Source organism: Mobula hypostoma, chromosome 28, assembly GCF_963921235.1.
Source record: "Mobula hypostoma chromosome 28, sMobHyp1.1, whole genome shotgun sequence".
NCBI lineage: Eukaryota > Metazoa > Chordata > Chondrichthyes > Myliobatiformes > Myliobatidae > Mobula > Mobula hypostoma.
Window position 1 is genome coordinate 12,733,738 of NC_086124.1, and position 144,179 is coordinate 12,877,916.

The following is a 144,179-nucleotide window of genomic DNA, read 5'->3' on the forward strand; positions in this document are numbered from 1 at the left end:
TGTAGTTTTATCATAAATTTACTTTGAGCTTCAGGTTCAAGGATAGCTTGAACCAGTTCCAGTTTTGAGTTTAAGTCCCATCTTATGCTTTTTACGCTGAACTGTTCCCATGACTTATGGACTCACTTTCAAGGACTCTTCTCAATATTTATTGCTAATTGATCTATTATACCTTACTTTCTTTTTGTATTTGAACATTGTTGCTATTTGCACACTGGTTGTCCACTCCGTTGGTATGGTCTTTCATTGATTCTGTTATGAGTGTGCCTGTAAGAAAATGAATCTCTGGGTTGTATATGGTGACGTATATGTACTTTGAACGTTAATTTACTTTGGACTTTGTAGAGCCCTCAAGTTCAAGGATGACTTGCTTATACTCCAGTTCCAATGTGACTGATAGAGCCAACATTTGAAACCACAGACTTTTCCACAGGAGGTTAGGGGGTATCCAGTAGGATACATGAGTGTGCAATCGGTGACATGGTGTGTTCTTTCTGCCATTTACACTGGGTTTCTGCGTGCTCCCAGGTAATTTATGTGAGGTTTTCAGCGCTAACCTACTCCTTCACTCTGACATCTGACACTTTCTCTCAAGCTCATAGAAAAGTAAATATTGCTTACCTTTTCAGCCATTATTTTAAACTACAAATTTGTTAAATTTATTTTATTCACCTTTAGACTAAACACTTAAATTGTTCTGCTAGTGCAAATGGGGAGGGAGGCTTTGAGGGTCAGATGTTTCTGTCATTCATTCTTTGGGATTTTTTTTGTTTCATGGATGTCTACAACAAGAATTTCAGGTTGTATACTGTATACATTCTCTGATATTAAATTAAGCCATTGAACTAACACAGTTTTAGAGCTTTTTAATGTAAAGTTTTTTTTGCTGGCAAATTACTTTAGTGGGCAGTTGATTCAAAAGTTAATGATTGGAACAATTTGCCTATTGTGCAAATTACCTCTCATTCTAACTGAAACTCAAACCATAGCTGGTAAACAAATAGAAATAACTAAATAACTCACTCTCAAGAATATAAAAACTTTGCTGTAAACAAGCCTGCTAAGTAAAGGGTACAGGTCCTGTCTAGATTATGAATACTTTGAATAGCTTCCATGGTTTTCTTTGCTTTGTGACTGTCTGGAGAAGATGAATCTCAGTAGTATACTGCATACATACTTTGATGTACCTTGAACCTTGAACTTGTGAAAAGCCTGCATGAGCATTTGGGAGACCTGGCAGGATGAATTTGCTGGCTGCAGCTTTTGGACTGCAAGTATCTTCTGCTGCCTGAGGACCATTTGTGTTTTTGACTGTCCTGGTTACGAACTGTTCACAAAAATAGACCCTGCCACAACCCGTGGAGATCTTGTGTCCTTTCAAATAATATGTTAAGACCTGGTTAAGATTTCTATTGCTATGCTGTAGGTATTTCATTTTAGCAGTTTTCTGGAAAAGCTGTGTCCTGCTGGTAGAATATTTTGGTTTTGGCTAAAGAAACCCTGCTGTTCAGCTTAGGAATGTTGTGACAGTTAATAAAGATGGTGGGAGCTGAAGAACATTCTAGAAAGAAAGATTTGTGACAGACAGCAGTCTGATCTGGGTTTTTTTTTGGTGGGAGTTGAAGAGTGGGTCAGAAGGGTAGATGCCATGGAAAGGAGAGTCCTGTTGCACGAAGTGCTTTGTGCAGATGAATAGCTCCAAGGAGGGTGGCCAAAACTCCTGGGAGAGAGAGCCAGGTTGTTTGAGATGGACTTCAAGGGAAGTTCAGACTGTGGCAGGTGCTTTCAGGTAGATGTGAGTTCAGTGCCTTGAGTAACAGTTATAGTCAGATTTGGAAGAGACGAGCTCCAACAGTCATGTGCACATTTAGACTGGTTCAACTGTAATGGGCCCCTTTTTATTTTTTTCTTTTAATAACTTTGATAAAGCTAAAATTGGTAAATATACTTTATTTCAAAAATTTTATGTGGTGTACAATGTTATCTCTTGCTAGCTTATAATTGCTTATGGGCAGTGTTTACACAGTATTTGCTCAAATTGAGGGTTCTTTAATCGGACTATCATGACATTCGTGTTTGGTTAAACCTCAAATTATATCATATATATACACACACACACACAAAGAGGTGGCCTCTTCACTGCTGAGCTAGCTAACGAGCTGAGAAAGAAACAATCCATCAGCTATCACTAATAATGATTATCAAAGTAGTTTTAAAAAGTATTTGCATCCAGTGTTAAAGATTGTGTAAATGATTTGCAAAAATTGATAATATAACATGTCCTTTCACAGTTTTGTCAAAAGTACACACTATTCAGTCACAAGAGGAAGGAATCAGGTAATAGATTATGCATTTAGTACGTTATTCATCTGGTTTTATTCTGTATCAATACCTCTGTATTCCTTGGAGAACATAAAATCCTCCAATTTTCTTCCCACTCCAAGGAAGGATCATTGGCCTGAAATGGTAACTGGTTTCTTTTTCCACAAATGTTCGACTGGCTAAGTTCTTCTACAAGCTATTCCTAGATTTAATATTTAATGTGCTATGTATTTTCTTGATACTAGTAATGCAGACTTCCAACATTTGGGTAAAGTCACAAAGCTGTTTCTTCTCAAAACGCTACACCTACTGAATTCAGAGACACAGGGTGGGAGTGGGGGAGGGAGCTGGCATATTTCACTTTAGTCCGGTGGCCTAACTTTATGGTTCAACTTCAGATTGGAAAAAAAGAACAGCTAAAGTTGAACCATAAAGTATCTCAGTAGCAGAAGTTAGGCTATTAGAAGTATTTAAAGTGGAGGTAGATACATTGAGGGAACAGGCGACTTAAGATCTGGGATAGATCAGATTGAATGGCAGGACTGGCTTAAGAAGCCAAGTGGTCTACTCCTACATCCTTGGGTTCTTGATTTGTCCCAGTGAGGAAGATAAAGAATGGTAGGGTGAAGGAACCATGGGTGACAAGTGAGGTGGAAAATCTAGTCAGGTGGAAGAAGGCAGCATACATGAGGTTTAGGAAGTAAGGATCAGATGGGTCCATTGAGGAATATAGGGAAGCAAGAAAGGAGCTTAAGAAGGGGCTGAGAAGAGCAAGAAGGAGGCATGAGAAGGCCTTGGCGAGCAGGGTAAAGGAAAACCCCAAGGCATTCTTCAATTACGTGAAGAAAAAAGGATGACAGGAGTGAAGGTAGGACCGATTAGAGATAAAGGTGGGAAGATGTGCCTGGAGGCTGTGGAAGTGAGCGAAGTCCTCAATGAATACTTCTCTTCGATATTCACCAAAGAGAGGGAACTTGATGATGGTGAGGACAATATGAGTGAGGTTGACATTCCGGAGCATGTTGATATTAAGGGAGAGGAGGTGTTGGAGTTGTTAAAGTACATTAGGACGGATATGTCCCCGGGGCCTGACGGAATATTCCCCAGGCTGCTCCGTGAGGTGAGGAAAGAGATTGCAGAGCCTCTGGCTAGGATCTTTATGTCCTCGTTGTCCACGGGCATGGTACCAGAGTATTGGAGGGAGGCGAATGTTGTCCCCTTGTTCAAAAAAGGTAGTAGGGATAGTCCGGGTAATTACAGACCAGTGAGCCTTACGTCTGTGGTGGGAAGGCTGTTGGAAAAGATTCTTAGAGATGGGATCTATGGGCATTTAGAGAATCATGGTCTGATCAGGGACAGTCAGCATGGCTTTGTGAAGGGCAGATCGTGTAACAAGCTAACAAGCCTGATAGAGTTCTTTGAGGAGGTGACCAGATGAGGGTAGTGCAGTGGATGTGATCGATATAGATTTTAGTAAGGCATTTGACAAGGTTCCACACGGTAGGCTTATTCAGAAAGTCAGAAGGCATGGGATCCAGGGAAGTTTGGCCAGGTGGATTCAGAATTGGCTTGCCTGCAGAAGGCAGAGGGTCGTGGTGGAGGGAGTACATTCAGATTGGAGGATTGACCAGTGGTGTCCCACAAGAATCTGTTCTGGGACCTCTAGTTTTTGTGATTTTTATTAACGACCTGGATGTGGGGGTAGAGGGGTGGGTTGGCAAGTTTGCAGACGACACAAAGGTTGGTGGTGTTGTAGATAGTGTGGAGGATTGTCGAAGATTGCAGAGAGACATTGATAGGATGCAGAAGTGGGCTGAGAAGTGGCAGATGGAGTTCAACTGAGAGAAGTGTGAGGTGGTACACTTTGGAAGGACAAACTCCAAGGCAGAGTACAAAGTAAATGGCAGGATACTTGGTAGTGTGGTGCAGTCTGGGGGTACATGTCCACAGATCCCTGAAAGTTGCCTCACAGGTGGATAGGGTAGTTAAAAAAGCTTATGGGGTGTTAGCTTTCATAAGTCGAGGGATGGAGTTTAAGAGTCGCGATGTAATGATGCAGCTCTATAAAACTCTGGTTAGGCCACACTTGGAGTACTGTGTCCAGTTCTGGTCGCCTCACTATAGGAAGAATGTGGAAGCATTGGAAAGGGTACAGAGGAGAATTACCAGGATGCTGCCTGGTTTAGGGAGTATGCATTATGATCAGAGATTAAGGGAGCTAGGGCTTTACTCTTTGGAGAGGAGGATGAGAGGAGACATGATAGAGGTGTACAAGATAATAAGAGGAATAGATAGAGTGGATAGCCAGCGCCTCTTCCCCAGGGCACCTCTGCTCAATACAAGAGGACATAGCTTTAAGGTAAGGGGTGGGAAGTTCAAGGGGGATATTAGAGGAAGGTTTTTTACTCAGAGAGTGGTTGGTGCGTGGAATGCACTGCCTGAGTCAGTGGTGGAGGCAGATACACTAGTGAAGTTTAAGAGACTACTAGACAGGTATATGGAGGAATTTAAGGTGGGGGGGGGTATATGGGAGGCAGGGTTTGAGGGTCGGCACAACATTGTGGGCTGAAGGGCCTGTAATGTGCTGTACTATTCTATGTTCTACGTATATTGCAGATCTCAACAAATGCACATTGTTCAGAGAAAAACCAAAGTTCAACAATGTTTTTTTCTCTTCAGTTCTTTCATCCTCAACTAGCAATGTCTTATCCCCCAACTGTGCTTGACTGAATTGCAGACCACTACAATACCAGTGCACTAGCAATTTCCATACATTAAGTCTATACACTAGTAACAGCTGAAGGATCTGTTCTTTGCTGTGTTACTAAATAAATAGTTCCTGGGCATCAATATCTCTGAGGATCTAATTGGAACCCAACTTATCATTATAGCTACAAAGAAGGCACGACATTAGGAATTGAGGAATGTCACCTAAAACTCGTAAATTTCTACAGATTTATAAGTGGAAAGCATTCTAACTGGCTGCATCACTGTCTGGTACGGGGCGGGGGGGGCGCACACTGCACAGGATCAAAATAAACTGCAGATTTGTAAACTTAGTCAGCTACAGCATGGGCACTAGCTTCTGTAGTATCCAGGACATCTTCAAGAAGCAGTGCCTCAAAAAGGCAGTGTCCATCATTAGGGAGGCACAGAAGGATTCAGGAACAGCTTCTTCCTTTCTGCCATCTGATTTCTGAATGGACATTGAGCCCATTAACACGACCTACTTTTTTATTTCTATTTTTTTGCACTTAATGTAATTCAGTTTATTATGCATTGCAAAGCACTGTTGCCGCAAAGACAACAAATATCACAACAGGTGCCAGTGACATTAAACCTGATTCTGCAAGAAACAACACTGTGCATTAATATCAAATCAAAATGCATATTCAGAACCTTTCCAATTGGCCTACAGTGCAGGATTTTAGAGATTCATATCATTACCATCCTATATTTTAGTTCTTCAACAGGTTACTGATTATATTTCCCCCCTATTTCTCATAATGCAGGATCCATCTTTCATTAAAAGTATAGTTGAAAATAAATTACAAATGATTACTCCCACTCTGAAAACCAAATGCTGGGCAAGGACTTCTTATCCCATTATGTGCCTCAAGCATGTTTCTTTATTCAAGAAATGGTATATACTTCAGCGTTTCCTCACTGAAGAAGAGCCTCTCGTCACAGCTCGTAAAATTCCACAGCTGAAAGATACAAAGTATAAAATACTCTAAATTAATGTTTTAATTAGGAATGAACAGCCCAATGACTCATGAGCTCTGAAGTGAATGTCAACAAGACTGAGCAAGTCACAGTTAAATTTAAAAAATGAATTGATTGGCAATACACAAAATCAAACAGCAATTCAAAAATCCATCATTTACATTGACACACTACTAATATTGACACACCTAGTTCATAATTCCATCTTTTTAGTTGTCCATTTACAGCAGCTGCAGTCTCAACCTACAATTATTAATTTCCAAAGATATCAGAGTTCAAGATAATGAAAAATCAAACTAATTCTAAACATCTGTCTTAGCAATCCTGGTTTGTTTTAAATACAAAACAATCTTCAAGAAGTGACTGATCATTTAACTCAACTGGCTGACTTGATAGTTTTGCAGTTCTATTTCAGTAAGTTTATTAAAACAAATCCCCCGATCCTCCAGGTTCGGGAGTTCAGCTCAGGGCTAACAACCCTGACTGGTAAAACCAAATTGTTGTTACGGAAACAGCAATGACGAATCCTTCCACATCTGGGTGCAACAGTATTCCTGACTTGGGCGACTGACAGTAGAGAAAACCGAGAGCAAGTTACAGACACAATGAGCACCACCAGACATGGAAGATCTACATTGCTGTCCTAAACATCAGCTGTGTAACAGGCAAGAGATTTCAGTGCATTTATTAAAACCAAGTTTGTAAAGAAACTTGCATTTATGTAGCATGGTTAACCAACTCAACCAATGGTACAAATCTGAAGGAAAGTCACTGTTGTGAAGTAATGCAGAAGCCAATTTGCAGATAGTCAGCATCACAATGCAATGAATTAAGTGAACAGACCATGTTTAAGGGATAAATTCTGCCAGGATGATAGAAATTGCAATCCCTTCGTTGAATAATGCCTTACATTTACCTGCAGTGCCACATCTTGGCTTAATCTCTCATTGGAAAGATTCGATCTCTAGAAGTGTATCATTGACCACAGGAGTGATGGCCTAGATTGAATTCTTGGCATCATACACTAATTTTAAACCACTATCTATATTTAAAAGTTAATTTAAAAAATGGAAAAACATAAGCTAACTTCTCAGCTACACAAATCACCAGAGAAATGCACACAAAAAGCTGGAGGAACTCAGCTTCTATGGAAAAGAGTAACATTCCACATTTCAGGCCGAGACCCTTCATCAGGACTGGAAAGGAAGAGAGGTCAGAGTAAGAAGGTGGGGGGAGGGGAGGAAGAAGTACAAGGTGGTAGGTGATAGGTGAAACCAGGAGAAGGGGAAGGTGTGAAGTAAAGAGCTTGGAAGTTGTTTGGTGAAAGAGATACAGGGCTGGAGAAGGGGGAATCTGATAGGAGAGCACAGAAGACCATGGAAGAAAGAGAAGGGGGAGGAGCACCAGAATGCGATGGGCAGGTAAATACTCCAAAATTAACCCAATATTTCTCAACTCAAAAGGCACACTGGTGACAGCTTAGATATTTAAAATACAAACAGCTGTGGGTAATATTACATATTCAGCACACACCAATGTAGGTAATTTTTTTACAGAGGAATGTGTTTCCCAAAAAAAATCGAGTAGTTTTAATTTCATGACTGATCACTTTAGAATAAACACAAGTACAATGGCCCCACTTTACAAAAACAGACTACAAAGCCCATAAAACATTACCTGTCTTTAGAACGAAATTTTCTTTAAAATAATTTGAAAAATAGCGTTCCAGCAATTAAATGTCAATAGCATTCTGCAACTAGTACACATCACTTTCAAATATAATCACACATGATTAAAATGGGCAAGGCTGGAATAGTGTAAAATAGTTATGATGTATCAAGTGACCAGAGAAAATCATAAAAAGGGAAAATAATGTGATGTGGTACAACATCTCACAAACTTGAAAAAGTACCTAGTGCTTTCCCGGTGTATACGCCAAATAAACTCTTCTCGGCTTCCAGGTGAATAGGTGACGATGGCAGAGTTTGTCATTGAAACACTAGCTAAAATTGATAGTTGTACCCGGCTGGAAGCCTGAGAAGAGTTTATTCATCTTGCAAACTTACATCTACAGTGTAAATTTGCTATCCAAGTGTTGCAATTTTTCCCCGGAGCAGTCACATTAGCTATAAAAATTGTAGTCTGAATGTTAATCGATGACCCAATTCTGCAGTGTACAGGTAACATTACTTATTTACTTCTCTTTATTTTTAACTAAACTTAAAACAAATTATAAAATAGTGAAACGCCTCAACTATTACCCTAATCTAGACATGAAAACAAAGCACACATGGCAGAAAAATAGTTTATGTGACTTTAGTCTAACAAAGTGGCAATGCCAAATGTATTTTACACTGAAATACAGGTTAGAAGTAAAAAGCAATAACAGTATATGTTGGAAAGGCCAAACCTATTACACAAATGTACAAACATCTGTACAAAGCTTGTAAAAATTTTTGGGCATATTAACAAAATTAAAAGAAAGCCCCTCTTGGTCCTTAAATCCTAGGTGACTTTATTTCATTTTTATATATAAAAAAAGAAACCGATTATCAAATAAGCAATGACGGAGTAGGCTTCTTGCCAGGCCAGGCTTCCTTGGCATATTTCTTTTTCTTCGGTTCATTAACAGATTCTGCATTGAAAACGCCTGGGTTTGAAACGGGGTTTATAGTCACAGATGCTGGTACCACAGCCGGTGCCAAGTCCACTTCGGGAGCAGGATTTGGGAATGGCATAGGCAGTCCTCCTATCATAGCTGTGCCCATTGTATTGCCGTGTAGCTGAGATGCAGAGTCGCCACTAGTTGGAGGGAGGCCACCATATAAACCAGCATTGAATGGGAAATTCTGTATACGCCTAGCAACTCCATCTTCCAAACCCAGTGAACTGGGGCTTTCTGTCTTCTTCTTCTGTAATTTTCAAAAGAAAACACAATTAGCCTTTGATAAACCTCAAAACAATATTTTCACAGTACTGAAGAAATCATGATATAGGAAGGCTAACTGCTGTGGTTAAGCAATTAGTTAGGTGACAATGATGTGAATAAGGAAAAGCATTAACTTACTGATGTTTAAAAAGTAGTTTAATAACAGTACCATTTAGTACCTCAAGAAATGATGTAATACTTAAGAGCATAGTTCCCTCTAAGCTGTGCGTGTGTGCATGCACACACGTTTTTCAACCAGTGCACAAAGGAAATTAATGTGCGCACAAAAGGTTAGTTACCTAAAATAATGTAGTAGTTAATAATTATACTTATTAAAAATAATCTTTTAGCTAACTGTTTCTGTTAACTAGTTAGTCGGTTTTTCAAATACCACAATGCACATCACTAATTTACGTCACCTCACCTATCCTGTTCCGGTTTGTACAGCTGCATCACGGCAGACAGTGTTCCTATCGTAAAGTTCACAAAGATCTGTTTCAAATCCTGTAGATTGCTTACTAAGTTTTTACTGGAAAAAATATTGATTCACTATGTCGAATTGTGAAGTGCAAAAGAACTGCAACCTTGTTTAAAGTTGAATGGCTTAACAAAATAGTAGAAACTGTTACACCGAAAGCTCATGAGGTCACGAACGTTCAGCTACGAGAAATATTTATGTATGATTCGGAAACTGGAGTTATCTGTTTATATTGTCGTGATGCGAAAGTTGCTGCAGAATTTGCTAGTGGAAAGAAGTGGGATGATATTTGGAAACTTGACTTTTTGAAGCATCATTTGGCAAGTAAATCACATTTGGACGGTGTATAAAAGCTCAGGCAACAGAACCTGTCATTACCTGTTACAGGAGTGCTACACATGTTACGGTTGAGTGCAGATGAGCGAGAGCGAAAACGATCAAACCCAGAGGAGATCAAAGTTGAGGTACAAGAATGGTCAGCTTTTGATTTCTCCGCAATTGCAGATTGTGACCTCACATTTGGCAATGAACAAGTTAATGCCTTATGTCTAAAATACCATAATTTTCTAGCTGAAAATATTGTAATAGTTAGACAGTTTAATGATTTCAAATTTTCCGTGCAAGAAAAAATTAAATCCAAACCGATTTCAAACTTTGCTCAAATGGTGGCATTTGTACTTCAAAATGAACAGTTTTGCGACCTTGCACAGTTGATAATCATTGGGGGAAACATTTCTTGCGTCTAGTGCAGACTGTGAACGAGGTTTTAGCCTAATGAATCAACTCAAAAACAAGCTAAGAAACTGTTTAGGTGAATGTCATTTGGATATGTTAATGAGAATCAAAAGCTATCAACTGGATAGAAGTTCTATTAGTCAAGATAGAGTTTACAAAGAATGGGTAAATGCCAAAGACAGGAGAGAGAAAAAATAACTGAGTATCTGATATGATAAAAATTAAATACCTCCAACCTGATGGCATGAACATTGACTTTTCTAACTTCCGTTAATGCCCCTCCTCCCCTTCGTACCCCATCCCTTATTTATTTATGATTTTTTTTTCTTTCTTTCCCCTTTTTTTCTCTCTATCCCTCTCACTATAACTCCTTGCCCATCCTCTGGGCCTCCCCCCCCTTTCTTTCTCCCTAGGCCTCCCGTCCTATGATCCTCTCCCTTCTCCAGCCTCGTATCCCTTTTGCAAATCAACTTTCCAGCTCTTGGCTCCATCCCTCCCCCTCCTGTCTTCTCCTATCATTTCGGATCTCCTCCTCCCCCTCCCCCTCCCACTTTCAAATCTTTCAGTTAGTCCTGACGAAGGGTCTTGGCCCGAAACGTCGACTGTACCTCTTCCTATAGATGCTGCCTGGCCTGCTGTGTTCACCAGCATTTTTTGTGTGTGTGTTATTTTGTTGTTATTCTGTGCAGTTTTTTGTCAAATATTTTGTAAACTTACATAAACTGTCCCATGTGTGCATTCAGTGCGCACATACTTTTGTCACAGGAAATAAATTTGCACAACGTAAGATTTTTGCGCACACTGACTACTAAAAATTAAAGGGAATATTGCTTAAGAGTATCTTATTTATGGGTGTTCCAAAAATACATTAGTATTTTACAATTCTAATTAATTATACAATCTAAATATAGTAACTTTTCTCAGCGGTTCAGGTGAGAGGACGGTGTTTTGGTGTCAGAGCCCTACAGATGTCAGGAGAGAGGAAAGAAGGAGCAGATTTGGGGAAGGCCAGTTGCTTTGGACTGCACAGGCACGAAAAGTGTTGGCATCAGAGGCCTAACCTCAGTTGTAAATAAAAGGAGGGTAGGCTCATGCAGAGCAGCCATGGTCAGAGATAAGCTTTGGCTTAGCAGGCTTTGGTATGAGCAGGCGAAGGCACAGTTAAGAGGCAACCCTTTTTCTTCTTTGGTATAGAGTAGTCAGGATGGAATGCTCCTCCTGTCAAATGTGGGAATTCCAGATACCTGACCGTTTCCCTGATGACTATATCTGCGGAAGTGCACCCAACTGACTGGGTCAAGGAGTTGTAACTGGAGTTGGATGTACTCAGGATCATTTGGGAGGCTGAAGATATTATAGACGAGACTTTCGAAGAGGGGGTGACATACAAAGTACAGGCTTCGGACAGTAGAAGAGTGACCATCCAGAGAGGTAAGGGGGTTAAGAAGTCAGTGCAGGGTTCCCATGTGGCCATTCCCTTCAGCAACAAGTATACCTCTTTGGATGCCGCTGGGGGGGTGGGAGGGGATGGCGGCAGCAGCTGCCAGGCTGGCTCTGATCTGAGGATCAACAGGAAAGAGTAAAGTCAGGCAGTGTGGTAGTTATAGGGGACTCAATAGTTAGGGGGACAAAAAGAATTCTGTGGCTGCAGAAGAAACTCTGAGCAGCTACAGGATATTCTCAAGGGGGAGGGGGAGCAGCCAGAGGTTGTAGTGCATGTTGGCACCCATGACACAGGCAGAAAAGAGGAAGAGGACCTATACAGTGAGCATATAGAGTTAAGAAAGAGACTGAAGAGAAGGACCTCCAAGGTTGTAATCTCTGGATTACTCCCTATGCCATGGGTTAGTGCAGGTAGAAATGAGGTGATAGCACAAATAAATAAGTAGCTGCGGAGATGGTACAGGGGATGGGGATCCAAGTTCTTAGATCATTGGTAGCTTTTCTAGGGAAGGAGTGACCTGCACAAGAGGGACGGGTTGCACCTGAACTGGAGGGGAACCAATATTCTGGCTGGGAGGTTGGCTGATGCTACTCGGAAGATTTTAAACCAGCTTTGAAGGGGCTGGGAACTGGAGCCTCAGGTCAGTAAGGACGGGACCAGAAGGTAGGTGTCAAGGATGAAAGGCAAAATCAAAGTAACAGGTACGATGGTTCGGAGAGTTTAAAGTGTGTTTATTTTAACGCAAGGTGTATTATGGGTAATGGGGAACTTAGCGCATGGATCAGTACATGGAACTACAATGTTGTACCTATTACTGAAGCTTGGTTGAGAGAGGGCTAGGAATGGTAATTAATGTACCAGGTTTTCGAAATTTTAGAAAAGATACAAGAGGGGGTGGAGTTGCACTACCAGTCAGGGGCAGTATCATAGCTGCACTCAGGGGAGACATAATGGAGGGGTCAGATACTGAGTCCATTTGGGTGGAACTCAGGAATAGGAAGGGTGCAATCACATTGATGGGATTGTACTACAGACCCCCAATAGCCTCCAGTACATTGAGAAACAGATTAAGGAAATGCGTAAAAATAACAGGGTTGTTGTGTTGTTGTCATGCGGGGGGAGGGGGGTCAAAATTCCAACTTCCTTAATGTACACTGGGACCTTCTTAGTGCAAGGGTTTAGATGGGGCTGAATTTGTTAAGTGTATCCAGCAGGGCGGTCCAACGAGAGGAGAGGCCGTACTGGACCGGGTGTTGGGTAATAAGTCTGGCCAGTGTGCTCAACAGCGAGGGAACAGTGACCACAGCAACTTATGTTTCAGAATAGCTATATATACGGATAGGTATGGTCCTTGTGGGAGAGTTTTAAATTGGAGCAGGGCAAATTACAATGGGAATTAGGCAGGAACTAAGAATTATTAATTGGGAACACCTTTTCTCTGGCATGTCCACATCAGACATGTTTAAAGATCAACTGCAGAGGACAGGAAAGGTATGTTCCTGTTAGAAGGACAGGGATAGAAAGATAAGAGAACCTTGAATGTCCAGAGAGGTGATGAATTTAGTCTAGAAGTAAAAGGGAAAGTATGTAAAGTTTCGGAAGTCAGAATCAAATGAGGTACGAGGAGTATAAAGAATTTAGAAAATTAAAGAAGGGAATTAGGAAAGCCGGGAAAGACCATGATCCCTAATCCTACCCCTGGCAAAGTAGGATTCAGGTAAATTCTAAGGCATTCTACACATACATCAAGGGTAAAAGAATAACTAGGGGAAGGGTGGGACTGTTCAAGGATAAAGGGGGTAACATTTGCTTGGATGCAGAGAATGTGAGTGAGGTACTTAATGAGAACTTTGCTTCAGTATTGATATGGAGGACCAAGAGGAGGAAGTGTTGGGCCTCCTTAGGAGTACTCCTAAGGAATCCCCAGGGCCTGATGGAATTTACCCCAGATTATTGAAGGAGGCAAGAGACGAGATTGCTGGGTCCTTGACCAGTAACTTTTTGTTCTCTCTAGCCGCAGGCGAAATCTTGGAGGACTGGCGAATGGTTAATGTTGTACCTCTATTTAAGAGGCGAACAGAGAAAATCCTGGGAACAATAGACTGGTGAGTCTCACGTCAGTTGTAGGGAAACTGCTGGAGAAAATTCTCAGGGTCAGGATATGTGAGCATTTGGGAACCCATGATCTAATTAAGGACAGCCAGCATGGCTTTGTGCATGGCAGGTCGTGCCTTCCAACTGGATTGAGTTTTTGACAAGGTGAGAGAGAGATTGATGAGGGTAGGGCAGTGGATGTTGTCTATATGGACTTTTTTAGTACGGCGTTTGACAAAATCCTTCAAGGGAGGCTAATCCAGAAGATTAAGGTGCATAGGATCTGCAGCGAATTGGCTGTTTGGATTCAGAACTGGCTTGCACATAGAAGACAGAGTGTAGTGGCTGAAGGGACTTATTCGAGCTGGAGGTCTGTAATTAGTGGTGTTCTGCGGGGATCTGTCCTGGGACCTCTACTGTTTGTGATGTATATAAATGACCTGGATGAAAATGTAGATGCAACACACATCAAAGTTGCTGGTGAACGCAGCAGGCCAGGCAGCATCTCTAGGAAGAGGTACGGTCGACGTTTCGGGCCGAGACCCTTCGTCAGGACTAACTGAAAGAAGAGCTAGTAAGAGATTTGAAAGTTGGAGGGGGAGGGGGAGATCCGAAATGATAGGAGAAGACAGGAGGGGGAGGGATGGAGCCAAGAGCTGGACAGGTGATTGGCAAAAGGGATATGAGAGGATCATGGGACAGGACGCCCAGGGAGAAGGAAAGGGGGGAGGGGAAAAAAACCCAGAGGATGGGCAAGGGGTATAGTCAGAGGGACAGCGGGAGAAAATGGAGAGAGAGAGAAAGAATGTGTGTATAAAAATAAAAAAATGGATGGGGTACGAGGGGGAGGTGGGGTATTAGCGGAAGTTAGAGAAGTCAATGTTCATGCCATCAGGTTGGAGGCTACCCAGACGGAATATAAGGTGTTGTTCCTCCAACCTGAGTGTGGCTTCATCTTTACAGTACAGGAGGCCGTGGATAGACATATCAGAATGGGAATGGGATGTGGAATTAAAATGTGTGGCCACTGGGAGATCCTGCTTTCTCTGGCGGACAGAGCGTAGGTGTTCAGCAAAACAATCTCCCAGTCTGCGTCGGGTCTTGCAATGTAGATGGGTGGGTTAGTAAGTTGGCGGATGATACCAAGATTGGTGGAGTTGTGGGTAGTGTAGAAGACTGGCAAAGAATCCAGCACGATATAGATCTGTTGCAGATACGGGCTGAGAAATGGTAGATGGGGGTTAACCCAGATAAATGTGAAGTGTTGCACTTTGGTAGGGCAAATGCAAGGAGACAGTACATTGTTAAGGGCAAGGTCCTTAACAGTGTTGTTGAGCAGAGAGATTTTGGGATTCAAGTTCATGGATTCTTGAAAGTGTCTACACAGGTTAAGAAGGCCTATAGAATGCTTGCTTTTATTAGTCGAGGCATCGAATTCAAAAATCAGGAGGTTATGTTGCAACCTCATAAATCTCTGGTTAGGCCACATCTGGAGTATTTCATACAGTTCTGGTTACCGCACTATAGGAAGGATGTTGAAGCTTTGGAGAGGGTGCAGAAGAGTTTCACCAGGATGCTGCCTTGTTTACAGGGCATGTGCTATCATGAGAGGCTGGATAAACTTGGGTTGTTTTCTGTGGAGCAGCAGAGGCTGAGGGAAGATTTGGTGGAGGTTTATAAGATTATGAAAGGCACAGATAGAGTAGACAGGGAGTATCTGAAATGTCTAACACCAGAGGGCATGCATTGAAGATGAAAGGGGTTAGGTTCAAGGGGGATATGAGAGGTAAGTTTTTTTACTCAGAGCGGTGGATGCCTGGAATGGTGGTAGGGGCAAATACAGAGGCTTTTAATAGACATTTGGATAGACACATGGATGTAAGGATATGGACAATGTGTAGATAGGAGGGATTAATGTTTGGGTGCTTTTGATTTCCTTTTTAGCTGATTCAGCACAACATTGTGGGCCAAAAGGCCTGTTCCTGTGCTGTGCTCTTCTTTGTTCCATGCTATAATAAAATTAACACAACTGTAGCTATGAGGCCTCTGAAAGTCCAACCCTTCATCCCAGTCATGAGAGGTGGAAATGCGCAAGGCCGGCTAACAGCTCTAGTGATGCTGAAAAGGCCAATCCCCTGTGCAACGGATACAATAGATTACCAAAACATCAATGAACCGACCTCAGAAGATGATGGAGATGAGAGGTCATTGTTGGCTGATTCTCCATTGGCAGCTAAAGACCAAGCAAGCAAGCACTGCTATGAGAACTTAGGTGTATAAAAATTTTAAGTAAAGTTGATGGATATTGATCAGTGAGGTCAACTTTATCATAACTAATCAGAAACAGTGAGTTAATTTATAAACTCGTTGTTGTCTGACAAACTTACAACAAACCATGCATTGGCTGATTTACCTTGAGTGGAACTACAGCTGTTTGAACCATGTTTCTGAAGCGACCAACTGAGGGATCAACATCCTCTGCAAAAGGGATGAGGATAGGAAAGAAATTTATTAGTTCAAGACATGAGAAGAAAAAAAAACTTAACCAATTTAGGATCACTCTAAAGGGGCTTCACAATTTCCTCTTGTAGTCACTTTAGTCACAAAAATGCCAATTTGTCCAGAAGGCATTGAGGATGACTACTAATCATTGACATGAATACAACCTTATTGAAAATATGCTTCAAGAATTAATAGCTTATAATGTTACATTTTCCTCTACATCAGATCGGTATTAAAATGTTAAAGCTGATTAATTTACTGTATTGACAAATGTGCATTTCACAAAATGCCATTTCTAGACAATAACCCTGGCAAATGTGTGTGTGTAAGGGATATTAGCTATATGCACTGCAAGAGTCATGCCATAGCAACAAATTATTTAGATCTAGGAATCAAAAATACTAATGAAACTATTGCAAGTGACACCTATAACCAATAATGAAGATGTGAAACAAAATATAAAAACATTCAATGAAGTTGAATGACAATGGTACAGTACTTTAGTCGGAAAAAATAAGACGACCACATGCAAATTGTGGTTAATATGACCACATCACAAAAACATGCAAGCACAATTTTCTCTGGAGATGTAGAGATGAATTGCAGAAAAATACTTAATCACATTTTACACCACAATGCATTGTGTACAATTTGTGGTTATCATATCTAAAAAAGATATCAAGTTAAAGGAGAGAGTTAAAAAGAAATTTGACATGGGATGATGAAAGAACAGAGAGAAGTGCAGGAAGCAAACTGCTCTTTTCTCTAGGCAAGTGAAGCTCAAGAGAGTCCAGATCTAGTAGCCACAATCGAAAAACCATTGGTAGATCAACTAAGGAATTCTGAACTTTTGGCCAGAATGTTTAGAATGTGAAGCAAACTACCAAAAGCAGAAATTAAGGTGAAAGGAGGAAAGATTAAGTGATTTAGAAGGGAATGTACTGATTGCATTAGGTGAAGTAGCAAAATGAACTTGACATTAACAATGTAAACAGTGATACTTCTGCATGTACTATGCACTAGCTCACAAATTTGTACAAAAACATCAAATTGCTTCATGTCTTGCTGAAGATATCCAAGATAATATATTTTGCTAGTCAAGGGCATCTTCACAACAATATCAAGCTGGAGTAGTCCACAAGCCCACAGTTTGCACTATAGTCTAAGCTGTGTACTTTGTATGTCAAATACCCAACGTGCATGTTATTTCAAGTGACAGAAATGGAGAAAGTAAAAGATGGGAATACCTGGGTTTATTATTTCTTCGTCGTCACTGAACGACACCCTGAAGCTTTTCCTTTTACGTTTTGGTCTCTGTATTTCCAAGTTCCCCTCTTCAATTGTCAGCGTTGATATTCTTTTATTATGAGCTGTATTGAATTCTGTCAGATTCTAAGTTAAGAAAAAAGTTCAAGTTTGAAGTACATTTATTATTAAAGCATTATAATATGAGCCTTGAGATTCATCTCCTTACAGGCAGCCACAAAACAAGAACCCATAAAAAAACCAGGAGAAAACCCAATGTGCAGAGAGACAGAGAGAGAAAATTAATAGTGCAAACAATAAGTAAGCAAATAGCAGTTAGAATGAAGGTGAGCCTGCTGACATGAAGCCCAGAGAGCAGCTGGAGAAGGCCCACGGCCTCGGCCTCAATTCAGCACATAGCAGAGTAAACGTAACGGAGCCTGTAGACATGAAGCCCAGAGCAGACTCGCAGCCTCAGCTCAGCACATAGTGGAGTAAACGTTCATTCTAATTTAGAAAACATTTCTTTAAATTTCAATAGCCAATAAATTAAAACTGACAGAAACATCAATTGAAACTCATATGAATTACTAAATATATACCAATACGACTGTCAGAAAATAACCCTTTCAGTGCAGAAATCCAACTGATGAACCAGCATGAACTTTTTTCTAATATTCCAACAGAGGGAGGTAGACTAAACTTTGGCAACTGCATGCCATTTTGCTATAATTTGAAATTATTGCTCAAGAAATTGTAGTTCTTCATTATGTCTCCATTACATAGCACATTATATCACCTTATTAAGTCATGGTCACCAGGCATACATACCATTAAATAACTTTGTACCCAATTCAATAAGAATCTGTTGATGTCATTGAATAACATAACTATATGGATTTAAAAACTGATTTATTTCCTTTAATTAGTAATAATCAATACCACTCAGCAGAAGAAACACTGAATCAGGACTCACATCAAGTTCCGTTTCCTCTTCAGGCAAACCCAATAAGCCCTTTAGTTCATCATCTTCCACAGCATTTTCATCACCCTTTACCGCGGAGGGCATTGTCTGTGGTTTCTCGCGTAGTGTGTACGCTCGTGTTGAGGCTCCAAATGACAACGTGGAATCTATGGGAACTTGCTGTGGTTTGTGGGGCTCTAAACGAATGCGCCCCAGATATGTACCATGAGCTGCAACATAAGTGCATATGAAAACCTATTTAGTTCTTGATGCAGAAATAAATTTGATTGGTCAAATGCAAAATCACTTTGAAGCAAATTATTCTGCAGCCTATTTTTGACATTAGGTAGAAAAGAAGGGTTGGAAAGGGGAAGAGAAAAAGATGATACAACTCATTCCATTCTAGTTAATTGGGTCATCAGTAAATCAGGGCAGCCACTTATTTGGTACAACTCCTAAGAACAAAAACTAATCAAGAAAATAGCCAGGATTCCCTTCGCTTACTTGGGACAGGAGACTTGCCACACAGCTTCTAACTAGCATCAGTTGAGTGGACTTGTGCGGCTGTTAAGACACAACACTGTGCTTCAAGTGAAGTTTTTAAATAGCGTCAGTTACATGTGTTTGTCTTCAAAAATCAGTGATTTTATTACCATGTTGATGAGAAATAGCAGTAAGACAATTCAGAATGGTTTTGCTCACTGCAATTTCAAGCATTCAGACTTGGGAGATGCCATAAATAGCCAGTAGTGAAATTGAAACGACTTCACTATTTCAACAAGTTAGTAACTATGAAGAACGTGAAGATATCGACAACCATCTTGAATGCAACAATGAAAATGAAGATTTGGAGGGTGCAATCATCAACAGCATTGTATAAATGTAGTCCATTATCAACACTTGGTGTCTGTGCTGATTTTGTTCATTACAGTCAAAAGAACGCGACACAGTTGAATTCTTCAGTCGATAAGCATTAGGTACTAATACACATTTTTATAGTACTGTAGTAGTATTGGTAGTGTTTTAATTAGTTCTTTCATTTAAATGCATAATTTGTTAATCAGTTTGTATTTTTTATATATCTTTTTAACTATTTCCATGAAACTTTGGCAGCCGCTTAATTGGGACCAGAATCCTCTGTAGTTCAGTTTTTAATAAAAGTAAAAACCTTTTGAATAAATGAATAAATGCGATAATTTGTTTTCACTATTTATCCAGCAGAATTTACCACTGTGCCTCCCTAGTTATGAGTCAGGTATCTGTTCTCTATCTGCATTGTATTCTGTGTTGTGTGTTTATTATAGTAACTAGACACTTGTGGGGGTGTGGTTAAAGCGAAGGGAATAAGTTATGTCTTCATGCTTTGTTCTTTGCAGTCTGTAGTAGCTGGGGACTGCTGGATGTCAAATCTTTTACTGACTGCTCAGTGATGCTCAATTCCACTTAATTTACATTTGGGTACACTTAAGTTTCATCGCTTAGATGCGACCATAAGACATAGGAGCAGAATTAGATCATTCAGCCCATTGAGTATCAGATCACACTCAACCCCATACACCCTGCCTTCTTGCCATATCCTTTGATGCCCTGACCAATCAGGAAGCGATCAACTTCCACCTTAAATAAACCCACAGGCTTGGCCTCCACCGCAGTCTGTGGCAGAGCATTCCACAGATACACTACTCTCTGCCTGAAAAAGTTCCTCCTTACCTATTCTAAAAGGTTGCCCCTCAATTTTGAGGCTGTGTCCTCTAGTTCTGGATACTCCCATCACAGGAAACATCCTCTCCACATCCACCCTATCTAGTCCTTTCAACATTCAGCAGGTTTCAATGAGACCCCCCTGCATTCTTCTAAATTCCAGTGAGTACAGGCCCAGAGCTGCCAAATGCTGCTAATATGTTAACCCCTTCATTCCCAAAATCATCCTTGTGAACCCCCTCTGGACTCTCTCCAATGACAACACACCCTTTCTGAGATATGGAGCCCAAAATCATTGACAATACTCTAAGTGCAGCCTGACTAATGCCTTATAAAGCCTCAGCATTATCTCCTTGCTTTTATATTCTATTCCCTTTGAAATAAATGCCAACATTGCATTTGCCTTCTTTACCACAGATTCAATCTGTAAGTTAATCTTCTGGGAATCTTGCAGGAGGACTCCTAAGTCCCCTTGCACCCCTGATGTTTGAATTTTTGCCCCATTTAGATAATAGTCCGCACTATTATTCCTTTTACCAAAACGCATTATCAGACATTTCCCAACACTGTATTCCATCTGCCACTTTTTTGCCCATTCTTCCAATTTGTCTAAGTCCTGCTGCAATACCTACCTCTCCACCTATCTTTGTATAATCCGCAAACTTTGCCACAAGGCCATCAATTCCATTATCTAAATCACTGACAATCAATGTGAACAGTAGTGGCCCCAATACAGACCCCTAAGATTGTATATTTGCTAATTGTTAATAAAGGATTGAATGCTTATCCTCGACTTTTGGAGCAATCATTATAGGAAAGAGGCCAGGTCACGCAAGTATAACAAAACCGTGGGGTCTCCAGCAGCAGCAATTGTTTTGGATTTGATTTGCTTTGGCCGCCACAAGCTTAACAGTATGGCACAGGAGCAGACACTTTGGCCCACCATAATGCCACAATCACCAGGCACCTACCAGCTGCTGCTTAAAAAAACCTGCTCCGCATACCCGCCTTAACCTTTCCCTCCTAACTTTAAAGCTACAACCTTGAATATTTGAGATTTTTACTCCAGGAAAAAGATTGATCACCTAAACCTATACCCACAATTTTATATACCCGCCTCCAATGCTGCAGAGAAAATAATTTGATTTTTTTCCGACCTTTCCTTATAGCTAAAATTCTCAAATACATGAAACATTTTAATGAATTTCTCCTACACTTCTTCCTCTAATGTGGTGACCAGAACTGTACACATACTCTAAATATGGTCTAACCTAAGATTTCTACGAGGGGTGATTGATAAGTTCGTGGCCTAGGGTAGAGGGAGATGAGTTATACAGCTCTCGTTACATGCACATGCAGTTCAACTCTTCAAGTGATTATGCAGAAAGTTTGAGGTTAATAACTCATCAGGAGTGATTGATAAGTTTGTGGCCTAAAGTGGAAGGAGCTGAGTTATTAATTTCAAATGAGAGCTGTATAACTCATCTCCTTCTACCTTAGGCCACGACCTTATCAATCACCCCTGCTGTGGACACTTTCTGGAGGTCCAAGATCCATTAGCTCCACGACCGCTGGACTAAGTGTGTAAATGTAGGAGGGGACTATGTTGAAAAATAAATGTGCTAATGATAAAGTTTAAGGGAATGGGGGATTCTCAGATTCCTGCAAACAATGGATTCAGTACTATGTCTGTGACTGCAGCGTGTTTGAATAATGTCTCACAGCTGCCTTCTTTGGAGCAAGATAAGGGTTAAAGTTCGCCCAGATCCACACAAGATGTCTCTGGGCTTTTCACACCTTGGACAGGACTGATGGAAATTAGACAGAACATTCCTTCCTTAATTAAAGCACAAATTTGACGGATGTTCTTATCTTTGTCATTAAGTTGTGGCTCTAGCAAACCAGGTAGGACATTCCTTTTTTTAATTAAGGTGGCTGGAGTGTCTAACAAATTGATTGTACTTTTGTATCAATAGTCCATTGACTTGACCGGAATGGTTATCAAACTGATTGTTCTTTTGTATCGGTGGCCTTATAACTTCTGACAATTCTGACATCGGGCAGTGAACTTGTAGAACCGCCGGGGATATGAGAAAGGGTCTCTCCCTGATGTCGGGTCCAAGTTCACTCGCTGGCTGAGCTCGAAGAAATAAACGGGTGAAAAGATAAGTAATAATCTTTTTGTGTTGTCGTTATTTGATCCAGCAAAGTTACGTTTACACTAGGTTTTCTAAAATGGACTCCTTCTACCTTAGGCCATGAACTTATCAATCACCCCTCGGACATCTTGTGCAAATGCAATTACCAGATACACATACATCAGCTAGGGGATAAAAGACGTAGTGGTCAAGGCTGTATTACAAGAAAAATGTAGTTAAAGCAACGACAGGACAACATATTCCACAAATTTTACAATTTGAGGGCAGCTGCAGCTGACTGGATTATGAAATGGAATTTTTGAACCAGTACATGGAAGGAAATGTTGCACAATATAAAAGCAAAATGTGTTTTTCGAGAAGAATTTTGAAAATATCGTGGCAGGACAGAGTAACAAATGAGAAAGTGTTGCGAAAAGCTGGAATAAGAAGAGAACTGACATCAATCAGGTAATGTCAGCTGGAATTTCCAGGACATGTACTGAGGAGAGGGAAGCTCAAGCATCCGGCAGTAACAGGAAAAATTGATGGAAGGAAAGGTTGCAGTTGACAGTGCATGACATTCACGAGTTACATCAAGGGACGGACAGGCAAAAGTTTTGAAGCGCTTATTAGAAATTCTCAGATTAAAAACAGATGGAAGACCGTGAATGCCTACGTCCTATGACATGACACATAGTGATGATGATGTGGGGAAGGATGGTCACTGCCAGATACTCAGGGACAGCAAGGAGTAAAATGATTGTACAGTGACAAGTTTTTTTTAATATATAGCAGGTAAAACAGCATGACCAGGCAACACATTCACTAGAGTATTTCTATCACCTTTGATGCAAATTCTTTAGTAAAAATCATAATTAACACTGTATTTTATATATGTGTGTATATGTATATACATATACACACGCACACACCCCTCTAGTTTCAAGACATCTGTTCAAAATGATATGAACACGCTAAATTTTCATTTTCAAATTAACATACTGAAACACTAAAATTGACCTTTGAATGTACTTGAGCTGTTTGCCTGTTGGAATGAACATGTGTTTTAAATGTTTGAATGTGTAGGGCTGAGCAAAAGAAACAGTTGTGTCTGCAGACACTGGAAAATGCACCTGTGGTTCATTGATTTCTTGTTTCAAAAGATGTATTATTTCAGAAAGTGCTACGTTCTGCATAAAATATTTAAAAGCAGCACTCGAAAAGATTATAAGGTGGAAACTAATGGTTAGAGAAACAATCATTATGTATCAGCGAGAATTAGGGTGGTGTGGTGGAGATACATCAAAGGAGGTGTAAGGCACTTCTTCTCTCTGCTAGTCTGCAGATCACCTTTGGGCAAGGTATAGAACCGGCTTAGCCCCCCCCCGATCAGGGTCACATGAAACCATGGGAACAGGTGGTGGATGGTCGTATGAACAGCTGGTGCATACCACAAGTCCTGGTTATGCGACCGCCGACACAAGGCAGACAATCTCCAAACTCGTCTTGTAAAGACACTGCCCAGAAGGTGGCAATGGCAAACTACTTTTCTGGAAAAACTGACCAAAAACAATCATGGTCATAGATAGACTGTGATCGCCTGTCATACGATGGAGGTGGCAAGATTGTGCAAAATTTCTTCATATCTTTTAAGTTTAAGGGGAGGCACTTACAGGACATTTTAAAGGAAAACCATGTAGCAGGCAAAAAAAACATATAATCTAGATATGTGGTCTCCAAAGTAGTAAAAACACAAATCTGAATCTGCAAAACATTTCCTTCGCCCTAGCAGTCATGCTTAACCGTTTGTGGGCAGCACTTAAAAATATTTCTTGTAAGTTATTCCACAAACATAAAATCTTATCTTGTTCTTAACAAATAAAGGTTCAAAACTATTAACAGCAAATCCACAATGTCTTGATAAAGGGTCATCTTCCCAGAGATAGGTGTCAAGATTTGAAGAAATCTAGTGGCATTTCAGAAGCTTTAATTATAGCTTCGGACAGCACTGGAGGTGGCTATGTGGCTGAGGATTTTTATAAAGATTTCCACTGGCCTATTTTATTAATACCACATCTTTATTCCTTCCTCATGGCACTGTAAATTTTGTCCCTGTGAATAATGATGTCTTAGGATTTTTGTAGTTCAATTAATTACTTATCATTTGCTAGTGTGTTAAGGTCATACATATTCTCATTCTACTTGGGTGCTCTAGCACTGAGAGAGGCTCCAACTTAAGATACTACTCACACTGTCGTATGGTTCGAAAGAAGTGTGTAGTTTGGATGGTTGATGGTTGGGTTGAGTTGTTCTCTGATTTTAGCAATCCACTTGCAAACATTTCATTACCATACGAGGAGATATCAACAGTGTGCTGTTCATTTGCGGAATACTATCCACAAGGTCTAAGTACATCAACCGGCTGTGAGGCGGTATGATCGACTCTCCCTAGTCTCTACCCATGAAGATAGAGAGGGGTACAAATGTGACTGGGCACCAGTGAAAAGTCATAGCGCAAGTGAACACATGGCATGCAAGAGAATTCCTAGAAGCATGATTTTCCGCAGTTCTGTAAACAAACAATTAGACCTTGATCCTATTTACAAGCCAATGTGGGCACAAAATTCCAGAACGTAACGCATGAGGTGTACCACACAACTATCAGCGACGAGACCCCCTCCCTACATTACAATTGAGTTTCCATAATGATGGCCAATCAGCAGATTGATAAGTATGTAAAGGCCAAGCATTCGGAGGACATGCCACAAATGAACAGGTGTCTCCTCGTATGGTGATGCAAATGGATAGCCAAGATTGGAGAACAACTCAACTGAACTGTTGTATGATTACTGGAAGGGGGGCGGGGAGAGAGAACAATCATTGTTCTGATGTTTCAAATGTAGACAAAAGCTAGCGTAATAGGATGCTGGATTACCATATCTTTTAAAACTTAATGTGTGTGATTTTAGAATGTATATTACTCAAATTTATCTTTATGCTGTAATATAGCCTTTAAATTGTAAATTCTAGAATTCTTTAAAGGTAAACACTGCAAACATTTTCCATATCATAATTTCATATAAAATAACACTTACTACTATTCAGATCTATGATAAAAACTCTCTTCAAATGTTTGTGATAGACTAATGCAGCGTGGATTCTTGAACAGGACTGGTGGTCAATGGTAAAATCACATATGTCAGGATTCCTTCCAAAGAGGTAATATTTTTTTTCATCAATGATGAGTTTCTGCAGGAAAAGTCAGAATGCATGTTAAAATTTGCGATATTTAAACTTTTTTTTGTGTTTAGCCCTCCCAGATCTGCTCACAAAGATTATAGTACATGGTAAAATTAGTTCATTATTTGTTCAGGCTGTAAATTAGACTATTATATACAATTTAAAAAAAGATTAACAGGCAAGGATTTTGAGGCTTCAATGTTTCTATCGTTCTATGTTTTTTTTTGTTTCGTGGATATCTGTGAAGAGGACGAATTTCAGGTTGGACACTGTATACATACTCTGATATTAAATGCACTTTGAAATTTTGAAACTTGACCCACATCTTATCTTCATGTCTCCTGGGATCCTGACAGTTGCAGGTACCTTCAGCAGATGCTCAGCTGTTAACATTTGTCTGTTCAGCAAGACACAGCAGGCCACAAGCAGCAAGTAGGCTGCAGAGGGAGAAAACCGGATCCTGTCTGCTGACCTCTGAGGGCCTGACAACCTGTAGTGTCAGAAGGCCTTTATGTTTTACTAAAATGACTAAGTGCATTTAAAATTACATTCACGTTAAGTTAGAAATACCAAAATTAATGAAAACAAAATACAAAACCCAGCTACTCACCTTTTAGCTGAAGGTCAACAATCCAATTCAGATGAATGATGCATAAGTTGTGACTTTCCAAAGCTAAGAGGCCAGATGGAAAGCGCATCTGATCCCTCAGTTCAGTACATTATTGAATCGCCACTGAATTTGCAGTCTAGACTAGAGCAAGATTTCATATCTGTCATTGTCTGACCTCCCTGGGTTCTAAACTTCCATGCTGCATTGTACGAACATGCACGTTCAAAACATGCTGACAATTGCACTGCAGTTGTATAGCACTGCAATAGCTAGTAATTCTTTAATGAGAGCCAGCTAGTCCTCTGAATTTTATTACTTTAACCCTTGAAATGTCTTTCTAATTTCAAATTTCTGATATTAGTAGAGCATTCATCGGGAGAATAATAATTTTACACAAGCTTTTGAAAACCAGCGGGTTTAAAAAAAAGTTCATCAATCGGCAATAAGGAAGGGATACACTGAAAGCCAAGAATTCTGAACTCAGTGGATTGCAAATCTTCCAAGAGGACCACAAACTTGTTGCTGAGTTTAAAGGCTTGTGTTCCTCAATGACCCGGACAGCTATGTTGGCTGGAGTTAGGGCTTTCTGCTTTGGCTATTGGTAGGGTCACCCATGCCGAACAGGTCAAAGGGTAGAGGCCAAAGAGTGGACCACCAGTCCTCCAGGTTCAGAGGTTTAGCTTAGGGTTTAAAAACCCCGATTGGTAAAACAAGATTGTTATGGAAACAGCAAAGAAGAATCCTTCTACATCTGAATGTGATGGTATACCTGAGTCTCCACTGAGGACTTGCATGGCTGACAGTAGTGAAAACTGAGAGGAAGCTACTGATATGGTGAAGGAAGCCCCAAACACCACTAGAGATGAAGGACCTTCATTGCTGCCCTAAATGCCAGCAGCGTAGCGGGCAGTAAATAAGGATTGAAAATCTCACGAATCCCTCATTGATTAAGAAACTGCAAGTTATGCATTACTGCATTAAAAATCAGTGTCCTGCATTCGAAGTTTTACATTCTAATACTTCTTCCCCTCTTCACTAAATTTTATCTCCCCTCCCAATCCTTTTTGGAGTTCAAATACTTTTCTCTGTACTGAACGAGTCAAATACTTTTTTATAATTTGCTTATTTTTTTACATTTTTGCTAATATTTAAGAAACTAAACCACTGGTTCCTATATATATATCAAGGTCACTGCTGACAATTACCAATTTTATTTTCAGCATGTTGTTGGATGAAAATTTTGAGCTCTTCCAAAATAAAAACACAGAACATTCATAGATGTTCCACTCCAGTAATTCTGTACAAATAACAAACTACAGTTCTTTTAATAAATGTGCCTCTGAGTTATATCTCATGGTCTTTCTCCATACGCTGAGTTAATATTCTCCAGGCTTACTTTGATTTAGCACCACTTGGACCCAACCACCATGGATTGTCTCAAGCATCGATCAGAGCTGTGACATTGATAGCCAGGTTAGTATCTGGTGCATTATCATCTTTAAACACAAAAATTTTCTTTCAGATCCAGGCAAGCAGAAAAATATTTCCAGAAACAGGTAAAAAAAAAGAATAAATGATCTTCATAACAAAAGGGTTCATGCAGTGACCCTTTTTCAAAGGATAACTCTAAAATCTTTCACAGAATAGTCATAAAAAAGATGTAAAGGTAGAGACTGAGATATTCACAAGGTTAACCCAAGATAAAGATGGGGTTTAAGGTAGAACGTAAAGGACACCTTGGAAGTAGAGATACCTACAGTATACTTAAGGCAGGGGTTCCCAACCCCCCTTTTTAATGCCATGGACTAATAGCATTAAGGGGTCTGTGGACCCCAGATTGGAAACCTCTGACTTAAGAGGTGAACTTAAGAGTGTGGAGTCTAGATGAGCAAAGGATGGGATTAGAGAAGGAAAATATTATAAGTATAATAACAAGTGTGGTTGTACTTTAATAATATCCTACATATGCTTTTATTTTATATGTGCAAAGACTAGGCCTCAAGCCTTGGTGTCGCCCGTTATAGCCGCCAGGAGAGTGGTGTCACAGCCAGTGCGTTCCATAGGGGTCTGTGTGGCGTGGCGTCCAGTCTGGAGTTGGTGTTGCCCCTCAGTGTTCACTCAGCAGAGGAGAAACTCTAATGTGGTCGAATGCCGATTTCTGTGGCTTGAGTCTGGCTTTATCTTACTGATACCTTTATCTGGTTGCTATCTTGTACGTGCTATGTGTGCTTTGTGCTGTGTATGACTGTTGGTATTGTGTTTTGTATCTTGGCCCCAGAGTAAAGCTATCTCATTTGGCTGTATTCATGTATGGTTGAATGACAATTAAACTTGAATTGGATTGATAAAAGCATTGGGGAGTATCTAGAGGGCTGTGAGATCATGAATCAAAGAGAAATTTAAATTTCCAGAGCACTGCTCATATTAATTTACAATGAAAGTAGGAACAGTGAATGTTAGACAGTGATTTAAAATGGCATTTTAACCTGTTCAAACATTCATCTAGATTCCTCAAATATTTCTAAACAGTTAAACAGAGATTCACAAATTACAGTTCAAATCAGAAATGGATTCAGCATTTTAGGCATAGCAATCACCAGACAATCTCAGCCATCATAACTAATATAATTGCTGTGGTATGTGTGTTAAGGAATTATACACAGAACAAAATCTACAAGAAATTACAAATGTTCACCTCGACAAGCTTGTCCCCTTTCACAACATCCAAATGAAGTCCCGGTGGAGGCTTCCCTCCCCTGGAATTTAAAACAAGATGTCAAGTTACAATGTTTTGTCCAAAATCTATAAAATTTTCAAATTCAAAATCAATTTTTTACGACTGCAGGCAAAACCTTACAAGAAGGAAATATAGGTATCTAGTTCAATTTAGAGGGTCACTACCGTATGAAATCTCTGCGAGCAAAGGTATTGAACACATCATGTAGCAAAACTAGCCAACAAGTTTGAAGCTAAATCCTAACTATCAACTTAAGCTATTTCCTTGATACAAATTAGAGCTTTCAAACCTTGAAGTTGTTACAGTTCTTGTATCCTCTGTAGCATTAATCAAAATTCATTCCACTCAAAAGTCCCCATCTATAGACTAGCCTTCCTGAACAGATGAAAAACCAAATTCTTTCTAGCCAATGCACTGTAATTACGTGGCAAAGTGTGGAAGATAGGCACACACTGTCTATTAGTTTTAGTTCAATAAGATCACTGGAGGTAAAGTTTGTATTGTATTGAGGGGAATGAGATGAGAATTGGTGCAGTCACAGCTTTGCTTATTTCAATGAGGATTAAGATTGGCTATCTGGGAATCCACTGAGGGACATCAGCTTGTATCTTACTGTGAAGTAAATGGAGGATGGTGACGTATTAAATTTGAGGAATCTTCGATAATTCAGGAAATTTTAGTTCTGACAAAGGGTCTCTGACCTGAATATTAACTGTCTTTCTAAAGGTGCTGCCTGACCTCCTGCGTGTTTCCCTCATCTGTTTTTGTTTTCAGTTGAAGGGTTTTAGGATACCAAAGGGCAGCCATTTGTGGTTGATCCTGCTACACGCACTCTTCTTGGAATTACCACATTGGCACGTTTTGATGGATGGAATACACATTGCAACTCTGGAGGAGATAACCAAGAGTTCCTCTGGAATTCCTTTGAGAATAAAAGCAAGGAGACCAATCACACATTACAACTGAACACATCTCCTTCCTTGATCACAATTATATCTGACATACCCTGGGATGCTCTCTTCTTCCCAGAGGAGAAAGAAAAGATCTCATATTGACACAAGTATTTCTTTACTTTTGTATTTTAGAAGGGATTGTGTGGTCTTCCCAATTCCTCATTTTATAGCCAATTGCTGGGATATTGCAACATCTTGTTGGGTTGCGGCAGGGCCAAAGCTGTGATATATAGCATAGCAAACTGTGAAATAAAGTCCCAAACAACTTCAAAGATCAGATTTCGGTCAAGGAGGTCTTTGAGGTACCTTTTCAAGTGGAATTGGAAATGATTCCCGTTCTTGGAAAAGGTCATGCGTTTCTTGGCTGCTATTGGCCTTCAAATCTATTTTCTCTTAGGTAGTGTGTTTCTTGGCTAATCTATTTTCTAGTCCTCAGAGGGATCAGGAATGGAAAGAATGAGCAATTTCAAGTTCCTGGATATCAATATATTTGAGGATCTATCCTGGGCCCGTCATATCGATGCAGCTAAAAGAAGACACGACAGTGACTATATTTCATTAGGAGTTTGAGGAGATTTGCTATGTCACAAAAAACACTTGCAAATTTCTATAGATGTACCGTGAAGAGAATTCTAACTAGCTATATCACCATCTGGTATTGGGGGGCGGGGGGCATTGCACAGGATCAAAATAAGCTGCAGAAAGTTGTAAACTTAGTCAGTTCCATCATAGGCACTAGCTTCCACAGTATCCAGGATATCTCCAATCAGCAATGCCTCAAAAAGGCAGTATCCATCATTAAGGACCCCCATTATCCAGATCATACCTTGTTCTCATTGCTACCATCAGGAAGGAGGTACAGGAGCCTGAAGGCACAAACTCAACGATTCAGGAACAGCTTCTTCCCCTCTGCCATTGAATTTTTGAATGGACATTGAACCCATGAACACTGCCTCACTACTTTTTTATTTCTTTTTTAAAAACTTTTAAAAATTTCTTTGTTTTTATTCTATTTTCTGTACACACACACACTGTAATTCAGTTTTGTTTTCTATTAATATATATTGCTCTATACTGCTGCCGCAAAGTTAACCAATTTCACAACATACGCCAGTGATATTAAACCTGATTCTGATTCCTCTCCCCTGTCCAGTAACACCCTGCATATTGATTTATCTCCTGGTTATTCCCATCAATCTAGTCTTGCTGTTTTCTGCTATGAAAACAATCTGCTCTCCGATGCCAATTGTAATGGACCTCAAGGCAGATCAGTCATAATGGAAACTACTCTCACAGTAGGTTGAACTGCCTATGGTGATGAGGAACCGACTTGGTGTAGCTGAAGACTTGCACACGCTGACAGTGTGTATACTGATGCAGCTAGTTAAAACATTCTGCAGCTACCTGCGGTGAATGGCTTCTGTTACATCCGTGACAGCAGTTAATGATGGGTTTCAATCACTTTATTAAAGCTAAGCCATGATTTTGTTCTTCAATATTTATTTTCTTCTGGCAGTTTGTCTTGCCACTTTTTACTGTCAATGGTAATGATAAAAAGGTTAAGTAATCAGTGTTTCCTATAGTAAAGCCATAGTCATACAATACAAAAATGGGCTCTTCTGCAAGCATCATGACAACCTTTATTCTCATCAACACTCCATTTGCCTGCATTTGGTCAGTATGCTCCTATGTCCTGTTTACTCAATTACCTGTTTAAATCATTTTAAACAATGATTGTATCTGATTCCACCATCTCCTCCAGCACTGAGTAAACCCCCTCCCCCACAGATCCCCTTTAAAACTGCTTTCTCATCTTAAATCTATGCCCTTATTTTTGTACGTACACACACACACACACACACACACACTGCAAGAGGAACTCAGCAGGTCAAACGAATAAACAGTTGACGTCTCAGGCCAAGGCCCTTCTTCAGGACTGAAATGGAAGGGGATGAATAAAAAGGTGGAAGTGGGGAAGGAGAATAGCTGGAAGGGGAAGCCAGGTGGGTAGGAAAGGTGAAGGGCTGAAGAGGAAGGAATCTGGTAGGAGAGGAGAGTAGACAATAGGAGAAATGGAAGGAGGACGGGACTCAGGGTGAGAAGAGGTGAAAGGTTAAATGGGGAAAAGAAGGGAGGGGGGCGGGAAGGGGAAAAAAATTACCGGAAGGAGAAATTGATACTCATGCCATCAAGTCAGAGGCTACCTAGACAGAATATAAGGTGTTCCTACTCCACCACCTCATCGTGGCATGAGGCCATGGACCAACATGTCTGAACAGGAATGCGAATTAAAACGTAGTTCTGCTTTTGGCAGATGGAGCAGAGGTGCTTCATGAAGTGGTCCCACAATTCACGACGGTTCTCACCAACGTAGAGGGGCTGCATCAGGAACACCAGGGCCACTAGATGACCCCAGTAGATTTGCAGGTGAAGTGTTGCGTCACCTGGAAGGACAGTTTTGGGGCACTGAATAGAGGTGAGGGAGGAAGTGAATGGACCACTTGGAAGGATAATTTTTAATATCACTAACCACAACGTTAAAAGATTCTATCGATCCTATTTATGCTCTGTCAGCCTCTATCAATCCACGGATAACAAGCCAGTCCACGCATTTTCTTCACACAGCCGATTCAGACAACAACTCTTTCGCACTCTCTTCAGGGTAATCACATCCCTGAATATCCAAATGTGACAGGCCTGGGGTTGAATCCTTTCTCAGACCATGACACAATCTTACAGATACCAATACCAGCATCAAAACGTTACCATAATACTGTAAACTTGTCTCTCTCTGTTCAGGAAAAAAAAACTGCTTCAACCTGTCACAGGAATGACTCAAATTCTTTAAGCACAAATCCAAGTCCATGCCTCAGTAAATCCATAGCACCAACTGTGACTATATCGGTGCTACTCCCATTGTTCCACATTCAAACTTTTATGCCTTGGAGATTCACGTACTTCTCTAGAAGTTTCTTAAGCATCCTAGATATCTGCCTCTAACAATTCTTCTGCATTCCTGACTCCTTCTACAAGTCACACACTTACCCTCAGATATCCTCATTAATTCTCCAACATTCTCCAATGTTCTCTTGCCTTATTCCCCATATCCCATGGTGGACATGTTAAATACTACAGGGCATTGGGTGAGAGGGTGAAAGTTTAAAGGAGATTTAAGAAGCATTATTTATTACATGAGATACATTCCTGGGTGCAATAACCAGCAGGACGCCACCAAGCCTGAGGCCGACACTGGGAAGCATTTGGGCTCTGCCCCATTGTGGCACAGGGGTGCCAGTGTTGGCAGTCCGGTAGGGGCCTTGGGCTGGATCCCATGCGCTCGCACTACAGACACACGGCTTGTCTGCCTGGTACCTCAGGGTGGGATGTATCAACAAGTACTGTGCAAAAGTTTTAAGTCACATGTAAAAAAAACTTCTGTAAGGTGGAGATGTTTTAAAAAAATACTGCAATGAAAAGTTTAAGTATCAAAAAATTCACTATAAAAAGCAGTAAACAAACTAAAATCAATATTTGCTATGATGCAGTCTTTAAAACTGCATCAATTCTCTTAGGTACACTGTTGTGTAGATTTATAAGGAACCAGCAAGTAGGTTGTTGCAAGCATTTTGGAAACCTTGTAAGTATAATGTATATACCCTCAGTAGCCACTTTATTAGAGACTCGTAAATGCAAATAACCAAACAACTATTCATGTGGCAGCAACTCAATGCTTAAAAGCATGCAGACATGGTCAAGAAGTTCAGTTGTTGTTCAGGCCAAACATCAGAATGGGGAAGAAATGTGATCTCAGTGATTTTGACTGTGGAGTGATTGTTGGTGTCAGACAGGGTGGTTTGAGTATTTCAGAAACTGCTGATCTCCTGGGATTTTCACACACATTAGTCTCCAGAGTGCACAGAGAATGGTGCAAAAAAACAAAAAAACACCCAGAGTGCGACAGTTCCGTGGGTGAAAATGCCTTATTAATGAGAGGTCAGAGGAGAATGGCCAGACTGTTTCAAGCTGACAGGAAGACGACACTAACTCAAATAACCATATGTTACTTTTTTAAAAATTTTATTTTTATTTGGATAAGGTATTCACAAGTAATACACAAACTTTTTTTTACATATATAACCTTTTCCATTTTTTATGTGAGTAAATCTGTATTAATTTGTACATTCACAAGTACACATTGAGATAATATAGAAAATAATTAGGCACTCAAATAGATGTTCATGTGCAATTGTAATTCCACTCTATTAAACTAAATAATGATAATACTTGTTATAAAAATATTAATAATACTGGTTGAATACTAATTTCCATGTATCTCTTCTGGTCCATTTCTTTCTGGTCCAAAATTTCCCCAGATCTTTTCTTTACTTGTGTTAATTCCACATTTTCCAAAAAAAAGAACAGTAAACATTCGAGCCAAGGGTGCTTACGTTAACACTATTACTATGTTGGTGAGACAAACAATATAAACCATTAGGAGAGTCATCTAAAGTCTGCTCGCTCTGGGGTTATAAATTCAATCCATTTATTCCAAATTTGATAATTTTTTTCCTTTTGAATTCTCAGAGAGATAACTATATATTACAACAGAGCACCTCTGAATGTACAACACATCGAACCTTAACATAGCTACAGCAGCAGAAGACTACAAACATACACTGAGTAGCCACTTAATTAGGTACAGGAGGGGGTGTGTGTGTGTGTGTGTGTGTGTCCAGATTACATTGGCAGTGGTGGAAGCTGATACAATAGCAATGTTTAAGAGACATTTAGTTAAGGACATGAACTGGCAGAGAATGAAGGGATATAGATAGGTTAGTTCAGATGGCATGATAGTTGGCACCAAAATGGTGGGCCTGTTCCTATGCAGTACTGCTCCATGTTCTGTGTTCTCAATCTATTGGGCCACCCCTCAGCCTCCTCCATGATAGGGAAAACCCATCCTACCTGCAAGAAGTGCATCCAGCTGCAGCTTCTAACACTCGGTTGATAGACAAGACAAACAGGGAGGTGGTTACACCCAAAGTGCAGGACACGGGTAACTGGGTGACCATCAAGAGGGGGAAAAGGGGTAAGCAGCCAATGCAGATCACCCCCATGGCCGTTTCCCTCAACAACAGGTATGCTACTTTGTATACTGATTGGGGGGGGGAGGGGGGTGACCTAGCAAAGGAAAGCCACAGTGGTCAGGTCTCTGGCACTGAGTCTGGCTCTGCGGCTCAGAAGTGATGGGGTGGGAAAAGAGAAGAAACAAGCTGTAATGTTAAAGGACTTACTGTTCATTGTAACAGAAAGGCGGTTCTGTGGACGAGAACAAGATACCCAGGTGGTATGTTGCCTCTTGGGTGCCAATGTCAGGGATAACTCGGACCAAGTTCTCCGCGTTCATAAGTGGGAGGGTGAGCAGCCAGAGGTGGTGGTCCACATCAGTACTAATGACATAGGTAGGAAAGGTGACAAGGTCCTGCAAAATGAGTTCAGGGAGTTAGGTGCTAAACTAAAGGGCAGGACCTCCAGGGTTGTTATCCATGTCACATGCCAGTGATGCCAGAAACAGGAAAATCATACAGTTTAACACATGGCTGAGAAGTTGGTGTTGGAGGGAGGGCATAAGATTTTTGGATCTTTGGGCTCTCCTCCAGGGAAGGTGGGACCTGTACAGAAAAGAAGGTTTGAACCTGAACTGGTGGGAGACTAATATCCTAGTGGAAAGGTTTGCTATTGTTGCCTGGAGGGGTTTAAACTAGATTTGCAGGGGGATGTGAACCAGAGCACCAGAACAGATAGTGGAGTGATTGTGGAAATATGTTAAGCCTGCAGACAAAGGAAAGGTTAAGTATGGTGGGACTAAAGTTCTGAGATGCGCATACTTCAATACAAGAGTATTGTAGCTTAAAATAGAGTATAGAACCCCCAGGAACATGGAGCGTGGATCAGCATGTGGAATTATGACACTGTGAGACTCAGTTGCAGGACTGGCAGTTGAATTTTCCAGGGTTTTGTTGTTTTAGATGCGACAGTGCGGGAGAGATTAAAGGGGTAGGAGTGGTGTTTACTGGTCAGAAAAAATGTCACAGCAGTGCTCAGATAGGACAAAACTGGAGACAGACTGGAGAACCTTAAAGAGCTCATCTAGTGAGGCTTTATGGGTAGAACTGGGGAATAAGAAAGGGGATGACAATGTTAATAAGATTATATATAATCACCCAACAATCTGCGGGATTTAGAAGAGCAAATTTGTACAGAGATTGCAGACTGTTCCAAGAAACATAAGGCTGTGATAGCAGGTGATTTTAACTTTCCACATATTGACTGGGACTCCCATACTGTAAAAGGGCTGGATGGGTAAAAGTTTGTGAAATGTGTTCAAGAAAGTTTCCTTAATCAGTACATAGAAATCCCAACTAGAGAGAGTGTGATACTAGATCACCTAGTAAGGATCTGGCAAGCGTGGATTGGGACAGGTTGTTTTCCGGCAAAGGTGTACTTGGTAGTTGGGAGGCCTTCAAGTGAAATTTTGAGAGTACCGTGTCTGTATGCTCCAATCAGAATTAAAGGCAAGGATAACAAGTTTAGGAAACCTTGGTTTTCGAGAGATATTGAGGCCCTGGTTTTTTTAAAAAAGGTGTATCCAAAAAAGGTGTATTAAAAAAATGGTGGGAACAAATGAGGTACTCGAGGAGTACAAGGAATGTAAGAGAACACTTAAGAAGGAGATCAGGAGAGCTCAAAGGAAGTATGAGTTTGCTCTAGCAGACAAGACGATTTAAGGGATTCCACAGATATGTTAAGAGCAAAATTGGACGGGACAAAATTGGCCCTCTGGAATCCCAGTGGTAATTTATGTGTGGAGCCAAAAGAAATGGGAGCGATCTTAAATGGGTTTTAGCCTCTGTATTTACTCAGGAGACAAGACAGAGTCTATAGAAGTAAGGTAAAATGGCATCAACTTCATGGACCCTGTGCAGATTACAGAGGAGTAGGTATTTGTTGCCTAGAGGCAAGTTAGGTGGCTATATCCCCAAAGCCTGTCAAAGTGTTCCCTCACACCATGCAAGAAGCAAATGCAGAATTTGCAGGGGCTCTAGCAGATATTTAAAATATCCTTAGCCACAGGTGAGGTACCGGAGGATTGGAGGATAGCTAATGTTGTTCTGTTGTTTAAGAAAGACTCTAAGAGTAAGCCAGAAAATTATAAACTGGTGAGCCTGACATCAACAGTGGGAAAGTTGCTGGAAGGTATTCTAAAGGACCGGATATATGAGTATTTACATAGACAAGGACTGATAAGGGAGAGTCAACATGGCTTTTTGCATGGTAAGTTATGTCTAACCAATCTTATAGAGTTTTTCGAGAAAGTTACCAGGAATGTTGATGAAGGTAAGGCTGTAGATGTCGTCTAAATGGACTTCAGCAAGGCATTTGACAAGGTCCCTTTGTTGCTTGGTATTCGAGATGAGGTAGTAAATTGGATTAGACATTGGCTTTGCAGGCAAAGCTAAAGAGTGGTTTTTTTTTAGTGTGTCACACCAGACAGTCAGCCATTCTTGTCTGCCACGTGGTGTCAGGATTGGTCTCCTTTTGGATTAACCGGGTCATGATATGAACATTCCTGACTCGACCCTTTTTTTTTAAAAACGAGGCTGAGTGCTAGCTCAATGATCAACCGGGCACGGATGGAAAGCGTGCTCGGGGGGTGGCCCGAATTGGATCTGAACTCGGGAGCCTTCGCTCCGGAGTCCGGTGCTGATGTCATTGTGCCACCAGTGGTAATCGAGGGTTGCCTCTCTGACTGGAGGCCTGTGACTAGTGATGTGCTGCAGGGATTGGTGCTGGGTCTGCTGTTTGTCATCTACATCGAGGATCCTGATGATAGTGTGATAAATTGGATCAGAAAATCTGAGGATAACACCAAGATAGGGGTGCAGTGGACAGTGAGGAAGACTATCAAAGGCTGCATCAGGATCGAGACCAGCTGGAAATATGGGGTGAAAAATGGTAAATGGAATTTAATGCAGACAAGCCTGAGATGTAGCATTTCAGAAGGGCCAACCAGGGCAGGTCTTACACAGTAAGTGGTAGGGCACTAAGGAGTGTAGCAGAATAGCGGGATCCGGGAATACCGATCCATAATTCCTTGAAAGTGGCGACAAAGGTAGATAGGTTCATAAAGAAAGCTTTTGGCATTAGCCTTTGTAAATCAATGTACTGAATATAGGAAATGGGATGCTATGTTGAAGTTGTACGAAACATTGGTGAGGCCTAATTTGGAGTATTAAGTGCAGTTCCGGTCACGTACCTACAGGACAGATACAAGTAAGATTGAAAGAGTGCAGAGAAAATTTACAAGGATGCTGTCAGGACTTGAGGACCTCAATAGTGGGAAAGTTACTGGAAGGTATTCTAAAGGACCGGATATATGAGTATTTGGATAGACAAGGCCTGATTAGGGAGAGTCAACCTGGCTTTTTGCATGGTAGGTCACATCTAACCAATCTTACAGAGTTTTTTTGAGGAAGTTACCAGGAAAGATTGAAAAGGTTAGTACTTTATTCCCTAGATCATAGAAGATTGTGGGGAGAATTGATAGAGGTATGCAAAATTATGAGCCTTTTTTTTCCCCCACTGAGGTCGGGTGAGAAACAATTAGAGCTCATGAGTAAAGGGAATAAAGGTGAAATGTTCAAGGGGAACATGAGGAGGAACATTTTCATTCAGAGGGTAGTGAGAGTTTGGAACGAACTGCCAGCAAAGGTGGTGGATCCAGTTCGATTTCAACATTTAGGAGAAATTTAGATAGGCACATGGATGAGAGGGATATGGAAGGCTATGGTCCATGTCGATGGGACTAGGCAGGTTAATGGTTCAGCATCTTGACTTCATCGGCTCTGTCATGGGATGTGAGCTGGGATGTTATGTTCCAACACTGGTGAGTCCTCACAAGGAGTACTGTGCATAGCTCTGACTGCCATGCTACAGATTGGATAGGCTGGGTTTAGAGTCATACTAGAAGGGCCTTTTTCCTGTGCTGTAGTGTTGTATGACTCTAAACCTAGCCTATCCAATCTCTCCTAATAACCAAATATTCCAATGTAGGCAACATTCCAGAGAGTTGCTTCTACACTATCACCAGTTCAATCACATCCAATCAGTAGCATGGCAGTCAGAGCTATGCACAGTACTCGAGAGGACTCACCAATGTTGGAACATAACATCCCAGCTCACATCCCATGACAGAGCCGATGAAGTCAAGAGCCCCATCCATCTTCTTCAGCACCTTACCTGCCTATACTGCCACTTATAGTGACACATGGTCTTGTACCCCAAGATCCTTTTGTTCACTAACTTTCCCAGGGACCTACCTTTTACAATGCTGTCCTTGCATGCCCTCCCACCTGCAGGGATTAAATTCCCTTTGCTACTGTTCGAACCAACATTCCAATTGGTCTCTATCAGGGACAACCTTCTGAACCGTGACACTACTAACTTCCGTGTCATCTGCCAACATACCATATTCACAACCTAGTCATTAATTTGTGTACATGTTCCTTTGGAGTTAATTTTCCTTACTCCTTCCTCATTAATGACACCTCCCCAAGTGTTTCTACATTTCAGACTCCAATAATTGCGTGTGAAGAAATACCATCAGATCGCCTCTTAATCTCATAGTTTTCATCTAAAACCTCTACCAACTTCAAAAGCACATAACTTGATGGAATCCTGATGAGAGATTGCTCAAAATTTAGAGCAGGATTCCCCTTTGGCCCTGTCCATTACTCACAGAGCTAGGGCACATGCAACAATTCAGTAATAGAGGCTGAAGTAACAAAAGGCATTTATTCAACACAAAGGGGGTGACTCCAACTGCCATGATTATTTGGCCATAGTGGCAAAACCATATTCCAGAAGTTGCCGAACTCAACATTGAAGCATCCTAGTTCAGTAGGATGAAGTTCAGATCTGTTTTCTTGGTTCCAAATCTCACTGAGGGTTGTAAGATGGTTTCTGCATGTCATTTCTTTTAATATGAGATAGGCTCTACTTCCTGAGGAGACTGAGGTCCTTTGGAGTATGCGGGCCTCTCCTTCACATGTTCTACAGTCTTTTGTCGCCAGTACAATCTATTATGCGTTGGTGTGCTGGGGCAATGACATCAACACGGGTGATGCCAACAGGCTCAATAAACCGATTAAAAAGGCTGGCTCTGTTATAGGAGTCAAACTGGACACACTGGAAGCTGTGGTAGAACAAAGGACCCTACAGAAAATCCTGGCAATTCTGGACAATGTTTCTCACCTTCTGCATGGCTGAACAGAGGAGCACTTTTAGGAATAGACTAAGACAACGGCACTATTCCAAAGAGCGCTATACAAGGTCATTGTTACTCTCTGCCATTAGGCTCTTTAATGAGTCAACCAATAGCCAGGAAAGTGATGAACCCCTCCTGCAAGACTATTTGTATTAACTTATTTTTTATTATTTCTACTTATCTAGTAATATTTATATCTGTGCACTTGTAATGCTACTGTGACACTGTAATTTCCTTTGGGTTCAATAAAGTATCTATCTATTGCACACAACCACCTCAAGGGTCTTGCTGGAGTAAGATATTGATCAAGAGGAAAGGAAGTCCAAGACGCTGCGAGAACAGACTCTACCACAGAGGCAGCATCTAGGGAAATGAGTAGACAGTCAACGTTTCCGGCACAGACCCTTCATCAGGACTGGAAAGGAAGGGGAAGATGCCAGAATAAGGAAGTGGAGTGGAGGGAAGGAAGATAAGCTAGAAGGTGATAGGTGAAGCCACGCAGGTGGGGAAGGGGATGAGGTAAGAAGCTGGGAGGTGATAAGTGGAAAAGGCAAAGGGCTGGGGAAGAAGGAATGCCCAATTTACACATTTTTTGCCTTCCCGCTTCCCTCTTCTTCATTTCCTCACTGTAGCCTCTTACCTCTTCTCATCATGTCCCCCTGGTGCCCCTCCTCCTTCCCTTCCTCCCATAATTGACTCCCTCTCCAATTAGATTCCTTTTTTTGGGATTGACCTTTTAACTTCATCTCTGGAAACAATGGATCAATATTTCAGATCAATAACCTTTTATTTGTTCCAATGGAGTTATTGACTTGAAAACTGAACTGTTTCTCTTTCCACAGGTTTTGCCCAACATACTGGGTACCTTCTGTTTTCATTTCAGATCAGCATCTTTTTGTTTTCTATTAAACCACATTATCTGGTTGCACCGACTTGGCTAAAGGTTGTCGAGATGATTATGGAGAAAAACTCAAGCTTCATATGGATGATGGGCATATCCTACAACTCAAGGACTGAAACCTTTCGCAATGGTTAAAGCAAGAAAGCTTTCCAAAGGTGCGCAGCAGTGAAAGTGAAATTACGACCACAACAGAATGCAGGAAAATCAAAAGCTAAATTGCTCAGAATGTCCAGGGGTTTTTGGTTTGTGGGGGAAGGTTATCAGTACTCTTACAGAACTAACGGGGGTTCAATTACCAATGGACCCCGCTGTATATCTTCTAAATGATGACTCCCACCTTTCCCTTACGGAAAAAACACGCAAAGTCTGGCTGGCAGGCCTGACAGCAGCTAAGAAGATTGTAGTCCAGTGTTGAAAACCTCCCCATGATATTTCAAATACTCACTGGTTTTGGAGCTTTTTGCACATTTCTTACCTGTAACTTTCATCAGCAAGAGAAGATGATGCACGACCAAACACAGTCTTAATGCGGACAAATTTGATATCTAACTTAAAATATCTTCTGTTAAAATAGGAATACTTTGTCTGTGTATGTACTACTATTCAGTTGGTTGGTGGAGGGGAAAGGGATGGGGGGGAGAGAGGGCTGGAGGGGGAGAGAGGGATGAAGGTTGAGGGGTGGCTGGGATAAACAGTCAAAATGTAATTGGCAACTGGTTGTACTGAATGTAATTTGTTGGTGTTGCAATAAAAAATTAGTAATAAAAACTAAATTGCTCAGAAGGCAACAATAAAATGAAAACAAAAAGAGGAAGGCAAGATTAACACAAATATTTCTTAAGATGCATAATCAGAATCAGATTTAATATCACTTGCATATGTCATGAAATTTGTTGTATTTGCGGCAGCAGTACAATGCAAAAGATGATAAATATAGAAAAAAAAAACAATTACAGCAAGCACATATATTTATATTAAATAGTTAAGTAGTCTTGCGAAAAGGAGAGCTGAGTGTGTGAGTCTCTCCCTGCCAGTATGTAGCCTCTCCAATGCCAAGCCTCATGTAGTGCCTCCTCACTGGCAACACACAGAAACTGAACTCCTTTCAGATTCAGGCTGAACTACAGAGGAGGTGGTCTGGCCCCCGCACGCAGGCCCACCAGCGTCTGGGCACACCTTGGTGCTCGTGGACCAGATACCTAGCTATGGGTAAACAGCCCCACTGCCTCGGGAGAGACGAAGGCTACGGGAGTAAACCCTGACAGCAAATCCGGAGTGGAGCCTTTAAGATGGCTGGACATCAGTGAACATCATTCCAGTGGCTCCTGCAGCCAAGCTGGTGCCAAACGTATTGCTTCATAATAAGCTTTCCTTTGGACTACACTGGTGAGGCCGAGAGGGGGATCTTGACGACTGGCCATCTCAGGATCTCCATACCTCCCGCCCAGGCTTGTGATGATGATCATCACCACCACCCATTGTCCTTCCAGACAGACGGATGCCAACCATCACAAATAAGCAGTGCAAAAATAAAGGAAGTATGAGGTAGTGTTCATGGGTTCAATGCCCATTCAGAAATCACGTGGCAGAGGGGAAGAAGCTGTTCCTGAATCGCTCTCAGGCTTCTATACCTCCTTCCTGATGGTAGCACTGAGCTAAAGCAATTCAGCATCGAAAACCTTGGGTCAAGCTGGCAAAGATCAGCGGGGTGATTTCTTTGGGAGACCAAAAAGAAGATGGAAGAGATTTGGAAACTTAAGAGCATAGATGACAAAGATCACAAGCACTGCTCATAAATTAAAGAGAACGGGTGATGCTTAGGAGTTGAGAGTAGGAGGAATGTAAGTCCTATGAGACCTGGAGATAGAGAAAGTCAAAACCATTTAGACTAAAACACTTGAATCTATAGATATGATACTGCCCAATATCATCCCCCTACACACAAAATCAGCACATGCAAAGGGAAAGAATACTGCAGCACAAAAACAAATTGAAGTTCCTGTAGGAAAATCTAGATGCCAGCAAAACAGTATTCACTAGATGGCCCAATACAGAGGAGACAGCAGGTAATGTAGGAAAAAACAGTAGAGTACCAGAAAAATATGCACTTACATAGCAGCTTCCACTAATTAGGATATTGTAGAGAATCTAACAATTGCTCAAAGGCTCATTTTATTATCAAAGTATGTATACAGAATACAACTCTGAGACTTGTCTTCTCCAGATAGCCACGAAATACAGAAAAACCACGTAAGTCATTGAAAGAAGACATCAACACCCCCGCACAACAAAGAAACAAAAATTTCCAACCCCTCCCTCGCACAAAAACTAACTGATCGGCCACCACAAAATAGAAGTACATCTTAAACACACATTGAAGTCTCTGAAGTAGGACTCTCAAAGCAGAACTTGATTGGAAAGTTGTTAACCCTCTACATTTATTTTCAGGTAGGTGAGGGTTGAGTTGTGGGTGGAGAAGTCGGGCTATTTTTAATGGAAAGGATATGGTTTTGAAAGCATAGCATTGCTGGGTTCTGATGGGTTTGTTTCAGAACAATGGAGAAAACATAAAATCACTGAAAGAGTACAGAGTTTAGAGCAGGGGCATAGAAACCCAGCTCAATCTATTCATTATTTGACTGGCAAAATTTTGCAGTCCGTCCAAGATTAGCAACGTACATCAAAGCAGCATTTGTCTTTGGAGAAGTATTGCTGCTCTGTATCTTCACCCTGTGCTTTCACATTTATTTGAGAGACACAGCACAATAACAAGACCTTCCCCGCCCGATGAATTACATTTGTTTTAAGATCAAGTTGCTTTGAGAAATATAAATAAAGTATAATCTCCCAATCATTTAAAAATGCAGTTTTGGAATCAAATCCAGAAATAATCCTGAGTACAGAATTTGTTAACAAAACAAAGCAATGTTGACCTCTCTTTCTTCGTTGGAGCCTATAAAATTTTCCCACCATCTTGTCACACATTTCCACCATTAACTTCATACTGACTGCTGCAAACAGTACCAGGGGTTCTCAACCTGAGGTCCAGAGACCCCTTCCATAATGGTATTGGTCCATGGCATAAAAAAAAAGGTTGGGCACCCCTGCACAAAGGAAACTTTCTCCCTTGGCAATTATATACACCAGTCCAAACATATTGATTGATGCAATATGGATTCCAAACCACACAATTACATCTGTCCACTATTCCTACAAATCGCAGGTGCCACCTGCACTCAGCACACCAATATATTATTCCTATCCTAAAAATAAATTACGGGGCTGCAGAGAAGAATGTGATAATCTTCAACCTGAGAATCCATGTTTGCAATCTGTCAAACAATAAATCGTCTGCTTTCCATAGTAGACTCAAGGCAAAGGTTGGGGGGGGGGGTGGTGAAGACACATGACAGAGAACAGTGGTGTTGGGGGCGGGATGAGGATAGGGATTAAAGGCTGCAACGATAGGTGGTAGGTGTGCGAACTTGCTAAGATAAATGTATTGGAGAGTGTAGGGAGATAAAGGGGCTTGCAGATAAGATGGAGAAATGCAAGGTGCGAGGGAGGGAGCAGAAGGCTTTGCCTCGCCCATCGCCACTGGGGAGCCACACTGCGGCCTAGCACAACAGGCCCCACGGTCAACTTCGACCACATTCACCGCTGGGGCCTCCGCGTCCAGCGCACCAAACACCGCGCCACACCCCCGAGCTCAAGCCGCAACGCCGCGGACTCACCATGTCGGACACTCAAACACGGGTTTTATCTGAATCGCCTGCATCTGAATCACATCGAGAGGGTGAGAGCTGCGGCGCGCTCCGGATTCTGGGTCATTAGCGGAAAGGGCGGGCGACGCAAGCCATTCATGCGCACGCGCCCAGGTCATCGCCGCATTGCCCGCTGGGAAATGTAGTCATGTGTCATTCACTTAACCAACCGCGGGGAGCAGCGCGCGCAAAGTGCTGGGGGAGCTCAGCAGACCAGGCGGCGTCCACGGAAAAGATAAACAGCCGACGTTTCGGGCCGAGACCCTTCATCGGGAATGGAGAGAGAGAGAAAAGAGATGAGGAGTCAGAGTTAGAAGGTGGATGGGAGAGGGGGTTGGACTTACAAACCCCTGACTTCTCCTGCGATGTTGCTCGGCACGCTGAGAATTTCAACTAGTTTGGCAGATAGTCAGGCAGTGTCTACATCTTTTGGAAACCCTTCAGTAGTTGCACAGACACATAAAGAGCAGACTATCTGTTGGTGGAAGTGACCAACAACTCTGATAGAGGCAGACGCTAAGTTTTTAAGCTCACCAGTGGGAGGTGGTGCTTTAGCACTGCTGGCCCACCACCTCGAGGGAGTCTTGATCATAAGCGGGCCGAAACTCCTGAAGACAGGCGGCAGATCAACTGATGATCCCGCTGGTGATAGCACAGGACAGTTAACATCTTAGTCCACGTGTATTTTTTAACTTAAAAAAACATATATGAAATATTAAATGCACAACACTCTTTAGATATATTCAATGACTTGGCCTCCACAGCCATCCATAGCAATGAATTGCACAGATTTGCCACCCTTTGGCTAAAGAGATTCCTCATCTGTTCTAAACTGACGACTCTATTCTGAGGCTGTGTCCTCTGATCGAGGTCCTACTGCTGTAGCCCATCCACTTCAGGGTTTGACATGTTGTGCATTTCAGAGATGCTCTTCTGCTGTTGTGACGTGTGGTTATTTAAGATATTCCTGTAGAGCTTGAACCAGTCTGGCCATTCTCCTCTGAACTCTCATTAATGAGGCATCTTCGCCCACAGAACTGCCACTCACCAGATTTGTGTGTGTTTCTTTTTTTGCATCATTCTCTGTAAACACCAGAGACTGTACATGAAAATCCCCAGAGAACAGCAGTCACTGAGATACTCAAACCACCCTGTGTGGCACCAACAATCACTCCATAGTCAAAGTCACTTAGATCACATTTCTTCCCATTCTGATGGGGAATCCCCAGCCTGAACAAATGAACCTCGTGACCATGTCTGCATGCTTTTATGCATGGAGTTGCTTCCACATGATTGGCTGATTAGATATTTGCACTAATGTGCAGGTGTGCTGAATAAAGTGGCCAGAGTGTAACTCTCTCAGCTTTTGGTTAGGGGTCAAAGTTCATGTACTTTCTCATTCACATACAGTTGACATCTGAGGTGTTCTAGTTAGTGAAAATATCATGGTGTGTTGTCAGTTTTAAATATTATTCTCATTCTCCTGAAGCCTCCAATTTTAAATTGACTGTGAAAGCTAGATGGTTTATAGGCGAGTTATCTAACTTTTTTTCCCCAAAATGACACACCTAATCAGATGTCAGGGCTTTATAAGATACTAGTCAGGCCAACTTGGAGTATTGTTAACAGATCTGGGCTCCTTATCTCAGAGAGGATGTGTCGTCATCGGACAGAGTCCAGAGGAGGTTCACGAGGATGATTCTGGGGATGAAGGGGTTAATATATGAGGAGTGTTTGGCACCTTTGGGCCTGTACTCACTGGAATTTAGAAGACTTCAGGGGGGATCTCATTGAAGCCTGCCGAATGTTGAAAGGACTAGATAAGGTGGATGTGGAGAGGATGTTTCCTCTGGTGGGGGTATCCGGAACTAGAGGGCAAAGAAAAGAACCATCAGGACCATCACAGAGGCTGCTGAGCAAGCCTCCGGATGGCTACAGATCAAGAGGAATGACCCATCAACCAACTCTGCTGGAACACAAGCCTGATCAACCCTGGCTGGGTCACTTGGGCAAGAGCGCCTGAAGTTGAAAGACCCAAAACTCCCGATGACCCCAGGTTGCATCACTGCCGATGTGTCCCAATGCATCCTAGGACGTTTGTCAGCATAAGGGATGAGAGATGGAAACATGGAAAAGGGGCACTAGAACAGGCCATCTAATATATAGATTATCATATCATATCATCTGATTATCATATCAGATTCCCAACATTCTCCAAAAATCTTTAACGTGACTTTTGTCAAGAATTTATTTCTTAAATATATTCAAGCTGGTTTCCATTCCCTCCCATGGCAGAGAAATTCACAGGCTCACTGTCCACTGTTCAATACTAAATGCTTTAATCCATAAATTGAGACTATGAAGCTGTATTCGAGAAGTCCTAACTAGTCCTCCCTGCGTTCAGTCTCTCCCACTGTCGGAATTTTCTACGTTTCAGAGGTCTCTCTCGTTCTTCTAAACTATAATGAATATTGACCCAGTCCATACAATCACCTTCCACGTAACAGTCCTGCCTCTCCAGGAACCTGTCTGGTGAACCTGTGCTGTGCTCCCTCTATGTGAGGAGATCAAAATTGCAAACTGAATCAGAAAATTGGGCTGGAAAATGGGAGACGGAATTTAATGCAGACAAGTGCAAGGTGTAGGACCAGTCAAGGCAGGTCTTAACACAGTGAACAGGGGGGCACTGAGGAGTGTGGTAGAACAAAGGGACCTGAGAATACAGGTCCATAATTCGTTCAAAGTGGCGTCACAGGTAGACAGTGTCGTAAAGAAAGCTTTTGGCACATTGGCCTTCATAAATCAAAATACTGAGTACAGGAGATGGGATGTAACGTTGAAGTTGTACAACACATTGGTGAGGCTCTAATTTGGAGTACTGTGTGCAGTTTCGGTCACCTACCTATAGTAGAGATGTAAATAAACTTGAAAGAGTACAGAGAAAATTTACAAGGATGTTGCCAGGTCTGGCAGACCTGAATTATAAGGAAAGTAAAAGATGAGAGGATATTTGATAGAGGTGTACAAAATTATGAGAGGTATAGATAGGGTAAATGCAAGCAGGCTTTTTCCACTGAGGCTGGGTGGGACGGCAATCAAAGGTCATGGGTTAAGGGTGAAAGGTGAAAAGTTTGAGGGAAAATTTCTCCACCCACAGGGTGGTGAGAGTGTGGAACGAGCTGCCAGCACAAGTGGTGTATGCGAGCTCGAAATCAACATTTAAGAGAAGTTTGGGTAGGTATATGGACGGCAGGGGTGTGGAGGACTATGGTCCTGGTGCAGGTTGAAGGGAGTCGGCAGTTTAAATGGCTTGACATGGACTAGATTGTTTGCCTGATGGCGGACCCCTAGGCCTGAGTCGACGTAGTAGTAGATGGGCTGAAGGGCCTTTTTCTGTGCTGTACTTTGCTATGACTCCCTGACAGTTCTCCAGACGGTAATTTCAAAGTCCTGTGTAACTCTGCAAGACATCAGTAGTTGCATAGACACCTGAAGAGCAGACTATCTGTTGGATGGAAGCAACCAACAACTCTGATAGAGGCAGATGCCAAGTTTTTAAGCTCACCAGTGGGAGGTGGTGCTTTAGCACTGCTGGCCCACCACCTCGAGGGAGTCTTGATCATAAGCGGGCCGAAACTCCTGAAGACAGGTAGCAGATCAACTGATGATCCCACTGGTGATAGCACAGGACAGTTAACATCTTAGTCCACGTGTATTTTCAATTCTTGCTGTAAATCCGTGCAATGGTTAAAGGATTTGAAATAGCCGCCTTTCAGGCTTTGGAGACTGAATATTACAACTCAGAATCATAATCAAATTTAATATCACCAGCATATGGTGTGAAATTTGAGGAATTTGCAGCGGCAGTACAATGCAATACATAATAATAGAGAAAATTACAGTAAGTATGATATATATAAGTAAATTAAATATGTAGTGCAAAAGCTAAACATAAAAAAAATAGTGAGGTATTGTTTGTTGATTTCATGGCCATTCAGCAATCAGATGGCAGAGGGAAAGAGGCTATTGCTGAATGGTTGAGTGTGTGTCTTTAGGATTCTGTACCCCCTTCCTGATGGTAGCAATGAGAATAAGGCATGTCCTGGGTGTTGGGGGTCCAGCTGTCTTTTTGAGGCAAATAGCTCAGGTTGACTGCACTGTCAGTGTGGTTCTGATGGGGTCATAGTTGCCTCCAGTAAAGTAATGAGAAGATGGTAACAGGGGCTGTCAAGGGCAAACAAAAACTTTATGATGATTACTGGCAATCACTTCAGTCAGCAGCCTTTTACACATTCATCCACTGGTAATACCTATACATTGAATTAGTCCAATGCCTCACATTCTTCAAAATTGCCTGCTTGTATGTTAACAGTGTCAAGTAAGAAAAAAATGAGCAGTTGATAAAACAATAGATTTTTAAAAAGAGGAGAGAAATAAGAACATAAGATATAGGAGCAGAATTAGGCTATTTGGCCCCATTGAGTCTGTTCCATCATTCATGGCTAATCCAATTTTCCTCTCAGCCCCAATTCCTACCTTCTTCCTGTAACCCTTCATGCCCTGATCAATCAAGAATCTTATCAACCTCTGCCTTAAATATACATAATGACTTGGCTTCCATAGATTCACCACTTTCTGGCTAAAGAAATTCCTCCTCATCTCCACTCTGAAAGGACGCCCCTGGTCCCTGAGGCTGTGTCCTTTGGTCTTAGACTCCTCCCACCAAAGGAAACATCCTCTCCATATCCACTCTATCAAAACCTTTCCGTTTGATAGGCTTCAATGAGGTCACCCATCATTCTTCTGAATCCTAGTGAATATCGGCCCAGAGCCATCAAACACTCTTCATATGACAAGCCATTCAATCCTGAAATCATTTCCTCCTTTGAACCCTCTCCAGTTTCAGCATATCCTTTCTAAGATAAGGGGCCCAAAACTGCTCGCAATACTCCAAGTGAGGCCTCACCAGTGCTTTATAAAGTCTGAACATTACATCCTTGCTCTTATATACTAGTCCTCCGGAAATAAATGCTAACATTATATGTGCCTTCCTCACCACAGACCTGCAAATTAACCTTTAGTCCCAAGTCCCTTTGCACCTCATTTTTTTGTATTTTCCCTCCATTTAGAAAATAGTCAAACCTTTCTTTTCATCTGCCAAAGTGCATGATCATTCTCTTGCTAACACTATTCCATCTGCCATTTCTTTGCCCATTTTCTTAATCAGTCTGAGCCCTTCTGTATCCTCTACTTCCCCAAAACTACCTACCCCTCCACATGTCTTCATATTGTCTGCAAACTTTGCAACAAAGCTATCATCCAATTCATTGATATATAAAGTAAAAAGAATCAATCCCAACACGGATTCGTGTGGAACACCTCTAATCACCAGCAGCCAACTTGAAAAGGCTCCCTTTATTCCCACTCTTTGCCTCCTGCCGAGCAACCACTGCTTTATCCATGCTAGAATCTTTGCTGTAATTCCATGGGCTCATAGCTTGTTAAGCATCCAAGTAGACAACATTAACCAATTCTCCTTTGGCTAACCTGCTTGTTATTTCTTCAAAGAATTCCAACACATTTGTCAGGCAAGATTTTCCCTTGAGGAAACCATGCTGACTTTGGCTTGTTTTATCATGTGGCCCCAAGTACCCTGAAACCACATCCTTAACCAACTCCAAGATCTTCCCAACCACTGAGATCAGACTAACTGGCCTATAATTTCCTTTCTGCTGCCTCTCTCCCTTCTTGAAGAGTGGAGTTAAATTTGGGATTTTCCAGTCTTCTTGAACCATTCCAGAATCTAATGATTCTTGAAAGATCATTACTAATGCCTCCATGTTCTCTTCAGCCACCTCTTTCAGAACTCTGGGGTGTAGACCATCTGGTCCTGGAGATTTATTTACCTTCAGACCTTTCAATTTCCCAAGAACTTTCTCTCTAGGTATGGTAACATCACACACTTCATGACCCCTGCCACTTGGAACTTCCACTGTATTGACGGTGTCTTCCACAGACTGATTCAAAATACTTATTCAGTTCATCTGCCATTGTCCCCCATTACTACCTCTCCAGCATTGTTTTCCAGCGGTCTGATATCCATTCTCACCTCTCTTTTACACTTTATGTATCTGAAGAAACTTCTGGTATCCGCTTCAATATTATTGGCTCACTTACTTTCGTATTCCATCTTTACCTTCATAATGACCTTTTTGAGTTGCCTTCCATTGGTTTTTAAAAACTTCCCAATCTCTAACTTCCCACTAATTTTTGCTCTATTATATACCCCTCTCTTTGGCTTTTATGTTGGCTTTGACTTCCTTTGTTAGCTAAGGTTCTGTCATCTTTCCTTTAGAATACTTCTTCCTCTTTGGGATGTATATATCCTATTCCTTCCAAGTTGCTTCCAGAAATTCCAGCCATTGCTGCTCTGCAATCATTCCTGCCAGTGTCCTTGTCCAATCAATTCTGGCCAACACATCTCTCATGCCTCTGTAATTCCCTTTACCCCAATGTAACACTGATACATCTGACTTTGGCTTCTCCTTCTCAAATGTCAGGGTGAATTCGATCGTATTATGATCACTTTCCCCTAAGGGTTCTTTTACCTTAAGCTCTCTAATCAATTCCGGTTCATTGCACAACACCCGATCCAGAATAACTGATCCTGTAGTGGGCTCAACCATGAGCTGTTTCTAGAGTCTAGCACCAACCTGGTTTTCCCAATTTTCCTGCATATTGAAATCCCCCATAACTATTGTAACATTACCCTTTTGGCGTACATTTTCTGTCTCCCATTGTAAGCTGTAGGCCACATCCTTACTACTGTTTGGGGGTCTGTATACAATCCCATCAGGGTCTTTTTACCCTTGTGGTCCACAATGATTCGACCCTATGTCTCCTCTTTCCAAAGATTGATTTAATTTTTTTACCAACACAACAAGGCCACCCCCTCTACCTTCCTGCCTATCCTTTCGATGCAATGTGTATCCTTGGACAGTAAGCTATAATCTTCTTTCAACCATGATTCAGTGATGCCTACAATATCATAGCTGCCAGTCTGCAACTGTGCTGCAGGTTCATCTACCTTGTTCTGTATACTGCGTGCGTTCAGATACCATACCTTCAGTCCTATATTCACCCTTTTTGATTTTGTCTGCCTTTTACATTGCAATTCATCTTGTTAACTACAATTTTGCCTCTCCTCACTATGCAGTGCCTCTGTTTGTAAGCCAGCTACCTCATCTTCAGCACTAGTATCTGCCTTTGCTATGATATTTCTTGCATATGTAGCTCAGGTCACTAGTCACACCATGCTCAACCATTTGATTCCTAACTTTGTCTGAGGTCTTCCCAACATCTGCCTCCACAACCTCTCCACTAACTGTTCTGGCATTCTGGTTCCCATCCCCCTGCAACTCTAGTTTAAACCCCACCATGCAGCCTTAACAAGCTTTCCCACGAGGATGTTGGTTCCCTTCCAGTTCAGGTGCAAGCTGTCCCTTCTGTACGGGTCCCTCCTTCCCCGGAAGAGAGCCGAATGATCCAAAAATCTTCTGCCCTCCCTCCTACACCAACTCCTTAGTCACCTATTAAACTGCATAATCTTCCTAGTTCTGGTCTCAGTAGCCTGCGGTGCAGGTAGCAATCCTGAGATCACAGCCCTGGAGGTCCTGCCCTTTAACTTAGCACCTAACTCCCTGAACTCCCTTTGCAGAACCTCATCACTCATCCTACCCGTGTCATTGGTACCTAAATGGGCCACAATCTCTGGCTGTTCACTCTCCCACTTAAGAATGCTGAGGACTCGATCCGAGATATCCTAGACCCTGGCATCCCGGAGGCAACATACCATCTGGGAATCTCGTTCTCGTCCACAGAACCTGCTATGCATTCCCCTAACTAATAAATCCCCGATCACCACAGCATACCTCTTCTCCCCCCTTCCCTTCTGAGTCACAGAGGCAGACTCAGTGCCAGGCACTTGCCCACTACGACTTTCCCCTGTTAGGTCATACCCCCCCCCAAAAAAAATGGATGGCATCCGTTAGTCTCGCGAGACCATGGATCTGCACCTGGAAAGTCTTGCTTCAGTCTCTCCAGGGCGCAGGCCAGCAGTTGCCCATGCAGCAAATCTCTCCTCTCCACGACACCGAAGTTGTCCAAGGGAAGGGCAAGGGCTGATACAGCTTGGCACCAGTGACATCGCAGGAGTTGCCAGAACGAGGTTGAAGGCAACGTCGGACTGCCTTAGGGACTCCAGCTCCAGATTTGTCCTCAGGGTTTACTCCTGAAGCCTTTCCCATGAGTGGGTATGGCCGCAAGGCAGTGGAGGTTTGAATTCAGAGTTCTCCCTCTCTTAGATGGACTGCCTTCCCAGGCTGATGAGCTCCATCTACCCCAACAATATCCAAAGTGCTATACCTGTTGTTGAGGGGGATGGCCACAGGGGTACTCTGCACTGGTCCTTAACCACTTTCCCCTTCCTGTCATCCAGTTTCCCGTGTCCTGCACCTTGGGTGTAACTATCTCTCTATAAGTCCCATCTATCACCACCTCAGCCTCCCGAATGACCCGGAGTTCATCCAGTTCCAGCTCCAAATCCTTAACATGGATTGTTAGAAGCTGCAGCTGGATGTACTCGCAGGGACACTGGAGGTCTCCCTGCCTTCACACATCCCACAAGAGGAGCATTCCGCTATCCTGCCCGGCATCTCTACTGTTCTAGCTTGGCAGATATAAAGAAGAGAGCAAAAAAACTTGAGCTTTTCTCTTCTTTCCTTTCCTTTTCTTCCCTGCAGCCTCGAAGAGTAAAGCCTCAAGATCCACCACTCTGACTACAGCGTTGCCATGACGATGGCCACTGCACTTGCCCCTGTCTTCCTTTAATTTGCTCTTGATAATCAATCCCAAACGCTGACTGGTCACTGGTGAAAGCTCTTTATCGCTGTACTGACTGGCTGCTACCTTTTATCTTTGGCAGTGGACCTGATTGAAGTCTCCTCCTCTCAAAACTTCCGAAGTCCTTTTTCGTCAGGATGCTACCTGTCAGCACTCACTCTCTATGGTGCTTTGAGAGGTTGGTTATGACTGGAGTCAACTCCTGCCTCAGCAAGGACCTGGACCCACTGCAATTTGCCTATCGCCACAATAGGTCTACAGCAGATGTGATTTCATTGGCTCTTCACCAGGCCTTGGATCAACTGGAAAATACTAATACTTATACTAGGCTGCTGTTTATGGACTACAGCTCAGTGTTTAACACAATCATTCCTATAGTTCTGATCAAAAAGCTCCAGAACCTGCGCGTCTGTACCTCCCTCTGCAACTGGATCCTAGGCTTCCTCACTGGAGGACTACAGTCTGTCCAGATTAGAAATACCATCTCCACCTTGATGATAATTATTGTTTATTTTTATTTATTTATTGAGATACAGCATGGATTAGGCCCTTCGAGCCACACCGCCCAGCGATCCCCTGATTTAATCCTAGTCTAACCATGGAACATTTTACAGTGACCAATTAGCCTACCAACCAGTATGTCTTTGGACTGTGGGAGGAAACCGGAGCACCCGGAGGAAACCCACGCGGTCACGGGGAGAACGTACAAACTCCTTACAGGCAGCGGTGGGAATTGAACCCGGGTCGCCTGTACTGTAGAGCGTTGTGCTAACCACTTACTACCAACACTGGTGCACCTCAAGGATGTGTGCTCAGCCCACTACTCTACTCTCTCTACACCTATGATTAAGTGGCTAGGAACAGCTCAAATACCATCTATAAATTTGCTGAAGACACGGCTATCGTTGGCAGAATTTCAGATGGTGACGAGATGGTGTACAGGAGCGATTATAGATGAGCTAGTTGAATGGTGTTGCAGCAACGACGTCAGTAAGACCAAAGAACTGACTGTAGACTTCAGGGAGGATAAGATGAGGGAGCACACAACACTCCTCATCGAGGGATCAGAGGATCTAAGCTGGACCCAACATATCGATGCAGCTACAAAGAAGGCACGACAGAGGCAATATTTCATTAGGAGTTCGAGGAGATTTGGTGTGTCAGCAAAGACACTCGTCATTTTTTACAGATGTACCGCAGAGAGCATTCTAACTGGCTGCATCACTGTCTGGTACTGAAATAAGCTGCAGAGAGTTGTAAACTCAGTGGGCTCCATCATGGGCACCGGCCTCCCCAGCGTCCAGGGCACCTTCAAGGAGCGATGCTTCAATCTCTCTACTTAAAAGTGCATTGCTTTTTTTTATGTGTGAGTGGCTTCTTATTTTTATCTTCTATCTGCTAAGTTATTACCCATTCGTTTAATCTGTTTACGTCTCCCTGATGGTCTCTTTGCATCTTCCCGAGAGTCAATGCTGCTTTGCATTGTCAGAAGGCTTGAACATATTACTCATCATTCCCCTCATTCAAATTATTGGCGTAGCATCTGAGCAGCTGGACCCCAGCCAAAAAAAAACCAAACAAACTGTTGGAGGCAGACAGCACCTGTAAAAGGGAAATGGGGAGTCGACATTTCGGGTCAAGACTTTACATCTGGACTGAAGGAGTACAGGGGAGAGGGAGTTGGGATGATGGGGAGGAGTGGGGCAAGAGATGGCAAGGGGGAATTTGATCTGGGTGAGGAGGGCTGTTTGGCGGGTGGAATCAGACAGGAGAGGGAAAGCTGAAATCGTGACTGGGACGTGATAATTTGCTTTATTATTGTCACATGTGAAAGCTTTTGCATGCCATTTCTATAGATTATTTCATCACATCTAAACAGAAAGAAAATTCAGACATCTGAAGTGCAAAAGGACTTGGGAGTCGTCGTGCCGGATTCCCTAAAGGTTAATTTGCAGGTTGAGTCAGTGGTGAGGAAGGCAAATGGAATGTTAGCATTTATTTCAAAAAGACTAGAATATAAAAGCAAGGATGCAATGTTGAGCTTTTATAAGGCACCGGTGAGGCCCCTGAGATGGTGTTATTTAAAGGTCTGACAATCGAACTGCATTTCACTGGTGGTTGTGCGGTGATAGCCTCCCCTTACTGCACATAAAATAAATGTACTTATGATTGATCCTCTCTGAGTTATTTGTTGTTTGTTATGGGATGTAGCAAAAAAGATGCTTGACAAAAGACAAAGCTTGCACACTATGCTCTCCAGTCTTGGCACCCAGCATTTTCTAACTCCCAGTCTCAGACCCTTCCCATGATTGTTGGTTCAAGGTTCTCAAGCTCTTCCAGGTTTTGTTAAGGAAATTAGTCTTGTTTCCTGGACCCATCTCCCTTCTATTCCTTTTGTTCTCCGGTTCTAAAGAAGGGTCTTTGACCTGAAGTGGTAATTCTGCATCTCTATCCAGAACTGTTGGCTAGCCTGCTAAGTTTTTCCAACACTTTCAGTTTTTTGTTCCTTGTAGAAAAAGTTAAGATCCCAGCTGGCAGCAGCAAGAATCTGCATTAGATCAATATTGTGCTCCAGTTTGAAAATTTGACAGTACTGTTCTGGGAATCATTGAAATGAAAATGAACTTACTTTTGTGTATTTAATAGTGAAGTAAAGTTTGAGTAATCTTATATATAGATAATGGTTGATTAAGCATTCTTATCTGTTTAAGTAATTCATTACGGAATATATGTATAAATATGTGAATGACACACGTCCTCATGCTACCACGTGATATGTACGCGGCTCGCTTGAAGTAACCTCAAAGTTAGACTTGCATTTCGGACTCTCCTGTCTTCCTTTGAATTAGTTAAGTGTTTTGAACTTACAAAACATAACGATTGCTGGCTTCTTTCTATCAGTCTTAAATTCAAGCTCTCAGTGTGAAAGATGGAACATTTTAATCCTGGGACCCTAGCGTCCAACAATATCATGAAAGAACAGAAAATGAATGAAGGGCAACATTTGAACTTTTTAGGCCACTTTTATTTTCCTGTGATTTCCTGACACAATACAATTTTACCAAAGTGACAAAACAGAACATCTTAACAAAACTGAAGATTCCATGATACCTTTTCTTCTTAAATATATAAATATCTGAATTTTTTTAAAAGGCACACATAAGACATTTTGAGTTCGAAACAGATCTCTGGTCACGAGCATGAAGAAGATGGTATATTATTGTTCACTTGTTACGCTCCCCTTCGACAGCCAATCAGGAGAGGAGTGCAATAGGCAGGTGAAACACTCGTGTTCTGCTTTTTTGGCCGCACACAAATTTTAAAAACTTTCATCCCTTGGGTTTGTCCAAAAAATTATAAATATGGCACGTCTTAACTGCTCGCCTCACATTAGAACGGAACACAGTGGAAGTTTGTTCCTGTGTATCAGACTATTTTCAGAACATATGCTCTTTTTAATGAGACTTTTAATTTAGCCAGTGGACAAAATACATGAGCTTGGGGTAAAAATGGTTGAGTGATCTGCCAATTTTAGTATCAAACAAGTAAATTACCATATAAATACAAATCAAATTTTGACTTAGTTTTATATTTAGCATATTTCTCCATTAATATACAAAATATTTCACCAGAAGCGTCAGTGTTTCCAGCTTATTTCATAGTGCATTGTCCAAATGAAAGTGACTGCACTTCTTGTTATTGGGCAGGGGTTCCCAACCCTTCTTATGCCATGGACCAATACCATTAAGCCAGCAGTCCGTGGACCCCAGGTTGGGAAACATTGTTAGAGGGTTTCTTAATATGGAGAAGGTAACTAGTCTAGACATTTTAAAATAAAAGCATTTTTGTTTAGTAATTCAGATGCCCCTGTATATTAAATAAGCATGTTTTCAGTATACTTGATGGTGTCAACAGTTGTCAGGAAAAGTGCAGCAGTGTCTATTTGAGAAGAAGTCTGTTCTCAAGAGCTGCCAGTTTTTTCCCGAAGGCACCTAGTGCAAAAATTTGTTAAGGACCATACTGCCTGGCAGTCAAAATATTGAAGTATAGTGGTTTAGGCAAAAGTGGTGTAAAACTTTAAATGAATGAATACCTAAACTATATATCAGTACTATCTACCACGACCACTACCATCTAGAAGGACGAGAACAGCAGACACCTGGGAACACCACCACTTGGAAATCCCCCTCCAAGTCACTCACCATTCTGACTTGGAAACATGTCACCGTTCCTTCATTGTCGCTGGGTCAAGACCAAGGAATTCCCTCGCTAACAGCACCGTGAGTGAACCCACACCTCAGGGACTGCAGCGGTTCAAGAAGGCAGCTCATCACCACCTTCTCGAGGGCAACTAGGGACGGGCAATAAATGCTGGCTTAGCTGGTGACACCCACGTCCCGTAAATGAATGAATTTAAAAAATATATCAGTAAGCCTTCTGAAAAGTGAGACACATGTTGTAATCTTACATGAGTGCTGGCAGTGCTCCTCTTTTTCATCCCCCCCCACTGCCTCACCCTTCCCCACCTCTTTCCCCTGCTTAGTTCCCCCCCCAACCCGAAACAGGGTCACATGACCATGGGAGCAGGTGGTGGATGGTCGTACGAGCAGCTGGTGCACATCACAAGTCCTGGTTATGCGACCACTGATGCCAGGCAGACAATCTCTGAAGGGTATTGATAGTGACTGGGGTCTGCCCTGAAGAAGGCAATGACAAACGACTTCTGTAGAAAAATTTGCCAAGAACAAGCATGACCCCACGTCATACAACACGGTACATAATGGTGATGATGATGAAACTGATTGCTGGCCAGCAGAGGGAAGGAGCCCCTTACACCTCCTTTGGCAGAGACGTATCTCCACCCTGTCAACCTGGTCTTAGGAAATATATTATTGAAACCAAACTAAAAATCCTATTTACGAGGGAGAACAACATGGTAGCTTTACAGGCTGAAGTGTCTCAGCTTGAAATGTCAACTGTTTATTCATTTCCATAGATGCTGCCTGACTTGCTGAGTTCCTCCAGCATTTTGTGTGTGTTGCTTTCCATGTGTGCAGGGGGAGCTGGAGCACCTCCTCCAATCGCCCAACAAGCTTCCCATTAAACTCCTCTACCTCTTCTCGATCCTCCCCAAGAGCATTTTCAAGGCGCCACTCCCGTCTCGACTCCCTGGCTGCCGTTCTGTCTCGGTCGCCGTTCTCCATGGTGTGGCACTTTCCGCTGCGATTAGAGAAGGTTCTTCCTCCTCTTCCCTTTGCACCATCTGGGGACCCGGTCTTTCGAGGTGAAGCAGAGGTTCACTTGTGCTTTTTCCAATCTACTGTACTATTGTGTTGGTTTTCACACTGTGGCCCACTCTATTTTGAGGAAACTGGGTGATCCCATGCATCCAACCCATTAAGCACCTCCATCTCTTCTTGATTCTCCCCATAAACCTTAAATACCTCTGAACACCATCTGACCTCCACCATTAAAAACGTATCTAGTTCCCACCCCCAACACAGGACCCCAATTATGATATGCTTCTGAAATTTGGAGACCTTGCCCATTGAAGTGATGCAGCAGCATGACCACCCTCTCACACAATGACCTACAAGAACACCATGACATTTGGGGCTTCTTCTCCTGGAAATCTGGAAGTTTCCCTCTGGATTTATGTGTTACTTCTCTACTCTCGAAGGCTTCAGTCTTCACGGCAGATTCCCATCCAAGGATTCTTCACACTCAAGAGGTGCCTTGGGGCCAGAAGCTCTGTTTGAAGCAGCCTTGCAGTTTATCTGTGAAGATGTACCCCCCCCCCCCCAAAAAAAGCAACTGTTCTTGCTGGTTTCCTCACCTTACCTCAACATCCCGGCAAAGAACTCACATCCGGCCCCATAATCTCAGAAAATGTTTGAGAGTCCCTCGACGCGCCTTGTGTCACAATGGGGGGCCTCCTGCCATTTCTTTAGCACTGTCTGTTTCTTTAGGAGGCCAAGTTGATAGCTCGACCCTCAACCCAGCACGGATGGAAAGTGTGCAAGGATTTGAACCTGGGACCTTTCGCCTCGAAGTCCGGTGTGGATGCCTCTAAGCTGCCGGCTGGCAACTTGAGAGGACAGCTAATGAATATATCCACAATTGATCACCCATTGTTATCAAGAATGCAGGGTAATTGCAAACAATATTAGCCAATCTGCAATAAAAGTTCAAAACGGAACTCTGCATATTCTTTTTCTCTGAAACTCAATGTTAGGTATAAGCAGTTCAGTGGTGTAGTGGTGTCAGCACCAGACTTCGAGGCAGATGGTCCAAAGTTGGAATCCAGCTGGCTTCTTCAACACTTTCCATCCTGCCATCCATGCTGGGTATGGCGTCAAGTTAGCAAATTGGCCTCATAAAATGGTACGAAAATGGCAAAAATTCTGCCCAATGTGCCACAAGGCTTGTAAAGGAACAACAAGCACACAAAATGCTGGAGGAACTCAGGCAGGCCAGGCAGCATCATGGAAATGAGTACAGCTGATGTTTCGGGCTGAGACCCTTCGTCAGGACTTCAGAAGGCACATCAAGATCCTGCTGCCCCCCCCCCCCACTGGACCCCCTGCAGTTTGCGTACCATCCCAACCATTCAAAAGATGATGCCATTGCCATCACCCTCCACCTGGCCCTAATCCACCTGGACAAAAAAGACATGTACGTTCGAATGCTGTTCATAGACTTCAGTTCAGCATTCAACCCAATCATTCCTCAGAAACTGATTGGAAAGCTGAGCCTACCGGGCCCGAACACCTCCCTCTGCAACTGGATCCTAGACTTCCTGACTGGGAGACCTCAGTCAGTCCGGATCAGAAGCAGCATCTCCAACACCATCACAATGAGCACGGGGTCCCCCAGGGCTGTGTGCTCAGTCCACTGCTGTTCACTCTGCTGACCCACGACTGTGCTGCAACACACAGCTTGAACTACATCATCAAGTTCGCCGATGACACGACCGTGGTGGGTCTCATCAGCAAGAACGATGAGTGAGCATACACAGAGGAAGTGCAGCGGCTAACGGACTGGTACAGAGCCAACAACCTGTCTCTGAGTGTGAACAAAACAAAAGAGATGGTTGTTGACTTCAGGAAGACACGGAACAACCACTCTCCGCTGAACATCGACGACTCCTTCTGTAGAGGTCGTTAAGAGCACCAAATTTTTGGTGTTCAGCTGGCGGAGAATCTCACCTGGTCCCTCAACACCAGCTCCATAGCAAAGAAAGCCAGCAGCGTCTCTACTTTCTGCAAAGGCTGAGAAAAGTCCATCTCCCACCCCCCCATCCTCACCACATTCTACAGAGGTTGTGTTGAGAGCATCCTGAGCAGCTGCATCACTGTCTGGTTCGGAAATTGTGCAATCTCAGATCGCAAGACCCTGTAGCAGATAGTGAGGTCAGCTGAGAAGATCATCGGGGTCTCTCTTCCCGCCATCACAGACATTTACACCACACGCTGCATCCGTAAAGCAAACAGCATTATGAAGGACCCCACGCACCCCTCATACAAACTCTTCTCCCTCCTGCCATCTGGCAAAAGGCACCGAAGCATTCGGGCTCTCACGACCAGACTATGTAACAGTTTCTTCCCCCAAGCCATCAGACTCCTCAATACCCAGCGCCTGGACTGACACCAACCTACTGCCCTCTACTGTGACTATTGTCTTGTTTATTATTTATTGTAATGCCTGCACTGTTTTGTGCACTTTATGCAGTCCTGGGTAGGTCTGTAGTCTAGTGTAGTTTTTGTGTTGTTTTACGTAGTTCAGTATAGTTTTTGTATTGTTCATGTAGCACCATGGTCCTGAAAAACATTGTCTCATTTTTACTGTGTAGTGTACCAGCAGTTATGGTCGAAATGACAATATAAAGTGACTTGACTTGAAAAAAAAAGCTGAGGAGTAGATTTAAGAGGTGGGGGGGAGGGGAGAGAGAAACGCAAGGTGAAACCTGAAGGGGGAGAGGATGAAGTAAAGACTGAGAAGTTGATTGGCGAAAGCGGTACAGGGCTGGAGAAGGGGTGAAGAGGACAGAAAGCCGTGGAAGGGGAAAAAGGGGGGGGAGGAGCACTAGAGGGAGGTGAAGGCAGGCAAGGAGATAGGTGAGAGAGGGAAAAGGGGATGGGAATGGTGAAAGAGTTGGGGGGGGCATTACCGGAAGTTTGAGAAATTGATGTTCATGCCATTAGGTTGGAGGCTACCCAAACGGAATATAAGATGTTGTTCCTCCAACCTGAGTGTGGCCTCATCACGACAGTGGAGGAGACCATGGATAGACATATCAGAATGGGAATGGGAAATGGAATTAAAATGGGTGGCTACTCGGAGATCGCGCTTGTTCTGGTAGGTGGAGCTCAGGAACAAGAAATGTTAGGTTATTATGAATTAGTATCTATATATAATATATTAATGTACAGATAAACTGCACGAGAGATTAAAAGGATATGTTTGGACGTCAGTGTTTTAATTATTTTCTCCACCTTTGTCTGGAACTCCACGAGTGACTCGCAGGCACATGGGTCTTTAGGTTCAACTGAAAGCAAAAAGAAGATACGTGAGGGAAAAATATCAATGCTCTTCGACTTCTCTATGAATCACGTTTGCAGATCCCAGTAGAGATATTTATCGGTAAGTAAAACTTCGCAGATGCTGGAAAATTGTGCTATTTCCCCACCGATTGTAATGAAGTTGCAGCAAAGCGAACATTACTTAAATCTGTAAGTATTCTGCGGCTCAGGCAACTTCTGTGGGGAGAGAAAGAAAGAAAAATTTCCTCGTATATTTATTTTCAAAGTATGCATGCAGCATACGACCCTGAAATTTGTCTTCCTCGTAGAGAGCCACGAAACAAACCATGGAATGAACCCATTCAGAGAAAAACATCAAACCCCACTCCTACCCCTACGTGCAAAAAATATTGCGCAAACTGCAGCAAAAAAATGAGTGAAAACACGGATTATAAAACACAAAATAAAAAGGCATGTTTCAGTTAAAGTCATGTTTTAGTTCCTTATAAGAACTGTACTGTTACGAAGTCATTAACCTCAGATGTTAACTTTTTTTTCCTTCACAGATGTTGACTGTTCTGATGAGTTTGTCCAATATATTCCACCCTTATCTCAGATTTTGTATCTGAAGATTTTTTTGCTCTCTAGACACTTGAAGCAAAATTTATCTCATGCGGTTTTCATTCAGTCCGTCCACTACGACACTTCCCATCTGTGATATGTCAGTGCATTCACATTGTGGCAGAATTTGTAGTCAGTCGCGAGGTGACAGCTTTGCTGAACACTAACATAGATCCAGCACTGGGTAGCATCTGGCATCCAACAACACTCATGCAATTGATTTGGATAAATTTAATTGAACATTTACCATAAAAGCATTTATAAATATTTCCACAGTGTTTGAAATGAGATTGATACTGTCAATGATTCAGGAACAGCTTCTTCCCCTCTGCCATTCATTTTCTGAATGGACACTGAACCCATGAACACTACCTCACTACTTTTTATTTCTGTTTTTTGTGCTGCTTATTTAATTTATATTACAGTATATTATTTAATAATTAGTAATATACTGTAATTCAGTCTTTTTTCTCTAATATTATGTGCTGCGTTGTAGTGCTGCCAGAAAGACGTGTCAGTGATATTAAATCTGATCCTGATTACTCCAACTTGAAAAGATTTTAATCAATTCCTCAGATACACACTACGTGATTCTACACTTGTTTCAAATGCACGATAAAAAAGATTAAGCAACACACACACAAAGTGCTGGAGGAACTCAGCAGGCCAGGAAGCATCTATGGAAAAAAAGTACAGTCGGCATTTCGGTCCGAGACCCTTCTTCAGAAAAGCCTGCTGAGTTCCTCCAGCACTTTGTGTGTGTGGCTTGGATTTCCAGCATCTGCAGATATTCTCTTGTTTGTGAAAAAAAAAGATTAAATTGTTGGCGATATTTCAATTCCAATTATTTCCCACTATCAAATGCTCAGAAATCCAAGATTCTGCCCAGGGATGAGGGCAGAGCAGTATTTGCCGAGTTTCCTAGTCTGAAAAATCCAGACTTAGAGAAATTAAAATACAATACTGACCTATTTTCAAAAAAAAAAGAAAAAAAACTTACCACATATTTTAACCTGTAATTTGTCTGCGATTTGATTCATTGCTTTGAAATCTGCAGTATAATAGTAATGATCTTTGACTGGATCTGAAGCAATCATCCTTAATTCTTCTTCCAGGGCATTCCCCACTCCAATCGCAAACATTTTAACCCCTGAAAACATATAAGAATGAATCACTGATTACATTTTGAAGATCTTCTCCGCTGTTTGTTACTTAAGAGCCCAAAAGGGGAAAGTATTACCATTTTTGTATTGCCTGTATTGTTACATGAACTTGGTATTGTCCCGCCACTAACTATTGTCAAGAACAAAAACTTTAAATTCTAAGGCAGGTGTTTCCAACCCGGGGTCCATGGACTCCTTGGTTATGATGGGAGTCCAAGGCATAAAATGGTTGAAAACCTCCAAGGATCAAGGAACATAGAGAAAGATGGATGCTCCTATGCTATTCAATAATGAAATATATAATTATGCTCAACACACTAGAGCCACAGATTCACAGGTCCAATCCCTACTGGGTGCAGTTCACCATTTTTTTTCATCTGGAGCAGGAGTAGCTTTGTGTCTTTGGAACAAGGAAATCAAGGGAATTGCTTTCTCATCCCCATTCATTGGCTCTTGTTGGAAGTGTTGTCCGGATTTGATCCCTGGAAGGGGCAGTGCAGCTTCATTATGTGGATTTCTGAAACATGAGAGATGCTGGAAATCCAGAGCAATGCACACAATGTGCTGGGGGAGCTCAGCAGGCCAGGCAGCATCTATGGAGAAGAGTAAAGAGTCGGCGTTGTGGGCCAAGACCCTTCTTCAGGACCGGAGAGGAAGGGGAGGAGCCAGAGTAAGAAGGTGGTGGGGAAGAAGTACAAAGTGGCAGGTGATAGGTGAATCCCAGGAGAGGGGGAGGGCAAAATAAAGAGCTGGGAAGTTGATTGGTGAAAGAGAAACAGCTGGAGAAGGGGGAATCTGATAGGAGAGGACAGAAGACCATGGAAGAAAGGGAAGGGGGAGGAGCACCAGATGGAGGTGATGGGCAGGTAGGGAGATGAGTTGAGAGGGGGAAACAGGAATGGGGAATGGTGAAGGGGGGAGGCAATTACCAGAAGTTCGAGAAATTGACGTTCATGCCATCAGATTGGAGGCTACTCAGACAGAATATAAGGTGCTGCCATTCCAACCTGATTTCTCAGGCTGATTCATCGGTTATTATTTTCTGTGTCAGGCTTGTCAAAGGACCTTGAGGATTGGAGGACTTGGGAGGATGCAGATATTGTGAAAGGGGCACATTGATAGAATACAATGATTGCACAGGAATGGAAATAAAGGACTGTGGTAGATAAAACCCGATGCTACAAAATCTGAATGATAGTGACAGACATTTAGGATGTTTGTCATTCTACACAGAGAACTGACATGTGGGAATGTTTTCTTTAGAGAGCAAAAGTGTTTGTTATGACAACATGTGCCATTCATAAAAGGTTTCAAAGCCTCGGTTTTATCAATTTATCTGCTCTCGGGAGCCATGGCTTGGGTGGAAATATCAAATTCAAAGTCTATATCAATTCTCTCAGTTGAATCAAATCTAATGCTGAAGGTCAGCCAGCTGGTGGTGTAGTGGCATCCGTGCTGAACTTCAAGACAAGTGTTTCACATCTGGCTGGCTTCTTGCATGCTTTCCATCAGTGCTGGGTTGAGCATCGAGCTAGCACCTCAGCCTCTTAAAAACAGACAAGTGCTAAGGAAACCACAAGAGGCTGCCACCCGATGCACCCCAAGGCGTGGAGAGGAACAACATACAGATTATTAAATGAATTTACTTATTTTAAATGTACAGGAATGATAACGTGATAGATTTTCTCATCAATGGTTTCTTCTAAACATGTTATTCAACACAGGAATTCTTGACAAATTTTGAAGAAAGCAAGATCTGTGTGTGTTAATTTAGAAAATGAGTCTGGTTTACCCTTCACCTGAGTAAGAACGTGCTGCTTCTGGACGCCTGATATCGCACTTGTAATACAAGTGTAACACCCTGGCTAAGAATTTACTGCTAATGTTGTGGGGTATTTTATTTAATGGGTTTCTGTAGAAGCAGTGTGTTCTGCTAGTACTGTTTGGGTTACCATTAAAGAGGTTGTGATGCCCTTGCTTAGGAGTGTCGTGTCATCCAATCAGGATGGTGGAATTGGGAGAAGGTTCCAGAAAACGCTGGGTGGAGAGGTTTTATGATGGACACTGAGGTGGGTCGACATCTTTTTCAGCGGGAGATAAAGAGAGAAGAAGCCCGAGAGAACTGGCCGTAGGATTCAATCCAACAAGAATGCGCAACTCGATGGAGTCCAAGAAGGAAAATCCTACCGGTGATCAGTGAAGAGGAGTTGGTGCCATTGGTACACCGGACAATAAGCTCTTGAAAGATCTGAGCTCCGACCTGCGCACATTTGACTGTTCTAGTTATGATGGGTCCTTCTGCTTTTTTTCTTTTTTTCTCTTTTTCTCTTTCTTCTTTAATACAAGTTTGGTTAAGTTACCATTTATAAGTATACTTTCTTTCTAATTGTATGCCATGTACGGTCTGTTATTTCTTGCCAATGGGCAATTGCATGGGGCGGTAATTATACAGTGTTCACGCAGACTGGGGCTCGGGTTGGTAAGACATCCCAACCTCCCAGGTGTGGTAACCCAAGTCATATCTACCCTAGACATACAGAGCCTGAGAAGGGGGGTTTTCTCACTGCTGAGTCCGACAGCTGTTAGCAAGGGGCTAACGAGCCTCATCTAAAGAGAAGCCTGGTAAAAAATGGGTTTCACAAGTATAGTGTAAGAAAGCCTTTCACTTACCATTCAAACAAACTCATCCAATGAACCTGTGTTAGATCTTGTCAAATTGCCCCAAAATGAATCCTGTTCCAGTTTAGGACACTAACCTGTCTTGTCCTTTTCCATCACTATCTTAAAACTAATAGAACTACGGTCACTAAAGCCAAAGTGCTCCATGACTGCCATGATAACGTGACAACCCAGACAGTCTCCTGCACACGTGGAAACCAGGAAGCAAGCCAACAAACTTATATATTTGTAACCACAGGGCCACAGCCATAGCAGCAGAATTAGGCCATCCGGCCCATCGAGTCTGCTCCGCCATTCAATCCTGGCTGATCCTTTTTATTCTCTTCTTCAACCCCATTTCCCAGCCTTCTCCCCGTAACCTTTGATGCCATGTCCAATCAAGAACCTATCGATCTCTGCCTTAAATACACCCAACGACCTGGCCTCCACAGCTGCACGTGGCAACAAATTCCACAAATTCATCACCCTCTGGCTACAGAAACGTCTCTGCATCTCTGTTCTGAGTGGACACCCCTCTATCCTGAAGCTGTACCCTCTTGTCCTAGACTCTCCCACCATGGGAAACATCCTTTCCACATCTATTCCGTCTAGGCCTTTCACCATTCTAAAAGTTTCAATGAGATCCCCCCCCTTATCTTTCTAAATTCCAGCGAGTACAGACCCACAGCCATCAAACATTCTTCATATGATAACCCTTTCATTCCTGGAATTATCCTTGTGAACCTTCTCTGAACCCTCTCCAACGCCAGCACATCTCTTCTAAGATGAGGAGCCCAAAACTGTTCACAATACTCAAGGTAACAGAGTGCACTGCAGTGGAGGTCAATGGAAAAGGATGCCTATACATTATTATTTGCTCATGTCAACATTTTTCACTCCATTACTGTCCATAAATAATTCATTTAAAATCAAAGGGCACAGCAGGACAATTCTATAGTAATGTAACTACAATGCTTCCTTTGAATTACATATAGCTTTCACACATCTCCTTCTTCACACCCACACTCCAGACACCCAAAATGGATGTTAATTCCAACTGACTTTGGGCCGCATTCATGTATATGCAGGCTTTTGTGGTCAAATAGAGTGTTTCTTTGTCTACAATCAGCCCCCAAAATGCATCTCCAGGAAAACAAATTTCAACCCTTTTATTGACTCTCAATCTATTACTTGCAGACTTATTTTAAGTTAATTTTTGCACCAAATTGTTCGAGTTCAGCTTGTCACTTTTGCACAGTGGGAACAGGTAGGCTGCAGGAGGATTTAGACATGTTAGGAGAATGGGCAAGAAAGTGGCAAATGAAATCCAATGTTGGAAAATGCATGGCCGTGTACTTTGGTAGTAGAAATTAAATGTGCGGACTATTTTCTAAATGGGGAGAAAATCCAAAAAATATGATCTACAAAGAATCTTGGGAGTCCTTGTGCAGAACACCCTTAAGGTTAACTTACGGGTAGACTTGGTGGTGAGGAATGCAAATGTAATATTAGTATTCATTTCAAGAGGTCTAGAATACAAGTGCAAGGATGTGATGCTGTGGCTTTATAAGGCACTTGCGAAGCCTCACCTTGAGTATTGTTTTTAAATGCAAACAACAGGAATTCTGCAGATGCTGGAAATTCAAGCAACATACATCAAAGTTGCTGGTGAACGCAGCAGGCCAAGCAGCCTCTTCCTATAGATGCTGCTTGGCCTGCTGCGTTCACCAGCAACTTTGATGTATGTTCCTTGAGTATTGTGTATAGTTCTGGGCTCCTCATTTAAGAAAAGATGGAGAGGATTCAGAGGAGGTTTGCAAGAATGTTTCTGGGAATGAAAGGGTTATCTTATGAGGAATGCTTGATGGCTCTGGGCCTGTACTTACTGGAATTCAGAAGGATAAGGGGGCATCTCGTTGAAACATTTTGTACGTTGAATGATGGGGAAGTCTCAGACAAGAAGGCATAGCCTCAGAATAGCAGGGCATCCACTCAAAACAGAGATGCAGAGAAATTTCTTTAGCCAGAAGGTGGTGAATTTGTGGAATTTATTACCAGAGGCAGCTGAGGAGGCCAGGTTTTAGGGTGTACTTAAGGCATAGCTTGATAGGTTCTTCATTGGATGTGGCATCAAAGATTATGGGGAGAAGGCCAGGAACTGGGGTTGAGGAGGGAAAAAAAAGGATCAGCCATGATTGAATAATGGAGCAGACTTGATGGCCCAAATGGCCTAATTCTACTCCTACGTCTTAAGGTCTTAAGGTCTTATGGGTTATTTTAAGGAACTGTTTCCCTAAGTGGCTTTTAGCTTCATCTGACTGCAGGGGAGAGAGAATGTTGAGTTAGATATCACATTTTGAGCTCAAATGACAAAATTCACAGCAGGTAGGGAGTAGATTAGCAGTCAATATCTTAATTGTGGATAAATACTAGTTAAGGGACTTAAATAAAGGGACCAGTATAGTTTGATTGCAGAACATAGTAGAGGACTGCGCTTGTGTCTGAACTTTGGTAGGTCTATCCAACTAGTTACATGTCTGGTGGCACTGTAGCGTAGTGGTTAGCACAATGGTTTACAGCACAGGTGATCCGGGTTCAAGTCCCGCTGCTGCCTGTAAGGAGTTTGTATGTTTTCCCTGTGATCGGGTGAATTTCCTCTGGGTGCTCTGGTCCAAAGACCAGCCGGTTGGTAGGTTAATTAGTCATTGTAAACTGTCCTGTGATTAGGCTAGGATTAAATCGGGGGATTGATGGGCAGTGTGGCTTGAAGGACTGAAAGTGCCGATAGATAGGTAGATAGGAAGAAAAGAAGGAAGGAAAGGAAGAAAGAAAGGAAGAGAAGAAGAAAAGAAAGAAAAAAAGAATGTCAACTCTTTCCCCATGGTCTTGCAAGTTCCTCCCATAGGATATCTTAACGGGTTTTTTTTTAGTGTTACCTTTATCTTTGATCTTTTGGGCATAATCATTAATATAATCCTGTGAGCGCCCATCAGTAAAGACAATGCCGACTTTTGGGATGCTCTCTCGTGCTCCTTGTGACGGGACGAAGATCTTTTCAGACAGATGTTGCAGAGCCAGGCCTGTCATTGTTCCTCTCTCCATGTACTCCATGTTCTTGACCGCCGACTTGATGCTTTGCTTCGTTTTGAACTTGTTGAGGGGGAATTCTGTCCTGACCGAGCTCGAGTACTGAACAAGAGCAACCCGGGCCTGCTGATCGCCAATGTCGAGGGAATCGATGATCTGATTGATGAATTTTTTGACCAGCTCAAAGTTTTCGGGCCTCACACTCTTTGATCCGTCGATAACGAAGCCCAAATCGACAGCTCCTGAACTGCAAGCTGGGAGGAAAATTAAAAGCAGGGATTAATAAATAAAGAATTTAACTTTTTATTGTGCCATTCCCGTTCTCAGGACCAAGGGCAGCCGATGTAACAATTGTAATTTCCAATTTAGAAGAATAATGCAGTTCTTGAAATAGCTTTTCTTTGAAAAGTCATGAATAAGTAATAACTTAAAGTTAAAAAGAGATCAGTGTTCTGTGTGGGTGGCACAATTTACATTGCCAGTTTACAAAAGGAAAATCTAGTGCATGATTATGTTCATCTATTGAATTTTAAAAAAAGGCATCCGCAGTCTTGCGAGACCATGGATCTGCGCCTGGAAAGTCTTCACTCTCCAGGGAGCAGGCCTGGGCAAGGTTGTATGGAAGACCAGCACTTGCCCATGCTGCAAGTCTCTCCTCTCCACGACACCAATGTTGTCCAAGGGAAGGGCACTAGGACCCATACAGCTTGGGACTGGTGTCATCGCAGAGCAATGTGTGATTAAGTGCCTTGCTCAAGGCCACAACACGTTGCCTCAGCTGGGGCTCGAACTCACGATCTTCAGTTCGCTAGTCCAATGCCTTAACCACTTGGCCATGTGCCCACACTGTATTGAATAGTGCTGCTATTTACACTTTATAAATATCGTTATTGGGCGGTGGGGTGGAGATACGTCTCTACCAAAGGAGGTGTAAGGCGCTCCTTCCCTCCGCTAGCCTGCAGGTCACCCTTGGGCAAGGTGTAGCACCTGCTTAGCCCCACCCAGATCAGGATCATGTAAAGCCATGGGAGCAGGTGGGGGATGGTCGTATGAGTATCGGGTGCATATCACAAGTCCTGGTTATGTGACCACAGACAGTCTCTGAACAGAATTGATAATGGCCGGAGTCAACCGTCTTGTAAAGACGCTGCCCCGGAGAAGGCAACGGCAAACCACTTCTGTAGAAAAAATTGCCAAGAACAATCACAGTCATGGAAAGACCGTGATTGCCCATGTCATAAGACATGGTACGTAACGAATGAACAAAGTATTATTACTCTTAGGATTTAAGGTGTAAATAATTAATTATCTGTTGCATTTGAACATAGAATATGGAACAGTGCAACCCCTTTGGCTTACCATGTTGTGCTGACCTATATTAATCCATCCCAGCATCAATCTAACCCTTCCCTCCCATACAGCCCATAACACTCCATTTTTCTTATGTCCATGTGCCTGTCTAAGATAGTGTAGCAGAGTATAGCATGGAGAACAAACCTTACCTTAAAATAATGTAGCCATAAAACAAATGCTTGCATACAGACCTATTCTACCATTAAGTGGTGTTGCAACAGTGAACATCGACATTGGAGAGACAATGACGCTGGTAGATATAGAAGTTTTTATTCAGCCTTCAAGATACTCTTGGAAGAAGAGGCCTGCCTGACCCAATATTACATGGCATTTTTATATGCTAAAGATCAAAGGTAACAGCAGGACAATTCCAATATTTACCATTAATCTACAATTCTTTCTTTGAATTACATACAATTTTCAAACATGTAGATCTTCACACCAACACATCCTAGATGAGTGTTAATTCCTACTGTCTCCAAGTTGCATTCATGCATATGCAGACATCTCTGGGTTGTTTTCTGGTTTGCGATCAACCCCAGTCTGCAGCTCCAGGAAGACCGTTGTCCAGAGCTACATTTTAAATTCAATCTACAATTCACATTCAGATCTGAAGACTGGCTGCTGTTGAAATTATTATTTGCCATATACCGTAACTTCAGATTCCACCCTAACAACTGAAAACTTGTGGGACCAGCACCTCTACTTCCTTAGGAGTCTGCAGAGATTTGGCTTGACATCAGAAACTTTGACAAACTTCTATAGATGTGAAGTGGAAAGTGTATTGACTGGTTGCATTACAGCCTGGTATGGGAACACCAATGCCTTTGAGTGGGAAATCCTTCAAAAGGTAGTGGATTTGGTCCAGTACATCACGGGTAAAGCTCTGCCAACCATTGAGCACACCTACATGAAACACTGTCGTAGGAAAGCAGCATCCATCTATCATGGATCCATTTACCATCTCTACCATCCAGCCTCTTTTCTCACTGTTGCCATCAGGGAGAAGGTACAAGAGCCTCAGGACTTGCACCACCAGGTTCAAGAACAGTTACTACCCCTCAACATTGGGCTCTTGAACAAACGAGGATAACCACACTCACCTGTTGAGATGTTCCCACAACCCAACGATCTCACTTTAAGGACTCTTTATCTCATGATCTCATTATTTATTGCTATTTATTTATATTTGCACTTGCATAGTGTGTTGTCTTATGCACTCTGGTTGATCTTTCATTGATCCTGTTGCAGTTACTATTCTATAGATTTGCTGAGTATGCCTGCAGGAGAAAGAATCTCAGGGTTTTATGTGCTGATGTATATGTACATTGGTAATAAAATTTACTTTGAACTTTAACTATATAGTTGCACAGACAAATGCATAGCACATGTATCTATATAACTGAGGCAAGAAGGAGTTGCGGTTAGCTAATTTCCAGTTTTTAAGCCAAAGACTTACTTCCACATGTTCTTTCATCTGGGTTTAACGTTAACCCTTCTTTGCAGGCACACTTGTAAGAGCCAGGAGTACTGATGCAGATCTGTTCACAGTCATGATCCCCACTTGCACACAGATCCGCAACTGAAAGACAGCATACCAATTATCATACAGGGCATGCAAGCTATTTCTGAATGCCAACATAGCCATAAAAACTTTAAGAAAAAATTTCGATACAGGCAATATTTTTTCAGTAATCCTGAAAATTCCCACAACTAAATACATGGCAGACTGCTCAAACCCCTCAGTGGCATTAGTGCCTCAGTCCCTGATTCCGTTTACGTTGTCAGGTATTTGTATTGTCTTCCCTTCATATCTATCCCACAAAAATAGCTTCTCAAACCAACCACATGCATCCAAGCTCCATCTGATTTTTCCTCTTCCAGCAGCCGCATTTCTCTCGGAGTGGAATAGAATAGGATAGAACTTTATTGTCATTGCAAAAGCCAGCAAGATTGCAGTGTTACTCCAGTCTGTGCAAAACAGATATTTACAATGCAAGCTGTACGACTTGATTAAAAGAAATCCCATATTTACATGTAACAAATGTCTTTGGCAGTCCGTGACACTCAAAGACCATTGGCAAGCCGGGATGTAGCTTTATTCAGCCGCACACCAGCCTTTGGGAAGAAGCTGTTTTTCAGTCTTAACGTCTTTGCTAAGATGTTTCTGTATCTCCTACCAGATGGCAGGAGATTGAACAGATGGTGTCTGGGATGGGATGGGTCTTTAAATGATGTTGTGAGTCTGTCGTAGGCATCGAGAGTTTTAGGTTGTCTCCAGGTCCAGTAGTTGAGTCCCAAGGATGTGCTGAACCATCTTAGTAACCCATTGGAGTGCTTTGTTATCTGTCTTGCTGCAGGTAGAGTACCACACTGTCATTCCAAATGTCAGTATGCTCTCTCCTGGACATCGCTAAAAGTTGGCCAGCAACTTTTAATATTGATTCAGCAAATAGCTGGATTAATGTTAACACTTAGCTCCATGAATGCGTCAGAATATCTTGGATCTCATCCTTTTAATGATATTTCTTTCTCATGTTTAACAAGGCTGGTCAACACCTACCAATTCTTAACTCTGTTGGATCACCTATTATAGTCAGTTCAAATGGAATTCCTTTATTTCTCCTACAGATAATACCACCTCAACCAAAAAAAAATTTCATTCTAACGTACTTAACCTTCCCCAAATACCCAGGGCAGTTTCATGTTGGTTTAGCAGTGATCTTGCTGTCCAAATCCTTTAGAAAAATAAGAGTGATTTACCCAAAAGCCACAACATCAGCAGAATTGTGACAGAACATCAGGAAAGTTACTTCCCTTATCGGTGTACCTGAAACTCTAAGCAGAGATACTCTAAACAAGCACATTTGAAGGATAACCAACTATAGGGAGAGATACTTTTAGACCATAGATATGGGAGCAGAATTAGGCCATTTGGCCCATTGAGTCTGCTCCACCATTTAATTATGGCTGATCCACTTCCCTCTCAATCCTATTGTCCTGCCTTCTCCCGGTAACCTTTCACACCCCGACTTATCAAGAATCTATCAACCTCTGCCTTAAATACACCCAATGACCTGGCCTCCACAGCCACTTGTGGAACCAAATTCCACAGTTTCACCACCCTTTGGCTGAAGAAATTCCTTCTTGTGTCTATTCTAGATGGATATCCCTCTAGTTTGAGGTTGTTCACTCTGGTTCTACACTCCCCCACTATAGGACCTCTCCATACCCACCCTACCTAGGCCTTTTAACATTTGATAGGTTTCAATGAGACCCCCCCTCATTCTTCTAAATTCAGGCAACTACAGGTCCAGAGCCATCAAATGCTCCTCACTTGACAAGCCTTTCCTTCCCAGAATCATTTTCGCGAATCTCTGTTGAATCCTCTCCAATATCAGCACATCCTTTCTTAGATAAGGAAGCTGCAAGTTTTAATGGATAAATTTAAGAGCTAATGTAGGAATTTATTGTGTAATATTCTATTAAATCCAAATTCCAATTTTTTTTTTAAAGTCACGTAGTTGGTTTCTGGTCTCCTGTTATGTATCTCAAAATGTAACAGTGAAGGAGACTCCAAGCTGTAAAATTTGAATGCATAAAAGATTTTGAATCCTAAATCCAAGTTTTGTTGCACTATGTTACAAAGTACCTAAGGGGTATTATGTATGCCCTGTTTATGATATAAATTCCATTAAGTTCCTTTCAATAAAGCAAACATACAGTATTTTATGAACAATGTACATAAAAATTGGGTGGCGGGGTGGAGATATGTCTTTACCAAAGGAGATGTAAGGCTCTCCTTCCCTCCATTAGCCTGTAGGTCACCCTTGGGCAAGGTGTAGCACCTGCTTAGCCCCCAGATCAGGGTCACATGAAGCCATGGGAGCAGGTAGTGGATGGTTGTGTGAGCAGCCGGTGCAGATCACAAGTCCTGGTTACGCAACTAAAGACGCCAGGCAGACGATCTCTGAACAGTATTGATAATGGGTGGGGTTACGCATCTGGTAAAGACGCTGCCAAGAAGAAGGCAATGGCAAACCATTTCTTCCCCTCTGCCATCCGATTCATAAATGGACATTGAACCCGTGAACACTACCTCACTTTTTAAATATATATTGTTTCAGTTTTTCTACGATTTTTAGTCTATTCAACATACATATACTGCAGTTTATTTATTTATTAATTATTTTTTTTCCCCTCTTCTTCTATATTATGTATGCAATGAACTGCTGCTAAGTTAACAAATTTCTATAACAATATTCTGGTGATAATAAACCTGATTCTGATTCTGATAGAATTTGCCAAGAACAACCATGGTTGTGAGAAGACCATGATCGCCCACGTCATACGACACAGCACATAACGTTGATGACGATAATACATAAAAATACTGTTTTTAAGAATTGCACTAGGACGAGCCTGGTGTAAGCACTAACTGACAATTGTGACCCTGAGTTATAACCTCACAAGTATGAAGGTGAAGCAGTCTGTCCTACTGAGCTGAGATCTCACATATTCTTTGCTGTTTTACTCACCACAAAGAGCTTCCTGAAACTTTTTGGAAAGTTTTTCTATGGCACTGTAGCTTTCCACGTAGTCCAAATGGTCTTCCAGGGGTTCACTGGCAATCTCACGCAGGGAGTTCATCTCTGCCTTGCCCACACCAATCGCAAAGATCTCAATGCCTTTCTGCTTGGCGTGGTTGGCAGCGTCTTGCACTCGGTCCTGGGGGCGACCGTCGGTCACGATGATGGCAACCTTAGGGCAGAATGGGCATAAAGCTGGTCACGTTCCTTGCATTGATTGCAAATGAATGGACTGAGTTTGTGGGTGGTCTTCCCCACGTATCACCCATTTATGTGTGGGAATAAAGTGAAACCAGAAAAGCAGTTACTGTACGTTAGTATTTGTTACCGTTATCAAGTCATAATTGCTGTAACTTCAGTCAATGCCATTCTAAAGTGTCTAACTTGAAATAAAACTGGTAACAGCAAGGATATAGTTCTTTGGAAGAGACTCACAAAGAACACAGTTTATATTTCAGACTGATTGTACCAGATGTAGGGCCAGCATAGTGTGGCGTCCAGCCCGGACTACATACATGTATATTCTGCATTGCTGTACTTTACTGATATTCTATATGGTTATGGGGGGGGGGGGGGCGCATTGTTGCCAGTGCACTCCACCAGGAGGCGGTGTGGCGTGTTGTCCATGCTGGAATTGCTGCTACCCCCCCAGTGTTCGCTCGGCGGGAGATGGGCTCTATTGTAGTCGACTGTGGATTGGTGGAGTTTTGGGATTGTGATTGTGACACCATTTGTGCTTGCTATCTTGTGTGTGCTTTGTGCTGTGTGTGACTGCTGGCATTGCGTTTTGTACCTTGACCCCAGAGTAACACTATCTCGTTTGGCTCTATTCATGAGTGTTCATGTATGGTTTAATGACAATTGAACTTGAATCGAATTGAATGTGTCACAGTTGTATTCCTATATTGGAGTTCTTAATATAACTTTACTTTGGAAGCATGCAGGAGAAGATGGAGGAGAAGATGGCGACGTGACGCAGCACTCGCAGCCTCTCCGGTGAATGATATCTGTAATCTGTCAAGTAGGGGACCGTGCACAATTCTGATTTGATGGAGATGGACGTGAGAGTACGGAGGAACATCTGGAAAATTTCTGAAATGCCCACTTCACTGCCGCTGCTACTGTGTGGTAATCGGAATCTGCAGAGCAGAAGGCCCCGAAATCCTCGGCTTTGCTTGTTTCAGCGGCCGGGGCGAGGTCGAAGGCGCTCAGCAGAGGATGGCTCTTGGGAGGCTGTATCGGAGGGGCTGGTCGGAGGCTCGAAGTTTTCAGATGGACGGACTCAGTATCGGCCGTAGTCGGCTGTTTCCAAGGCATCGGCAATTTGACGGTGCCTGGAGGTTTATGGCAGGGAGTTTCTCCCTTTTGCCACCTGCTATCGGGGACTCAGGAGTCGATCAACTCGGGGACTTTGAGACTTTTTTTACTGTGCTCATGGTTTGTTCTTCATCAAATTATGGTATTGCTTTGCACTGCTGTAACTATATGTTATAATTATGTGGTTCTGTCAGTGTTAGTCTTTGGTTTGCCCTGTTTTCTGTGAAATCACTCTGGAGAAACATTCTATCATTTCTTAATGCATGTATGCATTTCTAAATGACAATAAAAGAGGACTGAGTGTTCTCATAATCTAATCTAATCTAATGCGGAATTAATCTCCTTTCACAAAACTAAATTTGAAAACTGTGAAAGCCAGACTGAAAACTTAGTAGATTCAATGTGTGTGTGGGGGGGGGGCGGCATGGTAGCATAGTGGTTAGCATAACGGTTTACAGTACAGGCAACTAGGGTTCAATTCGCGTCGCTGCCTGTAAGGAGTTTGTACATTCTCCCCATGACCACGTGGGTTTCCTCCGGGTGCTCCAGTTTCCTCCCACAGTCCAAAGATGTATCAGTCAGTAGGATAATTGGTCATTGTAAATTTTCCCATAATTAGGCTGGGATTAAATCAGGGGAACTGCTGAGCGGTGCCTCTTGAAGGGCTAGAAGTGCCGATTCCACACTGTTTCTCAGTAAATAAATAAATAAATAAATAAATAAATAAATAACATCCAGATTCAGGATTGCTTATTGTCTTTCTTTGAGTGTAAAGGAGAAAGAAATGATTGTTACTCTGGCTTTGATGCAACACGAAAAAAACCACAGTAAGCATAAAGAAAGCAATAAAAAAGCAAAAAAACCCACAATAAATACAAATATAAAAACGACCCTATAAAACACGACTGTTATACACATAGATGGATTGTATGTGCATAAAGTGACACTAGGTGATGCGTATGTAGTGCTGGTGAGGTGGGGTAACTACATCTTGGTAGAATATTTTTCCCGGAGATTTTTCAATCACAAAGTAATTACATTAGGTACACTATCTGATTCTTAATGCTCTTTGAGGACACTTGGAAAACATGCTGAGTCTACCAATTTGGTTGTTGTGATGCAAGTGCCCAGTAGAGGGCCCCAAAGGTACTGCCTATGTGAGGGCATTGAAAGGAAGTGTAGCCTTTATAATGTCCTTGATTTTGCAGCAGCAATGACAACTATTTTATGTCCTTATACACTCTAAATTTTACTGCCAGTTTAGAAATTCCATGTAAAAACCCTGAAGGTGGTCTCTAAGCTTCTGCCTTCTGTGTTTGCAGCCTTCTCCAAAGGAATCAAGGCACTTTACTGGAGGCAAAATACCGCAGACGCCGGAAATCTGAAATAAAGTCAGAAAACACTGGAATACTCAGCATGTCCTGCGGCATCTGTGGCAAAGGAAAGAGTTAATGTATTTAGGTCAATGGCTTTCAATCAGTGGTCTTGATCAGAAAACACTGACTGGAAACATTAACTTGGTTTCTCTCCCACATACACTGCCTGGCTTGCTGAGAGCACAGATAAGATTTTCTGCTTTATTACATATTTCTACCACAATCACCTGAAAATCAAATACTTGCTAAGTTTTTAATCTGGCTTTTACAATTTTCAAGGTTCAGTTTGTGAAAGCAGGTTAATCTGATGCACTTCAAAAGTAAAATTATCTTAAGTTCTCCGATATAGAAATATAACAATTGTTCCACAACTGTAAAGCATCTGGTACCATCAGCCTGATACATGAACTACGCTCTCTGTGCATTTAAACCTTCCTGCGCAGGATATAAATGAGTTTAATTGATGTATGAAACCGTAATTACTGCCTCATTCGCCACAAGTGAGACTTCCCGGTGGCCAAACTTTTAAAATTCCAATTCCAACATGTTGATCCATGGTCTCCTCTTTTGCCAAGATGAGGCCACTAGCAGGATGGAGGAGCAACATTTATGTTCCGTCTGGGCAGCCTCCAACCTTATGGCATGAGTATCTATTTCTCCTTCCGATGAACGAATCTTCTTTCCTCCCTCCCCCCTTCCTTTATCCCTCACTTTGACATTCCACTTCTTCTCACCTGCCTACCAACTCCCCCTGGGTCCCCTCGTCCTCCCCTTTCTTCTGCTGTTGTCCACATCAGGTTCTTTCTTCTCCAGCCCTTGACTTCCCCCCACCCCCCACCTGGCTTCACCTATCACCTTCCAGCTATCCTCCTTAACCCTCCCCCACCTTTTTATTCCCCGTTCCTTTCCAGTTCTGGTGAAGGGTCTCGGCCCAAAATGTCAACTGTTTATTCATTTCTGTTGACGCTGCCTGACCTGCTAAGTTCCTCCAGCATTTTGTGTGTGTGGTTACCGATAACAATTTCTTGTCCATCAACATCACAAACCACAGATTCACAAGGATATCTTGATGTTCCAAAACTATCTCAAAGCAATTGTGGTCTTTTTCTTCCAACAGCAATTTCACAATAAATGATAAAACTAGAACTCTGTCTAAGACTCAAAACATCTAGTGGACCTATCCCAGCTATTCGTTATCACTTTAAATTCTGGGAGAAGATGGTGGTGCGACGACAGCGCGCGCAGCCTCTCCGGTGATGAATATCTGTTATCTGTCAAGTAGGGGACCGTGCACAATCCTGATTTGATGGAGACAGACATGAGTACATAGCGGAACATCTGGAAAACTTCTGAAATGCCCGCTTTGCTATTGCTGCTACTGAGTGGTAATCGGAATCTCTGGAGCTGAAGGCCTCAAAATCCTCGGCTTTGCGTGTTTCAGCGGCCGGAGAGAGGTCGAAGGTGCTCGGCAGAGGATGGTGCTCGGGAGGCTGTATCAGAGAGGCTACTCGGAAGCTCGGAGTTTTCAGACGGATGGACTCAGGGTCGGCTGTGGTCGGCTGCTTCCAAGGTATCAGCAAGTTGACAGTGCCTGGAGGTTTATGGCAGGGAGTTTCTCCCTTTTGCCACCGCTGTCGGGGACTCGGGAGTCGATTGACTAGGGGACTTTGAGACTTTTTTTTTACTGTGCCTATGGACTGTTCTTCATCAAATTATGGTATTGCTTTGCACTGCTGTAACTATATGGTATAATTATGTGGTTTTGTCAGTGTAGTCTTTGGTCTGTCTTGTTTTCTGTGATATCACACTGGAGAAACATCGTATCATTTCTTAATGCATGTATGCATTTCTAAATGACAATAAAAGAGGACTGAGTGTTCTCATAATTTAAACACAAGAGAGAAAAAAATGACAGCATCCTTTTCTGACCTTCAGAATTTTATTTTCCCTGACAGGTATCCATTTACTGCAATGCTACGATTTGAAGCTGTACCTGAGCTGTGTTCTGTCCACACTTGTATGGGTCTGAATGCTGGCGCATGACAGAGAGAGACCTTGCCAAGCTGCTGTCATTCCACACCATGAGTCTCCAGAAGATCCTCTTTATTTTCTGGCCAAGAAAGATCTCCAACCACGCCCTACTCCTTCAGTGTCACCTAGAGGACATGGCCACAATCCTCATGAGGAAATGAAGATGGATTGGGCACGTGATGAGAAGAGAGGCCAACTCCATCATCAAGACAGCACTTCACTGGACCCCTGAAGGGTAGAGGAAACTCAGGAGACCAAAGACAACTTGGCGCTGTTCCATAGACACAGAACTGAGGTCCCTGAACCACACCAGGGGCTCAATCGAGAAGATGGCCAAGGACAGACAGAGATGGAGGACCTTCATTGCTACCCTAAAAGCCAGTAACTAACTAACTACTAGTTAGAGCCCGAGTTCCCAACCTGTGGTCCACAGACCGCTTGCTTAATGGTATCGGTCCGTGGCACAAAAAGAAGTTGAAAACCCTTGGTTTAGAGTGGTGTTTCTCTCCTATTTGTATCCTGTTTTTTCCCCTACCTAATTACAAATATCCCACATTGTGTAATTTTTCTTTCCCCTGAATCCATTTCTACTGGGATCAGGACTCACTGTACCACACCTTTGTATAAATAATTCTTTCCCAGAACCTTATCTTTGACCTGCTGGTTTACCTCTTCTTACACAATATGCTGCTCTGACAACTCTTAACCAGTGTTTAATAATGTATCCCTTTTCTTTCCAATCTTATACACCTTACCTTGTCACTGCTTTTCATCCTAACTTTCTCTTCCTGCACAGACAGCACTGTGCAAAGGTCTTAATATATATTGCTGGGGTGCCTAAGACTTTTGCACACTACTGTATCTGTCAACGTGGAGCAGAGAGCAAGTCTGTAAATCTGATAGCGAGGGTGGAGTGCCGCGGGAGGGGTGTGGGACAGGTGGCAGAGAAGTGCCAGAGGCAAGGGGTGCAGACACACCCCTGAGACACCAAGCAAGGTCATTTGATTCCAAACAAGTGGTTCATTGATCATTACAGAATGTCTCTCTGGTGCTTCCCACTCTAGTATTCTAAAATTACTACAGTACTATATATATATATATACATACCCTCACCAAAGATTTCTGCACAGTACTGTAGTCTTTGGGATTCTAAATTTCTCTCCCTTCCTTTAGACCCGGTTCCTCAGTTTGAAATTGGTATTGATATTATCAATACATATCCCCAACATCATGCTTCTAACACTGTCTTGTGACAACTGTCCAGTCGAATATGAATGAAACTTCACATCAGAAGAGATTCTGAATATTGTCGACCTGGAAATGTTACTCTCCAGGGACATTCTGCTGACCTGCCGCATATTTCTTTTTAACTTTAGCAAGTTAGCAAGTTTAGAAAATTTTGAATTTCATTAGAGCACTGGGGTTGGGTTGTAAAGAGACAAATTCCTTTAATGGCATTTATGTTGCTTTCATAACCTATTTTTGTTAGGAAAATCCTAACTGGATTAGGAAGCATCTCCGTTCAGTAATTCAGTAGTGAGTTATAAGACCTGAGTTATAAGGAAAGATTGAATAGGTTAGGAATCTATTCCTTGGAACACTGAAGATTGGAAGGAGTTTGATAGAGGTATATAAAATTATGAGGGGTACAGACAGGAAAATGCAAGCAAGCTCATTCCACTGAGCAACACACAGAAAATGCTGGAGGAACTCAGCATCTAGGAAAAGAGTACAGTCGGGAGTCCTTCCGAAGGGTTTTGGCCCGAAAGGGCCAAAAGTTTAAGTACATAAAGACATGGATTCTTACTTATTGCTAAAGAATGTTTCACTTTCGAAATAGTTCTGCTTATTTCTCTAGCAGCCGAGACTTGGCAGTGACTATGCTGCTCTGAGGACTTTTATCCTTGGAGCACAGTAGCATAGTGGTTAGCACAACGCTTTACAGTACTAATGACCAGGGTTCAATTCCCGCCGCTGCCGTTCTCCCCGTGACCGCGTGGGATTCCTCCGGGTGCTCCGGTTTCCTCTCACAGTCCAAAGACATACCGGCTGGTAGGTTAATTGGTCGTTGTAAATCGTCCCGAGATTAGGCGAGGGTTAAATTGGGGGATTGCCGAGGGGGTGTGGCTTGAAGGGCCTATTCTGTGCTGTATCTCAGTAGATAAATAAATCTAGGCAAAAAGTCCATGAACCCAGGATGACCCTCCCAATAATACACTCCTCGCAGGAGCCTGTCTCTGGTGCCTACGCGGCTGAGTTTAGCTGGTTGCGTTTGAGCAAAAGAAGCAAGATTTGTTGAAGTTTCTTGTCTTCCTACATTTCCATCTGCTACTGTCTATCTCCTGTACCATTAAATACTAGAATAACTGCCTTCAGATGTACGCCGTTTATTCTTTGGTGTAATTTTTTTTAAATGATGTTTCCTTAAAGCACTAATCCTTCTGTAACTGTAACTTCATTCAATATTGTGTCGACATACCTTGTCAAACAATTTCACACAGCACGTACATTATGCTCTACTCAGACAGTCCCCCTCTAGAACTATGACTGGAGCCTCTTTGTACTCTGTTTTACTTTTAGCTTGTTTTTTTGTACCATTTGAAAGAGATCCTTCTTTCAAAGCTTGATTAAAGTGAAATGAGAACCAGAATTCTTAGAAAATATTTCTCAGGGAAACTCCACGACACAATGGCAACTCTGAGGATGTGATAGAGCGGGACATATTGCAGGTCACTGGTCTGAGTGCTACTGGTACCGGGCGACCCATGTCGCATGGTTGGGTGGTCAGTGACTAAACCGGCCCCCCCACCAGGCTTGCCTGGTGAGGAGGGTGGCTAGACACCCTGCAGGATGAAAAACAAGACCTATCAAAGGGCGGATGAACCCTCTCGTAGGGTCAACGGCCATCTAGCAAACACGTGCCGTGAAGTACAGAAAGGGCATCCCTTGTGTCAAAGCTTGGTCTGGCCATTCACTGCAACAGAACTTCCCCCAGCTGTCCTGGACCCCACCATGCCGCTGGCTCCGGGAGGGGATGTCGAGAGGGTGGGTCTGGACCTGTGCGACCCCCTACTCACCTAAAATCCATTCACACACACGCTGTTCCTTTCTACTGAAAGGAACCATCATCATCCTATGGGATGGATAGCCAGAGAGAGAGAGAGATTGCAAACTGGCGAAGAGAACCTGAATTTCTGGTAAAAACTATTTTGTAAGAGTCCTGGTGAAAAGCCATCACCTTGAACTGTGGTTCACTTCACCGTAGATGCTGGCTAACCTGGTGTGTGTTTTTGACCCTTCCTTGTTTTATTACAGATTTTAAGCATCAACAATAATTTATTTTTCAGATGTTGAGCTGTTTGCTGAGCCTGGCAATTAGCTTGCAGACGTTTCATCCCCAGTCGAGGTGAGATCCTCAGTGTGCAGTTGTTGGCCCCCGTTCACTTGCCTCGGCCCTGATTGGCTACCCCTTCAGATGACCTTTGAGTTCCATTGGCTCACATTTCTTTGGCTGTTAGGAAATGTGAGCCAATAGAATTCAAGGGTCGACTGAAGGGGTAGCCAATCAGGTCAGAGGCAAGCGAATGGGGGGTGCTATATAAACATAGCACTCCCAGAGAGAAAACCTAACAACTGCACACTGAGGATGAGACCTTGACTAGTGATGAAACGTCTGCAAGCTAACGAGCAAGCATGTCGAGTACCACAACATCAAACATCTCAACCCGAGCTACCAATATTCACCACCATTCTAATTTATATTTCTGTTCATCTACTCACATTTGGTTATGGTTGTAAAAAAAGACGGAAATGTTAACTTGGTTAGTTCTACGGAGCCATCGTAGCAGAGGAAAATAAGTCAGACTCTACACTTACTAGCTGTGACTGCCTGCTTTTAACACTGGCTACATGGAAGCTGAAATGAGAGAAGAAAGTCAATTTTCATTTTTATACTCGTTAAGGATCACAAAACTGAGGTTGAAGAAAATCGCTTCATGCCAAAACTGAATAAAGAACTTGCACACTGCGGAATTCTAGTCAGAAGAGCTTTGGAATAAACAAGTATATAATTAATACTGTACTTGGCATGAACATGTGTTTCCAGAGGCTGAACTGAGGTTGAATTAGGGATGATATAGAAGTGAAATTGTATTTTATACTTTATACTTTATTGTCACCAAACAATTGATACTAGAGCGTACAATCATCACAGCGATATTTGATTCTGCGCTTCCCGTTCCCTGGATTACAAATTGATAGTAAATATTAAAAATTTAAATTATAAATCATAAATAGAAAATAGAAAAATGGAAAGTAAGGTAGTGCAAAAAAAACCAGAGAGGCAGGTCCGGATATTTGGAGGGTACGGCCCAGATCCGGGTCATTATCTTAATTATCTTGTCATATAGGACAAACCTCCAAGAGGTCCACAACCTTGTCGGGATTTGGAGGCTTGAGTCCCTCAATGACCCGGAGAGCTATGTTGGCTGCAGTCAAGGCCTTGGTTCTTGGTAGGGTCACCCACACCAAACAGGTCAAAGGGTAGAGGCCAGACTAAGAGTGGTCCACTGGTCCTCCAGGTTCAGGGGTTCATCTCTGGGCTAGCAACCCTGACTGGTAAAACAAAACTATTACGGAGATAGGTGGGGGAGATTCAAACAAGAGGACATGAGTTGAGAGTTAAAAGGCAAAAGTTTAGAGGTAACATGAGGGGGAACTTCTTTACTCAGAGAGTGGTTGCTGTGTGGAACGAGCTCCCAGCAGAAGTGGTTGAGGCAGGTTCGATGTTGTCGTTTAAAGCCAAATTGGATAGATATATGGACAGGAAGGGAATGGAGGGTTATGGACCGAGTGCAGGTTGGTGGGACTAGGTGAGAGTAGGAGTTCGGCACGGACTAGAAGGGCCGACCTGGCCCGTTTCCGTGCTGTAATTGTTATATGGTTAGATAACAATGGAGAATCCTTCTACATCTGGGGCGGTGCTCCTGAATCTTCACCCAGGACTTGCATGACTGACATTAGTGAAAACTGAGAGGAAGCTACTGAGACGATGAAGAAAGCTGTGATGGAGACGGAGGACCTTCATCGCTGCCCTAAATGCCAATGGCGTAACGGGCAGTAACACATACAAGACAAAGGAGTCCCTGTAGTCACTGGTATTTAGTTATTACTGTGGGATAATCCACATTGGGTATTGGATGAGAAGGGGATCAATTATCAATAAACCCACAAACATGTATTACATTTGAAAGATCTAGCAGAAGCTTTACATGGCCATCAGCAACTCTACAGTCTTTTCTGAGAATTCTGCACAAGAGGAGGAGAATGAAGAGCTGACTAGAATTGAGTACCAATGATAAATGATCTGAGCAAGGCCCAACAAAGCTGGTACAAGGCAAGGTTACTTGCACCTTAAGGAACCAAGCAACCTCAAATGTTCAAAAACTTCAAAAACCAACAAATAGTTCGTTGCACAATTGATATCACTTTGTTCCCTGGTTTACGGGAAACCATGGAATTACGGGAAAGTTACATATGTGGATAGAGCGTTGGCTGATTGGCAGGAAACAGAGAGTGGGAATACAGGGATCCTATTCTGGTTGGCTGCCGGTTACCGGTGGTGTTCCACAGGGATCAGTGTTGGGGCCGCTTCTTTTTACATTGTACATCAACGATTTGGATTATGGAATAGATGGCTTTGTGGCTAAGTTTGCTGATGATACGAAGATAGGTGGAGGGGCCGGTAGTGCTGAGGAAACGGAGAGTCTGCAGAGAGACTTGGATAGATTGGAAGAATGGGCAGAGAAGTGGCAAATGAAGTATAATGTTGGAAAGTGTATGGTTATGCACTTTGGCAGAAAAAATAAACAAGCAGACTATTATTTAAATGGGGAAAGAATTCAAAGTTCTGAGGTGCAATGGGACTTGGGAGTCCTTATACAGGATACCCTTCAAGTTAACCTCCAGGTTGAGTCAGTAGTGAAGAAGGTGAATGCAATGTTGGCATTCATTTCTAGAGGAATAGGGTATAGGAGCAGGGATGTGATGTTGAGGCTCTATAAGGCGCTGGTGAGACCTCACTTGGAGTACTGTGGGCAGTTTTGGTCTCCTTATTTAAGAAAGGATGTGCTGATGTTGGAGAGGGTACAGAGAAGATTCACTAGAATGATTCCGGGAATGAGAGGGTTAACATATGAGGAATGTTTGTCCGCTCTTGGGCTGTATTCCTTGGAGTTTAGAAGAATGAGGGGAGACCTCATAGAAACATTTCGAATGTTAAAAGGCATGGACAGAGTGGATGTGGCAAAGTTGTTTCCCATGATGGGGGAGTCTAGTACGAGAGGGCATGACAAGGATTGAAGGGCGCCCTTTCAGAACAGAAATGCGAAGAAACTTTTTTAGTCAGAGGGTGGTGAATCTATGGAATTTGTTGCCATGGGCAGCAGTGGAGGCCAAGTCATTGGGTGTATTTAAGGCAGAGATTGATAGGTATCTGAGTAGACAGGGCATCAAAGGTTATGGTGAGAAGGTGGGGGAGTGGGACTAAATGGGAGAATGGATCAGCTCATGATAAAATGGCGGTGCAAACTAAATGAGCCGAATGGCCTACTTCTGCTCCTTTGTCTTATGGTCTTAAAGCTTCCAATAGTCTAGGTACACATAAAGATGTAAGATTAAGCAGATTTACCCGATGCCCATTCGACGAGAATGATGAAGTATTCCCGGAATGATGAAAACCTGTTGCTGGTCTTTACACTAGAAAAATCCGCTCAACCCTCAAATAAGATCAGGCTAGATGGAAAGCCCTGCTAGTTGTAATCAAGTTAGTTTAAAAGAAATGAGTTTAGTTTTACACTAAAAAGAAAATTAAGTCAAATGTCATCAAAATATTATTGTTTCAGACAGTTTCATTAAAAAACGTTTCCATGGTTACCTTGCTGGCATCATTGAGTTTCACCCGTGCCCCGTTAGTCTCACTGAAAGCAACATTGGTAGCAAATAGGATGGCTAAGCCGGTCATGGTGCCCGAAGAAAGGGGCTCGATCTGGGAAACAGCTCGCAGGAGGCTGGCTTTGGTGCGATGTGTTTTGAGGCTGAATTCGTTCTTGACCGTACTGGCATAGTTGACCAGTCCAACCCGGGTGGCATTTGGGCCAATGTCAAGGGATTCAATCACCTTGGATACAAACACTTTCACCTGTTCAAATTCTTTCGGGCGGACGCTCCGCGAGCTGTCAATGATGAAGACCAGATCCGTTGGTTTAGTTCGACAAAGACCTGTACAAGGAGATAAAGAAAGGTGTAAAAATAAAAGGGCAAAATGTAGGTGGAAACAAAATTGGGAGTCAAGTATCTTTCTGTATAATATGTTCCTTGGCTTTGCAGAATTTGTTTGATTTCTGTCAGTGGTCCTATGCATTTTATTTTCAAATTTGGTTTTGAATGTTGTCCTCAATCCAATTACAACTTTCCATTAGTTCGGACAACAATTGGGGGAAATTATCAATAATGTATCAGCAAAATTACTAGGGTCTGGGATTCAAAAATGAAAAAAAATGAGTAATTGCGTGGTTGCTTGTGTTCTAACCACAGTGTAGGATCTACCATAATACAGGGTTGAGGTAAACCATTGGTATATTCTTTGAAGCAATATTTACAGTGTAGAAGCAAAAGGACCTCGCTTTGCAACATTGGTGGTACTCGGATAAGTTAAAGTATCAGACTTGCATCAGACGCTGTACAAGTGCACAATTATTCCACATTTGTGCTCTGTAGGGGCTAGTTGGTTCCACTACTTTAGCTGTGATTCTTGTACTCTTTGTCACAGAAATATGGATAAGGAGTTATTGTTCCTTTCCACGGCTTGTGGCACATTGGGCGGCAACCTTGCCGTTCCATTAGGACTTTTATTTGTTCAACCCACCGTGGACGGAAAGCATGCAGGGAGCCGGCTGATCCAAACCTGGGACTACTTGCCCTGCGGTTCAGTGTGAACGCCACTACACCACCGGTGGGCTGCAGAAAAATAAAACTTTATTTTTATTGTGTGGCGCAGAAGTCCAACACATGGTGGCTTCATAGACACATGGATTCCCTGTTCCTCATTTCTGGCACCTCCAGCTTTTATCTTACTGCTTGAAGCATAGTCTTTTTCTCCAAGCATTAAGCCTGTGATTTTTACAAAGGCTGTTGAAGAATTGGGAGAAAAATATTACATGATTAGAAAACATGAGTACAATAACATGTAATTAAGAAAATAAAAATACACATATTAGTTTGAAGATTTAAAAGATGTAAATATCGTGGATGTAAAATTAAGGTATAGAGATTTTGGCATGGACTAGATGGGCTGAAGGGCCTGTTTCTGTGATGTTCTTCTCAATGATTCTGTGACTATTCATAATGCATAATGATGGACTCACAAGTGAAAGTATGGAGATTTATAATGTTCTATTATTGGATTGATGTTCTGGAGAAATATTGGTGTATTACCACTTTTTTTTGGTAAGAAAATTCTTCCTTTATTGCTATATTAATCCTTTTTCCCTCCTCTTAAGGTTTGGTTTCAGATGTATTGCCAATTCTGAACAAGATCTCTGCAGGAATATTTCATGAGATTTCCATCAGCCCTGTTTTTTATTAAATTTTTGATCACCTAACAGTTGGATTAAACATCTGGGTCTAAACGGTGAGCACAGAGGCAAATAATACAGCCTTGATTGAGCCTCTCCTCACATGGTACATTCACAGGAAGTACTAGAAATATGCAGTGAGCCATATCCATATTCATCAAACCAACACCGCAGCCTTCATAGTATTGGACTCTGAATGAAGCAATGCTTTCTGTGATTAATTTGGGGTGGCCCAGTGGTGCAGCTGGATAGGTCTTCTGCCTCAAAGCTCCAGCATCCTGGGTCCAACCCTAATCTCTGGTGTTGTCCGTGGAGAGTTTACACTGGGTGGGTTTCGTAGGGGTGCCCCAGTTTCCTTCCACATCGTAAAGAGATGTAGGGTGATTCAAGCCCTAATGTGTAGGTGAGTGATAAACTCTGGGGAAGTTGATAGTGTAGACTTTTGCAAATAAAACAGCAGAGGCTTTTTAAGTTGAAGGGAAACCATAACAACTCTTTCATTGTTTTCCAAACACAGAACACACCGCGCCGTACAAAACTTCACCTAATCACGTCATCATGTCAGACCAACCTCTGAACGTGAACCCCAACTCCATGTCGGTGGCTGTGAATTAGGTACATTACCCTACAATACAGGATGGTTTTGTGGGGGGAAAGAAACGGGGAGCTGATGCTCTGAGCTGGCATGGAGTCGATTGCCTGAAACGGCCTCCTTCCATATAATAAGGGAACATGGAAGGAGCATAAAAGATTACAGTTAAGACTGATGGAACAAGCTGGCCTTTGCAATTTGCGCAACAGCGAAGTACTTATGCACCAAAACTGTAACTGAAGCATAAGTGATACTTTATATTATCAAAACAACACTAATGTTGCCAAGGCCAGCCCTTTTGCTTTAATACTGAAGGAATATAAAGAGTATGCCAGTAAAATGCCTTCATCCTGCATGATTGCGGACTTTTCATTAAGGACTAGTGGACATCATTAGGGTCGGAAACCTTATACTTTCTCAGTTTAAGTACTCAGAGAATAATTCGTGATCGTCCCTTGCAACCGAGCACAGCTTTTGAGTAAACATGGAACTTGCTTCATCAGGTGATGCACAGGCCATTAATTCACTACCCATGGCATTGACTTTGGTTTGCCTTCAAGAAATTGAACAGAGGAGGATGAATTAAAGAAAATACAGAAATACAAGTGACTTTAACAGAGTGCAGATGTGTCCAATCACAAACAAGAGAAAATCTGCAAATGCTGGATCAGACCAGACTGAATCCAATGTGTCTCCGCTTCAACTGTATGGACTGTCATCTGGACTGTACGGACCAGCAGTAATATTACGTTTGACAACAACAAGGGTAATAACAGGCTTTACTTTTCAAGAGATTGTAGTGTTTGCAATCTATTTTAAAATGCCACAATCATGAACATAGAATTCTACTGAGGTGGGTTGAACACAGCATGATACTTGTGAACAGAGTCACCAGAGAGAAGTAGTAATAGATATGAAGCAGTTTCTTTATGAGACAACAAAGTGAGATAGAGAAGGCATTATGTTGAGACCAACTTCAGAGGAACAAGGTCTGCCTGACCCAACACGGCGTGACATTTTATGTGCTAAAGATCAAATGACAATTCCATATTTACAATGCATCCACAATATTTTCTATGAACTACACACAAACTTCACACCTTGCACTTCATACCCACACCACAGACATCTGAATTAAGTTTTAATCAGCATTTTCAGGTCATCCAATTAACTGTGGTTCTGGGTTCTAAGGAACCCATCATTCAGAGCTGCATTTTAGATTCCATCACAGTTCATATTTGCGTCTGAAGTCAGTCGCTGAAGTTATTTGCCAAATGGGCTAACTCTTAAAAAAACGCTCTAACAATACCCAATTCCAAAGAAAACTACTTTCAATAGTTTATCTTAGAAAGATCAAGTTCAGCTTTGCACATCCAAGCCCATCAACTCAAAATCATTCACAAACTGAGAGGAAAGTGACATAATGGTCTGCTCTTTGCGAAGCGGGCGGTGAAGCACCAAGAACCACAGAAAACACAGATAAACATCTGGGAACTTGGTAGGAACCACCCATATTAAAAGTAAAGACGGATTTTAATGGGCGTTCGCAACATTTGGATGAGACAACCAACCAAGTGAAAGTTGAGAATGTAATTGGGAACACTGAAGATACGAGTAGCTGAGATCCAATAGTTAATCATAACTTTTATGTTAATAGTACATAGCTACAAGGCAAAGAAGATAATGTTGTCACAAGCTGCGGTTTAACTAACTATCAAGTGGTGGACACGCAAAGGTCAGTTCCAGTGATAATTCTCCATTTCCTGCTCATTGTACATGATCAAACTAGTAATTTCGAAGGTGGCACCTTATACTGAAACAGAGGAGTAACTTGTGTATTATGGTACAAATATGGACACGTGGAACTTCTGCTGTTTCATATCAGGGTGACCATATTGGTGACTCAATCAGAAACAAGAGAAAATCAGCAGATGCTGGAAATCCAAGCAAAGCATACAAGTTGCTGGAGTTTCTTCAGCATTTTATGAACATTGGTGGCTATTTGCTTAGAATATTTTAAACTTGTAAATCTGATGTTTACAATCTTTAATCCATATCGTATGTAAGTATTTTCTTCAATGATTTGGCATTATTAATAGGCTTGCAGGAAGTTAGCTCTAGTTTCTTAACACTTTAACTCAGACAAGTTGCTGTTTTACTAAAATTATTTTTTATTTCTATGCATTAGAATAGTTCTAGTTATTTGAGTTTAGATGCCAAGTACAATACACCTTGAAGGAGCTGCTAAAGTCTTAGTAAGTGACAGTGATACCATGAGGAAGAATCTGCAACTAACTCCAACTAAAACCTCTTAGTCAGTAAGTGTAGTCTGCATGAAGAATGATTTGAAGACTTCGAACAAAAGACAACACGAGTTCATAGCTCCTTGAAAGTGTTTACACAGGTCGATAGGGTGGTTAAGAATCCTTATGGTATGCTTGCTTTTATTGCTTGAGGCATTGAGTTCAAAAGTCAGGAGTTTATGTTGCAACTTATTAAAACTCTGGTTAGCCCACATCTGGAGTATTGAGTACAGTTTTGGTCGCCCCACTATAGGAAGGATGTTGAGGCTTTGGAGAGGGTGCAGAAGAGGTTTACCAGGATGCTGCCTGGGTTTAGAGGGCATGTGCTATCACAAGAGACTGGATAAACTTGGGTTGTTTTCTCTGGAGCAGCGGAGGCTGAGGGGAGATCCGATAGAGGTTTACAAGATTATGAGAGGCACTGAGTTTTCAGAGAGTGTCTGTTTCCCAGGGCTGAAATGTTTAATACCAGAAGGCTTGCATTAAAGGTGGGTGGGTGGGGGGGGGGCGGAGGTGTAGTGATGTGAGGGCTAAGTTTTTTACTCAGAGAGTGGTGGATGCCTGGTATGATGGGAGAGGTAAATACATTAGATGTTTTTAGGAGACATTTGGATAGACACATGGATGTAAGGAAGATGGAGGGATATGGAGGAATAGGTAGAAGTGATTAGTGTTTGGGTGTTTTTGATTTGTATTTTAGCTAGTACAGCACAACACTGTGGGCTGAATGGCCTGTCCCTGTGCTGTACTCTTCTATGTTTAAATTTCCATACTTATAATTCCAGCATAATATTGAAATACCATCAGGAATGTACAGTATTGGTGTGGATGCAAAAATCTCTTCAAAAAAAGGTGAAAAGTTTTAAGCACAAATTTGAAGAAAGCATAAACACTGGTTATTTACTATACTTAATGTTGAGTCTATAAAGTACATAAGAAACCGACGACATTCTACTTTTTTAGTGAACGTATTTCTTACCTGCCGGAGGCTTTGCTTTAAGATTAGGCACCGCGTTAACCTGAACTAGGATCAAGGCGGAAAGGAGCAGCCCAGTGAGAAGTCCCTTCATCTTGTTGAGCGAGCGGTTACAGGAGATCGGGCTGCAGTGTGGCAGAGAGCGGGGCCGGCTCCAGGTATTAACATGCTACCCCTCGCAGAGGCTGGAACGCAGCCTGACACGTGTGAAACACACACACACCGAGTTCCAGGAAATGCGTTGAGATTGAACCCTTTGATAAAGTTTTAGTCCCCAGCGTCCTCTGGACCGCCGCGGTTTATAGATAGGGGGAATGATCCAGCCAGGAAGACGGATAGACTCAAACAGGCTGAAGGTCAGGAAAATAGTCGATTGACTGATCTTACATCAACCTCCTCTGTCAACTGATAGAAGTCTCGATAAAGATTTCTGAATGCGTTTTATTTTTAAGCCCATTGGTTTTACGCTTTTCTCCCTCTCTCAATAATTTATATTTTAACATTTTTTTTCCCGTTGACAGTTATTGCAATCAACCGTGTTGGGATCTAATTAGAAAGCGGGCGACTCCGTCTCGCAAAAACCATGACCATAAGACCATAAGATATAGCAGCAGAAGCAACACTGCTCAGAACTACATAGTTATTCAGCTTTCTGGAGATTATTTTATTTGAGTGGAACATTCCCATTCCCATCAGGAGCAAATAAACTTTCTCTGTAGGGGTTGGGACGATACAGTTGTTTGACTAATTATTTTCACTGAGGTTAAGTGTGACTTAGCTGCAATCGGCAACTGTGAGTTTTGCCGATTCGATCAGCCCGAATTTGACTTTTTACTCCAGCAACGTTGCTCGTTTTCTTCTGCATTTTGAATTTCGCCTTCGTCTCCCCTTTGCGGCACTACCCGTCTTTCAGATATTTGGAGACCCTGGCCTTTTACTGGGCAGCCCATCCACGTTATTCACGGGGGAGAGGGGAGAGGGGGACTGACTGACTTCCATATTTTAACTAAATGATTCTCCTCTGTGGTTGCATCCCAGTCTCCAGACTGGTCAGGGTAGAGCGAACAAACGCTTTAAAACACAATTTACTAGTCTGAACACTTAAATGGTGAAGAGCGGCGCACGGCTGATAAATCTAGAAGTTTGTCTCCTGCCAATGGCCCCCCTTCCCTCGTTAATCTCCGACAAACCGTTTAAATAATTATGGACTTCAGAAAGGGTAGGACGAGGGAACACAAGCAAGGGATCAGAAGTGGAGAGAGCGAGAATTTTTACATTCCTGGGTGTCAAGATCTCTGAGGATCTAACCTGGTTCCAACATATCGAAGCAGCCGTGGAGAGAGCAACACAGCGGCTTTATTTCATTAAGAGTTTGAAATTTAGTTTGTCACCTAAAACACTCGAAAACTTCTACAGATGAGGAGAGCATTCTGACAGGCTGCATCGCCATCTGGTATGGGGGGGGGGTAGTGGGGAAGGGGGCACAGGATCGAAGTAAGGTGCAGAGAGTTGTAAAGTCAGTCAGCTCCGTCACGGGCACTGGCCTCCGTAGTATCCGGGGCATCTTCAAGGAGCGATGTCTCAGAAAGGCGGCATCTATCATTAAGGACCCCCACCACCCAGATCATGCCCTCTTTTCACTGCTACCATCAGGAAGGAGGTACAGGAGCCTGAAGGCAGATACTCAGCGATTCAGGAACAGCTTCTTCCCCTCTGCCATCCAATTTCTAAATGGACATTGAACCCATGAACACTAGAAACCGTAGAAACTACAGCACAGAAACAGGCCTTTTGGCCCTTCCTGGCTGTGCCGAACCATTTTCTGCCTAGTCCCACTGACCTGCACACGGACCATATCCCTCCACACACCCTCCCATCGATGTATCTGTCCAATTTATTCTTAAATGTTAAAAAAGAACCCGCATTTACCACCTCGTCTGGCAGCTCATTCCATACTCCCACCACTCTCTGTGTGAAGAAACCCCCCCCATGTTCCCTTTAAACTCCCCCCCTCACCCTTAACCCATGTCCTCTGGTTTTTTTTTCTCCTCTTGCCTCAGTGGAAAAAGCCTGCTTGCATTCACTCTATCAATACCCATCATAATTTTATATACCTCTATCAAATCTCCCCTCATTCTTCTACGCTTCAGGGAATAAAGTCCTAACCTATTCAACCTTTCTCTGTAACTGAGTTTCTCAAGTCCCGGCAACATCCTTGTAAACCTTCTCTGCACTCTTTCAACCTTATTTATATCCTTCCTGTAATTTGGTGACCAAAACTGAACACAATACTCCAGATTCGGCCTCACCAATGCCTTATACAACCTCATCATAACATTCCAGCTCTTATACTCACTACTTTTTAAAAATTTGTTTTTGCACTACTTATTTAATTTAACTGTTTGATATATATATTTACTGTAATTTAGTTTTTTAAAAAAATCTATATTTATCAGGTATTGCATTGTACTGCTGCCACAGAGTTAACAAATTTCACGATAGATATTAAACCTGATTCTGATAAGACGCGGAGAATTTTTTTTCGAAAAATGGGTCCATGTGACCGCATTTAAAGACGACCGTAGATTTTAAGAATTCCGCTTCCCCCTATTCGATATAAATACTTGACCCAAGAGCACAACAAGAAGATTTGATGCAGGGTGTGTGTGGTATTAATATTGCAGGGGAGCATCCGTGCTCCCGCCCTCGCTGCACATCATTAACAGGCGATGCCCAGTGCTGAACTTGCGTGAATAAATTTATTTCAAACACTTCGTACAGTTCAACATTCACCCTGAGCCTGAAAAAATGGATGGCTTAGGGCGGGTAATTTTGGAGCCCACCTCCTCACAAACCCTTCACTGTTTTGGATGACATTCGGCCCTCGCCCTGCTGTTTGGCAGCAACACCAGGCCGTCGTCGCCTTTTCCGATCGCCGGAAGCTCTGGGTTCTAAGATCTTGCAATAGCTTTTTGCATGTTCTATATTCTTTTTTGCAGCACGGAGACATGAACTTTATTAAGTACAAGTGGTCTGAATGGGGTGTTTAAAATGTTTAACTCTTCACCACCGTTCCCCACCACCACCACCACCACCACACACACGCACACGGAACGCTCTAGCGAATGCAATTTCAACAAATATTCCGTGAAATCTGACAAACCCGCAAGGCAAACACAACATTGCTTCATACCCAGCATTTGGGACCACTACTGATTAACGCAGGAACAAGCTCCGACTTAGTAAATATTTACTTACTCCGGTGCTTTTCCAAGAATTTACTTTACAACAGATCTTCAACTGTGAAAAATGGTCTCTGTGAGAAATGGTTCCTTAAATGGCACGCTTCAAGGTCTGGCAGAGAGTAGTTTTAGCGCAGGTGCCGAACTTTCTGTGTTTGCTGATGTATAATTGATCAAAGGATCTAACCAGACCTCTGCCTTTCCAACAACTGCACCTTCTATTGCTCAAAGTTGATTTGGTAGAGAAATGAAAAAGCAATAGCAGCTGTTGACAGTATGGGGTACAGCCACAGTTACAGTGGAATCAGTAAGTGTTTGGGATACCTGCACCACTTCGGGATTTGGCGTCAACCTGATATTTAATAACCAAACACATTCAGACCAAGTACTCAAACTCCATCCAGTAGGCTCTGTCACCCCATCCCACCTTTGGAGTCTGCAGTTCCAGCTCATTTTAAATCCCTGATTCTCAAAACTGGGATTACCATCAAGTGGAGAAGATGTTTCCCGTAGTGGGGGAGTCTGAGACCAGAGGACACCTCCTCAGGATTTAGGGGCATCCTTTGTAGACTGGAGATGGAGGAATTTCTTTAGAGAATGATGAACTTGTGGAATTTGTTGCCACAAATGGCCGTTGTGGCCAAGTCATTGGGTATATTGAAGGCTGAGATTCTTGATTAGTCAGAGCACGAAGGGACACAGGGGGTGAAGGCAGGAGATTGGGGCAATGGGAAAATGCATCAGCCATCATGAAATGGTGGGGCAGACTCAATGCAGCAAAAGGTTTCCAATTCTGCTCCTACATCTTATGGTCAATGGCAGCTGTCTATTACAGTTACAGTGCTTTGAATGATTGGGATACCTGTAATACTTTAGGATTTAGCATCACATTGATAGTTGATAACTAAGCACATTCAGGCTAGTACTCTAAAGCTCCATCCAATAGACTCTCACCACTTCTCACCTTTGGAGTCTACAGTTCCAGCCCTTTTTAAATCCCTGATTTTCAACCCCTCATTACCACCAAGTATAACAGTTCTGACTCCATCAGGTTCCTACTTGGAGACAGACCAGAATCTTAAATCTACCTTCATCTAACAAATTAGGCAAATGACTGGAATCCAAATGAAAAGTGCCCAGGTGGCCGGATGCATTAAATTTCAAAGATATATTACAAATATGCAAGTTGGCAGCAAGGAAAAGTCAGAACAAACACGTTTTTCAGGTTGGTTCTGAATGCATTAAGGAAATAATTTATCATTAAGTAAATGTAATGGTGACACTTTAGTTTTCAAAAGAAAATGCAACCTTTTCCTAGTTTAGTAGATTGTACAAACGTACATCGCTTTATGGTCATACAGCTAGTGGAATCATTCTTAAAACACTGGGGCATCTAATGTATTTAAAATGTATTTTTATTTACTGAGATACAGCATGGAATAGACCCCTCTAGCCACACCACCCATCATTCCCCCCACCGGACTTAATCCAAGCCTAATCACAGGACGATTTGCAATGACTGACTGATTTACCAATCGGTAGGTGCTTAAACTGTGGGAGGAAACTCACACGGTCACGGGAACAATGTACAAACTCCTTAGAGGCAACGGCAGGAATTGAATCCGGGTCGCTGGTACTGTAAAGCGTTGTGCTGAACACTACTTTGTCAGATGTCAAGGAAAATCAGTAAATTGGAACAAAGACAATACTATAATCGTCACAGATATGTTGGAAGAATTTTACATGTTTAAAAATCTTAAATGTGAAATTGATTTTGATCAGAAACTTGGGAATGTAAATTACTTTATAAAAGTCAGTGTAATTTTGGGTGTAATTTGCCCCTAGATGTCCAAAAGCACCCAAACCAGACACTTAAATTCTATGCACCTGTAATAGGCATGTAAAATATTAAGGAATGTCAAAATACCAGTAACTATTTTCCTAATAGTGGTTTGTGACAGAAATCAACTGAACAGCTTGTCAGACAATGGAAGATAATAGCTCCTTTCGTAGTAACATAACATAGGAATAACATAAATAATATATAATTAGTGTGTTATTACATAAGGGTCTTTCCTTTACGATAAGCTACACGATTCAAAAACTATAGACACAACACAAACAAAATTGTATTGATTCTATAATTTATTTATGGAAAAAGCACCTTTTACAGAACAGCCAGCATTAAAAAAATCATTTGTTATGATTGCACTAAATGTGAGGTCACAGATAACAAAAAGTTATAGGGAATCTTCAAATACACAAGGAAAAAATGACATTCTGTTTGCACAATTTTACAGTTCAAAACTAAAATGACACATTTGAAGCTTACAAGTCTTAACCATTTCAATGCTCCTCCTTTTTCTTCGTAAGGTAGGGGTTTTGAACAATTAAAAACTAATTCTAAAGCTAACGCTCCTTTTGAAGTGGTTTATACCACTGATAAATTAGGACTTTTAATAATCAGAATTACTTCACTGAATGTATATATTACATGCATATTATAAAAAACTGAAAGCATTGGGCAATAAACAGAGAACAGTAAAATACGAGACAATTGCTCTTTATATAAATTCTTAACACTAAAATACACCCAATCAGAAAATAGTGATAGATAATGAAAATGAGTGAAGCTTTCATAAATAGAACTTTTAAATGGAAAAAGATTTAACTACATCAAACTTTAAGGGAGCAGATTTTCCTATTCCCCCATACCCCTTCCCTTATAAAGATGTTGCAGAAGTCAAATGTGATCAAAAGATGTGGTTTAACTTTTTGTTCAAAATAATTAACACAAAGTAATCTTTGTCCCTTCTTTCTGATCCAAATCCACCAGGAATTAAATCAGTATTACAGAAAAGCTCTCAGCTCAGATGGTCTTGTTTTGCCTTGCTGATCTATCATGTGCAATAAATAGCACAAATATTTAATAACTATCTTTAATACCAGTCATTCAAACATGAGCAGCTTTATTACTTTGAATGAACAGATTATAATGTTTCAGGTCCGCTTTCACTCAGCTAGCAGTTAGAAGCTGGTTCATAAGAATTGCTTCACAAGGAATTCACTTGACAAATGTGTTCTGTTGCATTGTGTCACAGTTGGTAACTGATTGAGAGTTTCCTACTAAACAAAAATCCAATGAAACTTTAATCTTCTACAAAATCTGATATCTGCAAACATACCAATTGTGATTGATGACTGACATTATTGGAGACAAAGCAGTATTAGTTTTAAAAACTACAGTGCCCCGTGGGGCAATGTTTTAGTACATGAAAAGGGAAAGATATAAGCTGTGCAGTTATTATCCACTCAAAATTCATTCCCAATAACTTTTTGATAACATTTTTAAAAGGAGTTACACTAGTTGGTCTAGAATTTGTGGGATGGATTCCACTGTCAATAATGAATAGCCAGCTGTATCTGCTTGCCGCTTCTAGGGTTCTCTTGCTTTTGCTTCAGGATTTATAGGTAGCTTCTCATTGTTTAAAATAATACCTATCAAACTATCTGGAAAACACTTGCAGCATCCAGGAATGGATAATCATCAGCCAGTACGGCTAGTTGGCTTTAACTCTATTTACACACACAAGCTTGGTTTCAATTGCTGTATTAGAATTAGCAAATAAACAAGTACAATGGACAATTCTATAAGAACCCAAACTGTCCCCACTTGTGTAGGTTTTGAGATTATTATTTCTACTTACACAACACAAAACTCTCAAAATTCACAAGTTACAATTATAAAGCACATTCAGTACAAATGGAATATTGCTTTCAAAGCTGAGTACAATATTGCTGACATTTTTCATAGGTACTGAATATGTAAATGCTCACATCAGGCCACTGTAAATTACATTGATGTATAGGAAGGTGGAGATCCCTTGAATGGCAATTCCAGTGCTTTCTTTGCATCCTCCTCGTATAATCACAACTTCATGATATCTGTTTTTGCTGGTAGCTGGGTCTGAATGAGAAATAACTTTTCATTACACACCAATATTAGTGAATAAAATTTAAACTAATGAGAGAATGAATCTATTCATGCAAGTGCAAAAATGGACTGACTTCTCAAAAGGTTACAGTTTATCATGAAGTCAATGTACCAAAACGAATCATGATAGAATCTGTAAACACAAAGTGCATTGGTTCAACAGAACCATGAAACAAATGCATTTCAAATAGCACAAATGTAAACAAATGTAGACCAAATTAAAACAAACACTGTTAATACACTACAGTTGCATAGCTAGCCTGAAATAAGAAATCATATACATCAGCAGATTTTTAAAACATTTAAGTAATTTACTGTCTAAACTAAACTATACTCACTATTGATTTTTCGGTTTACTTCCCTGCGAAGATGCCTCCTATTTGAAAAACCCAAGAAAAAAATAATTTACATCTTCAAGACTGAAACTATGTACTAAACAAAGGGAATTTACTGATATCCAAAAAACATAAATTGCTTCCAAATTGAACAGGCATTTATCATTTCCATGTGTTCCCAATGCCACTTCACACTTCCTTTAACCCAGTGTTTCCCAACCATTTTTAGCCCAATGCCCCCCTAAAGCACCTTCATTCTTGCCAACGCCCCTCTTAGGCACAATACATTTTTTGTACCCCCATAGTGTAAAAACATGTCTACCATATGATTCTGCTTTAAATTTTTATTTGTCTTTAAACCTAGCTTACACAGTACCTGTGTGCTGTCAACAACTTTGTTGAGCTTGATGTCTTTTACCAAGAGTTGAAATATCTGGTTCAAGTTGTAGCACCAAAAGCCTCAAGTCCCCACATGTAACAATGACCCAAGCAGTTTCTGTTTTTTGTCAGTATGTGGTTCACTGGACTGAGGCCTCTTTCAACAAGGAAAGCGGATGGAACCGCAATGAATAGTTTAGCTCTTCTCCAAAGACCAGGAAACTTTGCATGACAGTGTAGCCACCTACCACAAAAGCTGACATTTTTGAAAAACATTTTTGCTTCATCATTCTGAATTTTGATGATCTCTTCTTACAAGTTCTCTTCCTGTTCTTCCACCTTGCAAAGAAGTGGATTAATTACCCAGTTCGGAATTTCCAGATTGTTGAAATCCTTGAATCAATTCTGAAAACCCTTCTTCAGTGACTGCAGGTGTAAGCAGTACCGTCTGTGAAAGAGAGTGCCATACTTTCCATGCAGGGAAACTGTGAGAACATTCTTCTCCTGATGTTTTGCTTATACATTTCCAATTTTCTGTTAAAAATGACACTGTACTTTTTGCTGGGATTAAATTGAAATTCTCACCCTGCAGTTTCATATATAGAATGTTCATTTTGTCATACAGATTGACTAGGTATGCCACATCTCCATATAGAAGTTCAATCTTGTTTCCCAAGCTCTTGTCAACTTTGAAGAAAAATTCAACCACATTGTCAAAAAGATCAAAGAAATGCTAGAAGCAGCAGCGTTTCAGTGTGAAGAAGCAAGCATTCAAAATTCCCTTTGTTATCTTGGCATAACTGGTAAAATATCCTGCTATTTAATGGATAGTAGATATTACAAGAGTTATGCTTGAAAAAAATTCACTGGTCGAGGTTTTTGGCTGTGAGATGTTGATGAAGAATTACACAATTGATAGCAAACAGACTCTGAATTTCTTTTTTCATAGATGCCATTAAACCAGCATGGTGACCTGTCATATATGGTGCTCCACCTGCTGCACAAGAAATCATGTTCCTAATCAGAATACTTTTATCCTCAATATACATTTTGAGCACATTGTGAATTGATTCTCCGTTGATATTTGTTTTTAACATTTTACAAAAGAGAATCTCTTCATAAACTTTTCCATTTTTGATAAACCGTACATATGCTATTAGCAATGCCTCATTGTCTCACACAGTTGATTCATCCAGTTGTATCCCAAATTCTGTTTCTTGTAGCTCTCTGCATAGTTATACATATTGTCTTCAATTATTTCATCAATATGACGAGCTACAGAGTTACTACTCAAAGGAATTGATTTTAAAAAACTGGTATCCATTTTGAGAACAGTGGTGAATACTTCTGATACAGCAGTAATTATTAATCTTTCACGAATTGTACGAGATTTTTCCCACACTTTGCTATCATTTTGGAAATGTTATAAGAAGTATTGAGACCACTATCAACGTCATTTTTAGCCTTCTTGGCAAATGACTCGTATGCAACATTTTTCAAATGCTTTTTTCATCTTCTGGAACTGAGTAGTACCATAAGTACTGCCTTTTTAGGGTGTCTTTTATGGAACTGTTCCTGCAATCTTGATGGTTTCACAGCTCCATTAGACAGTACAGTGTTACAAATAAGACATAAGGGGCATCCCTGATCTAACAAGAATGGAATAAAATCATACTCCACATATGTTACATTGTACTGATGCACCTTCTGTAGTTTCTGTTTCTTAGCAGGATTAGAATTCAAGGCTTCTCTGCTGCGAGCCTCAGAGATTGTGCTGTATTTATCCATCACTAACAGGGCTAAATTAAAATAAAAAATTAACACAAACTGGAAATGCCTATCGGATGTTGATGACAGCAATGAGTTGACATAGATGGAACAATGGTAGTGGCACGCAAAGGAACGGCGAAGCGAAGATGAAGACGATCGCAAGAGTGAAAATTATGTTGACAAGGACTCAGATTGGAATCTGAACGTCAGTTGGGATAGAGCTGCTGTTTGATAAGCTACCTTTAAACTATTCCTGTTAGTGTGATTGACCAATCATGTAAGGTCTCATAATCCCCAAAGATGGTTCTTGACCACACATATGAAGCTGAGGTGGCTTTGAACACCTCGAGGAATCCTTGCGGTTGTCAGGTTCACTGAATGGCTCTATTTCATCATTTGGCGTTGTTACTATAACCTTGATGCTCAAGTAACACACATCCTGTACATGCCACTATGACAGACTGCCAGTAGGGTAGGTATCCGATCTCTCTGTTTTAGCTTCCAGAAGGAAGGGAAGAGTTGAGAGATGTACAGCAATCTAAAGTTTTCATTAAAAATCTTACTAATAATGGGCAAATTACCGTCTGTTTAACCATGTGCACTACCACAAATTCTTAACAATTTCATAAAAACGAACCCTATAACACTAGCCAGCAGGTTCACATCAACATAATTCACAGCCAAAATCACCATGCACTTAGTTTCTAATAGAAGTACTACTACTTGCAGACCACATACTTAAAAAAATATTTCAAAACAAAACCTCTGTAATGAGAAGTACAACTACTGGTCATACCCCCAATGAATGAAGGCAGTACATTTAATATACTCATCTATTTCCAGTTTATTGATCATCAAGTTCAACAAACCCGGGAACGAAGATCAAGGAGAGTGTCCACCAGGCTGCTCTGTTTTTCCAAATCCTTAATAAACTTGAAGCATCGGCATACAGCATTGATTAAATACCACTAGGGCCAAAAATCAGAAAATTATTTGGATCACAATACTTAGACACAATACAGAGACACAAGAGACTTTAGTTTGTTTATTCCCGTAAAATCAGAACTTAGGCAGATTAAAAAAACAGCTTGATAATTTTACTTGAGATTGCCTAGCAGTAAATGAAAGTACAAGGTTTGGTAGGCACCAACATGTTAATCTCTTTAAATTTGGTGCTGTTAAGTTTCTGAACTTTGCAGTGGCAGATAAACAACAAGTAGTTTGTGTAGTTGAGAATTAATTTGTATTTTAATCTTTTGGAATGTTCTTTTCTTATTAGATATTGCAAGTAAAGAGCAATTTTCCATTTGAGAAAAAGGTTTATTTACAAAACGAACTATTTGATTTCTCAGAGGAAGTTGCTTGACATGTCCATTGCCCCTAGTGCTTCAGTAAAACATCTTACTTGATTTATTAGATAAATCAAGATATTAAAAAGAAATTTTGTTGAGAGTTTCTACTGGAAAAGCACAGATGCATGTCCTAGATTTACCACAGTGGGGCAGTACCGTGGTACACCTAGTGGAGTTACTGTTGCACAGCTCCAGTAACTCAAGTTCAAACCTGACCTTGGGTGCTGTATGGAGACTGAATGTTCTTCCTGTAGTTCCCCAGGGTTAAAAACATACAAGTTGGTAGCTTAACTGCTCACTGTAAATTGAGCTCAATGGGTAGATGAGGGGCATCGAGGGGAGTTGATGGCAATGCAAGAATAGGTTATATGGAAAATTAGTCCAATCATCCAAAAAGGTCTCCTTCAGTACTGTAGGCAATCATCAGAACACTTGAAGTGTTGCTGTATTTCAATACATCTAGTAGATAACTTACTCTAAAGGCAGACAGAAAGGACCTGGAATACCAGTATTCCAGCAACCATTAATTCTACTTTGCAACTTGTTCCAAAAAAAGAGCTAAGACTTCACTTAGAATTTACAGTTGTAAAAGACAGCATTTCATGCAACTATACGATGACATTTATACTTTGTGCATCTCTTCATTCCAATTGGCTCTTCCAAAATCTATATTTAAAATGACTCTTCTAGATTATGCTAGAAATGAAAAGGTTATACAGCACACACCAACATTATGGCAGAATGTATTGTGATTTATCCATAAATGAGAACCCTTGACAAAATTGGTTGTTTACTTGGTTATTCCACCCCGCACATAAACTCTGTATCTCAAAAATTTATTTATTGAGATACAGCATGGAACAGGCCCTTCCGGCCTTTCAAGCCATGCTGCCCAACAATCCCCGATTTAAACCTAGCCTAATCACGTGACAATTTACAATTAACCTACCAACACCGGTACGTCTTTGGACCATGGGAGGAAACTGTGCAACTGGAGGAAACCCACGTGGTCACAAAGATAATGTACAAACCTTTAAACAGCAGTGGGAATTGAACCCAGATTGTTATACTTTAAAGCATTGTGCTAACCACCACATTTTTGGTTGTAATTTGTGGTTTTGCACAGGGGTAAAATTTCTGTTATTCAAACAGTCATAATGCAAGGGTACACTGTAGTTACACAGAAAGAACTCCTCTCTGCCTCCCTTCTTCCAGAAATAAATATAGGCATCCATTAGTCTCATGAGACCATGGATTTGTGCCTTGGAAGGTTTCCAGGGCACAGGCCTGGGCAAGGTTGTATGGAAGTCCGGCAGTTGCCCATGCTGCAAGTCTCCCCTCTCCACGCCACCGATGTTGTCCAAGGGAAGGGCACTAGGACTGATACAGCTTGGCACCAGTGTCGTCGCAGAGCAATGTGTGGTTAAGTGCCTTGCTCAAGGATACAACGTGCTGCCTCAGCTGAGGGCCGAACTAGTGACCTTCAGATCACTAGACCAACACCTTAACCACTTGGCCACATGCCAACACATTCTTCCAGAAGAAACAGAGTTAAAAGGAAATCCAATTCATTCTCAAAAGCAGGAGAAGGAAAAAACTAGGAATTTCAGAGTTACCTTGACATCAGTAGTAACCTCTTGTTTTAGTACTCAATTCATCCCGAAATAATGTACTACTGTAACTATATAGGACCGTAAGGGAGACCATGCCTGAAACGTGCACAGGTTGGATCTTCCTACCCAAGGATATACATGCATAGAGGGAATTCAACAAAGATTCACTAGACCGAACTCTGATTTGCAGTTGCTTCTCCTGAAGAAAGTTTGATCAGACTTCTAGGTTAGAAGAATGAAAGAATGATTTTGTTGAAAAGTACCAAAATTTTTACTGAGCTTGACAAGGTAGGTATAAAATTGTTGCTTCCCCTTAATGGAGTGGATACAATTAGCATTTATTCTATCCAAATGAGGGATAGGCCATTCAGAACTGAGAGAGGAAAATGTCTTCACCTGGAGGAACTGAAGTGTTGGATTTTTCTTTACCCAAGAAGGACTTTTTATTTAACCAAGAGGGATGAGTATATTCAAGGCAAAGGTTGATAATTTTTTGATATTAAGTGGGTTAAAGAAAAAGCAGGTTAGTGCAGTAAATAATAGATCCCCAATGACATGTTAGGTGGCAGAAAAGACTTGAAGAGGTTCCAGAAAGAGAAGCACGAGTAGTCCACGATGCTTTCAAAAAGTTTTGAATGGCCAAGTGGCTCTTCAGTTTTAAAGAAAACATTAACTAAGACACACACATTATATTATTTTTCAGAAGGCTGTTTAGATGAATATTTAGAAATATGGAGTAGTATGTAAGAGATTCAATGGTTCAATGGTTCCATTTAATATCAGAGAATGTATACAGTATACAACCTGAAATTCTTACTCTCCAGACATCCACAGAAGAAAAACCCCAAAGAATAAATGACAGGTAAACGTTAGATTCCCAAATACTGCTCACCCCACGCACAAGCAGCAGCAAAAGCATCAACCTCCCCCAACTCAGCACCCCCCCCTCACCACCCACTATGCAAGGAACAGCAAGCCCCCAAAGAGACCATGATCTAGAGTCCATCAAAAATTACTGTTCACCGGACAGTCTGATATGCCACAGGCTCTCTCTCTTCCTAACGTGGAGGAGAGAGGTGTTGCTTCTGCCAACAGCTCGCTGTTTCGGAGTTACAGTATTTGATGAACGATAATACTAACACCAGACACAGAAGGACATTTAGCTGTTGTAGACTTAATCACTGGACTTTACAATTCATCTAGTTTACCACTGGCACCAACCTGTTGCTTCCATATGATGTAATACATTGTAAACTATTAAAATAATAGATTATCTCCAAATTTGTTCAGATTAACATAGTTTTATCAAGATACCAACATACATTTTACATTCAGTAACATCTGTATTTCTTACCTTCAAAAGCATCACTGTTAAGAACATAAGTGAATACATAACCATTGCTTTGCTGGAGCCTGGGCCAGAAATAGCATCTCTTTCTGGGAAATAAAACTTAGCAAGAAAAATATCATTTACTTAAAAATACAAGTCACACAAATATGGCACAAGTTCTTCATTCCGCTCTTCCTTTGGATGTTAATACAGTAACAGTTTAACGGAGTTACTAATTATGGGCACTGTAACTCAGTGGTAGTCAAACCCAACCTAGCCCGATAGGATGAATATCCCCTCTGTACACCAGCCATAAAGATTCCCTGTGATCAAACAAACATGTGAACCACTTTAAGTTAATTTTTTTTTCCACTTGGGCAACTAAATTCCATAATTACAGACAAGAAGTGGTAAGCATTTCTTTTTTCTGCAACACAGTACCAAGATATATTTTAAGATTAGAATCCCTGCATTATGTCACAAGGACAGAACAACCCAATCCAATTGTAAAATCAAGAATTTGAGATTACGTACCTTTAAGGAAATCTCAAAAACCAGTATTTGTGTCATTTTTAATGTAAGGAAAAGATCCAACAGATTTGATTGGTCAGGGCATGAAGGGATACAGGGAGAAGGCAGGATATTGGGGATGAGAGGAAAAATGGATCAGCCATGATGAAATGGCAGAGCAGACTCGATGGGCCAAATGGCCTAATTCTATCTTATTTCACAGGAGTGAAGATTGTACAAGTGAAAATTAACAGCAAGTCTAAAACGGATAAACGGGAGCAACAAAAAAAGGTAGCCGTTAAGTGTATCAGAGTGAAATGAGGAGCAGATGAACTTCACTTTGGGGAACGTGGATAACTGAAGAAACCACTAATATGGAGGAAGAACATATGTAGCTAAATTGGAGGAAGTTCTTGGAGGATTGCAGGGTTGCAGGATTGGAGACAGCAAAGTTTTGGATGATCTTAACAAGGTTGAGATTTTAAAAAGAGAGGCACTGAATCAGCAGAAATCTACTACCACAGTGTTAACAAACGTGCAGGGCCTAACAGGGATTAGGATACGATCACTGCATCTTTACTTCCAGGCTGGAGGGATACAAATGTGGAAGAGGGGTTCAGCAGTAGGCCACCTGAAGTGTAATAGAGATGTGTGTTAAAACACATTTGGAAGTAGTTATTTTGTGATATAGGAAGTAATATGTTCAGGGACTTGGTTCAAGATCAGATAAACCCACCACATTTCCAAGTCAGTTTGAGAGCAGACTGTGAGGAATCAGCTTCTCTGGAGAGTAAGGGTCAGACATGGCAAAGTGAATTGCATTCTGTTTTTGTTCAAATGAAGGAAATTAATACTTAATGATTCTTTAGTCCCAGTAGTTTGAATAGTTTCCTATTGATTCTGCAGATTAGCTCCACTTCCCTGGGGAGTTTGTTGGCTATATTTGGCAGGTCATGTAGTTAATTTTATTTAGTTATTTATTGAGATACAGTGCTGAATAAACCCTTCCAGCCCTTTGAACCGCGCTGCCCAGCAACCCCTAAAAAAATCACAGGACAATTTATAATGACCAATTAACCTACCAACCGGCACATCTTTGGACTGTGGGAGGAAACTCATACTGTCATGGGGCAAACATACAAACTCCTTACAGCTTGCCTGTCCCACAAAAGATTCCCGAAAAGGACACACTATTCCCAGCTTTGCTACCTGCCCAAAGGAGTTAGCCAGGAAGCCTGAGGAAAAGACAGCACTGTTGAATGATTGAAAAAGTGACGGTAGGTCCAGGAGTACATTTGTTACCTGCTTATCTCACCTTCAGATGGAGGAAAATATGCAAGATAGGTGGAGACCAAGATATAGTCACTGACAATTTCCGATGTCAGATGTCAGTTGTCAATTGAAAGAAGACCCTGCAAGAGCTCCTTCTACAACAGGATTGAACCAAAAGATAGCAATGAACAAAAAAGATGTTTTGCGGGAGACTACAAAAATCAATTGGGCCAAAAAGGTATCACAATCATTCTCAGTCACAAGGGATACTACTTGTGATTTGTTTTGGAAAACTTGAGCACTGGAATAAGCTGGAAGTACAGGAGGAATTCAACCAGAAATTGCAGGGAATATGCCCATGGAATAATAAGGTAACAGCAGATAGAATGGGGTGCAAGAACACAGAGAAAGTGGCTTTCTGACAAATGTGTGATACATTTCTAAAGGAGAACAGTACCCCAGACATTAACCACAATCTAGTGAAGAACCAAAAGCATTCATTTTCAATTTAAATCACAAGAAACATAGGCACTTACCACATTTTGAACATAATGCGTGATATGCATATATTCTGGTAGCTCAACAAAGATGCCAAGTACTTCTATGCAATAGATGATGAAGTCTACTACCAGGTAAATTATGAATGGAATCAGAAAATGCGTATAGTACTAGGTCAGAAAGTAAAAATGGAAGATATCAATACTGTAACTGTACTACATTCCCCATAAGTGTAAAAGTTAGTAAATTTAAGGACTATGAGATAAGTACGCATGCAAAATATTCTAGCATTTCAACGCCACTTTATTAGGTACACCTACTTGTTAATGCAAATATCACATGGCAGCAACTTAACACAAAAAACAGGGGTTCCCAATCTGGGATCTGTCCATGGCATTAAAAAACATTGGGAACCCCTAACATAAATGCATGCAGACAAGGTGAAGAGGTTTAATTGCTATTCAGACCAAACATCAGAATAGGGAAGAAATATGATTTAAGTGACTTTGACTGGCAATGATTGTTAGCGTTAGACAGGGTGGTTTGAGTATCTTGGAAACTGCTGATCTCTTGGGATTTTCATGTACCAACAATCTCTAGAGTTTACAGAAGGGTGTAAAGACAAAAAGCATCCAGTGAGCCGCACTTTTGTGGGCAAAATGCCTTGTTAACACAGGAAGTCAGAGAAGACTGGTTCAAGCCTGTGGGAAGGTGACAGTAACTCAAATAACCACATGTTTTAACAGTGATGTGCAGAAGAGCATCTCTGAATGAACAACATGTCAAACCTTGAAGTTGGATGGACTACAGCAGTAGAAGACCACACCGGGCTCCACTCCTGTACCTAATTAAGTGGTCACTGAAAATATAGGTACTATATGCTTTGTTATTGCACTAGAAACACGTCCTACCCACAAAACCAGCCACACTTAAATCTTGAGTGTCCATTAATTGCAGACACCCGTACACCTTAGTGCTTTCTCTTAGAAAAACGGTTATATTTTAAGGCAGACAAAACATAGAGGACAAAACTTAGATCACTAGGCACATAGTTTTGAAACAATTCACTTCCTCCCCCCTCCCCCCGCCATTTCTTTTCATAACCTCTAAAGGATTAGAAGATGGCTGTTAGGCGATTGTTATTTGGTTGAGAGTTTTCTTAGTAGCTAGATACAGACTCAAGGTATTCATGGGGGAAAGGGGGTGGGGGTGGTGGGTGGTGGGTGGTGGGTGGTCAGGAATAATCCACCACTGAATCTAAGTGTCTTGACCCTGTCCTCAAAATCATTGAATGTCAGTACATTAAAATCAATTTTTTAAATGCCAGTTCATTAAATGCAATTTTCTTCTTTACATTCTAGAATCACAGAGTTTTTCATGATCTTATGACATTCTAAAACCTTAACTAGCTAATCAAGTATTCTGAAGTGCAAATATTGTTGTGAAATTGGAAATATTCTTGACAATTTAAACAAATTAAGGCCACACATATGTAATTTTCTGGACAATCTGTTTTCATGGCTGGGGTGAAAGTCAAGTAAACTACATAGTTCTCTGAATTTACGGATAGCTGAACAGATAATAAACACAAGAGATTCTGCAAATGCTGGAAATCCAGAGTAACATACACAAAATGCCGGAGGAACTCAGCAGGTCAGGCAGCATCCATGGAAAGGAATAAATAGTCAAAGTTTTGGGCCAAGACCCTTCATCAGGACTGGAAAAGAAGGGGGAAGAAGCCAGAATAATCTGGGCGGAGGGGAAGCAGTACAAGCTAGAGCATGGTAAGTGAAGCCAGGTGGGTGAGGGAGGGGGATGAAGCAAGAAGCTAGAAGGTGATACGTGAAAAAGGTAAAGCAGTGAAGAAGGAATCTAATAGGAGAGGAGAGTGGATAATGGGAGAAAGGGAAGGAGAAGGGGGATCAGGGGAAGGTGATAGGCAGGTGAGGAGAAGGGAAGTAAGAAGGGAGCCAGAGTGGGGAATAGAAGAAGAGGGAAGGAGGAGAGGGAAAAATTACCAGAGGTTAGAGAAATTGATGTTCATGCCATCAGTTTGGATGCTACCAAGACAGAATATGAGGTGTTGATCCTCTAACTTCATCGTGGTCGTTGCGGAATGGGAAGTGGGGATTGGAATTGGAATTAAAATCCCCACCTGCGTACAACACTCTTTAGATCGACATCTTCTGGATAGATCATGGAACCATCTTTTTCACTTCTTTTAGGTCTTTTACATTTGTTTCTTGTCTTGGATGTGATTCTGGAGCTGTTGGAGACTGCACTTTGCAGTTTAGCGATCGTTTGGGTGCTTCAGCGCTCTGTAGTCTCCGAGATTCCAGGAGGGAGAGGCAGTGTGAGTGAGCCTTGTGGCAAGAAGTCTGCAGGATGGTGTGTGCGCCAATGTTTGATCCCATTTCACTGATTATAGCCTCCATTGTTCACCGTTTAAAGCAACAAGGGTGAGTGAAGCATCGGGTAAGTCTGGAAGTTTGGAGATCATTTGGGAGTTGCTCTGCATTCTCTGAGAAGATTCCAGGAGACAGAGGCGGCGTGCGCGAACCTCGTAGTGGGCATACTGCAGGACGGGGTGCAAGCTGATATTTGACTCCATTTCACCGATTAAAGCTTCCATTATTCGCCGATGAAAGTGATAAGGGCAAATGAAGCACTGAAGAGGGTGAGCACCGGCCGTCTGTCTTTTGATCGCTCTGCTACGCTGCCAGAGAGGGGAGAGCCTGCCGCTGTGGGAGTGTTGCCCAGGTTTTTTCTGTGCTTTGGATATAGACTTGGACGATAAAGTATTTTTTTTCCACTCATAGTTTTTATATTCTGTGTTTTATTGCCCAATCTTCTCAGTTATGTTTTTGTGCAGGGGAGGGAGATTTGGGGGTTGATGTGCCTGATTGATTTTGTTCATTTTTTTTGTGCTGGAGGTGGGATTTTGGGGTTGATGTGCCTGATCCGTTTTGCTTGGTTTTTGTGTAGGAGGTGGAATTTGGGGGTTTCTTTTCCTACTGCCTTCTTTTCTTTCTGGTTACCCTGAGAATTGAAGAATTTCAGAGATGTATACTTTTTTATACATCAATAATTTCAGATATTCGAGTGACACTGTGTTAATTGCAAGTATGGAGGAGAACTATAAAACTTAATTGATATAATTGTTGAAAGTGCAAAAATGGGTCTATCTAGCAATTGCAAAAAGACAGAATGTATGGTGATATCCAAAAAGAAGGAGAATCCTATCTGCAGGCTGAGAATAAATAGGGAAGACATAAAACAAGTACAGAACTTTTGCTACTTAGGAAGCTGGGTGACATCAGATGGCAAGTGCGATTTGGACATCAAAAGAAGAATAAGGATGGCAAAAGACACCTTTACGAGAATGAAGACTATACTGACCAACACTAAACTAGGCATGACAACTCGCCTCAGAGCACTGAAATGTTACGTTTACCCAGTTATGTTATATGGCTCAGAATGTTGGACAATATCTAGTAACATGAGGAAACGAATTGAAGCAGCAGAGATGTGGTTTTTGAGGAGGATGCAAACAATATCATGGACGAAACGAATATCTAATGAGGATGTCATGAACAGAGCAAGCACAGAAAGAGAAATAATGTATGAGATCATGAAAAGGCTACATGACTTCACTGGACATGTGATTAGGAAAGCGGAGTTAGAATGCACAGTAATTATGGGAAAGATTGAAGGGAAGAAAGAGAGAGGAAGGCAAAGACAAACGATAATGGAGACAGCAGCCAGAGAACTGGAAATGAATACCAATGAATTGATCTAATTGACCCAAAACAGGAGTGTGTGGGCCATGGCAGTCAAAGCTCAAACTGGGCATGGCACCTGATGATGATGACGATGATACTTTTTTAAATAAAATGAACATTTGAAAATGATTGGCCAACGGGAAATCTTCCTTGCTGCAAATGGAGTGAAGGATATCAACAAAGCTGAACCATTTGTTGTTGTTAATTCTAGTATTATTGAAAGCTAAATACCCTGCTGAATTCTACCCATAAGAAAAATGGAGGCCAAGTACTACCATTCTACAGAGATAGCTCTGCACCAGATTAATTTAGATCAGGGGTTCCCAATCTGGGGTCCACAGACCTTTGGCTTAATGGTATTGCTCCATGGCATTAAAAAAAAGGTTGGGAACCCCTGACTTCAATGGTTTTTCTTGGTAGCCCAACATCTTTGAAATGCCCCCAACATGATTAAAAAGTTCATAGCTTTTTCATCCTGGTAATCTTACCAGTTGTATTAGTTGATGATAATATAGCTTTTATCTTATATAAAACTGTTTGTGGCTTTGCACAATTTAAACTGAATATTTACAGACATTTTCTTCCCAACTTTACCCTAAACCTGACAGATCCTTACCTTAATAATTCCATAAACTCCTAAGCCGCTGACAGCAGTTAGGGAAATGTCAAGAATAAGAGATGCACAACTATCCACTGAAAGACAATAGTACATTTTTATACATTAATAGAAATTGTTTGTGAGAAATATCAGCATTCTGTAAATGGAACACCGCCCGAGGAGTAATGGACTACTATTCGATTTTAGAGCAAAGTGACAATAATTCAATTTTACTCAGAGTCCCATCCACAGAACTACATTTTAATTGAGTTAGTCAATGCAATAGATTATTTAGCTTAAATTTTAATAATTCTTAGGTTAGGACTGAAATTGTACTTGAAAGAAAAAAAACTGGCATTTATATAGCACTTTTCCCAACCACAGGATGGTCCTTAAGTGCTTTAAATGAAATGCAGGAAAGCTTTGATAGCAATCCTTTAGGAATGTTAATTTAGGGACAAATATTGTCCCAGACATTGGAAAAATGGTCAGGATAAAGAAAGGAGGCATACTTTAGGATTACGTTTAGGCAGGCAGGGTCAAACGAATCTCTCGATGAGTACACAGAAAAGGGAAATCAGGTGGACAAAAAGTGGGCATGATATGGTTCTGGCAAGCACAGCCAGGGAAATTCTGAAGAGATTCCACAGGTATATTGGACGAGCAAAAGGGTGGCCAAGGAGAGATTAGGTTCCCTTAAACGCCCATTAGGTTACATACAGATTTTGGGAAATCAAATCAGGTCAAGAATTTCATAGTGAACAAGTGCTGTACAACAAATTACGTAATTGCTTGAAAGTGGTGTCAAAGTGATGAAGGCAGTGTCAGCCATGCTGGTCTTCACGAATCAGGGCACTGAGTATCGGAGTTGGAACGTCACATTGCAGTTGTACAAAATGTTAGTGAGGATGCACGTAAATATTATGTACATTTTTGGTCACCCTGCAACAAAGGCCATTAAACTGGAAAGGGTGCAAAGACAATTTAGATGAGAGCTGCCTGTAATTGAGAGCTCGAGGTTAAGGAGATTGGACAGGCTTCATTCATTGGAGCATAGGAGACTGAGAGGTGACCATATAGAGATACATAAAATGATGAAGGACATAGATAAGGTGAATGTACAGTTTCTCCTCTCAGGTTAACCAAATCAAAAACTAGAAGGCATAGGTTTAAGGTGAGAAGTGAAAGATTTAAAAGGCACCTGATGGATAATGTTTTCTTGCAGAACATAATGTACATAGGGAAGAAGCTGCCAGAGGAATTGGTTGAAGCAGGCACTATAGTAGTATTTAAAAGATACTTGGACAGATACATGGATAGGAATGTTTAAAAGGGATATCAGCCAAACTTGATTGGCTTCTTGGTCAGTTGAGTTAAAGGGCCTGCTTCTGTGCTTTATTTCTAAATGCATGCTATTCATTGAGATATTGCTGAAGAAATTTTTTTTTAACTCACTTAAGGGGCAGGTGGGATTGCAGTTTACAATCCCATCCAAAAATCAGAAACTCTGATGGGAAAGCACCTTCCTAATACTACATTAAAATGTCAGTCTGGATAATATATTGGTCTCCAAACCTACAATTTTGACTCAGAGTCAGAGGTACTTAAATCCTCAAGCTGTTTTACATGTTTTACCACTAGCAGATTTTTAAACTTGTGCTTACCGGGGCCAAGAAAAAGGTTACTCAACAGAGTAGAAATGATCTGAATAGGCTACAGGGCTACCCAGGTCAGCTTTATCAACCTTCATTTAATTTAATAACTGCTGCCAAAACTAGTCACTTTAGTATAACTTTTTTTTCTCCAAATAGTTCACAATTATAGAAGAAATGGACTGTTCACTTGCAAATAAGCTTTGAAGATTTTCTCACCTAAACTGCATTAAAAATCCAGATAAAGCACACAAAACATTTACTTACCTCTGTGAAAAGCACCTTCGAAATGCAAACCAATCAAAGAAACATCTACTTTTGACTCAGGCCTGAATAATCTCACTAGTTCAAATCCAGCCATTACTGTCCAAATGACCTGTCAGAATACAAAGCATTTGTGTACATTAACAGCGGTCATTTGGCAAACATTGGGCAAGAGTGGACATGTATCCATTCAGTTGTCCTGTTTGAGAGAAAATAGCAAACTCTTCCTCAAGAACTCAACAAAAAGTGGGGAGGGATCTTCTGCAGACAGTTATCAAACATCCACAAAAATGAGAGATGAGCAGAAATATTTTCATTTGAAATAGAAGTAAAGCTCCCTCTAATTTGTAATGACCAGTGTGCGCAAAAATCTTGTGCTGTGCAATTTTTTGCTCATTTGATAACGTGCACACTGAATTTTTATTTGGAAGTAAACCTGAAGCTGTTCTAAGGATAATAAGCCATTCTGCTTTAAATGAACAAGCAGTTCTCTTGCGGTTCATGCCCTTTGTTTCTTTAGAGTTTGACATAGTGAATCAATAATTTATTCAATAACAGTATAAATAAGCCAGTTCTAAAATCTGCAGAGAAATCATGGCAAACTCCACGTTGTCAGCACTGTCCACATCGGAAACCGGAAAAGGAAATGTGCTTGTGTACGATTGTGAAATATACTTAACAAGCCAACGAGTTTGTGTGCAGTTTAAATTCCTTTGTGCGCTATTAGAAAAAGATGTGTGTGAGCATACACACACACACACCTCCTCTTCCCCTCCGATTCCTAAATGGATATTGAAGCTTTGAACACTACCTTACTTTTTAAAAAATACACAGTATTTCTGTTTTTGCACATTTAAAAAAATCTATTCAATATACATAATTGATACTTGTTTATTTATTAAGTTTTATTAATTATTATGATTTCTCTATGCTAGATTATGTATTGCATTGAACTACTGCTGCTAAGTTAACAAATTTCATGTCACATGCTGGTGATAATAAACCTGATTCTGATTCAGATTCAGAGGGAATATTGGGAGGAAGATATTCTAGATGTCTGCTGTAGAAGGCAGACACATTCTACAAGGCAGAAATATTTTTCAACATATTAAAAATTCATTAAATATAACGGCAATGATTTGCATGCAAGCATCTTGGGTTTATCATATGACAAAAAGATATTAAAAATATGTATCAACGTCCAAGTTGATCCCATCTCATGCTATCTGAATGGCCTGTGGTGCTTCTTGGCAATGCAGGGATTACAATTTGCGGCTGTAGTTAAGATGTGCAAGACACAAATAGTGAAACATCACACAACAAGATCCTCGAAGATGCAATTAGATAATGTACAGATTTAATGTATTATGAGTGATAAATACTGAGCAGAATGCATCTGTTTTTTCATCGTACCTAAGGATCTTTTATGTCTGCTTGGGGGCATAAGTATACTTTGAAACATGGCTTTATACAAATACAGACCAAGTCAATAATGCAGCCTTTGATGCTATAATCAGGGAAAATCCTCAGATTCTAAAGGCTAAGAAGCAGTCTCTATGAGGGCGACAGTGACACCCATACTTGTTATTTTATGTTCTCGTTATTGTTACTTATTTATATTTGTATTTGCGCAGTTTTGTTGTCTTCTGCACTCTACTTGATCTTTCATTGAATCTTGTCATAGTTACTGTTCTATAGATTTGCTGAGAATGTTTGCAAGAAAAAGAACCTCAGGATTGAACGTGGTGACATATATGCGCTCGGATAATAAAATTTACTTTGAACGTATCACAAATCAAAAGCACTTCTTTCAATAACTGCCAATGACTTTTTCTCTAAAGTGCTTGCCAAGTTCCTTTTACAGATCAAAGGAAACTTTACCTCTGTGGTCAGCAGCTGGTGTACTGTGTGATAGGTCTAAAAATATAGATTCCCTGTTCTTGGACTTCATAGTAGAGGCTTATAATCTTACCATTTCAGAAAATTAACTGGATTTCTTCCAGTCACTTCAACATTGTAAAAATCTTTAATCAGATTTTGTTTTGAGGTATACCCCAAAGATCAAGATTTGTTTAAGCATTAAATGATTCTCCCTATAGCACTGATCACCTTCACCAGATGAAAGGACCTAAAGCACCAAAGACTTAAATAGCCTACTTATATAGCTCAAGTTACACTTCTATAGTCATAGTCATAACACCTGAAAGTGTATGCCTGCTCGAGGGCTTAATTTTACATTAAAACATGGCTTTGCACAAATACAAATTTATATTGCTACATTCAGGGAGAATTTTCACATTTTAAAGGCTGAAGTCTCTAAGAGAATGATAGTGACAGCCGTATCACAAATCAAAAGTGAATCAGTACTTCTTTCAATAATTGCCAACATTGTTTTGAAGTTCAAATTCAGTTTATGGTCATTTAACTGTGCACACGTATACTGCCAAGTCATATTACTATAGAGGTCTTTGAGGTTTAAGACTATTAAATCCCCTCATACCAGAAGTTAAGACTCCTATCCTCACAACTTACCTACTTATGATCTTGCACCTTATTGGTTACAGGCATTGCATTTTTTTCTATAGCTGTTCCACTTTATTTTGCATTGTTATTGTTTTACTCTGTTCTACCTCAGTACACTGTCTAGTGATCTGATCTGTATGGACGTTTTGCAAGACAAGCTTGTAGTCTTCACTGTACCTTGGTAAGGTGACAATAATAAACCAATTCCAAGTACCAACCTATCTCCAACTATACCTTTAGCAATTTTGTCACTGATGAGTGTATAATAATTCATTTCATTCTCAACTCGGCAGATCATGATGTAGTCTACAGCAGGACCTAGTAAAGGGCTGATAAATAGCAGACAGTATTCACAACTCCAAGTATTAGAAAATAAGTATCTCAGTGTCTGATCCCCTTTAGGGATCACCATGGGAGATCAACTTAAAAAATTGAACAAACCATATATTTAACTGCTGCAATACTGGGTCAAAGATACGTATAATCCACGTGTAGCCACATTGAAAAGACGTGTTATCATTTTAAAAAACACTAAATTTCATGTTTTAAACACATTTCAATTTTCTAAATTAGCTGGAACGCGCGCCCAAGGACCGTTATTCGCGGCACTCGGCGGGAAAAGGCCAACGAAGGGAATATAAAGGCCGGCACTCTTAAAACTTCAAAAATAAACCGTTTTCCTCACAAACTTTACTTTTTTATTGTTAATTGCCTACTTTTAAAACGAAATTATGCTTGCCGAAAGGTTTTTAAAATGTACCCTTGGTAAAAATTTATAAAACGGCGGTGCTTCAAGCCCTTACTTCACTAACCTCACTCATGCGGTGAGATTCTCCTCACATTTACTTCACTACATTATTTTGTTTCCATTTTTCTTACTCACCGTGTACGAGGCGGTCAGGATGATGCTCCCGGTTCGGACATGGCAGCACAGGAACCTGTGGCTGCCATGGTACATTTTGGAGAAGAATCGCACCATGTTCCTCGTTGATGTTCACTCCCCTTCCTCTGGACCACGAACCGAACTGTTGGTCGGTGTGAAACCGGGTAGGTCAGGCTGTTTAATGTCCGTTAAACGGCGTAACATCGAATTTCCAGTTTCGCCTCTTCCTGATTCCGTTCCCTCATATCACATGACACTGCAAAGAAAAGAAAGACCAACTTCAGAAACGGTTTGAATATCCTTATCCCTTCTCTTAGACCTCAGCGTGTACCATGACTGCATTTACAAAACCTTATTTTTTGTGAAAAATTATTTGTACTTTGACATATGACTATTTCTACCTTGACTGTGTGACACCGTCTGTAACTGTTGGCAATGCCGCTAAGTCAAGTGTTTGTTAGAGTGTTGTGTGCTGTAATTTTTGGTCCATTCTTAGCAAGTGATAAGTGCTGTTGGGGTAGCAAGTTACCATTTGTACTTGTACCACAGCCCTCAAGAGAAAGAATGTGGCAAATTTCAGATGCATATCTGAAATGTACAATTGGGACACAACTAGTGGAAAAAAATGGCAAAGTGGACAAATAGGTTTCATAGGGACCTTACCCGCCACCAAGAAATGAAGCAAAATATGTTGATGTGCCTTTGGAATACATTTCCAGATATGGTCTGAATTTTGCAATCTTCTGAAGACAAGAGACATTTTAATGAGCAATTATTAAACGTTAAAGAATTTTGGAAAGACGAGTGGAATATTATTCATAACCTGAAGTTTAGGGCTATGGGTAACGCTAGGTAATTTCTCAGGTAAGGACATGGTCCGCACAGCTTTGTGGGCTGAAGGGCCTGTATTGTGTTGTAGGTTTTCTATATTTCTATGTTTCTCTGAAGTCTACCTACTAGACTCAGGGAATACTTGTATCTAATGATTAAGGCATCTATAAGGAAAACTGTAGACAATAATCCAAGAAAACAAGGTATCATTTGCTTTTAACCCGGATAATAATATTATTTATAGAAAATATACACTGTACCCAGGCAGCACTTATCCTGTAACCTGAAAATAAAAACAATGTCAGCCACAGATATCCTGTAACCTGAAAATAAAAACAATGTCAGCCACAGATATGAGTCTCAAAGTGCACCTAAGAAATACCTCTTAGACCAAAACATAAAACCAAAATGTCATCAAAATTATGAATTTGACTGAAAAGTTGTTGTGTTGGCATAACTACATATTAAATAAATAAAGGTACACACTCGGAGCTGGTTAACTTGTATATTCACTGCAGAGAGAGCTATGAATCAATGCGCACGGGCAAGTTATCAGTCAATAAACAGTCAATAATTAGAGCTAAGGGTAGTCATTCCACTAAAAGAAATAGATCCGTGCACTACATTTTCCCCTTTAGTGTAATGTAAAACTGTGCACGTAACAAAAGATTAATTTCCCTTTAACAGACCGTGTTCAAATAAACATGCTTTCACAATAGCAGTGTTTTCTTGATTTAAAAAAAATAACAGTCCATAACTAACTTTACTATACTAAAGATCCAGTCTTTTGGGTAGCACTCTGTTTCTTTCAGGATAGTGCCTCTGGACATCAGGTTTGGCAGGTGTCTTGTTAAAGACAACTTTCTCTGTTTGCAGGTGTTACGTTCTGTTGGTGACATGGTCATCACAGAGAGGTAAGTCCGGTGGATGCAATGTGTCCGTCTTGTTGGACGCAGATGACCCAGGTGTGTTCTTCAACTGGGCATCCAGTGTCTGGTTCACATGACATCTCCATGTACGATCACCGATATCCACGGGTACTTGTAGCTATCCTACCGGGTGTCCACTTGTCTTCTCGGTAATCATGCACAAGGATTTCCTGTCCAACCTCAAAGCTCCTTGCTGACTTACTTGGGAACTGTCTGAACTGTTTACTCTGCACTTCCCACCGTAGATCTGGTTTCAGGAGGTCTGTGTGAGATCTCAGATTCCTGTTCATGAACAACATTGCAGGTGTTTGATTTGTTGTCGCATGAACAGAGTTCCGATACACCAAAAGGAAGTTGTCCATCCTGTGCTGAAAAGAAATGTCCTCCTTGTCCAGCACTTTAATGGACTTCTTGTAGGTTTGGACAAACCTTTCAGCTAACCACAGGAATTCTGCAGATGCTGGAAATTCAAGCAACACACATCAAAGTTGCTGGTGCATGCAGCAGGCCAGGCAGCATCTCTAGGAAGAGGTACAGTCAACGTTTCAGGCCAAGACCCTTCGTCAGGACTAACTGAAGGAGGAGTTAGTAAAAGATTTGGAAGTGGGAGGGAGAGGGGGAGATCCAAAATGATAGGAGAAGACAGGAGGGGGAGGGATGGAGCCAAGAGCTGGACAGGTGATTGGCAAAAGGGGATATGAGAGGATCATGGGACAGGAGGCCCAGGGAGAAAGACGGGGGGGTGGGGGAGGAACCCAGAGGATGGGCAAGGGGTATAGTCAGAGGGACAGAGGGAGAAAAAGGAGAGTGAGAGAAAGAATGTGTGTATAAAAATAAATAACGGATGGGGTACGAGGGGGAGGTAGGGCATTAGCGGAAGTTAGAGAAGTCAATATTCATGCCATCAGGTTGGAGGCTACCCAGACGGAATATAAGGTGTTGTTCCTCCAACCTGAGTGTGGCTTCATCTTGACAGTAGAGGAGGCCGTGGATAGACATGTCAGAATGGGAATGGGATGTGGAATTAAAATGTGTAGCCACTGGGAGATCCTGCTTTCTCTGGCAGACAGAGCGTAGGTGTTCAGCAAAGCGGTTTCCCAGTCTGCGTCGGGTCTCGCCAATATATAGAAGGCCACATCGGGAGCACTGGACGCAGTATATCACCTCAGCCGACTCACAGGTGAAGTGTCGCCTCACCTGGAAGGACTGTCTGGGGCCCTGAATGGTGGTAAGGGAGGAAGTGTAAGGGCATGTGCAGCACTTGTTTCGCTTACAAGGATAAGTGCCAGGAGGGAGATCAGTGAGGAGGGATGGGGGGGACGAATGGACAAGGGAGTCGCGTAGGGAGCGATCCCTGCGGAAAGCAGAGTGGGGGGAAGGGAAAGATGTACTTAGTGGTGGGATCCCATTGGAGGTGGCGGAAGTTACGGAGAATAATATCCTGGACCCGGAGGTTGGTGGGGTGGTAGGTGAGGACCAGGGGAACCCTATTCCTAGTGGGGTGGCGGGAGGATGGAGTGAGAGCAGATGTGCGTGAAATGGGGGAGATGCGTTTGAGAGCAGAGTTATGGTGGTGGAGGAAGGGAAGGCCCGTTCTTTAAAAAAGGAGGACATCTCCCTCGTCCTGGAATGAAAAGCCTCCGTCCCCCTCCTGTCTTCTATCATTTTGGATCTCCCCCTCCCCCTCCCACTTTCAAATCTCTTACTAACTCTTCCTTCAATTAGTCCTGACGAAGGGTCTCGGCCTGAAACGTCACCTGTACCTCTTCCTAGAGATGCTGCCTGGCCTGCTGTGTTCACCATCAACTTTGATGTGTGTTCCTTTCAGCTAACCCATTGGTTGCTGAGTGGTGAGGCGTTGACTTGAAATGTTTGATGCCATTTTCCTTCATGAATAGTCTGAACTCTTCTGATGTGTATTCTGGTTTGTTGTCACTCATAATTTGTTTGGGTAAGCCACTTTTTGAGAAGATAACCTCCTGAGCGGAACCAGTCTTTTCTGACGTGATTGGCTTCATTGATATGATCTTAGGCCACTTTGAATGAGCATCCACAGCAATCAGAAACATGGAGTTCATGAATGCCCCAGTAAAGTGAATATGCACTCTTTGCCATGGTGAAGACAGCCACTCCCACGGGTAGAAAGGTGCCGGTGGGGGTGCATTTTGAACTTTGTGGAATCCCAAACAGCTTTTGATCAGGTCTTCAATCTGTCTATTCCTGACCACCACACATAGCTCTGGGTGAGACTCTTCATCTTGACTGTATCCAGGTGTCCTTCATGCAGATTCTCTAACACTCTAGTGCGCATTTTAGAGGAAGCCACAACACAAGATCCACACAACTGGGTTCTTTGAAATACAGACAGTTGGTCTCATCTCACTAAGAACCCTGAAAACATAAAATTAACATGAGCTGGCTATCCTTGCATGGTGGTGTCATAGACTTTTGACAATGTCGGGTCATTCCTTTTTTTCTCTTTGTATTCCAGCATTTGCTACCGACAGTTGGTCCACCTCTGCTGGGTCACAGAATGAAGACTTTTCTTCTTCAGTTGTCAACAGTGGAGAATGTGACAAGCTGTCAGCATTGCTCTGTTGTTTGGTATCCTTGAACTCTATGTCATAAGAGTGGGCTCCTAGGGAAAGTGCCCAACGTTGCAACTGGGTACCAGACATCACTGGGATTTCCTTGCTGGGATTGAAAATGAACCCAAGGGGCTGGTGGTCTGTCACTGGAGTAAACCTTTGTCCGTAGAGGTAGTGGTAGAACTTCTTTACTCCCCATACTAGACTAAGGGCCTTTCAGTTGATCTGTGCGTAGTTGCATTCTGAGCTCGTCGGTGAGGAGGTGAGCTCGTCAGCGATCATGAAGCAAATGCAATCGGATGTTCAGATCCACCTTTCATAGTGTGTAACAAAATGGTACCTGTGCCATAAGGTGAAATACTGCACACCAGTCTGATGAGCAGAGATGGGTCAAATGGGTGAACAGTTCATCTGATGTCGTTAGTCACTTTGTTTCCTTGAATGCTCTTTCATATCTTTCTGACCATTCCCACTTTGCTCCTGTCTGCAACGGTGCATTCAATGGGTGCAGCACCGTAGCAAGATTTGGGAGAAACCTGTGGTAGTAGTTTACAAGGCCTGAGTTGTGACACTTTCCAGTTTGGGTGCCTATAGCACTGCTTCAATCTTCTCTTATGACTTATGTAAGCCCTGCTTGTCAATGACATGTTCACAATATGAGATTTCATTCTTGAAAAACTCACATTTCTCTCTCTTTGCACACAGACCGTACTCGTTCAGCCTGGTAAGCACCTGACCAAGGTTCTGGAGGTGCTCTTCGACATTCTTGCCACCGTGATGACATCATCAAGGTAACGTTGTGCTCCTGGGATATCTTGGAGCACTTGGTCCATCGCTGTTTGCCAAATTGCTGGAGCTGATGTAACGCCAAAGATGAAATGATTATACTGGAACGGTCCCTTGTGAGTGTTGATTGTGCGGAACTTCCTGCTTTACCCTTCAATCTCCATTTGCAGATAGAATTGTAACAAGTCAGTCTTTGAAAACTTCTCACCATCTGCCAAAGATGTAAAAATGTCTTCTATTCACGGCAAGGGATACTGCACAGTATACAGCACAGGGTTGATGCTCATTTTGAAGTCCCCGCATTTGCGAGCAGCTCTGGCCTTCTTTCTTGATCAGCAGGACAAAAAGGGGTGGCCCATTTGCTCCACTCAACCTTGCCAGATGCCTCGAAGATCTGAAGTTCAGCATCCACTTTGGGAAGTAGTGCGTTAGGCACTCCACACGCTTTATAGAATCTTTATAGAATCTTGGTTTTGTTCCTCCAGTTCAATTCTGTCCTTCATGCCTCTGAGTTTACCAATTCCCTTCTCAAACATCTCATTAGCATTAAGCAGGTGTGGCAGTCTCTGGTTAGTGCTGCCATTTGGGCTGCAGTTGCTAGTTGATGATGCATTGAGAGCTTTGATTTTTCTCAAACATTCATGTCCAAATGGTGCTAGCCCTTTACTTTTCAACACATAAAGCTCTAACTGCTGTGTTTTTCCTCTGTACGTCACATTTACTTCCTGTTTGTCTTTGGGGAGGCACGTTTTCTCCTGTATTTCTCCTGTCTTTAGTATCACCGAGGTCTTTTCTAATGGTAGCTCAGAAACCAGTCTGTTGTAGTCATCCTCTGAACTTACATACAAAGCTGACCCTGTATCCAGGGTTAGTCCTGACGAAGGGTCTCGGCCTGAAACGTCGACTGCACCTCTTCCTACAGATGCTGCTTGCCCTGCTGCGTTCACCAGCAACTTTGATGTATGTTGCCTGTATCCAGGTCCCTTTTTAGTTTTACACCAGATATATCTGTTTTGATCTATATGATTTTGCGATTGATTTCAGTAATTCTTTCCAGTTCTTGGCATGACAGCTCACCGTTGTCAGATTCTGTGTTGTCTGATTTGGTTGCACTTTCAGTCACTTTATGCATTCGTTTAGTTTTGTGTTTGAAATTTTTCACTCTGTGTGTTTTTTCTCTTTAGTTGTGCTTTTTGTCGAACTTGCACGCTCTCTCTATGTGGCCTTGTCTGTGATACTTTCTGAAAGCTTTTTCTTTGAACCAAAAATCATTTGCATCATGAGAGGATTTGCCACATCGATAGCATTTTTGCCTTTTTGCACCATTCATGGCCATTTTGTACATTTCACATTCTAAACTCTTTTTCTGTAGTTCTGACACATCCTTTGCTGCTGTCTCCATTGACATTGCAATGGTCAATGCCCATTCTAAGGTTACGTTTCTTTCTGACAGTAGCCTTTTTTGAGTGCTCTGACTATGCATGCCACATACAAGCCTGTCCCTTAATGCATCAGAAAGTCCATCTCTAAAGTCACAGTATTGGGAAAGTTTGCGCAGTTCTGCAATGTATTCAGAAATGCTTTCATCCTTTGACTGGTTCCTTTTGTGAAATCTAAATCTCTATGCTAAAACTAGTGGTTTTGAACTCATGTGATTTTGAAAAATTTCAACAATTTTGTTGAACATCTTGCTTGCTGGCTTTTCAGGAGTTACTAAATTGAGTAAGGGACTGTATTGTTTTGTTAGTTTTAGTCTTGGTTTGTCCTGTGTTTTTGTTGTGATATCATTCTGGAGGAACGTTTTAATGCATGCATTTCTAAATGACAATAAACAAGGACTGAGTGTCTTCATAATCTAATCTAATCTAATGTTTTAGCACCCATTAAACTAAGCAGTGTGGAGACTTTCTTTTCTTCATCCACATTGTTAGCACTACAATACAGTTCAACCCTCTTAATATACCATTCCCAGTCCTCATTAGCACTATCAAATGTGAAAACTTTCCCAACGAAGGCCATCGTCATGTTATTTTCACTTTAGCGTTGCTAGTTGTGCGTCTCTCATTGTGTATTGTGCACTGTCACTCAAACATCCCTGTGCTAGCATCTGTGACTGCCTTGTCTGTACTGGTTCTCTCTTTCCTCTCGCTGTCTCTCTCTGTCATCTCATAATTGGTGATATTCACTGACATTCAGGTTCGTACTCATCGCCAATTTGTTGTGTCTGTACAACTATGTATCAGATGAATAAAGGCATGCACTCAGAGGAGGTTAACTTGTATATTCACTTTGTAGAGAGAGCTACGAATCAATGCATATGGGTAAGTTATCAGTCAATAATTAGGGCTAAGGGGAGTCATTGTGCTGGAAGAAATAGATCTGTACATTACAAAATATAACAACAATATCCTGTGACACACTGAGTATGTGAAGAGTGCTCAAAGTGCTCAATTCCTTCCCAAAATAACTTGGTTAGCCAGCAATATTGTGGAGGTGTTAGACAATTTGTCATAAACTGACATTTAACAATGTAATGAAACGTACCTATAATATAGACAAGTGTAGCTACATCTGTTTATGAATGTCAGTGGAAGACCTTTACAGTAGCTGGGAAATAAGTGAGCCAGAAAATAAACTACTTTGAAGAATTTATCTAACACTGAGAGCTGAAAACATATGAATTACAATGCTTGAGACAAGAGCCAAATAAGTTTGTTGATGGTTTCCTTCCAAGACTTAGAAAGGCGACCAGTAAATGCAAGTTCAAGGAAATGGACAAACTGTTCTTGGACTGACTGATCTGAGATTAAGCCTACCCAGAAAGGTAGAAAACTTTAATTCTGGAAGAGGCAATTGGGCTAATCAGAATGTTGACTACTTAAGTAGCTAACCACCAGCTCAGTCATAGGAAAGGATTTACTTAGATGGTAGAAATGAAAAAATAAAACTAGACTGAAAGTGAGCTAGGTAGAAGCTCTGGACAATCAAAGCCAGAGAGCAGGAAGGCATCCAAAGGAAACAAAACAGAGTCATAATAATGTAAACACGAGGAATTCTGCAGATGCTGGAAATTCAAGCAACACACATCAAAGTTGCTGGTGAACACAGCAGGCCAGGCAGCATCTCTAGGAAGAGGTACAGTTGACGTTTCGGGCCGAGACCCTTCGTCAGAACTAACTGAAGGAAGAGCTAGTAAGAGATTTGAAAGTGGGAGGGGGAGGGGGAGATCCAAAATGATAGGAGAAGACAGGAGGGAGAGGGATGGAGCCAAGAGCTGGACAAGAGCTGTCATAATAATGACATGCAGAGGAAATAAAAATTCCACAACTTGAAATGAAGAAGGTTCAGGAGCCTAAGGTCTCACACCACGAGGTTCAGGACCTGTTATTACCCTTCAACCATCAGACTCCTGAACCAAAGGGGATAACTACATTCAACCTCACTTGCATCACCATTGAAATGTCCCACAACCTATGGACTCACTTTCAAGGATTCTTCATCTCATGTTCTTGATACTTATTATTATTATTATTATTTTTTTTTACTTACGTAGTTTTTTTCTTTTGCAAACTGGTTGAACTGGTTGGTCTGGTCTGTCATTGATTCAATTATGGATTTATTGGGTATGCCCACAAGAAAATGAATCTCTGGGTTTTATATGGTGACATAAATGTACTATGTTAATAAATTTACTTTGAACCTTGAACTTTGATCTAAATTATAGGGATGCATGAAGAGAAAGCAGGAAAACCTGCTGAGGGGACTGAGAAGTTGGGAGGAATGACAATAGATCTCGATGAAAGATGAGATAGGGAAGAAAGCAGAGAGAATGGAAAACAAGAAGAAAGCACTGAGCATTGAAAGTAAGTAGACTGAAAAGTGCTTTATAGCAAGAGGCATATCAGACCTAATTTAACTGTTCCCAGTCTGCTTTAATAAAGCAGTTGGATAGTTGGAGATCTGAACTTTACAGCACCGCCAAAACTCCAGCTCTACTGAAAAGTGAGGATCAAACTGGGTAGCACATGAGGCACGAACACAACGTGCTGATGTCTTTGTGGGTCACAAGTCTGTGATTTTTTTTGTTTGAATTCTTTGGCTGAGGGTCGCAATTTAATTTTATCACGGATCAATTGTTGACAGATATGGGGTTTTGGTGGCCTTAAGAATGGCAGGGAGAACGAAGAGAGGGAATTTTGGAGAACCATTTCTGGCCAGAAAGCAGAAACCAAAATGTCTAACTATGATTATTTACAATACTGACCTTAAGTGCCACTCTAAGAAGTTCATGGTAAACTTTAATTAGTGCCACCTAGCTTAAACTGGTAATAGCCAGCTATGAAATTGAATGATGCATGCTAAACCAATTAGCCAGCTGCTGGTGCAGTGGTATCTGCACCGGACTTCGAGCCAAGTGGTCCCGGGTTCGAATCCAGCCAGCTCCTTGCACACTTTCCATCTATGCTGGGTTGACCGTTGTTAGCAACTTGGCCTTGTAAAAAACAGACAAATTCTAAAGAAACGGCAAAGTTGCCACCCAAGGCGCAGACAGGAACAACAAATCAATTAGTACTTGCTAGTCACTGTTGGATCTTTGTTTAATTTCTGATCCTTAGAGTTCTTTCAGGAGTCAAGAATGGCGAGCTGTCTTAGTTCAAGATTTCAGTTTATTTTAGGGTACAAACATACATACAAGTACTAAGCAAACTAAATAAAGAGCTGACAAATGATGTTAAGAGAGGAATTAATATTAAGAGATGTAAGACAAAGGAATAAAGAAATAAAAGATGGCACTTCTATAAAAGTAGATAAGATAAAGAAAATTCCTCAGTGATGAAGTAATAGGCTACATAATTAAAACAATTACATCGCATGGGTAATGTGCTAATACTTAGCCAATGAAAAATGAGAAAGGTAATAAACCGTTAGCTTAGCTTCTATACTGCTTTCTGCCAGTGAGTGTGAAAAATATGGGTCTCTTAAAAAGTGCATATCTTATAAAAAGTATTATTTTAAAAACCAGTGAACATCACTAAAATCACTTTGTGTTTACTGCTTTGAATTACAATTTACAATTCACTCACCTGCTTTCTAATTCTCTCCAGTTTGGCCCCCCCAAAAAATGCCAGTTGTATACTTAACAATAATGATAGTGTATAATGTCTAAAATATCAATTGAGGTCGGATTGTTAATCATAAACCAGCAAAAATAGGAGGTGGTGGTCAATGAACCTAAAGAGATCTGAATGTTCTGTTTTTTATGAAAATACCTGGCTGACCGTAGAGAAGAAAATAACGATTCAGCTGTTGCACTGTTGCAAGTTAACTTAAAATACGTATCACAAATTTCTACTGAAAAAGTTATTTGTGATTTTGACCTTCAGATGTCTGTTGGAAAAGTAATCCGATACATGGAACATTTTGTGGCTTTGACCTTAGAATGTCTATTGCTCTGTAGCTGTTAGAATCTGAACGGGGGGCAAGGTTGACAAGTACAAGATTTCTGTGTGTTCTTGATGGCACTGTTGAAAGGGAGCTTATGCAGCAACTAGATATTTTTGGCGTGCAGATTTTACCCATACCCTTGGAGAGCATGATAGTACAAGGAAAAGCAGGAAGAAAACCAGATCATTTGATTCTGGTGTCTGGGTAGGAAACATAATATAAAGAGACTATGTTTTTGATCGTCTAGACTTCACTTAAATGATGTCAAAATCTAAGTGGTCAGTATATTTATGCACCTTATTATAAGTGTGAAATAATCCTAAAATGATTATTATTTTATAGGAAAATGATAAATTTTCAAAAACTACACAGAAAATGGATAGGGCATCAAACATATAATGAATCAGAATCAGGTTTAATATCACTGGCATATGTCGTGAAATTTGTTAACTTTGTAGCATCAGTACAATGCAATACAAAATAATTTATAACATAAACTGTAAATTACATTAAGTATATATTTATGTATATTAAATAGTTAATTTAAATAAATAGTGCAAAAACAGAAATAGAAAGTAGTGAGGTAGTGTTTATAGGTTTAAGGTCCATTCAGAAATCTGATGACAGAGGGGAAGAAGCTGTTCCTGAATCACTGAATGTGTGCCTTCAGGCTTCTGTACCTCCTTCCTGATGGTAACAATGAGAAAAGGGCATCTCCTGGGTGGTGAGGGTCCTTAATGATGGACGTTGCCTTTTTGAGCTCTGCTACTTCAAGATGTCTTGGATACTATGACGGCTAGTGCCCATGATAGAGCTGACTAATTTAACAACTCTCTGCAGCTTACTTCGATCCTGTGCAGTAGCCCCTCCCCCCCATACCAGCCAGTCAGTATGCTCTCCATGGTAAAAATTTGTAGAAAATTGTGAGTGCTTTAGGTGACATACCAAATCTCCTCAAACTCCTAATAAAAGTCACTGTCTTGCTTTCTTTATAGCTGCATCAATATGTTGGGACCAGGTTAGGTCCCCAGGAACATGAAATTGCTCACTCTCTCTATTTGGATCGCTCTATGAGGATTGGTGTGTGTTCCCTCATTTTATCCTTTCCAAAGTCCTCAATCAGCTCGTTGGTTTTGCTGACGTTGTGTGCAATGTTGTTGCTGTGTCGCCACTCAACTAGCTGGTATATCTCTATCCTGAACATCACCTTGTCAGCATCTGAGATTCTGCCAGCAACATAGATAACGAATCACGTTTTTCACAAAATCAGAGCATGGCATTAATTAAGGCATTTACTATACGCAACTGTGTAATTGACTAATTAAATTTGATGACTTGTGTCTACACACTCATACTTCAACAATTAGAGATCAACTTCAGAATTTGGATTAAAGACTTCAGTAGAGAATAAAATGCAATAATTTATTCATAGATGTAATGATTTCATATCAATTAAATCATGCACATTAATCTCCCAGTTTAGCTAGAGAGAAACATAGTTTCGTGCAGAGCCATCAGGGTCTTAAAGTTGCAGGTTCAATGATATTGAGTGCTAAGATTTCACCATGTTAAAAAATAAACTTCATTTCTGATTTCCTCCAAGAGGACTACAACCTTGTCATTGGTTTTGGAGGCTTGCGTGCCTCAATGACCCAGAGAGCTATGCTGGCTGGAGTCAGGGTTTTATGCTTTGGCTCTTGGTGGGGTCACCCATGCCAAACAGGTCAAAAGACAGAGGCCAGACTACAAGTGGTCCACCAATCCTCCAGGTTCGGGGGTTCAGCTTAGGGCTAACAACCCTGAATGGTAAAACAAAATTGTTACAGAAACACCAATGACGAATCCTTCTACTGAGTGCGACGGTATTCCTGAGTCTCCACCTGGGACATGCCTGACTGACTGTGGTGAAGATCAGGAGGAAGCTACTGACACGATGAACACTGTCAGAGATGGAGGACCTTCACTGCTGCCCTAAACACCAGTGGTGTGATGGGCGGTAAGTAAGTTATTTCAGAATTATGCAAAAAAAATTCTTCTTCTCAGCTATCATTCACTGCTTTAATTAAAAAACCTGTTTATACCTTGAATGAGGATATGGATCAGTCATTTTGACTATGTTCTTTATGGGCTGAATTGCCTCTCTCTATGTTCAAGTAGTTCTATGATTCAATCCTGATGTCAGAATCAGTATTATTTATTCATGCAAACATTAATTACATTATTTTTATTAACAACAGCAGTCATGCCAATCTGAAATTTTTAGATTTTGATGCCCAGAATATGCGCAATCAAAATGATTTCATGGTTTCACACTAAATATTTCCCTTCTGATTCTTTTGCTATTGTTAACTGCTTAGGACTCTAAGACCGTCACTAAGAGTATGGTAACACACACAAAAAATGCTGGTGAACGCAGCAGGCCAGGCAGCATCTATAGGAAGAGGTACAGTCGGCGTTTTGGGCCGAGACCCTTCGTCAGGAGTATGGTTTTCTTTTTTCTTCCAAACAGGCCTCAACTTGATGATCTATAAGAAAATCAAAGAGTCAAATGCATTTATCGCATGTGCATCGAAACATTCAACGAAAAGCGCTGTTTGCGTCAACAACCAACGACCAACAACCTGAGGGTGTGCCAGAGGCTGCCATGCATGCCCCAATGCTCGGCAGAAGAACGCAGAACACAACAAGCCATGCTAACATGATAGCATAATGACATCACAGCTCGGGGCATCGGAGTTCAGAGTTTAATTCTGATGCCGTCTGTAAGGAGTTTGTACATTCTTCTCCGTGAAAATGTTATACAGGTCAAGCAGTATCTGTGGAGCGAGAAATAAAGTTAATGTTCAGCCAGTGACCTCTTCTCAGATGAAAGATCTAGTCTTCTTCACAGATGCTACCTAACCTGTCTGGTATTTACTTTTATCTTCAATATATTTTATGGTAATTTCTTTCCAACTCATACAAATGAAAAATTACTGTATAGAATTGCTTTGGAATAGAAGGACTTAAATTTTGGTGCCTCAGATCAATTTAATATAAATAAGATTTGATAATGAAGAATTTTCTTTGGAACTAAAGTGAGGTTATGGTAACTTTTCTCTCTGTCTTGCAGCTAGAGCCAATGGTAAACAGGGGCAGAGAGGCAGAATTAGTGAAGAGTGAAAGTAATTATTCCAGATATGTCAACTATTGTGGTTATCATGCTCAATAATCTGGTCCAGTGGAGAAAGGATATATTTGAGCTGGATTTGTTAACCTGTCCCCTGCCATCTGGGACACTGAAAGATTTACTGAAAGGTTATTACAAAGACATTCAGCCCAATGAATCTGTGTTAGCTTAATCTAAGAGAAATCCAGCTAGCCATCACATAGCCCTGCAAATATCACAAAACACTGCATTTGTTTATATCTGGATACTTCTCCAGCTCTTGAACATCAAAGCAAAATTGCAGATGCTGGAAATCTAAAACAAGAACAAAGAGCTGGAAATACTTGGCAGGTCAGCCCATACTTAACATAGAACATAGAATAGTACAGCACAGTACAGGCCCTTCGGCCCACAATGTTGTGCCGAACCTCAAACCCTGCCTCCCATATAACCCCCCACCTTAAATTCCTCCATATACCTGTGCAGTAGTCTCTTAAATTTCACTAGTGTATCTGCCTCCACCACTGACTCAGGCAGTGCATTCCACGCACCAACCACTCTCTGAGTAAAAAACCTTCCTCTATTATCCCCCTTGAATTTCCCATCCCTTACCTTAAAGGCATGTCCTCTTGTATTGAGCAGTGGTGCCCTAGGGAAGAGGCGCTGGCTGTCCACTCTATCTATCTATTCCTCTTAATATCTTGTATACCTCTATCATGTCTCCTCTCATCCTCCTTCTCTCCAAAGAGTAAAGCCCTAGCTCCCTTAATCTCTGATCATAATGCATACTCTCTAAACCAGGCAGCATCCTGGTAAATCTCCTCTGTACCTTTTCCAATGCTTCCACATCCTTCCTATAGTGAGGCACCCAGAACTGGACACACTTTTATAGAGCTGCATCATTACATCGTGACTCTTAAACTCTGTCCCTCGACTTATGAAAGCTAACATCCCACAAGCTTTCTTAACTACCCTATCCACCTGTACCCTCAGATCCCTCTGCTCCTCCACACTACCAAGTATCCTGCCATTTACTTTGTACTCTGCCTTGGAGTTTGTCCTTCCAAAACGTACCACCTCACACTTCTCTGGGTTGAACTCCATCTGCCACTTCTCAGCCCACTTCTGCATCCTATCAATGTCTCTCTGCAATCTTCGACACTCCTCCACACTATCTACAACATCACCAACCTTTGTGTCGTCTGCAAACTTGCCAACCCACCCTTCTACCCCCACATCCAGGTCATTAATAAAAATCTTGAAGGAAGAAAAACAGAGTTAACATTTCAGATTGAAGGTCCTTTGTCAGAATTGAAAAGGAGATAAAATAAACTTGTAAGATTGCAGGGAGCATGTCAGGTAGCACCCTCAGAAAGAGAAACATTTAACATATGGTCATAGCTTGGTGTGGAAACTACGGAAGAATGGAAGGGCCTCCAAAATACGGATACAGCTCAGTCAATCACAGGAAAAACTCTCCCCACCATCCAGGTTCAGGAGCAGTTATTAATCATCAGACTCCTGAACTAGTGTGGATAACTTCACTCACCTCAGCACTAAACACAACCTCTGGACTCACTTTCAAGAACTCTATAACTCATGTTCTCAGTTTTATTTATTTATTTTTGTACTTGCACATGTTCTCTTCTTTTGCAGAGTGGTTGCTCTGTGTGTGTGTGTGTGTGTGTGTGTGTAGTCTTTTGTTGATTCTATTGTATTTCTTTGTTCGATTGTGAATGTCTGTAAGAAAATGAATCTCATTTGATAATAATTTTACTTTGAACTTTGATCAGTCCTTCATGAGAGAAGAGTCATTTGTTCAAGGAAGCTGGCATGAAGCTAGAGTGTTTCTTCCTGAAATTTTATGTGGAAGCAGAAATAACATTGGTTAAGGTGACAGGGTTCTAATCTGGATGTACATTTTGTCTCTTTTGGGTGGAGAAAGGAATCACAGAAAAAATGGCCCGAAGGCATATTTTTGAAGTGTGAGGCTTGGAGTTGATGTGATGAAGACTGGTTTCATCCAGCGTGGTGGGAACCTGGAATGCAGTGCCTGCGGGTGGTGTGGAGGCAGATACCCTCAAAGCATTTAAGAAGCATCTCTGTAAATGTTTGATTCAGTCGGGTAGAGAAGGCTATGGAACTGGGGTGTGTAGGTACGATTAGGGTAATTGGTCATAGTGGTTAGTGCAGTTACAATGGGCCACAAGGCCTTTATGTGTGCTGTATGACCCTATGATGCTAGTTGGTTGTCATTATTAATCAATGGAATGTCTCTCCTTCACATCAAATCTGCTGCCTTGGTTAGTTATGCTTAGGAATCCACAGTTTTGACATTATAGCAGATAATTATCATGGCATTCAAATATAAATACATGAAATGACTTAAACCAACAGCTCTAAGATCCACTGCGGTGAGTTCCTTGTGGCTTTCTGGTAAACCACAGCAGTCCGTACGACTATTTCCTTTGTGGCTGCATCTTTTTGATCTTTCTTCAATTATGCTTTTACATTATCATTGACTGGCCTTTATACACATCTCTGTTTTACCCCAGGTATTCGCAGCTATTTTTGGACCAATACCTTTACAGATTTTGTTTCTGGCCATTGATCTAGCATTTGAATATCAATCCACACTTTTTTAAGCTTTTGCAATAGTGAGTGTTTTGATTCAATAAATTAATGCTAATATGAAGTTTATTGCAAGCCCTGGGTCGTTGGAATTTCTATTTAAAGATACCTGCAAGGCACAATAGAGCTTAAAAGCAGTAGAAATCCTTATAGAGAGGAAATAAGAAAGCCAATGAAACATTAATATTAAATGTGTCCTGCACTTTAATCAGAAATAAGAATTTATAAAACAATAAATTCATCTATTTCTTTTTTAAACACTTACCTTAATCTCAGATTGACTGATTTAAAGGTCAAGCTTTCATTGTAGACAGAACGTTGTTCTACAAATATATGGTTATTTAACACTGCTGCTAATATTAAGTGGGTCTAGTAATGGATTTTAAGTTTATTTTATTATTGAGTCAGGTTTTAAGACTTCTTATTGACATGTCAGAAGAATACAGTGTAGTTGCTCAGTAACTAACTTGAAGAAAAACACAAAAACTGCAGCTGAACAATGTGCGACCTCCAATGCTGGAATGTTGCATGCCAATTATTAGTTACAAAGAAAGGCAGGAATTATCCCAGGTCATTGGAAGAAGAATTTTATTCCCATTTTACTCTCTATCAGCTTGTGCTCTACAACTATTACAGACAAGTATATTGTTCAGTTCTGAATACTTATGAACCTTTACACAATTGACTTTTTTATTCATCGAATAATACATTTTAAATTACTTCATTTTAATATTCTGTAATAACATAAAATGCCCCAGACATACTGAAAAAATACAATGAAAACAATGCCTTCAATATCAGTACAACTTTTCCTTATAAAAATGGAACAGTACCATAGTAAGCTCCTTGAATTTAACCAAAATTCTGAAGCAGGAATTTTAGGAGTGAGTACTCATATTCACAGTTTTACAAAAAAACAGCATCATGTTCCTCTGGCCATGACTGCTTCCTACCACACTGAAGATTCTGCAACAGTACCTCTATTTGCCTAATAGGTATTTGCAGACCTTTGGAATGCAAAGGTAGTCAAAGGGTACTCAGTCATATTCTGAGCCTGAGAACTGCTTAAAAACTAGCAATCAAAATAGTGAATACCTTCCACACACAGTTTCAGGGATTTGCAATTTATAAAGAACATGGCCCACAATTTCTATTTGTTTTTGCACCTTTCAAACCAACTTCGCTGATACTGTTTTCAAGTGGAGTTCAGGACAGTAGGTCTCTGTCTGTGCAGCACACTGAGAATATCAGACGGGGTAATGAGCGGCAACGAGCTTAAAATCATGAAGCACCTTTTATTTTGTCAGGAAATTCCATATCTTCCTGTGACTCCATTTATATGTGACCTGTCTCCTGAAGATCCAGAAACACTGCTTCAATCACACTATTAAGAAAAGTCTTCAGTTATTGATACATCTGCATTATTTTTGCAACTTAAATGATGATCTACAAAGAAATTCTCTAAGTATTCATATTTTACTCATTATTGGTATAACTAAACTGAAGTACATCCTCAGACAATAATATATAGTTATTACAATAGCATGATAACAATTACATAAACATTTGTCATCTTGTTATCATTACCTTTCACTATTCTAAAACTTTGCTATCCACTCTCTCATCATGCACCTTCTATAAACTTTTCATCCAAAACTTGTCCTGTGCTATCTGTCAAACAAATGTCTGTTTTTGTTAATGTATTTTGGATCCAACTTCATTTAAAAAATTCTCATCACTTTCAAAATATTTCATAATTTCACAGCTCTTTAACACTGCAACCACCTTGAGCCTAACAGCCCTCCAAGGCCATTTTACTTCAATTGTAACCCTTCACACATTCCTGGTTTTGACTTCTCCATTGTTAGTTGGGTGTATGTTAGTGTCTAGGCTTTCAATTCAAGAATTGCTTTTCTAATATTTCCATCTCTAGAGTCCTCTTTTGAAACTTGACATGACACTTTCCTTTTTTCATCATTTTTTCTAATATCTGCTCGTGACTGTGTCAAATGTTGCTTAATATCAGCCCCATATGGTACATTCTGTCATATACAAAGACACCATATAATGGCAATTCGTTGTTCTGCAACATGTTCTGTAATTCAACCAAATACATCATTCGGCATTTCTATTGCAGAGTCCTACACCAATATTCTGGACATCATCACTGACCAGGACCCCAAATGGGCCAACCTGATAAATACAGTGGCTATAGAGCTGTTCAGGCGCCAGATATCCTGCAATGAATGTTTCACCTAATGAAACTTCAGGTGTTTTCCATTACCTATAGTCACAAGCTAAGTAAACTCCAAGGCTTTTATTCAGAACAAAAGGAGACCAAGGACCAAAGGGGCAATCTGCGTGTGGAGCCAGAGGACAAAGTTCAATGTTCAAAGTAAATTTATTATCAAGCTACATATATGCCATCATCATATACTACTCTATTGTGGGCATTTACAGTAAATAGAAACACAATAAGATCAATGAAAAACCACATGTGACAGCTACGGACAAAAAAACAATTGGCAAAAGACAACAAGCTATCCAACTGCAAAAAGAAAAGAAAATAATAACTTTATTATGACTGATCAGTTATTACAGATAGGACAATCCATAATAACCATATGGATGTAATAATACAAGATAAACAAGGAAGAACAACTTATTTGATAAATACAGCCATTCCAAACACACATAACTTACAGAAATCAGTAAGTAAAAAACACCAGAAATATGCTGAATTAAAAGAGGAAATTGAAAGACTATGGAACATGAACAGGGTGTACATTGTCCCAATAGTAATATCTACAACTGGTATCACCCCAAAGGCACTACACAATAGCATTAAACAATTTGGGATGTGCAACAATATCTATGTAAATCTTCAGAAAGCCACAATACTAAATACTCCTGTAATAGTCTGAAAGTTCCTAGCAATTGAAAAATGAGTGTGCTTGGCTCTGCCCATACCTCAGGTTTTACCAGCTTGAGCTGAGAAAACAAAAACTGCGATAATAATAATAATAATAATAATAACAGCATTTTCCAGGGTGACTCTAAACCTACTATGGTTTTGGCTAGCTTTAAATCCACTCTAATTTACTGAATTGGATGGAAATAGGCTAGCAAATAAGAACCAACCAGATAAATTATACCTTGACACAACTTCTATACATGGACAATTTGAAATTATATGCTCCTTCATCAGTAAAGTTAAAAAAAACTATTAATTCAAATACAAAGTAGTAGAACTATTTTCTAAAGATATAAACATGCCCTTTGTATCAGAAAAGTGCAGAACATTAAATATGCTGAAAGAGCTATGTTGTGTATTTAATATTTCAGTAATACCTGAATAATCTTAGAAACATAGAAACATAGAAAACCTACAGCACAATACAAGCCCTTCGGCCCACAATGCTGCGCCAAACATGTACTTACTTCAGAAATTACCTAGGGTTACACATAGCCCTCTATTTTTCTAAGCTCCATGTACCTACCCAAGGGTCTATTAAAAGACCCTATTGTATCCACCTCCACCAGTCTGATTAAGCATTCTTGATTGTTTAAATAAGTTATTATGGGTTATACGTATAAATAAGTGAATTGTATACGGACATCATATTGAGGATGTGACTAAACACATTGATGAAGATAGAGCAGTAGATGTAGTGTACATGGATTTCAGCAAGGCATTTGACAAGGTACTCCATGCAAGGCTTATTGAGAAAGTAAGGAGGCATGGGATCCAAGAGGACATTGCTTTGCAGATCCAGAACTGGCTTGCCACAGAAGGCAAAGAGTGGTTGTAGACGGGTCATATTCTGCATGGAGGCCGGTGACCAGTGGTGTGCCTCAGGGATCTGTCCTGGGACCCCTACTCTTTATGATTTTTATCAATGACCTGGATGAGGAAGTGGAGGGATAGGTTAGTAAATTTGCTGATGACACAAAGGTTGGGGTGTTGTGGATAGTGTGAAAAGCTGTCAGAGGTTACAACAGGACATTGATAGGATGCAAAACTGGGCTGAGAAGTGGCAGGTGGAGTTCAACCATGATAAGTGTGAGGTAGTTCACTTTGGTAGGTCAAATATGATGGCAGAATATAGCATTAATGGTAAGACTCTTGGCAGTGCGGAGGATCAGAGGGATCTTGGGGTCTGAGTCCATAGGACACTGAAAGCTGCTATGCAGGTTGACTCTGTGGTTAAGAAGGCATCCTATCCGGAGGGGGAGTCTTGTACTCTCAGTCACTTCACACCATGGAAACCACCATAAGCACTGGCCTGATGGGCCACAAGGCTCGTGACAGATTTTAATATGTCATCCGTGATACATGTGCGCCTCACTTAAAGAAAACTCAAAGTTCCCAGACTTCCATGTCTTCCTTTGAATCAGTTTAACATTTTGAAGTTGGAAAACATAATACTAGCTATCAGGTGTTTTTAAAACAAACTCAGGATGGCTATTGATCTGCTGAAGCGCAGTGAGATGTTTGAACGAAAAAATGATGCAGCGAGAGGAATGGGGAGTAAAACACAGTCTAGTATGTGCAGAGTCTGTTGAGTAAAAATAAAGCAACACAGCACGTGCTCTTTGGAAGGAAGACACGAATGAGTTTAAAAAATTGTCAGTAAACGTAAGGATTCATGGGTTCATAAAGAGTGAGTACTGGGAGATAATAATCATTAAAAAGAATGGATATGGCTGGCTACATCAGAAAGATAGATACATTTGATTACATAACAGATAGCAATTTTATATAGTGAGAAAATTCAACTGTATTTTGAAGCAAATTAAATAGCCGATGAGAAACGAGTACCAATTTTACTGAGTGCATTGAGTTTAAAGGTGTACAGTTTGCTTCGAAGATTAACTACTCCAGCAAAACCAGCAGAAATGTGCTTTGCTGATATTGTTAAAGAAATGCAGGAACATTTAGAACCATAGCCATTGTTGATTGCAGAATGCTTTAGGTTTCATAAGTGGAATCAAAAAGAAGGGGAGACTATTTCAGCGTACCTGGATGAATTGAAGAGATTGTCTGAGCATTGCCAGTCTGGTAATGGGCTGTGTGATGCACTGAGAGATTGTTAAGTTTGTGGAATCTTACAATAAAACATTCAAAAAATGGCTCCTAACTGAAGCATAGCTCACATTTAAAAGAGCAGTTGAAATTGCGTTTCAATGGAAACGGCAGACAGAGACACAATTGAGTGCAGCCAGGAATGAAAGTGAGTAAGAACAAAATTGCGACGTCTAAACAGAAAGAAGCAAAACATATTGTGCCAGAGGCTCACATACACCAAACAAATGCAGGTTCAAAGGTGAAATTCACAGAAAATGCAACAAAGTAATAATAATAATAATAAGTATGTTATTGTTCCCGAGTGGGAAATTATTTCATTACAGCAGCAACATTTAAAACACACTTAGCAATAATAATAAATAATAACAATAGATATAATAATAATAATATTAACTAATAATAAAGTACAGAATAATGATATACAGTATGCAATAATAATTTACCATGTGCAATAACCAGGACACATTCAAAGAGCATGTCAAGCAGACAAAAATAAATGGACTGTACAGGGAAGAAAAAATGCTAACAGGTCAATTTGCAGTTTCAAAAAGAGCACTAATCCGCATGCAAAATCTGAGAATGAGAGCAATGCAGGACTGGGTACCCTTGAGATTTTCAATATGAAAAATAATAATAGACAAGCAATATTGCTTAAGCCAGAAGTAAATGGCAAATTAATTAAAATAGATTGAGATACTGGTTCAGTTGCTTCAGTCATTCCATACAATGAGTTTGAACAGCATTTCAAAGATAGTAAACTGAAGTCTGCGGGTATCCAACTAAGAGCTTATACTAGAGAAAAGGTAACTCATGTTGGAATGACATTCGCGACAGTGAAATACAACAACCAACAAATCACATTGAGCTTGTATGTGGTAAAAACAGGAGGGCCAGCATTATAGGGACGTGATTGGCTGAAACAACTACAACTTGATCGGAAATCCATCCACCATTTGCATGTCACATCCTCTGCAATGAAGCCAGCTAAAAGCAAAATAAGAAGGATACTGAATGATGCCACAACTGTCTCCATTGTGTACACCATAAACTATTCCTCAACAGCGAGCAAGCAAGTGTTGGTTCCAATCTCTGTGCCTCTGGTTAGAAAGCATATTGGACCAAGGAAGGACCATGATGCTCAGAGGAAGTATAGAAGTGACAAAAGCAGTGGTGTGACTACAACAGTTTTTGTAGGCAATATATCTGAGAAGGCTTGTAATATGTTAATCAGGCAGTTGCTTGCGAAATGTGGCTTGGTTTTAAGCTGGGAGAGAGATAAAGGAGCTTTCGGAAAGTTGCAAGCATTTGGCTTTTGTGAGTATAAAGTACCAAAATCTACTCCGCGTGCATTAAGGTTATTGCAAGTACTTCAAGTGTAAGATGAAAAAGCTGCTTGTCAAAGTAGATGCAAAGACCAAAGCCCAGCTGAATGAATGGAAGGTCAAAAAGAAAGGAGTGAATGGAGATACAAAAACAGAGGATTTGTCAGATGATGTTGTGGATGAGGAAACCAAGAGAAGAGATTGTAAAAGGAGCAATAAGGGAATACTCCAGTGGACTAAGTGCACCTTCACAAGATCAAGATGCACAAACTAGAGGAAGAAAAAGAAAGAAGAAGAAAGGTGGTTACCACTGTCAGAAACACTTGCTGCAGTCTCAGAGTCAAGTTCTACAACCACCACGGAGGAGGCTCCAGAACCTGAGGTTGTTTCACAGCCACAAGTCTCACCTGCCAAGCGAGTGACTCCCGTCATCAGGAAAAATGTTATTCCTCAAGATAAGTGAATAATCTTGTGCACCTCACTTAAAGGAAGCACATTCCTGGACTCCTGTGTCTTCCTTTGAAATAGTTTAATGTTTTGAAGATACAAAACATAATAAGGTAGTAGAAAATAAAACAGAGCAGCAGGATGCAATACAACCAATGCATGAATATGAAACATATAAGTATCTGGAATATCAACAAGCAAAGTAAATAGATTATATTGTGATAAAGGGAAAACTCCTGACAGAATTTACTTCAAGGCTTAAACAGAGTTCAATAGTAAAATATAACAAAGGCAATGTATACTTTTCCTATACCGATATTAACATATTCTTTTGCCATAGTGTCTTGGTCCGAAACTGATCTGGAAAACTTACTAAGAAAAATAAGAGCTGAAATGACAACTTTTAGCAAACACTATATACACTCAAACACTCTTAGATTAACAACACCTAGGACAGAAGGAGGAAGAGAAATAACAACCATAACAAATTTACACAATAGTCAGATAAAACTTCCAAGGATATATTTTTATCAACGAAAGCAGGATTTTGTACTCCACGGGAGCATATGCAATTCTGGAAAGGAGTACGCACCACTAAACTTAAGTGAAAGCTCAACCCAGAAAAATGAAGAAATCATCACTACAGAAGAAAAAGTTAACCAATGGAAGAGCATGACCCGCCATGGAAGACATCCCCACAATCTGACCAGACTACATGTCGACAAGGACGCCTGGCTCAGAGTTGGAGACCTCTTCCCAGAAACAGAGGGGTTCCTTATGGAAATACACAGGGCTAGGTGTTTAACATAATAAATGACAAACAAATTCAAGGTGATGAATGTAGAAAATGCCAAGAGAAACCAAAAGCACATTACAGGATCCTTCAGCAGTTTAACTCAATCTGATTACTTACACAGGCACAATCTAGTGGCAAACATCATTCATCAAAATATTTCTTTAAAACACAAACTCATAAAAGACACCATATCTTACTTTAAATACAAGCCTGATCCAGTTTTAGAGTCAGAGTCCTACAAATTGTATTATAACTGATCCATTAATACAGATAGGACAATCCACAGTAAGCCTCTGGATATAATATAAAAGAATAAGCAAGCAAGAACAATTTACTTAATAGATATAGCCATTCCAAAAATATATAACATATAGAAATTAAACAAGTGAAAAAACTTCAGAAATGTGATGAATTAAAAGCAGAATGAATAAGATATACATTCCTGTTCATGTTCCTTCATTTTACAATTTCCTCTGGTGTTTTTTCACTTTTTGAATTTCTGTATGTCATGTGTTGAGAGGTTGAGAGGTAATAACTGTTCCTGATCCTGGTGGTGTGGGACTTGAAGCTCCTATACCTCCTTCCTGAAGGCAACAGCGAGAAGAGGGCATAGCCTGGATTGTGGCAGTCCTTGATGATAGATACTGCTTTCCTGCGACAGCGCTCCTTCGAAATGGACTCAATGGTGGGGAAGGCTTTGCCAGTGACAGAAAATCTACAGCACAATACAGGCCCTTTGGCCCACAAAGCTGTGCCGAACATGCTGAGAAATTACCTAGGGTTACCTATAGCCCTCTATTTTTCTGAGCTTCATATACCTGTCCAGAGTCTCTTAAAAGAGCCTATCATATCCGCCTCCACCGCCATTGCCGGCAGCCCATTCCATGCATTCACCACTCTCTGCGTAAAGAACTCCTGACATCTCCACTGTACCTACTCCCCAGCACCTTAAACCTGTGTCCTCTCATGTTAGCCATTTCAGCCCTGGGAAAAAGCCTCTGACTATCCACACAATCAATGCCTCTCATCATCTTATACACCTCTATCAGATCCTCCGTCACTCCAAGGAAAAAAGGCCGAGTTCACTCAACCTGTTGTCATAAGGCATGCTCCCCAATCCAGGCAACATTCTTGTAAATCTCCTCTGCACCCTTTCTATAGTTTCCACATCCTCCCTTTAGTGAAGCGACCAGCTGAGCACAGTACTCCAAGTGGGGTCCGACCAGCGTCCTATACAGC

The 144,179-nt window shown here is 41.2% G+C and overlaps 2 protein-coding genes and 1 non-coding gene across 3 annotated transcripts; all 3 read right to left on the reverse strand.

Annotated features, from left to right (window-relative positions):
* Positions 1-5,723: 5,723 nt before the first annotated feature.
* On the reverse strand, positions 5,724-44,910 carry LOC134338895 (nuclear inhibitor of protein phosphatase 1-like). The gene is given in 8 exon segments (XM_063035065.1): positions 5,724-8,960; positions 16,142-16,206; positions 17,478-17,622; positions 18,452-18,669; positions 25,374-25,527; positions 28,824-28,884; positions 44,781-44,886; positions 44,889-44,910. Coding segments are annotated over 8 exon segments (1,131 nt in total). The 3' UTR covers positions 5,724-8,600.
* LOC134339185 (small Cajal body-specific RNA 1) lies at positions 27,458-27,618 on the reverse strand. The gene has a single exon (XR_010016360.1). It is a non-coding gene; the product is annotated as a small Cajal body-specific RNA 1 (non-coding RNA).
* Positions 44,911-56,734: 11,824 nt separating the features above from the next.
* matn1 (matrilin 1) lies at positions 56,735-93,100 on the reverse strand. Its single transcript, XM_063035551.1, is given in 9 exon segments — positions 56,735-57,706; positions 62,173-62,259; positions 63,855-64,004; positions 69,612-70,016; positions 72,575-72,697; positions 75,654-75,876; positions 87,363-87,706; positions 92,936-93,053; positions 93,056-93,100. Coding segments are annotated over 9 exon segments (1,551 nt in total). The 3' UTR covers positions 56,735-57,650.
* Between the last annotated feature and the right edge of the window lie 51,079 nt (positions 93,101-144,179).